Source organism: Phascolarctos cinereus, unplaced genomic scaffold (genome assembly GCF_003287225.1).
Source record: "Phascolarctos cinereus isolate Bilbo 61053 unplaced genomic scaffold, phaCin_HiC Scaffold_9;HRSCAF=440, whole genome shotgun sequence".
Lineage (NCBI taxonomy): Eukaryota > Metazoa > Chordata > Mammalia > Diprotodontia > Phascolarctidae > Phascolarctos > Phascolarctos cinereus.
This window is the reverse complement of record NW_027556402.1, coordinates 42787788-42931966: the sequence shown is the minus strand read 5'-3', so window position 1 is coordinate 42931966 and position 144179 is coordinate 42787788. Positions and strand designations below refer to the sequence as shown.

General features: G+C 36.8%; 1 protein-coding gene across 1 annotated transcript; it reads left to right on the top strand.

Annotated features, from left to right (window-relative positions):
• The first annotated feature begins 38237 nt into the window (after positions 1 to 38237).
• TACR3 (tachykinin receptor 3) lies at positions 38238 to 142930 on the top strand. The gene is made up of 5 exons (XM_021008386.2): positions 38238 to 39173; positions 87493 to 87681; positions 90199 to 90349; positions 132514 to 132710; positions 141719 to 142930. The coding sequence occupies exons 1-5, from the start codon at positions 38605 to 38607 to the stop codon at positions 142029 to 142031; spliced, it is 1419 nt and encodes a 472-aa protein (XP_020864045.1). The 5' UTR covers positions 38238 to 38604; the 3' UTR covers positions 142032 to 142930.
• The last annotated feature ends 1249 nt before the right edge of the window (positions 142931 to 144179 follow it).

Sequence of the window (144179 nt, the reverse complement as noted above, 5' to 3'; positions counted from 1 at the left end):
AGAAATCTACAACAAAATTAACAGAAAGTTCATTCTTCTATTTTAAGTATTGCTTGGTTGTTGTCTTTTGCCCTTCCAATTTCTGCCCTAGTAGGAGTGACAGTAAATACTAATGACACGCAATGCCTGACTCTAACTACTTACATTTGGATGGTCTAGTATTAAATATGAAAAGAACAAGTATACAAAAATGTCAAAGAAAATGATTCAAAAGGGAAAAATTAATTTGGTCCTGTAAATAATGCCAGGATAATATCCACACTGAGATCATTGAATTGGAGTATGAGAACATTTATTAGAATCTTACTTTACAAGCCAACATATGACTCCCTTCAGTAAACTTCCCTTAATAAGTTTCAGAGAGAATAATTTTGTTCAGTTTCATTTTGACCTTGTGTCACAATGATGAAAGAAAAATCCTCAAAGAAAAAATGTAGGATTTGATGACAAAGACAAAATCAATTTACTGAAATTAATGGAAGAGTACAGACATTCAGGTCAGCATCCCTCTATAGCTTTTTTTTCTTTTTTTTTTATTTTGGACAAATACTAAAAGTTAAATACAAAATACGAAAAGGAAAAGAAACATATTATAAACTTAAATATAAAATAAGAAAAGAAAAAAAACATGTCATGTCCACAGGAGAACATAGGAAAGGATTCAGAATATGCAGCAATAAGACTTCATTTCAAGAAAGCCTATAGATCAAATACTGCATGCTATGTTAAAAGCTGTCCATCTTTGCTCCCTTGTAGGTTTTCTTTTGTTCTCTGCTGTAAGCTTTTTACTTTGTGCTTTTTCCCCCCTTATTTTCCCCTACTCTCCACCCTGAGGCTACAATTAAGCATGTATATATGTGTGTGTGTGTATACACATATGTATATGTATATATACATGTATACATATATACACACATACATACATATATAAGCATATACTTTCCCTAAGAGATTCTACTCTTAATCTTTGTTTCTGTATTTGTGCATATCTCTCATTTCCTATTTCTCCTAATTCCTCTATTTCTACCTGCTACCTTGCCCTCTTATTACTTAACCTAATCCTTCGATCTCTCTCTTATCCTCCCATTCTCCTAAATCTAAACACCTTTTTGTACACCCCATTGATCTATTCCCTTACCCTCCCCTCTAAAGATTCCTCCCTTATCCTCCAGCATCCCCCTATAGTTAAAAGAATATGTGTTCATATTCTGCAATGGATCTAACCATTTAAATAAACTTTACAAAGAATAAAGTAAATGGCCAAGATGCAGAAGCAATGAGGCAATAGTGATACAGCATTGAATGAACCTGAGAACATAAAACTACATGGGGAATGATTCCCTATTTAGCAAGAACTACGAGGGGAAAACTGAAAGCAATGTGGAAGAAAATCATTTCAGACCCACCTTTTACATAATAGTTTTTATCATAATAATTGCCAGATTTTTTTTAAAAAAATTTCAAATATGAAAGGCTATCATTTTTCTTAAATGAAAAGAACAGAATATGGTACATTTCAGATACAGGATAACTTACCCAGGGAAAAATGGGATCATAATACATAAAATAAATAAATTTTGATTGTATACAATTTAAATATTTTCATACAAGCATATTTATGTGACTAAAATAAAAACTGAAACTGGCAACTGAGGAAAAATATTTTCATCTATTTCTGATTAAAATCTGATAATAAAGATATATAGAGAATTGAACCAAATATGTGAGACCAAGAGCTGCAAATAGATAGGCCTTAGCACAAAGGGCAAGGGCAACACCTAGAGAAGCATTCAGACTCTAGCACAGAGGGCCAGCATTCACACTGGCAAAATATATATATATATATATATATATATATATATATGGGCCCTGCCAGCAATACAGTGGGAAATGACCCAGGGGGACAAGCCTCTTTGCTTACTGTAACTTTTAACCAGTAAAGCCCCTTGATGTTATTCCAAGCCCAATATCCAGTTTGTAAATGGGTAATTGATATGTGTGGAAATCTTTTCATAAGGATCAAAGGAAATTGGAATTGTTAGGAGCTGCCTTGCTTTATAACTACATGAAGAAGTGAAACTATTTCTATACTGACCCAGGCTCTCCAGAAGAAGGGAGTGCCTAGGATAGGGGAATGGATGTTCCTGGCTGGTGGGCCAGGAAGTCTGAATTCATGGAGACACAGGACAGCTCGGTATAAATTCTGGTACTGGAGCAGGCTACAGAGAAGACTGTAATGGCCTCAGCAACAGTAAAATAAATGACTGTGTTCCATGATGAGGATCAGGGATTGTGCAAAAAGTGATATCATCTGCACTGTGGTCCTGAGGTTCCTGATGCTGCATCCTATTCATCAATTCTACCTTACATTAGGAAACTCATTGTAATCTGCAAAGATTTGTCATCACCCATGACATGGCCCTTACTATTAATATCTAGGATCCTGCATTTGTGAAAAAGTGAGGCAAAGCTTGGGGTTTCTGGTCCTTACTCTCTTCCATATTGGGTCACTTCCTCAGTGGGTCATTATGTTGATTGGTTCTAATTGGGCATAAATGTAAGATAAATTCAAGTTTATAAAACTTTGGGGAAATTAAAATAAAAATTTTAGAAAAGTTATATAGTGAAAAATATTTCTCTGTATAAAACTTGAAAGATATACTATAATAAATTATATTTAGATTAATTTTCTATTTTTAAGAGTAACATTGAAAATGGGAGAAAATGAATATGTTCATTTCAATTGTGGAGACAGGGAAAATGTTTACCTATTTTTGTTGTTGTTGTTCAGTCATTTCAGTCATGCTAGATTCTCTGTGACCCCATTAGGAGTTTTCTTGACAAAGATACCGGAGTGTTTTGTCATTTCCTTCTCCAACTCATTTTGCAGGTGAGGAACAATAGAGTTAAGTGACTTGCTCAGGATCACACAGCTGGTAAGTATCTGAGGACAGATTTAAACTCAGGAAGAATGTTTGAAGACCAGGGCTCTCTGCACTGAGCCACCTAGTTGCCCCATTTATCTATTAAAAGCTGAATAAATTATTTTACAAAAACACAGGAATTTAATCACAGATAATACAATTTACATAATAAAGAGGTAGATATGTAAATGTATGAAAATGTGATTTATCATGTTTAGGTCATTAATATCATAGATTTTTATAGAATGTGGCATAAGATATAGATTTAAAACTATCATTTTCACCATCAAGTCATCCATCTTTTTGAATAACATTTGTATTAAGTGATGAGCCCACTTCCCAATATTATAATCAAAAAATATGAATGCCATTTTTTTAATCTCTAAGACTCTACTTCTGTATTCTTATTCTGTTCTATTGATCTGCTTCTCTATTTTCTTCCCAATGCACAAAAATTTTTTAAAAAATAATTATTTTGTATTACATTTGGAGATTGTTGGAGCTTTGGGGCTGTTTAAAAAAATGTAACTTCTTTCTCTCATTCATTCATTTGCTTACATTTTGTTTTGATACAATATGCATTTCATAATTAATAGCCAGATAAATTCTCACGGTCCTCAAAAACAGTTAAACAAAACCATCTAATGTTTGGATTGTAGCTAATAATACACCCCATTTTCCATCCTATTAGTTTGATGACTTTTACTGCTTTCATTTTGAATGTATGGTGACAATGTTATATCTTGTATTTGACCTCATTTCATTGCCTTTTGATGTCATTTATATTTACATGTTACAGCCATTTTCCACATTGCTCTTTGGACTTTTCTTTCTTTGTCTCACTTCACAGATGTCTTCCCAAGTTCTAAATGTTTATTTAGTTTTTTTTAATTAATACTTTATTTCATTCAAATCCCATGTTTTGTTCCGCCATTTCCAAATCATTGGGAATACATATTTTTCCATTCCTTTGTTATCACAAATTACACATTTTTGAACACATTACTCTCTTCTTTCTTTCCATAATATTCTCTTTGGGGTGTATCGAGTAGTAGGGTTTCTAGGTCAAAGGGTATGAATAATTTATGAATTTTTCTTGCATAATCACAATTGTTTTTCAGAACAGCTGAACTAAGTGTCAGCTCCATCAGCAGTAAATTAACGTGATTGTCTTCTCACAACACCTCCAATACCACTTTCATCCTTTATCTGGTTTTCCAATTTGATTGCCTTGAGGTGAAATCTCATCTTCTTCATGCTGTAAGTGACTTTACTAGATCATTTTAAAATAAATTATGTGATAGTATAGTTGCTAATCTCGTAAGCTATAACTCATGGACTCTTCAAAAATCAATGAATTTCTTGTGTGAAGACAATATACCATCAGGCAAGGCTGATTTTTCCTTTGGACGAGGTAAGCAGTAGTGATTACATGGGTCTAGCCATTGCAGAGAGTTGCGATACAGCAAAATGCGGAAGTCTCATAAATCCCACACAAAATTAATAGGAGTCTTCTTATTAACCTTTCAATGTACTGACAGGAACTAAAGTCAGAAAAGAGTCTGAAGAAAGGCTTCTCATTTCTAAAGCCCATGTCTCGATTCTGCTATTAGTCTGTAGTGATTTTTCTAGAGACTGTAATATATCTGTTTTATAATTTAACCCTATATTCTGTTATGAAAGTTCTTGATCTATTTGCATATATTTTAAGTATAGAATTTTTGTTTGTTCCATAATCATCATTATATTCTCATTGAGTACTGAGTTTTAATTGTGTAGTTATTGAAAGTCTTTTCACATAGTTTTTCAGATTATGTGTCATTCTTCAGTGGAATTATGTCTTTTTCATTGTTGGATCTTTATTTTTTATTTTGGCGAGGCAGATGGGGTTAAGTGACTTACCCAGGGTCACACAGCTAGTAAATGTCAAGTGTTTGGTCTGAAGCCAGATTTGAACTCAGGTCCTCCTGACTTCAGGGCCCATACTCTATCCACTGCACCACCTAGCTGCCCCTAGGATCTTCATTTTTAAAGTAAGTTGACAGTTTGATTCATAAAAGTGATTTATTTCTTGTGTCATTAATATTTATTCCTACACCTTTCTTGAAACCTAATTTCCCTATCTCAACCAGGCTGGAAGTACAACGAGCTCTCATGAGTCTTAAACCACTACTGATCAGAATAGGAATTTTTTCCTGTTCCATTTTGAAATTAATGGGGTTCACTCCTTTTTACCTAGTCTGCTCTGTTCCCTACCACCACCCACCCTGGGGGCTTACCGTGGAAATTATTTATCAATGTCCCCAGTGAACATCAATGCCAAAAAAGTTTTTTTTTTTAAATAATTAGCAAATATGCTCCAGTAATATACCACAAAGATATGTTAACTATGTCCGGGTTGGATTTATACCAGGAATACAGATTGGGTTTAATATTAGGAAAACTATCGACATAATAGGTCATGTTAACTACAAGAACATCAAAAATCAGATGATTATATCAATAGACATAGAAAAAACTTGTAACAAGGTACAATACTCTATTCCTGTTTAAAAAAAACTGCTAGAAAACATAGCAATAAATGATTTTTCCTCAACACGACAAGCATTATCTATAATGAAGATTAACTAGAGGCCTTTCCAATAAAATCAGAGATAAAGCAATAAAATCACCATTACTATTTGAAATAGTACTTGATATGTTTGCCTTATCAATAAGACAAGAAAAAATGAGGAAATAAGACTAGACAAAGAACAAACAAAAGTATTATCACTTTTTGCCAATGATGTAATGGCTTACTTAGAGCAGCAGTGTCAAACTCCAATAGAAATTAGAGTAACTAAACTGTACATAAGGATCCTTAGCACCACAATTCACTTAGAGAAACATATTATTATCTGTGCTCCATGGTATTTTATTTATTTTGTTAAATATTTCCCAATTACATTTTAATCTAGCTCAGTTACATTCAGTAATATTACAGGCCACTTGCTTGTTTAACACCTCAGACTTACAGAAAGAACCCTAGTAAAATAAAATTTTAAAAATGATTGAAATTTTTAATAACTAGAGTTGCAGAATGTAAAATAAAGTCAGAAAATAATTAGCATTTCAATACATTACCAAGGAAACATAGCAAGAAGGGCTAGAAAGAGAAATTTAATTTAAAAAACCATAAGGTATTTCAGAATCTACCTCTGAGCATACGCAGGAATTATATGACTACAACTACAAAACACTCTTGAAAGAAATAATTAGATAAATTATATATAGACATAAATAATTAGAGAAACATTAATTGCTCATGATTAGGTTGAGACAACATAACAAAAACAGACAATACCTAAATTAATATACTCAATGCTTGCTTAAACTATAAGAGATTATTTTATGAAACTAGAAAAAATAATGAAATTCATCTGGAGGAACAAAAGATCAAGAATCTCAGGGGAAATAATGAAAATACATGGGAAGGAAGGGGGCTTGGCAGCACCAAGCCTCAAACTATGTTACAAAACAGTAATCGTGCCCCAAAAATGGCACCGTGTAAGAAACGGAAAGAATCAGTGAAACTCATTAGATGCATAGTAAACAGAATCAAGTGAGCACAGAAGCCTAGGGCTTGTTAAACCCAAAACACCAGATGCTGAGATAAGAATTCAGTAATTGACCAAACCTGCTGTGAAAATTAGAAGGTGCATCTGATGGGAACTCTGTCTAGGCCAATACCACACATTAAGATATATTCAAAATGGGTACATCACCTAGATGTAAAATGCAAGATCATAAAATATGTAGAAAATCAAAGAAGAAATTATCTTTCAGATTTATAGATAGAAGAATTCATAATCAAAGAAAAAGAAATTCATATGCAAGAAAGATGATTTTATCTTTAAAAAATATATTTTATATATACAATTTTGATATAAAATTAAATATTTTTACACAAACAAAACCAATGCAGTTAAAATTAGAAGAGACACTGTAAAACAATCTTTGCAGGAATTTTCTCTGATAAAAGTCTCATTTCTAGGATATATATAGAACTGAATCAAATTTGTAAGAATAACAAGCAGTTTCCAGTTGACTAATGGTTAAAACATAAGAACACATAGTTTTTCAGAGGAAGAAATCCAAGCTATTAATAACTGTATGAAGAATGTTCCAAATCACTAATAATTAAATAAATGCAACTTAAAGTAATTTTGAGGTTTCACTTCACACCCATCAGATCGGAAAGGTGACAAAATAAAAATGAAAAATACTAGAGGGACTGTGGGAAAACAGTGCGTAAATGTATTGATGATGAAACTACGAACTGATTTGGCCATTCTGAAAAGTAATTCGGAACTATGCCCCCAAAACTATTCAATTGTGGATACCCTTTGATCTAGCAATACTGGGTCTGTAGTCCAAAAAGGAAAAGTATATATAAACCCACGTATACAAAAACATTTATAGGAACTCTTTTGTGGTGACAAAGAACAGGAGATTAAGGGAGTGTCCATCAATTGGGGAATAGCTAAACAAATTGCATGAATGTAATGGAATAGTACTATGTGGGAAATGATTAAAGGGATGCTTTCAGAGAAACCTGGGAAGATTTGTATGAACTGATATAGATTGAAGTAAGACAAACCAGGAAGACAATTTATACAATAACATCATTATAAAGTTAAACAACCTGAAAAGCCTTAAGAACTCTTATTCATGCAATGACCAATCATGATTTCAGAAAACTCATGATGAAACATTCTACTCATCTCCTAACAGAAGATTTTGGATTCAAGGTATAGATTTTGACTTTTTTTTTTGATGTAACCAATGAGTAAACTTCTTTTTTTTGACCGTGTGTATTTGCTTAAAGAGTTTTGCTTTTCTTCCTTTTTCAGTGGGGAAGAGGAGGAAGAGAATTTTTGCTAATCGAAAAATTAAAATTATTTCTATAAAAAGGAAGAAAAGGGGACATAAAAATCAGTACAAATTAAAAATACATAAAGAATTATGTTCTTTGTTTTCATTTTTTTTAATTCTTAAATTCTTGTATATATTTGTACAGTACCTTTTTCTTTGCAATAATACATCCTCTGGTCAATCTAGGAAAAGAAAACCATTGGTGAGGACTTGTAAGCAATGGTTCTGAATATATGCTGACCTATAAAATACCTCAAACCTGGGTATTTATATGGGAGACAGAGTATGTATTTGTGTGTCTGTTTGTATATGATGGGGCGAGTATGAGGAATGTTACAGATGCCAAACAAAGAACAAGAAAACATAATTCTATGATTAAATCAAGATTACAATGATCAGAGTTTAAAATCAAGAGTTAACCCTTTCCATGCTTAGTCTTATAGTTTCCACTAGGGTCTTGGCAAGATGAAAATACTGGATAAGGAAGGAACAATGGAAAGGTAAAGCAAATCATTAGTAGCCCATGACAATTGAATACAATGAAAAGGGAAGATAAAGCATATTTGAAATCATAATTTCAGTATATTTTCCTATATATTTTGATTAACAAAAATCCAATTTGCACACAAGTCAGGGACACATCTAAAATAAAGTGTAAAGTGAGGCAAGCCCATTCTAAAAATAGCACTCTGTTTTCTTTGGTTCCATTTCAGCGACTAGACTACCAAAGAAAAAATGTTAAAATATTGCTAAAGAATGTTCATTGCTCATTCCAGATGGGAGTCTAATTGCTACTGAAAGTTCCAAGGTAGTTTTTCTTTTCCACATAATCAGTCATTCCAATCCTGGTAAGCAGTCAAATGGTAATGTGCCCTCAGGAGAGTGACCGGATTTACAATAGAGAAAAAAGAAATGTTAACCATGCAGAAAAGGACCTCACAGAGCAAAGGAAAAAAACAACAAAAAGAATATTTCCAAAACACAAGCTATATGTCAGTCCTAGAGTTAGCTAGGTGGGTAGGGTGCTAGGCCTGAAGTCAGGAAGACCTGAGTTTAAATCTGGCCTCATATACTTACTAGCTCTTGACCCTGGATAAGTCATTTAATCTCTGTCTGACTCAGTTTCCTCATCAATAAAATTATACTAATACCTACTTCTCAGAATTGTTGTGAGGATCAAATGAGATAATATTTGTAAAGTGCTTAGCACAGTGTCTGACACATAGTAGGTGCTTTATAAATGCTGTTTCCTTTATTTTCTCTTGGATAACGTTCACAAATTGTATTGGTGGCAGTTGTCATTGTTAACAGAATAGCTTTGTGTATAACACCAGGGAAAAGTGAAGGGGAATTTCTGTTCCTCATTTTATTACTACTGAGGAGGGAGAAGGAAAACAGATGCTGATAAAGAACTGCCTCAGGATGTGCCCTCTATTGCCCTTGACTGACAAAACACATAGTGGGGTAGTTTCCAGACTGGTACAAAGATTTTTCCCCTCCAGTCAAAGGCTCAGAGCCCTTTAAGGATCACACCTCTAGAGAGTTTCAAAGACCTCATTATCACCAATAGGAGACTGCCCCATGATCCAAAGTAGAAGATAGTAGGATCCAGGGAAATCATAATACTTTCTAAATTGCCTAATGAAGAGTAAGGAGAGGCAAGGATGTAGGGCATCTAATTCTAAGTATGTCATCCTGCAAGAGGCTGGGGGGGGAGGGGGGATTATGCCCAATCTTTGGGTTTAGTGGTCTTAGTGTACCTGCCTCCTGTAAGGGCTGGAGCTGCAGCAAACTGGTTTTTACCAATGAACAGACTATATAGATGTAGACATACATATATACATGTACATACACATACAGAGTTATACATGTTATATATACATGTGTATTTACATGTACATTTACAACAGAGCAAACTTCTTTTTTTGACTATACGTATTTGTTTAAAGGGTTTTGCTTTTCTTGTAGCCCAGAATCAAAGCTCTGGTTTACCAAGAACAGGATTAATCTTAAGAGAATCTCTCATAAATTTCTAATTTGGCTCATACCACCCCCAAGCAGAATTTGCCCTAGGAATATCAGAATTTTACTCTTTCTAGGTCTCTAAAACAAAAGGAAAAAGAGTTTTCTGTTTCTGTACAAGCACTAGGACTAACAAAGCATTGTATTTAGGAGGAAAGACTCATACCCAATTCGATCAAAAGTCGCTCTATGCCTTTCTCATTCAGGGAACTTTATTTCTGCTGGAGTGTGTGCAGTTCTGGAGACTTATAGTAATAATCTAGCTGTCACCTGCTCAAGAGCAGAAAGCACTAGGAGTTGCTATTCAGTAAACCTTCCCATCTGGTAAACTTTCTGTTTCCCAAGGACCTATATACTTCTCTATACTTACAGTAGTACCAAACAACTAATGGGCCCCATCTCCCTAGAGACTTTTGCAGTCCTTCAAATATACGGAACTACCCTAGACCTCCAAGTGGGGAGAACACCTGGGATCCCTAGAAAGTAACTCACCTTCCCTGGACCTAGACAGTTCAGATAATGCTGAGTACTAGGGTCTGGATTTCTTTCTGTTTGGTGTGGTTCTATTCCTTGTTGTCCTTCAGTTCTAGTTTCTACCAGATGCAGGAATTCCTCCACTTGGTCCAGGAGCTTGCTGTCACACTGAAGCTGCCACTTCATTGCTGCCAGCTAAAGTTCTTGTAGCTCCTGGAATGACCTGGGGTCTCCTCACCATTTGCGTCCATCCACTGCCACCTCTGGCATCATATGAATTCACAGTCTCTCCTCCAGGGAATTGAAACTAAGTACATGTGTAGCTCATCTTTTCTCTGTACCTTTGCCCATCTCTTAAGTCCCTAAAGATCCAAATAAGAAGATTTTAAACTGAAGACAACAAGAAATGGAGAATACTGCCTACAAATACCTGATATGCACGACCCCACAACATATGGGAAAAAATATATCAATAGAAAAGCCTAGTAATTTACAGGATCCAGAAAAAGTGCTAAAGATAATAACTATAGCCTCATAAAAAATGAATAATAAAGCAAAGTAGAAATCTTAATGAGGTGAAATGTGGTATCATGAATAGAACCTTGAATGTAGAGTCGGGAAGACCTGAGTTCAAATTCCACTTTGATGCTTACCGGCTATAGAGCCTTGGGGAAGTCTTTCGGGCTTTCAGTTTCCTCATATGTAAAATAAGTAGTCTCTAAGACCACTCTCAGCTGTAACCCTATGATCCTAAGTTTTTAATGTAATTAAGCAAATTTGACCTCACAGGAAAGAGTGTTGGGAAGGATCTTAAAAGTTATTTAATAAAACACTGCATCTAGTGCAGGAAGTCCTTTTACAGTTGCCCTGATAAATAACATAGAACCTCAATTTGAACACTATTGACACTTCTTCAAATTCATAATTCAAATCTAATAATTATTATTAAAATGTCTACCTTTTTTTCCCTTTATCATTATCAATTCTGTTCGTTCTCTTTAGGGGTGTTCATATAAAAGACATTAGGAGACCAATATGTATGATTCTTAAGTTCTTTAACTTGGCCTGTTAATTGGCAACCTACTAACTCTTGATTGTCAGCCCAAGAGACAGCCTGAAACTGGATAGGGCGTTGGAATTGGAGTCAAGAAGACTTGGGTTGAGATAATGTCTCAGACACTTAACTAGCCAAGTGACACTGGGTAAATCACTTTAATTCTTTCTGGGTCTCAGTTTCCTCATACGTAAAATGGAGAGGTTGGACTCAGAGGCCTCAGACTTTCAGCTCTTAATCTATTATCCTATCCTTAAGGACAGTAAACTTGACCTGGTAGGTATCACTGAGAATGTAGAATGTGTAAATCATTCAACAGATTCAATTCAAAAGACAATTACTATATACCATGCACAAGGCACTCTGGTAGTTGTTGAGGATACAGAAGTAGACATGAAAAATGGTTCCAGTGTTAAGGAAATTGTGCTCTATTCATGGATGGAACATGGCAATGAGTAATTATATTCTTAATCAAAAAGATGATAGGACTATAATGCAGTAGAATTGCATATAAACATATATTCTGAGGAAGTATGAACCAGCAGGGAGAAAAATGGTTTAAAAAAAACCTTTGAGTTAATATTAATGAAGGGAAAAAGAAAACTGGGTCAGACAATAGACAGCCTATCCAGAAGGAGAAATGTATGATAACTTCTAGAAGCAGATCACAGAGCTATCACAAGGGTATGGCAAAGTGATAATATTGGTCTTTGATTATATAGATATCTGTTGGAGTTGTTTCTAGGTGATTAAAAAAAATATCCATTTGTATACTATTTATTGCCTAGTCTTTTTTTTCAAATCTCCCATAATACCCTTCCCCTACCATCTCAGGTGAGGACCCTCGACTCAATAATTTGCCAATGAAATCCAAGCTGTGAGCTCCTTCTCTCCCTTTCCCTTCATTTCACAACCCTTTGATCTCATTACCCATTATTTTCTTCTTTACATTCATTTCTGAAGAACACCTGACCTCAGTAAAGTTAAACCCCTCACAAGTACTCTTGAGCCTATCTTCTCTAGTTATCTTCATCAGTTGTTCCCACTAACATCCTTATCTCTAATTGTCTCTCCCTCAATTATTTCCATCCTTAGATCCTACCATTCTCATTGACTATTATATCTATCCTCCCTTTCTCAGACAAACTCTTGAAAAAGCTGTCCACACTTATGGCCTCCACTTGCTTTCATCTCACATTCTTTTTAAACCTTGGTGATCTGACTCCCAACCTTATCATTCAACTCAAACTGTCCTATCCACAGTTACCAATGATCATTTAATTATGAATCATAATGACTATTCTTAATTCTCCTTCTTTACCTCTCTGTAGTATATGACACTGATAAACACCCTCTCCTCCTGAATACTCTCTTCTCCCTGAGTTTTCATATGATTCTGTCTTGGCTCTCTTACCTATGTGACCATTTCTGCTCTGTCTCCTTTTCTGGATAATCACTCACATCTAGTCCCTTAAGTGCAGATATATCCCAACGTTCCTTCCTGGGCCCCCTTCACTTTTCTCTCTACATTCATTTGGTAACCTCATTGATTCCCAAGGGTTGGATTATTATTTCTATGAAGATAACTCCTGGTCCAGCACTGGTTAATCTCCTAGTTCTGGTCTCATATCAGTAACTGCCTACTGGACATTTCAAATGAAATCTTTGTAGACATCTTAAACTTAACATGTACAAACCCTTTTTTGCTGTCTTGGAGTTTATCACATGCCTCAGCTCATTCTAGACTTTGATAACTTTCTGACAATTTTCTTTCAGAGTTGTGACCTTTAGTATTTCTTCTCAAAACCTGTGTTTACTGCCGTCTTCCATAACTGTGATTTTTTTAAACTAAGCTGTACATCTATATTAATCTCTTTAAGATAGCTTCCCTTTTCCTTCTTCATCACAATCATTTGTAATTGTGTTGTCAGAATATTTTTTTTTCCTTAAAAGGATTCCATCTCTCCTGCTTTTCCCTATAAAGTCTTAGGCTACAGGATGCTATTTATTCTACTGGGGAAATCAACCTGTACATAAAAAGATATATGATACACACATTTACACACACACACACAAAGGCAGCTAGGTGGCTCAATGAATAGTGGGTAAGGCTTGGAGTCAAGAAGACTCATCTCCTTGAGATTAAATCTGACCTCAAACATTTGCTAACTGTGTGACCTGGGCAAGTCACTTAACTCTGTTTGCCTCAATTCCTCATCTGTAAATTGAGCCAGAGAAGAAATGGTAAAACACTCCAGTATCTTTGCCAAGAAAACCCTAAATGATTTCATGAAGAGTCAGATATGACTGAAAAATGACTTAACAACAACAAACACACACATATATATCTGTATATATATATATATATACACATATATATCTGTATGTACATATATATGTGTGTGTGTGTGTGTGTGTGTGTATATATATATATATGTATATATATATATATATATATATACATATGTATATATATATATATATATATATCAGTAATTATAAAGATGTCATGTAAAAGATGCCATGAGCTAAATCTTGAAGGAAACTATATTCTTAGCAGCAGAGGTGAAGATGGAATATAATTTAGATACTGAGAACAAGTAAAGGGCATGGAGAAAGGAAATGGGATGTTCTATACGTATTAGATAGCTGGTTTGATTAGAACCTAGAATGAATAAAGAGGAGTTGTTGATTGTAAAAATTTTGTGGAGAATGGAAGAGAGGCCTGCAGGACTAGAGATGAGAAATTTTGTACTGATTCTCAGGGAAGTTAAGGAGGTAGAAATTTCTGCCTTTCTAAACTGCAAAACCAATGGGCTTAAAATCTGTTCCTGTAAAGATAATAAAAATTATTAATTGGATGGCTTGCCAGCACTTGGGAAGGTGAATGGCAATCATTAGAACCCAGCATGGTTTCATCAAAAAAACACAGAATTTAGAGTTAGAAGGGATCTCAAGTCAGGCTAGATTACCAGACTGATATCACTTCCTTTTTCAAAGGTCTCCCAGACTGGTAGATTAGGGAAATGGCAAATCAGACACACACACAACACACACACACACACACACACACCCCTGGGTATCTATGCACATATTATGTATACATACATATGTATACAGAAATATAGATATATAAGCACATCTATATATCTATACATATGCATACATTTATATATGTGTGTGTGTGTGGGCATTTAATCTCTCTATCTCTATATACATCTACGTCAGGTGTTCCAAAATCTTAGTACTTAGAGCTTAAAACTTCACTAAGACTTTTGGGACATCCTATATACATAGTAAAATGAGATTTCAACAAGTCCTGTGATACCTCTGTAAATAAAGTGGAAGGATATGAACTGGAACTAATACTGAGATGCATTCATAATGAGCTGAATGACTAGACCTAAAATCCAGATGGTTAATGAATCAACTACAAATATCAGCTTATCATGCACTTCAATTTTCCAGGCATTGTTCTTAGAGGACCATACCCTGTTTGCTATTCATCCTCAGCTATCCATCCCTGCCTTCATCTTCTCAATGTAATGGATGAATCTGAAGTAGATTTTTCTGGTGGAGTTCCCAAGGTTCATTCTTTGGTTCAACAGTTTTTGGTTTTTGTTTTTTGCTTTGTTTGTTTGTTTGGTTTTAGGCAATTGGGGTTAAGTGACTTGCCCAGTATCACATAGCTAGTAAGTGTTAAGTGTTTGGTCTGAAGCCAGATTTGAACTCAGGTCCTCCTGACTTCAGGGCGGGTACTCTATCCACTGTGCCACCTAGCTGCCCCTATTCGACAGTTTACCAACAACTTCATCCAATGCACAGATGATATGCTTACAGATGACACAAAGTTGAAGACAGTTAACATTACACTTGGAACACAGTAGGGTATATAGGCTCATAAATGCAGAACTAGAAGGAGCCTTACAGGCCATGCAGTCCATTTGACAAGTGTGAGAACAGAGGCAGTGAGATCAAGTTTTTTGCCCAGGGTCACACAGTTAATAAGTGTTGGAGGTGGGATTTGAACTCACATCCTTCTGAATGCAATGCCAACTCTCTACCCACTACACCATGCTGCCCTTCAATTCAGAGGTGGAGCTGGCATCAAAAGAGACAACTAAAAGAGCGGGAAGGCAAGAAACCATCCCATATGAAGACTGACTGGAAGAAATAATGACATTTATCCAAGAGAAAAGAAGGCTTGGATTTATACCAACACGTATCTTTAAATACTTTAAACACATGACAGTTAAATGTGTCTGCTTCACTGCAGAAGGAAAAATAGGAGCAATCTGGTGGGAGATCAAGAGGGGCAGATTGGTTCAATATAAGAAAGAAATTTCTAACTATGTGAGCTCTTCAAAAGTGGAGCAAAACGTTTTGTGAGACAGGGGACTCTATGGAGTCTTTGAGTAGAAGCTGCATGATTATTTGTCAAAGACGTTGCTGGAGTAGGAGGCCACAGCTCTTTCAACATTGAGATTCTATGATCTCAAAGTACTTTATACTCCTCGTATGAAGTCATTATATTCTATTTGTCTGTACAAATTTCTTCCCTTCCTAATAGTTTGTAACCTCTATGAGGTCAAGGATCATATCCTTTTTTTTTATGTTCTCCTCCAGTGTCTGTCAACGTATTGCACATAGTAGGAATGTGGCAAATATTTGCTCAATAAATTAAAAGGAACAGTGCCACATGTTTGAAATCATGTTAAAGTTGACAATAACTGATAACTTCCATTAAAAAACATTTCCATTTTTTGGGGCAGACATTCCAAAAAGAAATGCCTCCTCCAAATTCCTGCTAGCTTTGGCAAAAGTTCAGAATGATTTTCACTGACATTAGCAATACTTCATTCTGCCACTCCAAAAGATACCCTACTGCAAACATCATTTCCCTGCATGTTATGTACAGAGTCCTGGAGCCACTAAAGAAATGAAGAGACTCTTGTAATTAGTAATTATATCACCCCCTTGAGAGAACAAAGCAATTAAAAGAGCATTTGGGATTAAATGTGTTTTGATTTTTTCCCCCTAGTAATTGAAATGAATGACCAACAAGCTTAATCATACTACCAATGAACATCTTGTGCAGGTTTGGGGAGAAACATTAAATATTTTTCAAATATCTTAGGATATATTATAAAGCAAAGTCCATTTTTTTGTTGTTGCTTTTGGTAAAGAAGCAAATCACTCAGAGCTGTGATGAGGGTGGAGAAATCAGCCTTTGCCCCAGGGTGCTGACATCTGAGAGAGGAAATATGCTTCCTCTTTAATAGTCCTCCAACTCACTATCCCAACATCTCTTTATCCTCCCTTCCCACATTATTAAACATTCCCTCTCTGCCCCCCTACACCTGCAGCTGGACTTTCAACATGACTATATTAAATTGAGTGCAAGTATCCTTTGCCATTCCCCTTCCCTCCACCACCACTTCCCTCTATCTCCATGCTTAACTTAATTTTCCAGAATTCCCTTCCAAGTCCCTGTTCAACTATCGTGACTCTATTTATTAAACTTTTAGAATTGTGGATACCTATTCTGCTAAAAATGGTTCCTCTATTCTTTTTTGTACAGTGCAAATGGGTATTCTGATGTGTCTGAAATGTATACAGTATACAAGCAATCATTTATAATGTAAGTTCTGAATTAGGCTTTTAAAAAACTATCAGAGGGGCAGCTAGATGGTGCAGTGGATAAAGCTCTGGCCTTGGAATCAGGAGGACCAGAGTTAAAATCCGGCCTCAGACACTTAACACTTACTAGCTGTGTGACCCTGGGCAAGTCACTTAACCTTGATTGCCTCACTAAAAAGCAACAACAACAACAAAAACTGTCAGGTACCTTGAAAAACTCAAGTAAGGCTTAATATAGTCACTGAAGTCAGAAATAAGCAATGAGTTATTGGTGATAATGTAAGCATACCTTGGAGGATCTACCATATATGACTCTTAAAAATAATAGGATTATAACATGAAGAGCTAGAAGGATCCACATGGATCATCTACTCCACTTCCCTCCCTTATGGATGAAAAATAAAAGAGATCCATTGAGGTTAAGCAGTGTGCCCAAAGTTTGAACCCAGGTCTCCTCACTCCAAAGCTAGTATTCTCTCCACTGTGTCAAGCTGCTATATCCTATTCTCTGGTCTGGATACAATTTTCTGCTGTATTATAAACAACTTCAACTAAGATGATAATATACTTAATAAACACTAACTGAACAAAACTAAAGACATCTGCAATACAAGCAAATAAGGAGAAAAGTACAGACCTTTTCAAAGCTGCTCATTAACCACTATGGGTCTTATCAAGGTGCTAATGATTGGGGTTTTTTTTAATTATTTTATGAGGGTTTTTTCCCCCTGTCAAGAGGAACACCTATCAGTTGCTCTCTTACTTCCATGCACATATACATGGGGAAAGCAAGGGGCAATGAAACATGGTCAAGAATTCTTTTCAAAAAGCAACTGTAACTATAATATTTATTTTAAAAAATCAATCCATTCCCTTATCCCACAGCTCTACTGCCAAAAAACTATTGATTTTTTTCAGTCTTACTATAATTCTTTATATGGTGCTTTCATTTCATTTCTCCTCTCCCAATTCACCTCAATATCTCTACTTTGCCCCAGAAGCCTCTCCACTCCAGCTCTATACTTCCCATATTGGTAGTACCTTCCACCCCCATTAGAATGTAAGTTCCTTGAGGGCAGAAACTATCTTTCTGCTTGTATTTGTACTCCTGTTTTTTAGTACAGACCTATCATACAACAGGCTTGACAAATGCTTGTTAACTTGACTATATATATATATATATATATATATATATATATATATATATATATACTGTCTCGTCTTTGGTTTTTTGTCAGGATTTGTTCTATCTACCTTAATTAAAAGAAAGCACCAGTGGACTTTGGAAACAGCTACAAATATTCTATATTACCAGAGTAATGAGGGTCTGGTGTGCAATTAGGGCTTGGTTTTGGGAGAATGATGAAAATGTTTTTAAAAATTGGGTCAGAGAGATTATGGAGCACACCACCAGTGTGGACAACTGGTTTATGTTGGCTAACCACATGGTTGAGAGAAACCTTTTTTGATTGGCTGTATAGCTAGAAGGTTGGTGATTCTTTTGTTCACACACCAGGCTCTAATGACTTCTCCTCTAAGATCATATGGCCCCAGAAATGAGCCTCAGTCCTTGGCCTCTGGGTTTGTTCTTTGCCCTTTTAGCTAAAAAAGATTGGAGGCTATGACCTTGGCAGTTTCATAAAGTGAGGAGAGCAAGCTACAAGAATCCAGAAGTCTAAATCCAGGCCTGGTTTTGCAGACAGCCCAGAATCAATGCCAGGAGGAACACGAAGTGACATCCAGCAGTGATCTCTAGAATCCCAGCCCTGTGGAAGCATCCATCAAAGATGCTGGGTGAGTCAATGTCCAAGGAGACACGAGTATGATGGAACCAATGCTATGAAGGAGCTGAGCAAAGTTTTGAACCTACTCCACCAGAGACCAAGGTGGTAGAGGGGAGAGTTGGCTCTGAGATATTAGAAAGGGCTGGTCCCTCCCAGCTTGTGGGACCTTGAGCCTATGGCCATAAAGATGCTTTGAACTGAAGCTCCACTAGCACTGGCCTTGAGAACCTCAGGTCACACCTCCATGAAGACAAAACATTGACAAGACTTTAGTTGAAGACAAAAAAGATATCATATCGGCAAATGCATTTAATTAACATAAAGCCATGAAAGGCTGAATGAACTGTTGTTTAATATTTGCTTATTTTTATACATAAAGCATTTTATATGCAAGTTCTTGAATTCAAAGCTCCTATATCACATATTTGGGTTAGGTTTTCCAACTTTTTATAATTTTTGAAATTATGCATGATTGCAGCAGATAGCAGGCTTGGCTCTGGGAGAGGGCAGAACAAACCATATCACACTAATACTTTGGAACATACGTTCTTATATTTGTGCTCATAAAAATCCATGGGGACCCCTCCCTCCCAAAAGTCTCTACCCCACCTAGGTTTACTAAAGCCTAGGCTTAGGAATGTTGCCCGCAACCAGATAGTACACCAAACGGAAAGGCAAGAAATAAATGTGAGACGTGGGCCAGGCAGAGCAGTAAGCACTGACTCAGTTTATTCATCTGAGGGTACAGGATATATAGAGAAAATCCATCCTAACTTCAAAGAGTCCTCCTGTGAGACACTCCCTGAAATGTCTGCTAAGGATGTGATAACATACATTTCCTCCTTGTCAGAGTTCCTAGATAGGGTTGTAAATTCCAAGGCTCCAAGAGAAGTGAATATGTAAATCTAAGGTTCAAAGAGTGAGAAGGAATGTCTCAGGAGTCTCCTAGCAGGGAGAGATTTGGAGAGCCCTGCTTCTTAATTATTGAGCCCTTTGGGTTAAAGCCTGGGAAAAGGTCAAACTCTGTCCTGGATCTTAAACCCATATTGGACTCTTAAGAGTGGCCCTCAACATAGGAAACTTAGACCTGTATCTCTACTGAGAAATCAGCCCAGTCCCTTTCCTGCAGTGGCATGATCACAGGGAATATGTATGTGCAGAGGCAGTGTTGAAGATGGAATAATTACCCTGCTCAAAAACCTTCAAAAGCTCCCTGTTGCCTAAAGTAAAAACTCCTTAGCACAACATTTAGAAACTCCAAAATTCACTCATTCATACATTCCATTCTCTTTCCCCTGGAATATTCTGTGTTCCAGCCAAACTGGATTCTTAGCTGTTTCTGATGTTCTGTGGTGCCTCCTTCATTAGGAAAATTGTTTTGGCACCTGTATGAAGAATATGTGGCTTGTGTATATGGAGGGTGGATTGTAGCAGGGAGAAACTGGAGGTATAATCTGTTAAAAGGCTATTAAAATAATCCAAGCAACAAGTACATATGTGTGTGCATGCATTCATATACATATAAATGTACATATACATATGTGTACACATACATGAAATATATGCACACATGTGTAGTACACATGTGTGTATCAAACAGTAAGAAAAAAATTTTCATTTATAGGTTAGTCACTCCTCGTATGAGTCTCCTAATTGATGTCATTATCTAGTCTCCCCTTCTCTGATCCATTCTCCATATAGTAGATAAACTGAAATACCTAAACTTTAGGCATAAACTTCCTCTTAATAAAACAGTTTGTTCTGTGAAGTTTGGATTCAGTCAAAAGGCTGAACTTGAGGACCTAGAGGGTCCCTACCCCTGACCTAAAGCATAAGTCTGACAATTCTGCTCAAAAACAGCTCCAGTGATTCTCTACTGCCTCTAAGAAAAATACAGTTTACTCTGTGTAGCATTCACAATTCTTCACAATTCAATTCTAGCCTATCCTTTCCCAGACTTACTATTCACTACTCCCTTTTACACATTCTACAGGTTTGGCCAAACTGGCATATTTGCTATTCTTTGAAAGAATTGTGGGAATTGTGTGAATCAAACTGACTCCACCTTATAAAACTGACTCCATTTTGAGACTTAAATTTCATTTTCCAGTAAATTCCATCTCCTTGCTAATCATGGGAATTGAGTGGCATCCTGTTTCCCATCTGGGAAAGTCCACCTGCTCCCTCTCCATTCTCCCCACTCTCAACTCCTGAAAATTCATTCATCCTCTTCCTACCTTGGAAAGTCTCTAATTTTTCCTCCAGTTAGAAATCTGATTACCTAACCTTGTATCCTAGTTTATATCCTCTTGCTTTCTCTAATGCACAAAAGTCTGTCTTCCCTGTATTTGGGTTCAGTACCTTTCTGAAGGGGCCTAGCCCCAATTTGTTATGCAATTGGCATGCCTTGCTTAATAAATCAATGTTCTTCGAAGTTCAAACTTTTGTTTCCTCAGTTATTTCAGATTTCACCCTTCAACATTTTTATTCTTAGCCCTACATTTCTCATGCCTGTGCCTTTGCGTGGGTTGTTGACCATTCCTGGAATGCCCTCCTTCTTAACCTCCACCCCCCTCTTAGAATCTCTAGCTTCCTTCAAAGCCCAGTGAAACTTCATATATGAAAATTTTACTATTTCCCCAATCCTAATACCCCCATCCCCCAAATTCTGTATTTCTTTTGTACATATTTTGTATTTACATATTTTCTCTGTTAGGATATAGAGTAGGGATTATTTCATTTTCGTTAGTTCATCTAGTGCATGGTGCTTGGTAAACAATAAATGTTTGTTGATTCCAATAAAATCCAATAATTAGTTATTAAGCACCTAATGTGCTGAACACTGTGCCAAGTACTATGGATACAAATAAGAACAAGAAAGACAGTTCCTGCCTTCAATAAGCTTACAATCTGTTGAGGGGAGACAACACATAAAAGGAGTCAGGAAAGAGGTGGGGAGACACCAGGATGGAGCAAGCACAAGGGCACCTTGCTCCATGGAGTGAAACAAGGTAGAGCAACAGATGGAAAGGGTGGTGATTGATCCCAAGTCTCTCAGACTCCTCCCCTCTAATTGGAGGGCTGCAGAGAGGAGCACTAAACTCTTCCCAAAGCTTTCTTTGCTAAAGGGCTGGAATCTGGACTTTCCAACTAACTCTGCACTTTCCATCTGCAGTTCTGCTTGGCTTGAATACCAAGGAGGAACATGATTTCCCTGATGGCCCTGCACTGGATTCCTCTTGGTGCCTACCACCACCACTTTCCAACTTCCTTTTGTGCCTTGTCTTTCCTTAATAGATTGTAAACTCCTTGAGGGCAAGGACTCTTTGGATGGATCCCCAGTTCTTAGGAAAATGCCTAGTGCATAACTTAATTGAATGTTAATTGCATTGTTCATAGTTTAGTACTGAAAGGGACCTTAGATGTCAGTTGGCATGTCCCCCTTAGATGTCCTCTCTCATTTCACAGATGAAGAAACTGAGACCTGGAGAGTTTAAGTGATTTGCCTAAGGTCCTACATGTGTTAAGTGCTATAAATGGAATTTCAATCCATTTCCTCTGGCTGCAAAGTCAGTACTCTTTCCACTATGGCAAAGAGTCCCTAAGCTCTGTTTGTAATGCATTTTTAACATTAGGACAAGTATCTAGTGTGTACAGCATCGGCTGGGAGAACCATCTGTACAGTCCAGCCTGGTTTCTAGAAGGGGATCCGGGAAGGGGATGGGGCCTCATGTCTAATGAAAGAGGCAACCACAGGTCAATCAAAATAAAGCCAGAAAGAGCCAGAGGCAAAGAGCCTGTCTATGTAATAGATAGCCAAAACAGTCCAAAAAAGGGGTCACACACAAAGGATTCATCAATAAGAAAAGAAATGGGAGGGCAGAGAAGCAACCAGAATCAGGGGCCAAAGAAAGAAATCAATTAAAATGAGAACTCAGCAAGTCAAGGGAAGGTTCCAAGCAATGCACTATAATTTGTCCAGCTTAGCCAGAGCATCCTGGAGGCTTTTGGGCTGGGGAGTGTCTGGTTAGCTCCACCCACCTGGTTTTCTTGCTATATATCATTGCAGGAAGTGCTCATTTTATTTTCTCATTCTCCTTGATGGGAATTTTTTACAAGTTCTTGAGTGAGAAGGTATCTCAGAGATAATCTTGTCCAAATCTCATTATTTACAGTTGAAGAAACTTGGGCCCTGAGAAGTTATGTGACTTACTAAAAGTCACGCAGAACCTCTTGCTGCTTTTCCTGACTCCAAATGCTACCATACTGCTTAAAGGAAGACCCCTGTGTGCAGAACAGTAGCAGAAACAATCTCTCAAGAAATGTGTGGTTTCACCATGGACAGATGTTTCCTTTGCTACCATTTAGTTTGATGGGAAGAAAAGGCCACTAGAGAGTGGAAAGCATGTGGTTTGCCATGACCACTTCAGTCATTTTTCAGTCATGTCCAACTCTTCATGACCTGATGTGGGGTTTTCTTGGGAAAGATACTGGAGTAGTTTACCATTTCCTTCTCCAGCTCATTTTACAGATGAAGAAGCTGAGGTAAACTGGGTAAAGTGACTTGCCCAAGTTCATACAGCTAATGAGTATCTGAGGCCAGATTTGAACTCAGAAACATGAGTCTTCCTGACTTCAGACTCGACACTGTATCCACTGTGGCAACTTAGCTGCCCTCTATGAACGCTAGCCAACCAAAATTCCTGAGCCCCTGCTCCTCTGCTGGGATTTGAAAACTTATGGCAGCAGTGGGAGAGGGAGCAAGAGAGAAGATTATGATAAGATGTAAGATTCCTTCTGCCATTATTCTCTGAAACAAAATAGTATCCACTTCCATTTAACTTTGAAAACATAAGGCTATTTTTCTCAAACTTTTATTTATTTATTTATTTTGTTGAGCTCTTCCATATTCTCTTAGTTTTCCATGCAGGAGAACTGGAGTTTAGAGCTCCAGAACACAGGAAACTCTTACAAAATCCTCATTGTGGTATTCCTAATTTGCCAGACTAAGAATCAAGCTCTGAGTCCTGAACCAAAAAGAATGTAAGTTCCATAAACTCTAAGTCAGCTTCTTTCCATAGTGGAGAAAATTTAGTTCCCCAAAACCAGAGTTATAGAATTAATGTCAGTGTTCATGCTCACAGGAGGAAGAAGAGACTTCCTTAAACATACCAGAATCATAGGAGCATAAATTCAGAGCTGGAAGAGACCTCAGAGGCTGTCTAGTATAACCCACTATCATTTTACAAATGAGTAATCTGAGGCACAAGAAAGTGAAATGACTTGCCCAAGGTCAAATTGAAGTAACAATTATAAAGGGTGAAGTATCAGAGGTAAAAATTTAACACAGATCTTGTGAGTGTAGGGGCAATGTTCTTTCTACTGTATCATGCTGCTTCTTGAAATTGATTTTTGATGGGGTTTTTTTTCCTTTTTTGTTTACTTCCCAGAAGTCACTTACTTCTATTTTTCTCTTTTGTTATTTTTTAAAAATTTATTGTATTTTCAACTCACAAAACAAAACAAGCATTTCCATAAAACAATAAAATTAAAAAGATGGTTGCACATGAAACTGCAAATCTACCATGTACAACTTCTATTCCCTTCAAATATACAACAAAACTATCATGTAAATTTCTTTTTTTCCTTTTTTCTTCCCTATGACCCCCTCTAGAGATGGCTACTATTAGATAAAGTTCTATATACGTTTCTATTTATCATTTCTTTCTCTGGATACAGATAGCATCTTTCTTCATATGTCCTTTATTTTTAATTTGTGTGTTTATAATGGTCAAAATTACTTAGTCACTCAAAGCCTTTCTTACAACAATATTGCTTTTACTGTATACAATGTTCTGCTCAATTCATTCTCCATCGCATCATATAAATCTTTCCATGCCTTTCTAAGATCACCAAGCTAATCATTTCCTACAGCAAAGTTATATTCCATCACAACCATACACCACAACTTGTTCAGCCATTCCCCAGTTGATGGGGATCCCTGCATTCGCCAGTTCTTTGCCACCAGAAAGAGAGCTGTTATAAACATCCCATTTTCATTCAAAGTTATAATTATTATTTGTGAATTTCCCTCCATCTTATTTTAATTCATTATTTTCTTTCTCAGTCTCTCTTTTTACTATGTTATCTTATCTTCTCCTCCATCTTCCCATTCCATCACTTCATCCACCCCCTTCAAGAGTCACCCCATCTCCAATCTCAAGCACATACCTCTCCAAAACTCCACTCATTATCTTCCCCCACCCTCCCAAATCGCAATCCATACAAACTTCTAAAATTCTCTCCCAGTTTTCTTACCTTTGCGTGTTCAGGGGACTTCTACACAGTTCCAGATATATGCATTGTTTCCTCTTCAACCCAGATGAGAGTAAAATTTCAATATTACCAGCCCTCAACCCCACCTTCTTCTTCTGTATTAGTTCTTCCTTTCATGCCCCATTTTTATAATATAAATGCTTCCTTTTACCTTTTCCTACCCAATTTTGTTTGTAGAATCACTCCATCATACATAACTCAGCCCCAACCTCTCTTTCAAACTCCCTTAGTAATGACAGAATATTGATAACATTTTCAAATATGTAATAAGTGAATAGTTGAACCTTAATCATGCCTTATAATTAGTCTTTCATGTTTTTTTCTTATATTTCTTCTGGATCTTTTATATCGAATTTTCCATTAAGTTCTGGTCTTTTTGTTACAAATACCCGAAAGTCTGGTCAAATGTTCATTTTTTTTTCATTCTGTCAAATGTTCATTTTTTTTTTTCATTCAGGATTATACTCAGCTTTGCTGGGTAAGTTATTCTTGGAAGCAACCTCAGCTCTTTTGCTTTTTGAAATATAATGTTCCAAAACCTATGGTCTTTTATCCTGACTGTCCTTCCACAGTACTTAAATTGTTTTTTTTCTTGTTGATGTAATATTTTCTCCTTAACCGGGGAGTTTTGGAACTTGGCTATGATATTCCTATAAGTTTTCCTCCTGGGATCTCTTTCAGGTGATGAACAGTAGATTTTTTTCTATTTCTACTTTACCCTCTTGTCCTAGAACTTCAGGACAATTTTCCTCAATAATTTTTGTAATATTGTGTCCAGACTCTTTTTTTTAATCATAACTTTCAGGTGGTCCAACAAGTTTTACATTGTCTCTCCTCAATCTGTTCTCCAAATCAGTTATTTTTCTAATGAGATGTTTCAGATTCTCCTCTAGTTTTTTCTAGTTTTATTATTTCTTGGTGTCTTATAATGTCATTCAATTCCTCTTACCCAATTCTAGATTACAAGGAGTTATTTTCTTCCTTAAGATTTTGGACCTCTTTTTCTAATTGGCTAACTTTCCTTTCATAATTTTCTTGGACTACTATTAATTTTTTGTCCTAATTTTTCCTCAGTTTCTCTTATTTGATTGTTTTAATTCCCTTTTTAAGTTCTTCTAAGAACTCTTTTAGGCTTGTGACTATTTGATGCTACTCTTTGGGGTAGGTATGGCTTTTTTTTTTAACTTGACTCTCTTCATTTGAATATGAACCCAGATCTTCTTTTACACCAAAGTAGCTATTTGTGGTCAGGTTCTTTTTTCCCTTTGCTTATTCATTTTTATTTTTATTTTATTTTTAGCAACTTATTATTATAATCAGGCTTTAATCCTGAATTGTGGGTAATGTTGCCCTAGACCTCAGGTCCTCTTTACTGTTTTTTTTCTTTAAATTCTGTCCAGAGGCTCTTCTCCTCCTTCCCTGTCACATTTAGGGTCCCTGCCAAGCTTTCCCAAAAATGTTCTTTTTCCCTGTGGTACTAGCACTGCCCTCATTGAGCATATGCTCACTCCTCCTTGCCCATGGCAGCAGTCTAAGATCATGTCTGGTCAGCACCTCTAGGCCTGGCTTCCAGAAACTATAGGGGTCCTTCAATCTTCCCCCACTCAAGGTCTGGTCTATATGAAGGTCTATATGAAAGTTTGTGAGATGAAAGTTTGTGAGGTAAAAGTTCATGAGGTGAAAATTCCTAAGGCTATGAGGTAAAAGTTTGTGAGGTGAAATTTCTTGAGGTCTAGCCTGCTTTTTAACAGTCATCCCTGGGCCTGCTGTTTGTTGATTCAGTGGAGTTGGCCTGGGGTTTCTACGCCACTCAGGCTAGACCTTAGCCCCTGGAGTCTTTCCTGAGGTCCTCTCACATTGTCTTAGGAGAACAGCTGCTTTACTCTTTTATTTTTCCTTTTTTAAAAAAATCTTGGTTTCAAATCTTCCAGGAACTCTAATTGCATTTGAGCCAAGCTGTGTTTTTCTTTGAATCATTACTTGCAATTTTTTTTACTTTCTTTTTTTTAAGTAGCTCATTAGTACTCTGTGATCTTTTCATGCCACATCTTGTCATCACCATAAATTTCTACTCTTTGAATAGTAAAGATAAAGGAGGGAAAATATTTTGTGACATATTTTTGTTCTAAACTAAAAATATATCTGAAGCTCATAGTCTCAGTTAAAGACTATTAAAAAGAAATGTGCACTCATAATTTTATGTACATAAGGAAAGTTCATTAAATTATTAATGATGTTAATAATTAATGTTGTTAATAATGGAAAGAATAAATGAGGGGAGAGCATAGCATCCGTTTGTTCTCAAAAATCCATCTTTAGTATGGTTTCCTCTTCAACGAGACTAGAGCAGTCACTTTATTGATCTCATTTGGGGAAGGCTAAGTTTAACTGCCTTAAAATATTAAGGTACAGAAGAACTATGGGTCTGCCTTAGTATGCAGGGATAGCCCTCTCTTAGTTGTTAAGACCTTGTGTGATTCTTTCTCTAGGACTTAGCTTCCTCAACTATAAAGTGCATAGGTGGGCCAGATGGGGGGCTGATTATAGTAAATGAGGCAGAAGACAGAGACAAAACATTTATTAAGTGTAAAAGGTGTGGTATGTGCTGTCTAAGTGGGCTATGTGTGTCCACATGGGTCTATCTAGATGTGGCTCAGAGAAAGAAAAAAAAAATAGATATCTCTAGAGTATCTTTCACGTACCTTTCTCCAAGGGAGACTGATTCCTACCAGGAAGAGAAGCAGGAAGTTGGCTCCAGAGACTGGGCATTCGATTTGCCTCAGGAAAAAAGTGCCGGACTAGAATTATATTCATCTGCTCCCTTAAATATTGGTAGGCTTGCGGAGATAACTTCTTTTCAGGCTGAGCTTTTGATGGCTATCCCTTTAATGTGGAAGGAGTGACCCAAGCTATATATTCCCTTCCCACCAAATGCCCATTCCACAATGAAAAGACATAGTAAATAACAAATAAACCCCTTTATCCAAGCAGATAGCAAACCATAATCAGTGGTGTTATACAGATGAGAAAATATACCAGACAATATACAGAGTGAATAAGTGATATCATAAGGAGTGGGTTAATAACTCAACCAATAGAGTCTCATATTTTACCCAAAGAGAAATTCCCAATGTCTGTACTATAGCAAACTGGAGATAGGGACATAATTGAGATGCCAGTTTTCCTGCACATTGGCTTCTTTCCAATCTTTCTTTCCTTTTAAGAAAAGAAAGAAAGTCTGTTGTTTCTCTTGAAGCTAGAAGTCAGAAGACTAGGATCTCTCTCCTATCAATCTCTCACCAATTCTGCCCCTTAGCCATGGAGCATTGAGTAATCAATCTCTACCAATGAGGAGACTTCTGAACAAATGGGCTTGGAGTGCAGATTACATAAATATTTAGTCTAGTCCTTTCCTACCTTTCCAGTCTTCTTGCATCTTACTCCCCTCCGCTATATTCTATGATCTAGTGACACTAGTGTCCTTGCTGTGCCTTACACTAGTCACACATCTTGCAACGTCTTTCAACACAATAGTTTTCAGACTGTCCCCTGTACCCAGAATTCTCTCCTTCCTTACCTCCACCTCCTAGTTTCCCTGGCTTCCTTCAAGTCTCAGCTTAGAATTTACCTTCTGCAATAAACCTTTCCCCATCCTCGTTGGCCTTAGTGTCTTCCCTTTGAGGCTACCCCCCCCCAATTTATCCTGCCTATATCCTCTTTGTAGATAGCTGTTTGTATATTGCCTCCACCATTAGACTATGAATCCCTTGAAAGGAGGGACTACCTTTTGCCTTTCATTGTAACCCTAGTACTTACTCTAATGCCTGTCATATACTAGTAGGTAAATGCTAGTTGACTCTGTGCAAAGTATCGAGGATGCACGTACAAGTAAGCAAGACTTTGGTAGTTCTTTGGCAACAAGAAATATCTTTTGTATTCCAAGAGACTAGTATAGAGCATGGTGGTGGAGGTAAACTAGGCCATCTTTTGCCTCAATTCTTACCTAGTCTATAACTACCAAAAGGGCATTGCCTCAGACAAACTGAGACCTTAGCTTAAAAAGTCAAGGTCTCCCACTACATCTGGGACCATCACCAGTTGTCTTGACCTTATGTCTTGCCACTGGACTCCAATGACTCTGGAGGAGAGGGTGAGGCTGGTGGTTTTGCAAAGCTCTGCCTCACTTAAATCCAGTTCTTCTGCAAGTCAAGACATCACCTTGCTGATGTCAATGGTCCTTTTTGAGAAAAAAGGACAAACAACAACAAATAGAGCTTGGCATACTACACTATGGTAGCTGGTTAATAAACGTTTATTGATTTATAGAAAGCATTTCCTCTTCCAGGACACTTCAAAACTATGCCCCTAGCATTCCAGCCTTCCTCCTCATTTCCCTCCCACTCAAACCTGAACTCTTGCTCGTGAGATCCAGGGCTTGACTTTTCTCTTCATCTTGACCAGAACCAGGTTTCTACCTCACATCCCAGATATCTTCCCACCATACCACCATGCAAATACATCTGCTTTTCTGGCTTCTCTTTACATATTATCTTCTCCTTTTGTAATGAAAGCTCCTTGAGGGCACGGTTTGCTTGCTAGCATTCACATCTCTGGTGTTTAGCACAGTGCATGACTCATAGTAAGCACTTAATAAATGCTTAATTTTTTTTTATTCATTCACTTACTGGAAGCTCCCGATGAAATTGCAAGTCTGAATATAGGGAAAAAAACATTCAACCAACATTACTAAATTACTCAAGTGCCTTTCTACCTCACAGACAAATAGTTAGAAGGCAGGATATCTTATATACCTTGATACTTTAGGGAATCAATGATTGCATGATCTATATTCATTTTTGTCCAGAAATTCTTGATAGTGCATCTATGATCCATGCTAAAGACCTTCTCTCTGATTTTTAATAGCTTGGGAATAGTAATGAAGTTGTCAAGATATCAGTATCTTGAATCCTGACTACACCAGCCACTGGATGGTGGCTTCCTGGAGACCAGTCCCAAACTATGCTGCCTCCATTCCAATCATCATCCCTACCTCTTCTCAACAGAAACCTTGGAACTCCAACCCTGGAACTACCCTAGGCTCTTACAGATAACTTTTGCCTTCTATTGCCCAGAACCCATGCCTCTACCTCACCTCCCAACCCCAACCCCAAATCATCTTTTAAGCAGTATCCTTTCTTCCCCTTTTAGAATGTTCATTGAGATCAGATATTATCTTGGTTGTATTCATATCTCCAGTATTTAACATAATGCTTGGAATATGGTAATGATTCAATAAATGTTCTATCTATAGTTATATCTATCCATCCATAATCAGCCCCATTTAGCCTACCTGTTTACCTTGTGTATGAGGAAGCTGAGATCCATAGAATGTACAAGAGTGTACTTGTACAAGGTCCTACAGGTAAAAGTAGATGGCAGACTCATATTTCAGTTTCCTTTCCAGCAAGAAGGAACCAGCTCAGTCACCAATGTCAAGATACATGACTCTACAACAAATGTGTGAGGCACAGAGTGATGGCTCAGTTCTCTTTGATATCGTCATCCAAGAGTATCAGCCCAGGCCCTGGGCATGGGCCCTGAACCAGACACCTCTCTTCTCTGTTCCAGGCACAGATGAACTGCCCAAAATTCATCTTCCCTGGGTGTTTCTCTACCTCCATACCCATTGTCCCTGAAGGGTAGAAACAAGTCTATAACTCAGGTTTCTTCAGACTCGATTAAGTTCACTGCCTTACTGAACACTTCGTAAATGGACTTAAACTTTCTACTGTATTGTTCAAAGTCCTTTCTTGGCTTCCCAGAGCGTTTTTTTATGAGATTCAAATTTCTGGCACCTAGGTGACATGGTGGATAGAGTTCTGGGCATGGAGTTGGGAACCTCTGCTGCATGACCTTGGGTCACACACCCTCTCTGTGCTTTAGTTTCTATATCTGCAAAATGAGGGGGTTAAACTGGATGGCCCTTAAAGTCCTTTCTAGTGCTAAATCTATGATCCTAAGATTCTATACAGAGCCACCCTTATCACGTACTCTTTTATTCTCTTCATTTTTCCTTAACCTCCCTACCTTTCTCTTTACTCTATCTTCTCTGTTCTTTTGCTCTAGTAAAGCAAATCTGTTCGCACAAATGAAAGGTCAATACCACAAGCATAAATCATCTCAATGAAGGAGAAAGTGGAGAGACATTCAAATAAATTGATATGACTTGACAGAGATACCTCTGAAACAGCATGATGAAATGGGAGAAGAGTACCTCAGAGGACATGGGTTCAACTCTTGATTTTGCCACAAATACATACGTGATTTAGGTCAACTTAGTATCTCTGAGCTTCTTCCTCTGTAAAATGAAGGGCTTGGACTAGATATTCTCTAAGGTTCTTTCCAATTCTACATCAATGATCCTATGATTTCAATTTTTTTAACACCATGGGCATAGATGGAAGAAAAGATACATGCTAAGGACAAATGGAAAAAGAATAAACCTGAATTATATTAAGAAAACTACATCCCACAATAAACTAAAGTTTTCATAAATCTTCTAATAAGAATAGAAATAAATTTCTAAGGTATATTAAAAAGAAGGGGAAATTACTCTGTTTGGGACGGATAGGATAATATTAACAGATGACTGAGGAAAAGAACTAATGAATCTACTTCAAATTTGTGTCTATCATCTTATCAAAGAGTGATAGGGGATAAATATGAGCCTATGACTTCATTCATATTATGAATTCCCAAGTGAGAAATCTACTACCAATGATGGTGAGCACCTTCTATGCAGCTTACAGTGTCAGAGAGCTGCCTAGAGCAGTGAGAGGTTATGACTTGTCAGGGTCATACAGAGAGTATGTGGCCAAAGCAAAACTTGAACGCACACTCTCCACACTACCAGATCAACTCTCTATCTACTGTGCCATACTGTCTCTCTCCTCAAGAAGAATACTTTTAAAACTTGAAAGGGAAGAATAGATATGTTTAAAAGGGAATTGAAACCCAAGATAGGTGAGGAAATGCTAAGAGAGAAGAGAGTTTTAAATAATAGCTTGTGTTCAAATTTTATAAGTACTTTTCTCACAACTCTGTGAGCTAGGTAGTTCAGGTGTTACCACAATTTTCTGGATGAGGAAACTAAGTCTCAGGTCATTTGTAATTTATCCATGGTCATACTGATAGTATTGTAGGAGCTTCTTTTCAAAACTTTTCAAAACACAGTTCTTTCCTCTATATCATACTATCTCCTTGGTAGATCAAATCACCAAATCCAGATAAATTATGTAAGGGGAACTTACAAAATGTCATTAAGTAATGGTTGAGGAATCATTGAGAACAGAGAATGGAAGAGACACCAAAAGAAAGGTTAAAATCTCAGCATTTAAGAATGGAATTAAAAAAGCCAGATTCTGAAAATGATAGATCGGTGAACTTGACATATACCCCATTTAAAATTCTAAAATATCATTAAACATACGATTTAAAGGTATGAGATCTGGCACATAAGTCTCCAAGATATTGTCCCCACAGCAGGACATGCTTCAGGAACCAGGAAATCATTGCTGGGGAGAACAGCACTGGCAAGTTATAGATAGAGAAGGGCAGGATTGGTCAAGAGACCTTGTCATCTAGGGTCCAATCACAGGAGGAAAAGGAAGCCCCTCCATCTGGTAAGTCATTATTTTAACTAATTATTCTTGTTAACCAGGTGCTAAGGTCAATTGTGTCCACTAAATTTCAGCAATGCAGCAAAGGTCCACTCAGACCAACTCATACAGAATTAACCACACTTTCTTTTTTGATACATGTGTTAGAGTGGCCTATAAAAGGTAGTTATGGATAGCGTATATAGACTTCAGCAAAGCATGTAACAATGTATTCCAGGAAAACCAGAGAAATATGGTCTGGTTGATAACAGAGTTAAATATATTCATGGCTGAAGAGCCGTAGACAAAAGTTGTTTATTGTATAATTATTATACATATCAACCTGGAGAGAAAGAACTAGTACCTAGCAAATGTGATCTCTCCTTATTTAATGTTTTGCTTTTTTTTTAATAATTACCTTAAATGATGCCATAGAGGCCATGCTAAACAAATGTGTAGAGGACACAGTGCCTGTAGGGATGGCTAATATGTTGGATACCAGACACAGATTTTAAAAAAGAAAAATCTCAATAATGAGCCAAAACTGCTAAGATGAAATTTAATTAGGGTGTATATAAAGATAGCTTATACATTTATATTAATATGTTTTGTATATGTAATTCAATTAGTATACAAAAGAACCTGCACTTAGGCTTAAGAAGTTAACTACATAGTTCAAGATAGATTTAGGTATTTTAGTTGACTACAGATTCAATAAGAGTAAAGAGTGTAATATGGTAGCCAAAAAAAAAAAAGCAGGCTTCCTTAAGAGGTTTAGTGCTTAGAACATGGAGGTAAGGAATATTCCCTACCCTGGTCAGTACACATCTGGAAAATTGTATTGAGGTCTAGCCATCACATCTTAAAAAGCAACAATTATAAACTGGCATATGTGTGTGTGTATCTATCTATCTATCTATCTATCTATCTATCTATCTACCTATATATATATATATGTATATAGATATATGTAGATATAGATATATATAGATATAGATAAAGTTATATATCTATGAAGAGAATGCCCAGTCATGATGGGGAGGGGACGTGATCATTCTATCTTAGTTTTTGAATAGGGTGCCATGTGTAAAGAGATTAGATTTCATCTGTGTCACTCCACTGAGCAGAATTATGACCAAAGAGAGGTAGACAGAGTCAGATTCAACATAAAGAAGGCCTAAAAAAAATTAGAGCTGATTAGAAATGGAAATACTAAGTTCTCTGGTATTGAAGTGTTCAAGCATCGTTTATGGCTGTCATTTGTCAGATATGTTAAAGAAGAAAGTCATAGAAAGTCAAACCAGATGATTTCTAATGCCCCTTCCAATTTCAACATTCTATGATTTTACTATATTTTCAATAACATCTATTGACATAAAGTACCCATCTCTGCAAGTGATTCATGTCTGAAAGTTTGGGAAACATTATTTCTCTGTGTCTTCGTTTCTTAAGTCCTTTATCAATAAACCAGTGATATTTTTTCTTCCCACTGATACTTTTTTTTTAACTGCTGAGGTAACTGACTGGCACAGACTTTGAGAAAACACTGTTTGAAAGAACTATACAAATATTATTATAATTTGCATTTCTTCTCTTAATATTTTTAGAAATAACAAATATGTACAACTCAGCAACTTGTCAGTAGAGAGGAAAAACAGGGGAAATTAAATCCAAATGTGATAAAAATTCTTGTAGTTTCTCCTAGTCAGCCAGAGAAGAAAAAGAAAATTCCAGTTCAACATGTATATTTTATGTTCCAGAGGAACACAGGGTGAAATGGTGGGGCAACAAAGCCACTGGGAGGATTAAGTATAATGGTAAAATGGCGTAACTATCTAATTAGCTAATTAAGAAGTTGCTCTTCTAGCATATCAAAAATATGCATTGTACCATGAAATAAGTGACGTTCGCTATAACATATCTGCATATTCCCTGTGGTTTCTTAAAGCAATACATGGATATTATTGACTGCAGCCAGATGCCAGGAAAATCAACATTCGCTTGGTGAGAAAAAAATAATTGATAAACACAAATCTAATGGAGAATTTTAGTTTATTTAGCAAGTTGCAAGATCATTGTCAGATATATTTTCTTTCCAACATAGACTTGAAATAGAAGGTGAAATCATATTTACAACACACAATTTGCCCCCCACAAATGTCCCACTTAAAAACCAAAATTTCAGTCCTTCTGTCACTTATACGTGTTTTAAAAGTATGTATCAAGTTTAAATAAAGGACTGGAGCAGGACAATGTCAACTTCATTCTATTCTCAAGATAAGCAGCTAGGTAGACAGAGTGCTGGGCCTGCAGTTGGGAAGACCTCAGTTCAAAAGGAATAAACATAGTCTGGGCTTAGGTGTCACTTTCAAGAGGGGGCACTATGCCAGGATGCCAGGAGCCATTCAGGAGAAGTGTTGGATCTCCAGAGTTAGGAGGTGGAATAGAAGATCCTCTCCGGGCCAGAGAGATAATCAGGAGACAAGCATGCACTCATGCCTAGGCTTAGGTATCATTTGATAAGACCCTGCATGGTTCAAAGAGTTGTTTAGTTTTTGGTTTTGTTTTTTTAATTTGTAATGCATTCAGGGTTAATTGACTTGCCCAGCGTCATGCAGCTGGTAAGTGTCAAGTGTCTGAGGCTGGTTTTTTTTTTTTTTGTGAGTGGTTCAAAGAGTTATTGATCTAGTTGTCCACACTTGATATGTAGAAAGGTTTTATGTATATAGGGGATGATCAAAAGAGTTCCTTGATCAATATGATGACTTTATTTGGGGTACTGAGTGAAGTTAAGACTCAGATTGTATCTTCTGCATATAGACATCACCTTGGCATCACCTCTAGGATAGATTTTACTGGTGAGGTTGTCCTGTAGAAGTATGATCCTGGGATCTAGCACTCAAGCAAGAGCAGAGGAGAAGAGGATCATCCACATGGTTCTCATAACTGAAGGATCAGCAAGGGTCTACAGCCTTCACGTGTAGGATCAAGGGAACAGAACCTGTTCCTCTACTATCAACATGAGTTATTCAAACTGCACAAATCTTCTGGAAACAGAGATTGCCTGCCTAGCAACCTCAAGTTCATTTACCTTAAAAGAGAGGTTCAGACTACAAGACAATGCTGTACACCTTCAGGATATTAGGACCTTGGGGAAAACTGAAGTCCTCCAGAGAAGAAGGAGAGCTATATTGTTTATGAATGACTGAGTCCATTTTGTTATTTTGCGTTCTCTCTGAGAGGGAGTAAATGCTGTCCTGAATTGCATATGTTTTAACTGAGGTTGCTTATATGAGGAAGAGGAGCCTTTTACTGTGTGAGGAACGTGAGCTATAACTGAGCTAAAATATATTCTGACATTTCCCAGAGGCAACTCTGGGGGCTGCCACAAGCCAAAGGGAGAATAAAGAGGAAGAGGAGAAAGAAGAAGGAAAAGGAGAAGGAGAATTTAAGAAAAAGTAAGGATAACATAAGATGATTTGCAGAATAAATGCATGGAGATAAAATTTCACATACATGGAAAGAATATAAAATTAAAATTATAACCAGTAATTACTTATATACACTGGCTGCTGTCAAACAAAAACTATAGGAAAAAGTAGGAAACCTTTAACCTTGTCATATCACTAGGGGGGTGATCAATCAGTAGTTAAGGTAAGTAGTTTCTACTAAGAAAATGAAAAATCCTGTCTTCATAATAGTAGTCAACAATCGGTGGCCTGGAAAGAGCAGTAATCAATTGTGCCAGTATATTTTAATAAGAGTCCTGCTAACTCGGGTTGCTGGCAAGATTTGTGAGGCCATGAGAGGTGCAGAGGGGAGGACCAAAAGAGTAATTGGGGCATTCTCAGGAATGTATTGTTTGTTTTCATTCCTCTCTACTTTGCATTCTTGACTCTCCATATGATTTACTCCATCAGGTCAGAAATCTGGAAGCTCACTCTACTTCTGAACGACTTCCAAGTACCTTCTGTCACTGTGGCTTCTCCCTCTCATTGTCTGGTTCCTCCTAGAATTTCCACTTTAGAGAGGATATCCAGGCCAACCATGTTTTGGTTCCTCTCTGACCTGCCTTCCTCCTTCTCTGGATTTGCTCTACCTTCATTTCTACTTCTCTGACCTTTTCAGCTTCCTTTAATGTGTTCTCTTCCCCCACTAGACTGTAAGCTCCTTGAAGGCAGAGACTGTATTGGTATTCCCTGAGTTTAGCAAAGTGACTGGCACATAGGAAGAGTTTAATAAATGTTTGTTGATTTGCTTTTTCTTCACCTGTTGGTGTCTCCAACCTGTTGTCTAAGACTATAAATTGTAGAGCATAAATTTCTGATTAGGCTTGAGAGACAATGCTCCGAGATAGATTCCCCAAACAAAAGCAATCACAGGTCCCATTCAAAACAAACAAAAATAATAAACAACCATCACCAAAAGCTGCTGTGTCATAGAAGAAAGCCAAAAGTTGTTAGTTTGCTCGAGTAGCCCAAACTCTAACTATGGGTAAAAAGCATGCGTGTGTAACCCCATGTATTTCTTGGGTCCTGAGAGCATCTCATATGCCGCCTCCCAGCACCTTAGCTCTGGTATTTGGCCAGCCAGCTGGAGATCCTACACCTGTCCTAGGATGGCTTCTGGCAGAACCCCGGCATGCGTTTAGTGCCCCGCCCTCCTCACGGTGCCCAGCCAATCACAATTGGGCACGCCAAGTCCAAACGCAGCTAACTCCATCAGTCGAATAACCTACGAAAGAAGCCGAGCTTCTGGCTGCACCTGCTCCCTTGCTCTAATGCTGGCTTTACTAGAGAATTCAGAACCTTTTCCTTGCTTTGATCTGAGTGCCTATTTCCACAGAGTTGTTTCTTCCGCCTGACAGTGGAAGAAGTTGGGAGAAAGAAGTGTACAGATCTCGAGGCTGGGAGAGAGTGGGAGGAGAAAATAAAAAAAGGTTTCGACCTGAACCAGAAAGTTTAATGAGCAATAACACAGAAAACCACATAAGCCTGGGGGCTTGGGGAAATGAAGACTTCTCTCCCTATCCCCTGCAACAGCCCCGATGAGATACTTTTAAAAATCACGCAGGCAGGCATCTGGCTAGAGAGAATTTCCCTAGAGCACTGAGCTCTTTGAACGGGTGCCTGCTACAGATAGTGTGAGTATCCACAGAGGATCTAAAGCAGCCTAGAGCTGGAAGTGAATGAGCCTCGCGGCTTCAGGCGGCTTCTAAGTGCCCGCGGACCAAAGCCTCTTCAGCTCGCGCACACATCCCACCCGGCAGCAGGTAATGAATGAAAGGCGGGGACAGGGAGCGTCTGCTTCAGCCTACGGAGCAGCCGGCCTCTCTTCTCTCTGACGTAGCACTCCCTATAAAGGGAATGCAGGCTGCTGCGGCTCGGTTACTTCAACCCCAGGGCGAGAGATGGTTTGAGCTGGACTCACTCCTACCCCAGCCCTGCCAAGAGGACGCTGACAAGTCTCCGTGGCTCTGTTAAATCCCTTAAGAGCAACACCCTCTTCCTCCCTCGGATCTAGTCTTCATCCCTATACTCCTGCTCATGTCCCTCCATCTCCCGGCCCCAAACTCTCCCCAGACTGCAGAAGCGCGTTTTACCACCCACGCAGTTCAACCCTCAAAGCATTGCTTTGCTTTTCAAGGGGTAAAAGACGACGTTTGCATTGTTCCTCTGGAAGGAGGAGAGAGAAGAAGAAAGAAGGAGGGAATCAGGGATCAGGGAAGTCTGAGAGGGTCCGCGGTCTGGGTGGCAGGTGGGTGGAACAGTTGAGAGACTTCAGCAGCAATTGCAAGGATGGCATCTCTCTCTGGATCTACAAACTGGACAGAGCGGGGTGGTGGAGGCAGCACCACAGACTGGGCAAACCTGAGCTCTGCTGTCCCAAGAGCTCTGGAGGGAGCGGGGATCTCAGGAAGCGACTGGATGCAACTGGTGGCTCAGACTGGGAATCTCTCTACTTCCTCGCCCTCCCTAGACTTATTCGGGGGTGCCTTGGCCACTACCTCCCCAGAGCCTTTGCAACCAACTGCAAACCTCACCAACCAGTTTGTGCAGCCGTCCTGGCGCATTGCGCTCTGGTCCCTTGCCTATAGCATGGTGGTGGCGGTGGCTGTCTTTGGAAACCTGATCGTAATCTGGATCATCCTGGCCCACAAGCGCATGAGAACGGTGACCAACTACTTTCTGGTAAACCTGGCTTTCTCAGACGCCTCCATGGCCGCCTTCAATACCTTGGTCAACTTCATCTACGCTCTGCACAACGAATGGTACTTCGGAGCCAACTACTGTCGTTTCCACAACTTTTTCCCTATCACCGCCGTTTTCGCCAGCATCTACTCCATGACTGCCATTGCGGTGGACAGGTAAAAACGAATGAGGGAAAGGAGACGGGTGAGATGGGGAGGCCGTGACTGGGAGTTCAAAAGAGAATAGGAAACATCCAGGGAAGAAGCCCCGAGCTTGCGGCAAAGGACAGTTATTGGGGAGCACTGAGGGAAAATCAAAGAAGAGGGGAAATAAGGGTTTTGAAAGGAAAAATACAAGCAGGTTGCAGACCTCTGGAAAGATTTCCTTCTTTTGCTCCTTCTTTGCCAAAGATGAGGGTACTGAATCGTAGCCCTCTTTCTTCTTCTCATAGTTGTAGCTCTTAGGACTTCAGATCTCAAGCTAGAAGGGACTTCGAAGAATATACAGTCCAATCGCCTTATTTTACAGAGGAGGACACTGAGCCCCGCGAAGTAAGATCACGGGTAGCGTCAGGCAATTTTTGAACCAAGGTCCTTGGACCTGTTTCTGGCTTAAACTTTATTTACTCTAGTCCCAAGACTCTGCTGGAACCTCTCCATCCTTCCACACCCCATTCTGTGCCTGGAATAGCTATAGCTTGAGCATTTAAAGCCCCGCTCCCTCCCCTTTGCATGGCCCTCAGCCCAACCCTAGCTTGGAACTGGTGACTGTCGCTCAGCTTCAGCAGTCTTCCCTGCGTTTGGTGCAGGACCCACAGCAGAGCTCCAGACAGAAAGAAAAGGCATCTGAAGGGCTCAACACCTCCCTGTCCCCCCTCCTCCTCTCTGGCTACTAGGCAGGGAAGCAAGCCGATAGACTTGTCCTGCAGTTCCCCAAAGCATTATCCTGCCCAGGGGTTAGGACTATCATCTATCTTCTCTCTCTATCATATATCTTCTCTTTCTTTCTACCTATTTATCATTTACCTTCTCTTTCTATTATCTATCTTCTCTCTATCATCTGTCTTATGCCTATCTCCTTTTCTTTCTATCTTTCTATCTTGCAGTGATATAGTGGATAAAGAGCTGGTCTAAGTCAGGAAGAACTGGCTTCAATCCTCCTTCTGACATATTAGTGTGCAATACTAGGCACATCACTTACCTTCTAGGTCACAGGAGTGAGGACCCTGAGACCTCGAGGCCACATGTGACCCTTTAGGTCCTCAAGTTCTACCCTTTGACTGAATCCCAACTTCAAAATAATTTGTTCTGTAAAACTTGGAGTCAGTCAAAAGGCTGCCCCCAATGACGTAGAAAGCCACATGCGGCCTCCAATCAGAAGGTTCCCCACCTCTGTCTAGGAGATAGGCAGCAAAAGTCTGCCTTTAGATAGGACCAAAGGAATTGGATCATATGCTTGCCTGTCATAAAGTCTGCACTGCTTCCTTATAAATTACAATACTTATATTCATAGAGCACCTCTAACTTTTCAAAGTCCCTTCACAGCATTTGTTCATTTTAGGGGAGGTAATGTCCTCTCCCAAGATGTTCAAGTTATTAATGTTGCATAGACATTGTCCCCTTTAAAAACAGCCACAATATAAAAAAAAAAAATTTGAATCTCTATTCTCAGTATGAACACGTAGAGACATATCCAAGGGGGGAAAAACTTTGAAATCCATATCTATTAATGAAAGTTGCTTGCACAAAAATTCAGTCCAACCTGTATTAGGCAAATATTGTGGATGTATAAATGTGTGGGCATATAAATGTACAGAGAAAGAGACTGCTGCTGTGATTTCTTTGATCTAGGAGACTCCACTAGGCAGGTTAGCACCTTCTCTGCAATTTACTTACTGTCTTAGCACTGAAAGCAAGAACTTCCCTGGGGTCCCAGAGGTGATACTTGAGCTGAGGTCATCACACTTTGGATCTGATCACCATGGTGGTGCTGTCTCTCAATGTAATATATAAGTATACATAAATATAGAAAAAGATACAGATATATCATTTGAGTTGAAATAACACTAACATCCATCTATCATCTCTCTACCTCTCTATCTTTCCTACTTAAGATGAATGAACCCTAACATTCATCCATGTGTCTACGTATATGTGTGTATCTGTCATATACCTTCTGTTATCTATCTGTTTCTCTTTCTATTATCTATCTTCTCTCTATCATTTATCTTCTCCCAGTCTAGGCAGCTCTCTAAGATTCTAAGTTGCAGAGATCTGGAAAGATAGAGGGATTTTCCTCAAAGAGGCCCACATACCAGTGAAGGCATAGGTCTAGTGTAGCTCCTAACACCCCCCAAACACACACACACACACACACACACACACACACACACACATCTAGGTTGTGTTTTCCAGTTCGGTCTGTGACATGCAGGATAACATTGGCTAAATCACTTAGAAACTTAGGCCTGAGATGTTTCACTTTCTTCCTATGAAAGAGGATGAAAGAATTATTGTCTCTAATTCACAGGATTATTTTGAGATTAAAAGGAAATCTTGTGCTTAATTTATCCCATTCTTTCCATCACTTTCCCTTCCCTATTTGAGAAGAAAATAAAGAAGTATGATTTTCCTGCCTAATAGCTCTTTTCCTGGGGTGCATCCCCTCCCCCTGTGCTGAAACAAAAACCACCTTGGCTCTTGGGGCGTTTTAAAGCACATCAATCAACATAAACAGCAAAGGATTAACCAGAGGAACAGGGACTGCTTGCCACAGGCTGGGATGAGGAGAATGAATCAGTGTTTACTGCTGTAATCCTACAGTTTCCTCTTCCTCCGCCCCTTCTCTTTATCTTTGCTTCCTTCCCACCCACCCCCCTCCCTTGAGCTAGGCACTAGTGAACTGAGTTTGGTCAGTAGAGAACTATTAATTGCCAGTAAACAGATTCTGCCTTGGTACAAGGTAAATATTGGCTCCTTTGGGAATGTGTTGTTCATTCCAAAGCATTTCCAACTTAACAAAGTAGTGAGTTGTTATTATAATTGCTTGTTATTCTTTATAGCACTGGAAAAACGTTTCATTCCTTTAGACAGTTTTCCTAAGAGTCTCTCTCTCTCTCTCTCTCTCTCTCTCTCTCTCTCTCTCTCTCTCTCTCTCTCTCTCTCCCTCCCTCTCGCTCTCTCTCATTCACTCCCTCACTTCCCTTTACCCATCTTCCTCCTCCTCTCTGCCCCTTTAATACCATCTCTTATCACTTTCCTCTCCATTCCTCCCTCCTTCCCTTAGCTCTCCCCTCAACCCTCTCCTCCATTCCTTTTCTCTACCTTTCTTCCTTCCCCTCCTTCTCTATTTCTTCTTTCCCTCCATTTCCCTCTCTGTTCTCAAAGTACACTCTAGCATGCACACATCTCATCTTCCTAACCAACCCTTCTACTATTGTGTTTCCTGACTCCTTTGCAACAAAATTCAATATCGGTGCTTAAAGTTTCTGTCAGAGCAATTTAGAAGGCTAGGAATAAAGAGGGTTGTTGGTTATTCTAGAGATCAAGATTAGATGGTTATTGATAACAGATCTTTTGCTTTTGACAGCCTGCCCCACAATAGAAATAGGTTGTACATCTTTGTGAATGACTTGTGTTTTCTACAATTAGAAATTAAACCAAAGGTTTACTATGTCTATGATCTTGTGGATTGAACTATGATTAATAAAGTCAAATGATTATCTTAGCAAGTTATTTCACAGAAACATTTTCTTTGCTAGTACAGCTTTGATCATTCTCAGAATCCCCTACTCAAAAAAACATGCAGAAGCTCCACGTTGCCTCCTAATGAAGACTACATCCTAGCATTCATGATCTTCCAAAATTTATACCCATACTCCCTTTTTTGTCTTCTCTCTTACTATTCTTCTAAATGTTCCAGCTTCTCTGATCTAGCCAAGTTTTTTAGCTTGACATTATCCAAACATGCCAAGCATATTCCTATCTCACTAGTCCTACTCTTCCTTCAGCCTGAGATGTTTCTTCTAGCCATCTTAAACAATCAAAATCCCAGCCATCCTTCAAGTTCTGGCTTCATTGCCCATTCCTCCATATTGCCTTCTCCAATTGTCCTAAAAAGAAATATTCCTTCCTTCCCCTAAAATTCTATGATACCTGACATTTCTAGAGAACTTAATGCATTCTGCTCCATACTGTTATTATATGTGTAGCAGGTTGTTAGACTGAAGAATTTGTTATGAAGGTGGACGTACACTCTGTCTCTTTGCTAAGGTCATGTCTCATTGGAAGGGGCCTCAATGCCTGCCCAGCTCCTTGGGGAATGGTCCATCATATATATCTACACACACACACACACACACACACACACACACACACACACACGTAAATATGTATGTGTGTAGGTATGTATATATGTGTACATATACACATATATACCTACATATATACAGATACGTATATATGTGTGTGTCTTGATCTGCCTCAGATAAGAATCTATGAGTCAAGAATTATGAGACAATATGCTACCAGAGACCTTGACAACACAAGCATGCCCCCACTTCCTTGATGACTACCTGCTGCTTTTGTCATGAGCCTCATCCCACAACAGAATCTTCTCCAAGGAGCACAAACAAACCTGGTCCTATTCGTTGACCAAATGATTTTGACCCTGGACTCAGTACATAAAAGTTATATATCAAGGAGAAGAAGATAGTACCAACCAAGGTTTTAGGAGCTGTGTTTTTTGGGTTTCTACTCTCTCTAAACAACTCAAGCTCTTTCTAAACAAGCTCAAATCAGTCACTTTGACAATACTGTCAAAGTATTATCAAAGCTGGGGCAGCTGGATTTTTTGTTCTTCTGGACCTGTGAGCTCATTGGTAAAGGTATATATGAGTGATTAAATTCTCTCTACTAATGCATCTACAACTGTTTTACAACTGACTTTTGTTTAGTCCTGGGACAATGTCCAGGGACATTGAGAGATTAAGTGATTTCCCAGGTTCACAAAGCCAGTATGTGTTGATTCTGGGAAAACAGCTCAACTGCTGCCTTCTGTAAGAGACCTCTCTCATTTCCCTCAGCTACTAGTGCCTTCCCCTTTAAAGACACCTTCCAACTACTTTGTATGTTTGTACCTACTTATACACATGTTGTTCTCTCCCCTTCCCCCCAATCAGAATATAAGCTCTCTGATGGCAAGATCTGTCTTTGCTTTCTCTTTGTATCTCCAGAGCTTAGCACAGTGCTTTTCACATAGGCAGTACTTAATAAATTCTTATTAAATGAATGGTTGATGGATTGAACTGGGTTTTCCTGACTTTTCATCCCTCATAACATTCCCAGGTGGCTAGATATGTGAAAAAAAAATAACAATGAATGATATTCATATGCTGCTTCTGACACCACTCATTGAATTGGCAGATACTTGCTCTACCAATTGGAGGAGTAATTATGACAATTAGCCTCTACAGCATTAGCAATGGAGGCATCACAGACTCCTCTCCTATACATTCTTTGTTTCAAATCTAGCGTTTGTGCCAAAAGTTCTATTGTATAAAATTACTTAAGATGCTATTTTAACCACCCTAGCAGATTTCCAACAATTAAAAAGCCCTGAGACTTTTTAAGAGGACCAAAGCTTCCTAACCCCAACCCCTCCTGAAGAGATAAATCTTTTAACAGGGATGTTACATATTCAGTCATAACAGAATAAAATGAAACACAAAAGTTATATCAATGTATTTACCTACATACAATTAATTTGATTTTTCAATTAATCCATTCAAAATAGAGGATTTCTACATGAGGTAGATAAAAGAATATGAGGATTCTTACATGGGGCAAAATTTAAATGACATGAGTTTTTAGGATCCTTTTAACTTTAAGATTATATTATTCCATGACTGGAAAGTACATGTGACAAAGACAAAGATAACATCCTAAAGTAAATGTTGATATGTTTGGACTGTTCCAAGTGCGAAGTAGATAGTGGAAATGATTTATAAAGCACAGGAAGAAAGGTTCATGGTTATGTAATGCAGGTCATAGCAGAAGAATACAGTTGTGACTTTGTAGGCTGTTTTTGGACTATGAGAGTTTTTAGGAGCCATTTATTCATTCAACTTATGACAATTGAGTGCTTAATATATGTTAGACATTGCTTTAAAGAATATCATGATGAATTACACACGGTCCCTGGCTTCAGGATATTTGTAGTCATTACTCTCTATATGTTTATGGGAAAAGGAAGGACTGTAGGTTATTATTTCATGCCTTAAATACTAGCATGATATTTAGACAGAGTTGATGTAGCCCAATTGAACATGCCCAATTGGATTGTTAAAATAATGAAAAGACCATGTACCCCAAAAGCTCTTTACAAAATGATAACCTACATACTTATATTGTCCTTCCTATGCAATAGGAATACTGTATTATGTTATGCTATTTTATGTTATTTCATGTCATGCCAATTTGTGTTGTTATAATTAATTGGTTAAGATAGTAATGGTTACATAACTTGGTCAGTTTCACCAGAATACCTTAATATCTATTTATGTGAGGCGCATACCACTTGATGAATAAATAGTTCAGTCTTTTTTGAAATAGGAAATTTTGGAAACTGAAATCCCATTTTCAAGTCCCTAGGCTATCATTTTATAAATGGCTTTCAGGGAACATGGTCCCTACATTATTTTAACAATTAAATTGGGAATGTTTGGAAGCCACATTAACTCTTTCTAAGTAGCATGCTAGTATTTAGGGCATTGGAATGATAATTTATTGTATGCTACTTAGTAGGCAAAGTATTAATACAGTTTCCAAAAATAAATTTAGTTACCACATATGCTAGGAGAATCTAGCCCTTTAACACAATTTATTTAACCTAAGAGACCTGAGTAATCATTCTTTTTAGTCAAAAGTATAAAACAATTATTCAACATTTGGTGCTTTGTGGAGAAAGTATTTTCTTTTTTTGGCTAGGCAATGGAGTTAAGTGACTTTCCCAGGGTCACACAGCTAGTAAGTATTATGTGTCTGAGGTCAAATTTGAACTCAGGTCCTCCTGACTCCAAGGCCAGTGCCCTATCCACTGCACCACCTAGCTGCCCCAAGAAAGTATTTTCTTTCCATGATTTTTAGTACATAAACAGTATTCAAAGCAGTACTGCAGCTGTCTTTCTAAGAATTTATTATTCAGACATAAAATTATGTTCTCAGATTATAAAACAAAGAAGGCCTTAACCTTGGAATAAATCACCCAAAAATATTTTGATACAAATATTTTAAGCACAAAAATTTTTCCCAACCACACACAAAAAAATTAGCACCCTTTTTTCCCCTAAAATACAGCTACTTTTCCATTCATTATCACTTCCATTGTGGGAAGCATTATTAGCAATAAAATACATTCTAGGTACATTCTTTGTTTTTGTACCATATAGCCTAAATCATTATTTGGTTCAGGTAAAGGAATAGACTAACTTAAATGACAGTATTATTTTCCTGAAGACAATTAGGAAACACCAAAGCTGCTTGAGAAGGGAAGTGACATGGTAAGATACATGGTTTAGGAATGACATTTTAGCCACTGTGTGAGATTGGATTTAAGTAAGGACTTGAATCAGGGAGACCAATTAGGAGCCTATTGTGATAGTCTAGGTGAAAGATGATAAGAACTTGAAATGTGTGGTGGAAATGTGTGGTGGAGGGAAGGGTTTAGATGGAATAAATATAGTGGAAACAGAATTGACAAGACTTGACAGTAACAAATATGGTGGAGGTATAATTGATGAGACTTGTCAACTGATTAGATATGGGTGTGGGGGGTTGGAGCAGATGGAAAAGTCCATAGTAACTCCTGAAGTTTTGAACCTGAGTGTTAGAAAAAGAACGTGTTCAACATCAGCACAAACAAGGGAGTTAAGAAGAGGAGAGGGCTTAGGAGGAAGATGATGAGATCTCTCTTGGATATGTCAAATTTAATATGCTTATAGGATACCTAGTTGGAACAGTTCAAAGGGCAGTTGGTGATTCTGGACTGGAGTCCAGTGGAGAAACTACGTTTCGATATTTGGATGTTGAAGTCATCTGCTTAGAGAGAAAATTGAATTAATGGGAGCTGATGAGATCACAAAGAGAACTGAGAGAGAAAAGAAAGGGTTCAGGATAGGACTTTGGAATATACCCACAGTTAGGGGCCAGGATCCAGTAACAGAGGTGGAGGCAGGGGGTGTTTCATGAAAACTCAGGGAAGATAGAGTCCATAGGATAAAAGGGCGTTCAATCCTGTCAAATGCAACAGAGAGATTAAAAAATGGGGGTGGTGGGGATGAAGACTAAGAAAAGGCCATTAACAATTAGGAAATCAGTTGAAAAAATGGGGGGTGGATAATGAAGACTATGAAAAGACCATCAATATTTGATTAAGAAATCAGTGCTAGCCAAGGTGACAGTAATTTCAGTTGAATCATGAGGTCAGATGTCATATTGAAAGGAAGAAAAATAAGCATTGAGAACCTACTTATATACCTGACACTGTGCTAAGAACATTACAAATATCTTATTTTGTCCTCACAACCCTAAAGAGGTGGATACTATTATCACAATAACTCTGGGAGATAGGTGCTATTGTTATGCCCATTTTATATTTGTGGAAACTGAGGCTGAGAGAGGTTAAATGGCTTACCCAGAGTCACACAGCTATTAAATTTCTGAGACTGGATCAAACTCAGTAATCTTGGTTCCAGGTCCAGAGCTATTCGCTGTACCACTCAGCTGCCCCTAGGGGTTGAGAAGTAAGAGGAGTAAGGTTAAAGAGAGTCAACAGGTTGGTGTTGGTGTTGGTGTTGTTTTTCTGGAGCCAGGCTGTGAAAGCCTAGAATGAGATGAAACAATAGCTTGAGATAAGGTCAAGGGAGGTTTTTATTTTTTATTTTTTCAAAGATGCAGAGGATTTGAGCAACCTTATTGGCATCAGAATAAAACAAATACATAAGGGTGAGATTAGAGATTAGTGAGAGGAGAGAGAGAGAGAGAGAGAGAGAGAGAGAGAGAGAGAGAGAGAGAGAGATTTATCAGCCCTTACCATTTTTACACTTTTGTAGTTCATTTATTTATGGATTAGAAGACCCTTAGGCTTTCCTTCTATTTAGATTCACACTGGAAAAGAATTCAGGGATCTGTGCTTTTTTTGATGTTGGAACTCTCCCCCGGAGCCTGCGTCAGCAGTCTACAATCTAGAGGTTAATACACTTGCCAAAGACTTGCCCAGGGGCCCAAAATTACTTAGAGTCATTCCAAAATTCAAATCAGAAGCACATCTATCCCCCACACCAAATTGCCTCTCTCAAAAAGAAGAGAATTTGGAGAACTTCACCATCAGTTAGGAAACCTTTTGTTTAAGTTTATAGGCAAAGACACTAGCAAATGCTTTAAGCCACATATGCTGTTGTTCAATATTGTCTGTGACTTCTTGACTCCATGACTTTATATTCTCCATGATTTTTGTTTTGTGTGTGTGTGTTGTTTTGGGGGTTTTTTGGCAAAGATACTGGAGCGGTTTGCCATTTGCAAAGCATTAAGAAAAACAAAGGCTAAGTGATTTGCCCAAGGTCACACAGCTAGTAAGTGTCTGAGGTCACATTTGAACTCCGGTCTTCCTGATTCCATCCTCTATCCACTGAGTGGAGTACACATATATTACCCTCTTTTGATCCTTTTCTTCGTGTAAATACTCAACCAATCACTGAACAGTTATCTTCAGAGGCTCATCTCTCATGAAGTCATTTAACTTTACCCTCTGTCTGGAAGAAAACCCTTTTTAGGGAGAAGTCTTCAAGATTTTATTGTTTTACTAAGCAAAATGATTTTAAAAATCAATGAATAGATATAAAGGAATCTTATATTCTCTACACCTCTCCATCATTTCCATAACTATAAATATGTGGTCTGTCCTAGAAAATCATCTGAAAAAGCCTGCCTATTCCCATCATATGGTTTCATTAAGGATACCCTTGATCATGAAAAAAAAGATCATTCTTATAAGAATTCATAGAATTCTAGTTGCTAACCTTTTAGTTAATTTTTTGGAGGGAGTGGAGTAGCAGTACCATCTGTGATCTTTTTAAAAAGTTTTTGAAGTTGATTTTAAATCTTTGTTGATGTCTTTTGTTATATCAATTCATCTCTGAATATATTTCCCCCCCATCCTACCCAATAGTCAGACTACAGGTTTTAAAAGAAGAGTCGGGCCATTATGCAAAAACAAACATACCACATAATAAATGTGACATACTCACTGTCCCCACCTCTGTAATGAAGGGAGAAAGGTGTGATTTCTCAACTCTTCTCCAGCCCCAAGTTTAGATAGTATAATTACACAGTGTTGAGTTTTGTTTTATTTCTCTTTTCACTTATATTGTTATGCTTACTACGTATATTATTTTCCTGGATCTACTTACTTTTACCGTGCATCAGTTTATATGTCTTCCCAGACTTCTCTAAATTCTGCATAGTGATTGTTTCTAACAGCACAATAACATGTCATTGCATTCATGTACCACAATTTGTTTAGCCATTCCCCAACTGACTGATCCTATTTCCTTTCCATTGCTGTGCTACTAAAAAACAAAAGGCTGCTATGAATATTTTGGCATATATAGGACTTTCTTCAAGTCATTGACTTTTTTGTCTAATCATTAGATCTCTGGATCAAAGGGTATGGACATTTGAGTCAGTTTAAAACATGATGCCAAATTACTTTCCAGAATTGTTGAACCAATCAATAGATTGCCTGTCTTTCCACAGTCCCTCAGACATTGAATGTTTCTATCATTTATCATCATGTTTTTGTCATGAAATCTCCAGGTTCATTCTGTGTTCATTTTTTCTATTTCAGTGACTTAGAGCAATTTTTTCACATAGCAATAATAATAGCATTTATATGCTTTAGTGTTTAAAAGTGCTTTACAAACATTGTCCCATTTTATTCTTATAACATCCCAAGAAAGTAGGAGCTATTATTAACTTCATTTTATAGTTGAGGAAACTGAGGCACATAGTGGTTAAGTGGCTTGCCCAGAGTCATATAAATAGTAAGTATGGGGCCAGATTTTAACTTGGGTTCAAAAAAAGTAAGGTGATTCACTGGCTCTGAATCTAAGATATTGTGTATCTAAGATCTGTGCTTCTGTGGCTTTAACTGGAAATAAAGGATTTCTTGAAATAAATGCCTTAAGTTCTATGACTTCTCTTATTAATACAACTAAAGGCTAAAACTAAAGGTAATTGTATGGGAAATATTGGCTCTGTGTTTGAAACCTTGAGTATCATTGCAAATTTAGAAATTTGCAAATGGGCTTCAGAATGTAAAAGGTTAAGAGTGCCAACCTTTGAGACCATGGATTTTTTGGGAATTTTGGAATTCTAGACCTCATTTGGGACTTCCCTAGAACCTCTTAAAAAGTTTCCAGAACCCTCATTTTAGAATTTCCTCGGACAAAGGGTAAGCCAACCTATATCCAGAGGACACCTGACCATTGTTGCAGATTTCATAATTTGATGTTAAAGTCAAATAGAAAACCCTGTGTGAATCCAGGGGGCCAAGAGACTCCAAGTAAACCTCATAGTTTGTGATTTGTCTCAGAGACTTCCTTCCATCCAGAAAATCCAGGCAATAGACTTTGGAGGTGATAAATCTCTCTACAACACAGGGGATAATAATTCAATGATAGTTCAATGAAACTTTTATGGTAGTTTTAATTATACTAGCAGATACAAGCAATCAGAATAAAATTATTGATACCAATGGGTCTAAGTATAAATTTTGCATATACAGTCAATTTTCAATTATCTATACTGGTAGACTAGAAATAAGAATTAAATAATAATTGTGAGATATAAGTGTTCATATATGTGTGTATGTGGTGGAAGTATAGTTGTTCAGTAGTTTAAGTCATGTCCAATTCTTTGTGACCCCATCTATTTTGTTTTTGCTTTTTGGTGAGGCAATCAGGGTTAAGTGACTTGCCTAGGGTCATACAGCTAGTAAGCATCAAGTGTCTGAGGTCGGATTTGAACTCAGGTTCTCCTGACTCCAAGGCTGGAGCTTTATCCACTGTACCACCTGGTGGTCCCAGTGGTGTTTTCTTTACAATGGTACTGGAGAGGTTTGCCATTTTCTTTTTCAGTGGCAAGCAGACATGAAGTGATTTGCCCAAGGTCACACAGCTAGGAAATTTCTGAAGCTGGATTTGGACTCGGGTCTTCCTGACACCTGCTACACACACACACACACACACACACACACACACATATATTTAAGGTCAGCTTTCTTACCACTGTGTCACACTGTCTCTTAATAATACATACATACATACATTATAAAAATGTATGTATGTATGTGTGAATATATGTATGTGCGTACTATTAAGAGGGCTGGCCTTGAAGTTAGTAAAACCTTACTTAAGCATTTGATACCCTAGGGAGCTAGTAATTCAATCATTCATTAAATATTTATTAAGCACCTAATATTTGCCAGGTACTCTGCTAAGCACTGGGGATACGAAAAAGAGGCAAAAGATAGTCCATAGCTTCAAGGAGCTTATAATTTAACCAGGGAAGAGACTACAATTCCAGTTTAATTCCCTATATGTACCAGTAGAGGGAGTTTCCTTACTGGTCATTCTTACAACACCAGAATTGGGAATATGAACAACCACTCCAAATAACTATATTAAATAAAATTTAAATAAAATTAAATCATAATAAATTAAATTGAATAAAAATTAAAAGTTTCCAAAAGTGGAGAGATTTAAGGGCCTTGAAGTCAGAATAGCCTGGTTGAAATCCTGCCTCTAAAAAGAGGGAGTTCTTAACCTTTTTGTTATTTTTGTTGTTATTTTATTATCTACCTTTTCAGAAATCTAGGGAAGCCTAAGGATTCCTTAGAATAATTTTTTTAGATGCAGAAAATAAAATAGATTGGATTACAAGGGAAACCAATTATATTAAAATATAGTTACCTATCTATGTGTGTGTACACATACACACACATAGATGTATATACACACATATTTCAAGACCCCAGGTTAAGAACTTCTGTTAACACATATTGTCTATGTGACTGCAGGCAAGTCACTTGACCTCTGAGTTCTCCCAACAATTCTCTAAGACTTTCATTTATAGGAGCTCAGAATGATTAAAGGCTTCCCCATGAACACACAATTGAGGCAGGATTTGAATCCAAGTCATTGAATTAGAAGGTCAGCATTCTATCCATAGTCAGCCTAGTGGCCCCTCCATAAATAATCCCTATACCTGTTTACCACTTTTGTTCAGTACCTATTTAACACATTGCTCCATAATCTAACACAAACTATGGGAACAATGACTAGAAGAACATTTCCATTCTCCAACCTGGCTTCTAGAAGGGTTTTAATGAAGAGTGAAATGGTTCAAATACAAGCATCCAAAAGAAAGCAATGAAGAAGCCAAAGGCATAAAAAATTCAACTTTGATAATAAGATTGTAACTAGAATTGGCTTAAACAATTAACTTGTACTTGTTTTAATATTTCAAGTATCTGTTATATCATTGGTATGGGCAATTCCTATCATAATCCCATAACAAAGTTTTTAACCTGTCTACAATTGCTTAGATAGCCTCTGGGAGTTGTTTGTGAACCACCCCCCTCCAAAAAAAAGTGTCATCTGCCTAGTGATGCTTTTCCTAATTTAATTAGGCTATTATTGAGAAAACAGACCTAAATTCAGTCGTTCAAAAGACCTGTAATCAAAGCCACTCTAGCCTCCTAGCACCGGCCAAAATTTATATACCACTGGCAAGGACTTGAAGAATACAGCCTTTCCTCAGTGCCATGATGGGGAAGCATTACTTTGTAATGAAACTTTAATGACTCAAAAGTAAAAATAAATTTAGAGATCAAAGCAGATTCATAATGAATTCAATCATTTGATTTTTGTCAGATTCCTAAATGTAGGACAAATTTTGAAGTTCGAAGTGAAGGAATGCGTTTCTGATGATTTATTTATTTAATTCAACTTGATATCAACAAACATTCATGAAGTGCTCCCTATATAGAATGTTGTGGAGGTGCAAAGATAAAGATTGCAGATGCTACCCTTAAGGAGCATACAGTTTATTCAAATGTTCCATTAATAATTATTAAGCCATTGTATGTCACTCAGCATTTCAGTTTACAGTAAAAGATAGGGCAAACATGACCTCAGAGACTATAATTGAGCAAAGTGATATCTATTTTAAATTGATTAGTTTTGTTTTATTATTTTATGGATATTGTTATGTCTGTCCTTTGAAGGAGTTGACTGATCTTGACGGACTCTGGTTAAGTTTGTAAAGTTATCCTTTTCATCTTTTTTTTTGTTCCATCAGTATTTTTAACAAACAGTGGTCAACAAACATTTTAAATGTCAATCAGTCAACCAGCATCTATTAAGCACCTACTATATGCCATGTAGTATACTGTGCACTTAATAAAAAGAAGGGCAAAAAACCATCCTTGCTTTCAGGAAATACACAGCCTGATGGCAAAGAAAATGTGCAATAACTATGTACAAATAAGATAAAGAGAGGACAAATTGAAGATAGTCAGCAGAGGAAAGGTACAAGAATTAAGAGAGTCTAGGAAAGGCTTCTTACAGAAGGTAGGATTTTCACTAGAAACTGAAGGAGCCAGAGAATCCAGGACATGGAGATAAGGAGGAAAAGAGTGCTAGTTATGGGGGAGAGCTAATAAAAATGGCCAGAATTGAAAGATGGAGTGTCTCATCCAAAGAAATACAAGGAAGTCAGTGTCACTGGATCAAAGAATACATTGGGTTGAGTGAAGGGAGGGGAGGGAAGAGTTTCTTACTGAATTATGCCAAGCAGATGTCATAGAGATAAAATCTAGTAGAAGAATAACAAAATAAATGGCATCATCATCCACCAAGTTAACTGAGGAGGAGAAAAAGCCAGTATCTCTATTATATAGTTTGGGTTGACTTCTTGAAAAGATAAATCATCCTTATGTATTACTTTAAGGTTTGTACATTACTTTCCACACATCACTCTTTTTCCCCCCACACATCACTCCTTTGATAAAGAGAGTAAATGTATTATTATCGACATTTTAAAAAGGAGAAAACTGAGGTTCCAAGTGGTCAATATATATGTCATAAACAATTCACAGATTTTCAGGAAATGTGTCAAAGTCAGCATATGAACCCAGGTTATCCATAAACTCATAGATTTAGCCCTGAAGGAGATCCTAGAGATGGCTGAGTCCAATGGATTGAGAAAACTGAGGCCCAGAGAGGATGAATGACTTGTTCAAAAGTCATACAGAAAGCAAAGCGTAGAACTAAGATCGAAATCCAAGTCCTTTGACTTCAAATCCTGTACGCTTTCCATGATGCTATATTATCTTTTTAATGGTGCTGGGGCTAAAAGTTCATTTAGAGAAGAGATGAGATGGCATTTTGGAAGACAGGGTGAAGCAGGAGAGAATGAGAAAAAATAATTTTGAGACATATTGGAAATTAATAGATTATAGAATAAATCAGAAAATTAAGGTTCCACGTTGGATTTACTTTTTTGTTCCCTTGTGTAAAGCAGTCATACACTTTTCATTCATACGTCCTTTCATTTGGCAAATGCTTATTCATTACCTACTGTGTGCGGTATGTGGTTAGGCTCTGGTGCTCTCTTTCTCTCTGCATATGTTTGTGTGTATGTATATATATATATATATATATGTATATATATATATATACAAATATATACACACACATATGTGTATATATATATTATATATGTATATATACATATGTATGTATATGTATACACATATATGTATGTATGTGTATATATACATATATAGATATAGATATGTGTATGTATGTGTATATATGTGTGTGTGTATATATATATACACATAGATATAGATATATGTATGCTTTTGCATACATATATATTCATTCATCCATCCATTTATATTTCTTTGTTTATAGAAAGACAAAAAAAAAAGTCCCTCTCCCAAAAGAACCTAAAGGAAGTAAGCCTAGCCCACAAATAATTACAATACAATTTTTATCAGATAAGTATATAAGAAAAGTGAAAAGCACAACAATTCTTCCTGAACATTCCTCAAGCCTAAAATCCTCAACTGAGCCAGTCCAAAAGACTGATTTGATTATCAAAAACTGTGAGGGAGAAGAAAATGTGCTTATTTGACTGCTACTAAAGTCAGATACAAATTTAATGAATGAGTTTCTTGAATGATATTTAATGGGCAAATTACTTAATAAATTATTTTATTTAGACCCTGGAAAGGTCTGCTTTAACAACTTCAGATCATATGAGAGATAAATTAGCTGCTTTATTTATTATATAAATATAAACTTATTATATTTAATGGAAAAATTACATATGTATTTAAGAACTTAAGATATCTCTCAATACTTAAATTATCTAAATGAAATGTCTATCAGTACTTTTACATTCTGTGTTTAAGCTATTTCCCTTCAAGCATTCTCCTTGCCTCTCAGAAGTTATAGCAACAAGAAAAAGGTTTCAACAATAAGAATCTCTCCAATAATAAGAAATCTCCCCATTCAGGAAATCAGAAATTCAGGGCACTATCTGAAAATTTAAATAGAAATACAGTGGTGTACAATACACAATCTCATAACTTACTTGCAATCTAACGTTCCATTATAGAAAATTCGGTCCTTCATCAAATAGCCATTAAATGACTGTTAGGTGCAAGGCTGTGGGCAAGATCTCATATAGAATACAAAATTGTGAAAAACATGGTCCCAGCATGCAAGGACACGTTCAGCTAAGCTCAAATTGGAATGGAGGTAGTGAAGGGATGTGGGAAAGGAATGATGGTTTATCTCTGCATGCACAGGAAACATCCTTTAAGTCAGCAATAAAGATGCGATAACTTCCCATGTAGGAGAAAAAAAGCAAAACTATATTGAAACAGGGTAACAATGATGCTCTAGCCTAAATCCTAACTACTCAGTTGAGTCATTCTTTTATAGGCTGTCCACCCTTTGATGGGCTAGTTTACCTACCTATAAAATTATGACAAAAAATGTCACTGTAACTTAAGTCTATAAAGTTCCATATTCTGTGAATCCATTATAAACACACATACAAAATGTAACTACAAAATAATGAAACTAAAAATTGCTTCCTAGGAAGGATATTAGCTTATATCAAACAAATTTTCTGTGAGGAAAAACACCGTTTAACTTTTCCATTGAACTGTCTCTGAAGCTGTTGCTTGGCCACTAAAGAAAATGAGTTTTTGACAAAGCATGGTATTATCTCTAGCTTCATAAAGCATAATCATCACAAGCTGGCTTGGAAAGACTTTTGATTCTTTCAAAAAAAAATCCAATCCACTCTCAAAGAATGTGATATAGCCTAAAGAGGATGACACAAGAGGAGTGCCTAGAAAGTCATGTGTGATGGCAGTAAGAATTATCATAAGAATATAGCCTACCATAGGAAGTGCTTTATAGGAGTAGCACTGATTGAGATGTCTTAATTTAGCTATGTTTCAGTAAAAAGTCTCTTTATCTTATGATCATTTCTATAGTAGATGGGGATCAGGATTGGACCTATGATTTCACAGAAGAAAGATGGAAGGGTATAAGTATTTATAAGCAACTACTATGTTTCAGGAGGGCAGCTATATGGCATGGCAGATAGAGCATCAGACTTGGAGTCAGAAAGATCTGAATTCAAATCTGGCCTCAATCACTTATTAGCTGTGTTGCCCTGGGCAAGCCACTTAACCTCTATTTGCCTCAGTTTCTCATCTATAAAATGGGGACACATTGGAGAAGGAAATGGCAAACCACTCCAGTATCTTTGCCAAGAAAACCCCATGGGGAGAAAAAAAAAAGAAAACCCCATGGACAAAAGTCCACGAGGTCATGAACAGTTGCATATGACTTTCTGTTCTTATTGTTGTTGCTATTTGAGCTTCGTTCTTGAAGAGGACCATAACATCAGAAAGACAACGCCATGACTTGCAAGTGAATTAGATTTAAGTGAGGGAGGGCTATGCAAAGTCACCAGCCTCACTTTCTCCTCTGCAGCCATCTGGGTCTGGTAGCCAGATATAGATCAGGGGGACTGGAGATGGCCCTGGTCACAGTGAGAGACCTTGGCCTTTTTAAGCTCAGGTCTTTAACAGGTCTCAGTTTGACTGAGGCAATGCCTAATCAGTGATTAAGGTTAGGTAAAAAATGAGGCAGAGCACCAGGGCTTCACAATACAATGTCAAACATGAAACTGTCCCTGCCTTCAAGAAGTTAACATTCTCTTCAGGGAGAACAGCATATACAGACAAAATTAATACACGATAATTTCTAGGAAGATGGCCTGAGTCAAATACGAAAGGAAGAGTATAAATAATGAAATGGAAATTCCACAGGACACAATGAAAGGATGAAGCACGATGGGGTAGGGACACAAAGAGATCAATGGATAAGAAGGAGTAGCAAGTGGTATTAGGGAAAGGAACTTCTTCCTAGGAAAACTATAACTCAGAGATCTCAGTCTCTGGGATGCTGAGGATTCTGAATAGAAGCACAGGTTGGCAGTCGGGGTAGTGTGAATTTCATAATTAATCCTTGAGTAGTAGTTGGTGGAATATGCACAATAGGGTAAATGTCAAGTACCTGGTTCTTCTTGATGGCCAGAGAAGGGGTCAGTGGATTCCTAGAGCTTGATTAGTTACAAGGGAGTGAGGTAACATTCATCCTCCCAATTCTCAATCAGTTCAACTCTACTTACAAGCTCTCCAATATTAAGTAGATTATCTCTCCAAGGGTGTGCTCACTCAAAGAGTGTCTTTATTCCTGGACAAGTGGCTAGTGTCTAGGGAAGGGGTGGCACCATTACAAATTCTATAGGCCTTTTGAGGTAGAACTTAGAAATCAACATACCTGGCCTTATCCTTCAATATATTTTTCCTTCTGCACAGTGTTCCCATGTTCATGTAAAAATGTACTTTTAGTGTAATTCAAGGTTAATATGAACCAAAAAATATGTCACAGGAGTATGAAAAGCTAGGCTGTTTTATTAAAATGTGAAGCCTAGAATAAGGGAGGTAATGGTTGCAATACCCAGCTATAATCAGATCATCTATAATAATACTCTGACTTTAAAGTGGCTTGTTGGAGTAAAAAGCTCCAGTCAGACTTTATTGTCTACTTTCCCTTCTATTTAGCAACAAAAGCTTTCTAAATGAGTGACTTTGCATTAAGCCAGTGAATGCACCAGAGAAATGCCATCCCGTGTGCAAAATTTACATATTTGTATCCAAGTTTATTAAGATGAAAGTTGAGGATGCAGTGGGCTGGTTCTTGGTTTTATCCAAAATTGCTGGAATGTGAATATTGATTTGGGGCAGTGGGCACTTTGAAACAAAGACATGATTTGCAAGTCCATGGTTTATGCCATTGATAGAAGTACCAATATCTGGGAATCACATCCGAGAAAAAAAGCAGCAGCCAATAGGTGGCGATGTTGGCTCTTCCTTATATGCTGGAGAAACCTTACCTTCATGTGGGTTATGACATTTCTAATAGTTTTCTTCACTTCTCAATCTAGGCTTGGTCTTTGCAATATTTTAACCAGTGGGAAGGTAATTTGTTATATATTACCTCCAATCTTCATCTATATTTTGGGATCTTTTGAGCATTAGATTTGTTGAGGGAGTACAAAAGGCAGAAAAAGGAGCTAAAGAGAGATGAGGAGAAGTCTGGTTCACCTCATGGCTGACCCTGTAAATGTATTCACTGAACAGAGATGAGGACCTGTGACACATTTGATCTGTGCATTCTTAGAGCCAAGGGTAGCAAAGATTAATGAATAAAAGAACAAAGAAATATGCCATCAAGTTTTCCAAGGCCTGAATTACTTAAATCTCTTAAACATTTACCCCACTTGGCCTCTGGATTTTAAATCACACTATATAAGTGTGGTGATAGGTGGGGAGAAAACAGACATTGACTTAGGTATTTTATTCAGCACTTTTTCTTTGGGGTACTTTGCTATTAGATGGATCAGCAGGCAAAGATAGAAGACTAAAAATTATCAAATTAACTGAAAATCAGGCTAAAATGGGCACAAGTAATAACCAGTACAGGAGGCAATGTAGTATAATGGAAAGATTACTGGAGTAGATTCCCCTCTTTGAAAGGGGAAGTTGTTTTGTTTGGTTTTGTTGTTGTTTTGCTTTTTATCTTTTATCCCCAGTACCTATGGTAGAATATTGACATAGAAGGTTGTTCATAGGAGGTTGTTGCCTCTTAAATTGAATTTAGGTCAAAGGACTTGGGTTCAAATTCTAGCTATGGCCTTTATACCCTGGACTAGATGGCTCCTAAGTGCTTTCTTAGCACTTCCGGCTCTCAACCCATGGTGAAGAGGAGAGGAATTCAAAATGCCATACAGGGATCCTTACAGGAATTGAAGATGTTTACTTTGGAGTAGAAAGAAATGACTAGGTCACCTGTTTTCTGTCTTCAAATATTTCAATTTGGAATTTTTGTGTAATTGAGTTTCCTGTCCTTGGAGGTGTTCTACTAGATGAAGAAACTGGGTACCTACCTTTTAGGGATGTTTCAGAGAGGAGTCATGATTCAGGTGGGTATTTTATTACATCTCTGAGGTCTCTTCCAACTTCAAAATTCTATGAGCTTATGATTTCTTATTTACAATCTATATGGATAATAGTCTTCTTAATAGACAGAACCATACCATTGCAGGTACTTTGTTTCAAACACAGATTTATGACTAATCTCTCCAAAACTAGGTTACAAGTTCCTTAAATGTAGGAACCATGTCTTTCTCTTCTAGTATGTTTCTATGACATGAAAATTTTTAAAAATGGAGCCAACCTGGAAAAATTCCCCATTGATTCCTATTCATTTTACAATACCCTATGCTAACCTGACTTCTCTCAGGGCTGGCCTGCTCACACATATTTTGGTGTCAAAGATCATTTTTGTCGATATTTATAAGGGTGGGTTACTTGTAAGCAAGAACTTCTTGATAGCAAAACTATTGCCAACGTGACAGATTATAATGGAAGGTTGTTGAATCTCCTCTAGGGAAGCTTTAGAATTCTTCCATCTGTCTAAAGTGGTTTCAGTGATGGGCCAGATCAATATTTCTACCATTCGATTATTGTAGGCAGGTGGTACAGGTTTTAATAGATTGTATTTTCATTATCATTTGAGTCCTACTAGCAGTTCTCAAAATGAACATTATTTTCTCACTAACATTTCAGTAACAAGTTCAGTTTTTATTTTCTTATACACACTTCTGTAAGCAGATTACAAAGTGTATAGGGTGATTCTGCTTCAGTTAATATGGGTCAATATTTTTCTTCTGAATAACTTTGAGAATTTGTTCAGGCCTACAATTTTAGAGCAGGAATGGTTCCACTGAAGGTACTGACTGGGTGGAGAATCTATTATTTCTCCATTTCACAAGAAAATAGAAAGAAAAGAATTCCCCACAGATTTTAGATACTACCCGCTCATTTCAGTGAGGGGGAAAGGGCTTTGAAAAATCCTTTCAAAAACAAACTCAAGTACATCACATTTATATTAAGCTGAATACTACTATCTTTTCAGTAGATAGGCTCTATGAATAAGAAAGTCATTTTCTTTCAACAGAACTAGAGTCTCCAAATAAAGGAAGACTTGCAGTTCTGGTTATAATACACACACACACACACACACACACACACACACACACACACACACACACACACACGCACACGTTAAAAAAAAAGTTATCTATTCAAAGAATTAAGCTTCTGTGCTGAATAGACCTTCTTAATTTCAATCAAAATACTCTTCTGAAATTCTAAAATACAAGACTAAAAAATAATACTATTTTAAAATTTGCATACATACAAGAGGGCCACAACACGATGGTACTAGCTTAAAGATGTTCAATGAATTATAAACTCTTAAACCAGGAACCTTAAACCCTCATTATATTTAGCTTTTATCCTTAACTGTGTTAAATACAGATATTTTAAAGGTTTCATCAAAAAAGATTTAGATTATCTAACATTAAGAGTGAGGACTACAGAATTTTTTATCCAGGGGGATTAAAGTAATCCAATTTCAACCACAAAAGAAAGGATTAAAATGAATAGCTTTCCTTTGTAAACTACTAGTGACAGCCAGCATTCCACAGCCTTAGGAGCCCAGTAGATAATGATCAGCAGTGAACAAAGAGTTAGAGAATACTCCTCGGACACAAATCAAAGAAAACTACCATATTAAGCTGCAGCAACTCATAAGTGGAGCATAAATCTCAAAGATGAAAAGGGCTTTCAATTTCCAGACACAGATAAATAATCATATTCCAAATATCACGGAAATAAGTACTCTTGGTTTTGTCAGGTTTTTTTTTCAGAGCAACCTACACAATTCTAACTGGTTGATTAGTTTTAATCATACAATTGAAGCAGGTACAAACATTCTTGTTACAAAAAATTATTAGAGGCGTGAATTGCATAATGGTGTAATGGATGGAAAATGTGAAACGAAGCTAAATGACCCCCCATGGTACAGGCCCACACAACCAGGTTCAAAATTGTTTTGTTTGTTTTTCCCAACATCTGAGTTTTTCTCTAGGACCTGCAAACTTTGTTTTTTGAATATTTTGATTAATATATTTCAATATATATGACTTCTATTGTAATCCTTTGTATTTTGTTGTACATATTTAAAAACATTCTAAGAAAGGGTCCATCGAAGAAGTCCATCACACACACACACACACACACACACACACCCGAGGTTAAGAATCCTTGGTCTAAGGCAAGGGTGGGGAACCTGCAGCCTCCAGGCCACATGTGGCCTTCTAGGTCCTAGGGTACAGCCTTTTGACTGTGTCCAAGTTTTACAAAGGGCCACACTTGAGGACCTAGAGGGCCATATGTGGTCTCAAGACCACAGGTTCCCCACCTCTGATCTAAGACAAATATCAATAAAGCTTATGTTTAATCTAGGTTTCCCCAGATGTGGGTAACAGGCTTCCCAACTACTTCAAGGCATTGCATTAAGGTTATTGTTAAAGAACAAAGTCCTGTGAACTGTTAAACAGAAGAAACTCCAGGCCCAAAACAGGGAATCTGGAATGAACCAGAATCTGAATACAGTTTACACAGATTGTAAATGCTTTTTATTGCCTGAGAAGGAAAAGCTTGCAAGCTGGAACAATGTCTGTTCTGACATGTTCAAATACCAGTTGGAAAGAGTGAGATGTTTATACAATTTTTGAACAAAAAAAAAAGGAAAAAAGGAGGGAATTTGGGCAGATGATAGGATGAAAGTCCCAGGAAACAAGGGAAATGAGAAATTCCAGGTGTCAGAGTTGAGGCTCTTTGATACACAAATCAGAAGGCATTCTTGGTGACAAACAGTCCATAGTTCAAGGTTTGATAAGGATATGTCTCCAAAAACAGGATATTCCAACAGCTCCATAACCAGATAGGGGAATCTCTGGAGATGTTTGTTTCATATATATATATATATATATATATATATATATATATATATATATATATATATATATATAAAGGACTTGAGGGAGCCTATCTGCAGAAGCACTCAAATAGTCCATTAGTCAGTCAGTGAACATTTATTGAGCTCCCACTGTGTACTGGCACTGTACTTAGCTCTAGAGAAACAAAAACGTAAAAGACAGTCCCTTCCCTGGAGGAGTTTACAACCTGATGGAGGAGACAAAATGCAGGCAAGCCATATACAGGATAAACTGGAAATATTCAATGAAGGGAAGGTATTAGGATTAAGAGGTATTATGCTGTCTGGGTTGTTCAGTGTACCTTCCTGCAGATGTGATTTTATCTGGAACTTAAAAGAATCCAGGGAAGCCAGGGGGCAGAAATGACGAGGGAGAGTCCAGGCATGAGGAACAGTCAGTGAAAATGCCTAGAGAGTCTTGTTTGAGGAACAACAGCAAAGAGGCCTGTGTTGCTGGATCAGAGGGAGAGGTTGGAATGTTAGGTATAAGAAGACTGGAAAGGTGAAGGCAGGTAGGTAATGAAGGGCTTTGAACACTGAACAGAGGATTATTAGTCTCCTGAAAAATAAATCCATTCACCCTGGACATAGTCTGTCAGCAACTCACCCTGAGAACAGTGAGGTAAGGTCCATATCTCTAGACTCCCTACAGTATGGCTTTAATCCTTTAACTATAGGATAATTCTCTTTCTTCTCCAGGGGACACATTGTTGAGGAATTCTCCCACACTGACCCATGAGAGCTTGAACTAAGGAACTTTGGAATTCAGGGTATGCTGTCTTAGTACAGACTTAGGAAGTGTAGAATACTAAAAGCCAAGTATCAGGAAACATGGAGCTCACCACAAGACAGCTAAACAAACCATGTTTATTGAGGGGAGATTCTCACAATATGAAGGAAAGTCAGGAAGATGGAAATGACATTCTACTGGGTCTCAGAGGGAAGAAGACACGTTCCCCAAATGAATAAAGTCTGATGGGATTTTTTCAGGGTTCTTACTTGAGTCTAGCAGCCCCAGGCACTGGGCGAAGGGTGTAAGGAGCCCAGACCCAGGGACAGATGATTTGTGCTAATGGGAGAAGAAAGATACCCGAAGAATTGGAGGCTAGTTGATTTTTCAAACACGACTCCCTGAGAAAGGGGCTTCGGCCTTAAGGCTGGTCTCACTCTGGCAGGGTAACTCAGAGAATTTGAGCTTCCTTGCTTGGCAAGGTATAGAGGCTATTCCCATGTTTCCCAAGAGGTAATCTCCAAAGCTGGAAGTGTCCATTTTCAGGAACTCCAGTGTTTGACTGTGCTCAGAAAAGGAAACAGAAAGATAGAATAAGGCCTGGTTGCCCATCTAAGGATGACCCCAGCCCAAGGCCAGATCACTGTTGGGGGAGTCCCTGCCCTGACTTCTGTATCTTGAAGTGCCCCAGTGATTTTATTTGTTTCAGTTCCAACTCACTCTCTGGTTTGCTCCACCTCCTTACCAGCAAACTTGCTTCTGTGTGGGTATCTTCTTTCTTTTCTACCTTCCCCTCCCCTATGATTTCTACTTCTTTTTTGCATTTCGTCTTCCTCTATCAGAATGTAGGGCAGCTAGGTGGCACAGTGGATAGAGTACCTGATCTGGAGTCGGGAAGACCTGAGTTCAAATCCAGCCTCAAACACTTAATGTGTGACCCTGGACAAGTCACTCAACCTTGTTTGCCTCAGTTTCCTCATCTGTAAAATAAGCCAGAGAAGGAAATGGCAAACCATACCAGTATCTTTGCCAAGAAAATGCCAAAAGGGGTCATGAAGAATGAGACACAACTGACAACAACAAAATCAGAATGTAAGCTAGGGGCAGCTAGGTGGTGCAGTGAGTGGAGCACTAGCCTTGGAGTCAGGAGGACCTGAGTTCAAATCTGGTCTCAGACCAGACACTTGACATAGACACTTACTAGCTGTGTGACCCTGGGCAAGTCACTTAACCCCAATTGCCTTGCCAAAAAAAAAAAAAAGCCCAGAATGTAAGCTCCTTCATAGGAGAAACCATCTTGTCTTTTTATATCTCCAGTGCTTAAAACAGTGCCTGACACACAGTTAGCACTAAGTGCTTTGCCTTTCTTTCTAGATGTCCTTAAAGGCTCTCCTCAGGCTATCAGGAGAAGCCAAGGTTACTACTGACCATATACTCCTCTTGCAAGTCACCGTTTTTTCTGCTTCTAAGTAGAGGGGCAGGGTAAGATCTCCTTTGCTGTAATTTGGTTTGAAAATCCAAAGAAAAGAAGATTGATTAACCCTGAGGGCCTCAGTTTCTGTGTTCAATTCAGAATAAGTCACTCTTTCAGACTACAATAAAGCTAATTTTACATTTACTGAGAATCGTCAAAAGGATAAAGAAATCAAGGACACATGGCGCAAAATTAAACACAATAGCAGTTGTCTGTATTTCCCTCCTTCTGTCCCCTAAAGTGAGGTTTGTTCCAGGGTCCCAAATGGCAGCTGGGATGAGGATGTTACTAGGTCAGAGGAGCTAGGTCATGCCTCCCTGAAATTGCTTCTGTCACCAAAAGCTGGATGCTGCAGTAGCCCTAGTATCCATTGGATGAAACTGGGTCTGCATAACTTAGAATTAGTCTCTGAGCTGTCTTCTATTTTTTATCTTCTTTTTTGTCAACTCTTCTCTCCCTCCAGTTAAATTCCTGCTATATCCACTAGCTTTGTGGAACTTCCTCACAGCAGAGATTATTAATCCAGGGTCCATGAACTTTAAAAAATATGTTTTATAACTATTTCAAAATAATTGTCTTCTATTACAGTCCTATGTCTTTTATTTTATTCATTTAAAGACATAATTTTGAGAATGAGCCCATGAATGTCACCATATTGCCAAAAGAGGTACGGGACAAAAAAACAAGGTTAGGAACTACTGACAGATGTATACGTACTGCTATCAGGACATAGCCAGGTTGAGCAAAGCCCACTAAATCATAACTGTAGAAGGCTGAACTGGCATCTTAGCCCATCTTAATAAAGCAGGTGGGAAGAAGTGGCCCTTCCAAACAATAGTCAGGATTGCTTGACTCTTCAGTCACCAATCATCTTGCCTCAATCAGTGGGGGGCATGCTTGAGCAAACTCTACCACCACCAGCATCACTACCCTCTTATAAAGGAAACAATGAAAAGAAAAAATACAAAGACATTTAAGTAAATGCATGAAATTAAAAGACGCATTGCTCCTTGAAAGGAAAGGTATGGCAAATCTAGACAGCATACTTGAAAGGACAGCACCTTATTGACAAAGGTCTGTATAGTCAAGGCTATGGTTTTTCCGGTAGCAATGTATGACTCTGAGAGTTGGACCTTAAGCAGAAATAATGCTTTTGAACTGTGGTTCTGGAGAAGACTTTTGAGAGTCCCTCGGAGAGCAAGGAGATCAAATTAGTCAATACTTAAAGAAATTAATTCAGACTATTTACTGGAAAGTCAAATATTGAAGTTGAAGCTTAAATAATTTGGCCACATAATGAGAAGATAGAACTCATTGGAAAAAAAAACTTTGATGTTGGGAAACATTGAAGGCAAAAGGAAAAGAGGATGGCAGGGGATGAGATGGGCAGATAGTGTCATGGAAATGACAAACGTGAATTTGGACAGACTTTGAGAAATAGTAGAGGATAGAAGGGTCTGGCATGCTATGATCCATGGGTCACAAAGAGTCAGACAAGAGTGAATGACTGAATGACAACAAATGTGTTTAGAATAATAAATCTAGAGCTGAAAGTGACATCAGAAGTCATCTAGTCTAAAACCTCCTCCCCCATCATTAGAAAGACTAAGCTCATTAATTGCATCAACTGACGCAAGAAATTATTATAAAAAAATTATAATTTTGCCATAATTTCTATTTGTGCAAATGTACTTTAAATACAAACTATTACAAGTTATGATTTTACTTTTAAATAAAAATAGTATTCCTAGTATCTTTGGGGTGTACAAATGCACTGTGTCAATTGACATAGCTTGGTCTTTTGAAGTATTCTTTGATTCTGGTCCTTCTTAACACTTGAGGAAACTAAGGCTAGGGATATTAAATGATTCATCCAAGGTCACACATAGAGTAGTAAGCATCAGAAAGGGGACTTAAACCCACATCCTGTTTTTTTGACTGTGTCACACTCCTTCCCATATGTAGACCTTGATTTCCCTTATGTCTTTTCCTATTATTATATTATTCGGTTACTTACTATCTAGAATTCAGGCTGAGCATTTCTATACCTCATGTATAATTTTACATTTAAGTAATTGTATATGCAAGTCTTTGTAGTAATTCATGTATGTCACTTGCTAATTGCTAAAATCATCAGTTTAACACAAGAACCATTGATTAAGTACTATTGGAGACAGAGCATTGGGAAAGATGCAGCTTCAGGGACTGAGTGTGTGTGTGTGTATGTGTTCATGTGTGTGTGTGTGTGTGCATGTGTGTGTGCGCGTGTGTGTGTATGCATCTTCCTCCCTTCTTTGAAGAAGAGAGAGACTATGGGGGAGGCACACTGCATAGACCATCAGTTAGGTTAATCTGGTTGGTTTTGGTGAAATGCATTTTTTTCCTCTCACTTATTTGTTCTTTGTTGTATAAAATGACCAAAGAGGGCAGAATGGCGATAGATCTATTTGGAAATGAAGATGATGTAAAAATGAAAGCCATCAATAAAATTTTTAAAAATAAAATTCATAAGAGTTGGACATTACAACATTTTGACTGCTGTTCTACTAGGGTTTTTTTTTTAATACATCAGTAATATACACTGTATGCACAAAAGATTTCAAGATAAAAGGAACAGATGAGGAGCACGATAGCTCAAAACTGATGTGTTTTCACATACTCTTTGTTCTGTTTCCCATTTAAAATCTTGATGCTGTTAAATATGATAATGCATATAATACAGTCCATTATTGCAATTCTACTGTCAGATATTTATACATTCCTTAAACTTCTGAGGTCATCAGTTGATTTTTAAGTATATTCCCTTCACATGAGTCCATTTTCTAATGAAAGATTAATGTTTTCTTCAGCACAGGGCATCATTTCTGGGAAAAGTATAAATTTAACAAATTTAACCATCTTCATTTGAGTGCTTCTTATACACTCATTCATCTTAAAAATGGTGAAAAATGTTTTATATTTATCTAATTTCTATTTGTGCCCTATAATGATTTAATATTGTTTAGCTTATGTTTAATTGTCTTGCAAAATAATTTGGTTTAAAGGTAGGCTTTCAAAAACTCCATCGGGATTTGTCATTCATCTGGACAGATTGACCTTGAGAGAATTAGGAATAACTGAGGGGGAGTTGTGGAGATATCATGTTCCTTCAAAATAAAAAGTAGGAAAAGAAGAGAAGAACATGAGATAGGAGAATGAAAGAGAGCAAGAACTAAAGTTATTCAGAAAGCTAAAGGCAGCATTAATATGGTAATTCAATTATCACACACTTGGATTTATATATATATATATATATATATATATATATATATATATATATATATATACACACACACACACACACATATATACATATATATATAATAATTTAACTTTGTTATGCTATGTGTATTATATATATATATATATATACATATATATATATATATATATATATATATATATTTGTGTGTGTGTGTATGTGGGTGTGTATTTCAAACTTACTTGTTGTCTCCCCTGTTAGAATGTAAGCTTATTATGAGTAAGGATTGTTTCACTCTTTGGCCTTATAGCTGTGTTATCTAACACAGGACCTGACATATGGTAAACATTTAATAAATATTTGATTGATTAAACAAGTAAGACTATATTGAGATAAACATCCCAAAACTATAACAATCATGGTTAGCTTTTAGGTAATGTAGCATGGTTAGCTTTTAGGTAAATATAGAACAAAGCAAGTGGTTACTAGATAATCTTTGTGCTTCATCACACTTGGTTGATGAAGTTTATCATGCAAATTTAGGAAAGAGTTCAGGTGAATGACATGCAGCCACAGTAGGATGTGTGCCAATCCCGGGACAGAAGGGTATAGACAAATGAACAGTGATTGTGTCAGGGGTAGAGTCATATGCATCCTCTCTGACCCCTGGGTAGCATAAAGGTTGGTAGTCCTGAGGAGCAGCTGAAGCTCAGAAAAATGTTGGGGACCTTAGTTTATAAGGCGTTTTCAGACAAATGTCCAGCTGTGGTAGCTATCATGTTGCAAGTGTGGTGGTGGGGTCAAGGAATATGGATCAGTAACAAAAGAGGATCTTTAAAAATCTATCAGGAAGACCTATTCAGGGTGTGGACAGTGGAATTATTACTGTGCCCCATCAGCAGACTTGCAGGAGAGTTTCAGTACATCATTCTGTCTAGAACTTAGTGGACTTTAATTTAATTATGCTAGAATTGTTTGGCTGGGAGAATAGAACCATAGACTCCTTTGCCTATTCAATATAAAATCAAGTTTTCCCTACTTCCTTTATATGGTTCCATATGGATTGTATACAGAATTGACTTTAGCTATATTTGTAGTTTTTCCATATTAGAAACAAATCTGGTCAAAAGTTTTTGTTGACCACGTGTTCTATATAAAACAACAATGGAGTGAAATTGCTAAAACCCCAAAAGCGACCTTTGGCTTAAGAAGCTTCATGTCCACTGTACTCTGTGTTAGTCGGATCATATTTAGGATCTTGTGGCCTCCATTTCTTCTCTAATTCACTTCTAAACACTCTGTGATCTGGTTTCAGACTCCCTCACTCAACTGAAACTAGTCTTTCCAGAGTTACCATTGATCTCTTTCAAAAAAATGTGTTAATATCTTTTGTTTTTATATTGACTAAATTTTCCTGGGTTCCTCTCACTCCCAAAGAGCCTTCATATATATCAAAGAAATTTTTTTGAAGAAAAGAAAGGGGAAAAAAATTAACAAAACCAACCAGTACATTGAAAAAAAAAATCTAACAGCATATACCATGCTGCACTCCATGGACCCCACAGCTCTGCAAAGGAGTGAGGAAAGGTTATTTTCTCATATCTCTTCTTTGGGACCATGCTTGCTAATTTTTTTAATTTTGCAACATTAATTTTTAATAGTTTTGGGGTAGTTAGTTTTTTTTTTATTTATATTGTTGTAGTCATTATGTATATTGTTTTCCTGGCTCTTCCTATTTCACTTTACATCAGTTCATGCAAGTTTTCCCATGCTTCAATGTATTTATCATATTCATCATTTCTTACAGAACAGTCATATTCCAACTAATGAGCTGTTCATTTGCAAATCCAATGTGATTTTCTCAATCCTCTCTGAACGTTTGATACTGTTGGTTACCTTCCCCTCCTGAATCCTCTCTATTCTCTGTATTTTCCTTACACTACTTTCTCTTGATTTTCCTCCTGCTTGTCTGACTACTCTTTTGTTGGGTCTTCATCCATGATGTGCCTACTAACTAGGTATCCCCCAAAGTCTATGTTCTTTGTCATATATTCTCTCTGTACTCACTCTCTTGATGATTTCATCAATTCTTATGGATTGAGTCTCTCCCTTGTACTCCAGTCCTGCATCACAAACTCTAGTTTATATTTCGAACTGAATGTCCCATCTCCAACTCAACATGTCCAAAACAGAATTCATCATCTTCCCTCCCCCAACCCTGCCCAAACCCAGATCTCTTTTTAACTTCCCTATTACAATAGAACAGGGGTTCTTCATGTAGGATTCATAGACACCATCCCTCCAAGGGGTCCATATTTCAGGGAGTCAAAGAACTTGCCAATTATGTCTTTATTTTCATGGTCTAAATGACATGGGGAGTTAAATTTAGCATTTCCTTCAATTTAAAAACATTGTTCCACAAAGGTGTCCAGGTAGTCAATTAACATTTATTAATCATCTACTATATTCCAGGTATTGTGCTAAGGGGTCAGGATGTTGAGAAATGCAACAATTACAGAAACCTGCCTAAGGGGTTCCTGACACACCAAAATAGGCTAAGAACCCTTGCTGCAAAGGATACCATCATCCTCCCAGTCAAGCAGATTAGCAAGCTCAGATCCAAGCAGCTGGATCATTTATTCAGTCAGTTCATCAGCCCACTTTTTTTGCTTATTGTGCAGGAGCTCTCAGACGATCAGATTCAGGTCCTTATATACTCAGAAATTTCAGAGCACTTGATGGACATGGCCCAGTGAGAGTAGATGCCCTTATCACTCCACTGATCACTAGCTATAGTAGAAATAATGATAAATGTCCCTGCAGCCTGGATTAGTAATCCTGATTTAAGACCAGACTTCTGCACACTTGGGTGGCAAAGGACTGTGAATTCCTGACCCTGGAATTCACCTTGCCCTCATAATTACCTGTCACCCAGAGGGTGACTTTTCATAACCTGAACATGATCAGGGACTGAGCAATAGTAATGTCACATTTTGTTATCAGCATAGCCAGTCCTTCTAATGGTATCATAGATTCATCAACTTTAAATTTGCAAGGGACCTTAAAGATACATCCTTTTCATTTACTGGATAATGTAAATCAAACCCAAGTGATTTGCCAAAATTTTATAGTAAGAGCCATGATACAATTAAATGTAGGTCCTCTGACTCAAAATCAAGTGTGTTCTCCATGCCAATCTTCTGTATCAGCCACCTTGAAGCCTGAGATGTTAGTACCCTCCACCACCAACACTTCCAGTATGGATCATCATAATGGAAGTAGATGTGCTGCCTTCTATTGTCTCCTTGACACCATGCCTAAACCTAACCAACAGGGCAGCTAGGTGATAGATAGAGTACAGGGCCTGGACTCAGGAAGATTCATTTTTCTGAGTTCAAATCTGACCTCAGACACTTACTAGCTATGTGACCCTGGGCAAGTCACTTAACCTAGTTTACCTCAGTTTCCTCATCTATAAAATGATCTGGAGAAGAAGATAGCAAACCACTTTAGTGTCTTTGCCAAGAAAACCCCACAAGGGGTCATGAAGAGTCAGACATGACTGAAACAACTGAACAACATCAAACCTGGCCAAAGGGACTTGGCACATTGACTAACAGGAGTTCTCCAAAACATCTGGAAAAGAACCTCTATAAGAGTTTTGTCTGGTTTTCTATTATACCTCCAAGAGTAACAGGTATATTTGTCTAAAAGAATGGGTTATTTAAGTTCCATCATGGCCAGATAGTGAGAAATATGGTATGGCATGGAATGGAATAAGCATTTATTAAGCATCTGTTGTGTGCTAGGCACTATTCTAAGCACTTTACAAATGTGAAATTTAATCAGGGAATAGGTACTATTATTATCCCCACTTTGCATTTGAGAAAACTGAGGCAGACAGAGGTAAAGAGACTTTCCCAGGATCATACAGTTAGCAAGTGCAGAAACTGTATTTGAACACAGGTCTTCCTGACTCCAGGTTCGATGTTCTATCCAATGCATCACTTAGCTGTCTCAATATATGTAAACTGCTTTGTAAAATTAAAGATCTACATAAATACTTATTATTATTGTCATTATCATTATTAGAAGGTTACTAACACTGTCAATGTTCAACTTCTCTACCTCATGATCCTAACACCCAACCTGCTGGACCAGGTGGACTAAGTGCTGATTTTTAACAAGTTGTTTTTAACAGTGTCATACAACCTCCTCTGTGTACACTACAAATACCAGGTTATGTTGTCTGGATTGTTCAATGCCCATTCAGTGTTATGACAATTTACGAACACACACCATTTCTCAAGACCTGATATTCTATGGAAATGACATGTGAATTTATTCCCAAGAATTTGACTAGCACGTTTGACTTTGTGCTCCAGTTCATTGCACAAGTACAAGTTATGAAAATATAGCAAAAAAACCTGATTTATTAAAAATAAAAATAGACACTGGGCCACAATCTGAGATAGCAACAGGATATAGTAGCAAAAAGATACTCAATTGCACTAAGAGAATCAGTGTGTAGAGCAATGAAGGTGATACTTCCTCCATATTCTGACTTAGTCAGATGATGTATTGAATGGTTCTCTTCAATTCCAGGTGCTACATTTTAGCTAGGATGTAGCTAAAGCTTGAAGGGACTGGGAATCCTGTTATGAGTGGAGCAAATGAAGAAACTACCAATATTTATCATCTAGAAGAAATGACTTAGTAAAGACATGATAGCCACCTTGAAATATTTGAAAGGTTTTCATGGGGAAAAGTCATTATTGTTTTCCAATCAACATGAAAGAACAAAACTAGGACCAATGGCTAGAAGTTGTAAGGAAACAGATTTTGGCTCGACAAAGGGTAAAAAAAAAACTGCTAAAAATTAGAGCTGTTTAAAATGGAATGAGTAAATTTTGCAGGTAGTGAGTTCTTTATAACATGAAGTGTCCAAATGAAGAGATGAGTAACTTATCCATCCATCCTCCATTGGAGACTTCCTTAATTGTAGATGCCAATTAGAATCTGCTTATGGGTTGGTCTAGATCAGGGCTTCTTAACCTGGTATCCAAGGACTCTTGAGTATCTGTGGATAGATTGGATGAGAAAAAAATACATTCTTATTTTCATTAACCTCTAAATAAAATTTATCATTTCTTTTGATTATTAATGTAGCAACAAACATTATTCTGAGAAGGGGTTCATAGGTTTCATTGGACCGGCAAAAGGTAATACAAAAGGGTCACAGGAAAAAAATATCTACTGTGGACGATGTCTGATGTTCTTTCAAACTATTAAAATTCTGTTATTTTAAGGCAACATTTGAAGCTTAAAGACATTGGAAGGAGCCCATTATCCTATATTACCTCCAGACAGTATAATCAATATAAAAAAATCAATATATCTAGATTCTGACTCATCTGCAAATGGATTTCCTATAACTGAAAGTCTCCAAATGTAAAATAGCTGGGTCATCAATCCATCTATCCATCTGAAGACTTTCAATTACAGGAAACACTACCTGCAAGGATTGCTCTTTAAATGTTTAGACTCTAAATGTTTAAATGTTTAGCTCTAATTTTTAGCAGTTTTTTTCCCCTTATGTTGAGTCTAAATCTACTTCCTTATCAACAGCTGATTTTTCTGGACACTCTCAGCAGATTAGACTTGTGTCATCTACTTTCTAAGGAGCAGCAATGAGACAGCTAATCCATTATTGTGACATCCAGAAGATGAACACTTTATGGGAAATTTATTTTGTCATGTTCTCCTGTAGCTTAATTACTGTGTTGCTACACAGACTCAACCAGACTTCCCAAACTCATCAACCAATAACCTCTCTAGCAGTTGTAACCTCTGCAATAAAGCAAGGCTTCTTTTTATTGTGGTAGCAAAAAATAGTAATATATTGAGGGGGGAAGTGGTTGTCTATTAGTTAGGAATTATTAAAAAAAACTGTAGTGTATAAATATCATGAATGTTATTGAGCTATAAGAAGTAACAATGAATAAATGAAAAAAATATTTATTAAGTGAATACAATACAATGGACAAATACAATGTTAATCATTAGAGCTACAAATGCAAAAGTAAGACAGTATTTGCCCTATGAGAGATTACATTATAAAGGTGGAGATAAGATAGATAGTTTGATAGATAGATAGACAGACAGGCGGACAGACAGATAGATAGATAGATAGATAGATAGATAGATAGATAGATAGATAGATAGATAGATAGATCATAGATAGACAGACAGACAGAACAGATATAGATAGATAGATAGATAGATAGATAGATAGATAGATAGATAGATAGATAGATATGTAGGTAGGTAGTGAGCCATAGGGATTAATGAGTTGGATCCACAGATCAGTTAACTAAGTTTTCTACGTCCATTCTAGATGCAATGATAATGCTGATTTTATATATACATGTATGTATATATATATATATATATACACACCCATATATCACACGTATACCTATATATGTGTGTATATATGTGTATGTATGTATACGTGTATATATATATATATATATATATATATATATATGTGTGTGTGTGTGTGTGTGTGTGTGTGTGTGTGTGTGTGTGTGGTAGCAGAGCAAAGATACTAGCAAGAAACCATAGGTGAATGACTAGATGGGATGAGGATGTGAAACATGGTTTGGTTTGGGACTAGATTTGGTAAGATTATCCAGCTATATCAAACTCAAGTCAGTTGCAAAACTGGGTGGATTAATTCCCACAGGGATTGATGGCATGGTTTCTAACCAAAGAGTACTATTTTAGTGGACCAATAACAAGGCGGATGGCAAGATAGTCCACATAAACAGCTAGATGGGATGAGCAATTTAAGAAATATGAGGAGACTTATGAGTTGATGTAGGGTAAAGTAAGCAGGACTTAGAGATCCAAATATACAATGACTGTAGTGATGTAAATTAAAATATCATGAAAAGGCAGCCAATGACAGATTAATCCCCAGTGACCAATCATTGTCCTAAAGAGGAAAAGGTGAAATACACTTTGCTCCGTTTGGTAGAGAGATAAGGTACAACAAGTGTGAAATGATGCCTATCCTGTCAGGCATATGTGTGTTCCTTTTGTTGGTTGCTTTTGCTAGTGTTTTTGTTGTTACAAAGAAGGATTAGTACTCGGAGTGGGGGTGTATCAGAAAAAGGCTGTGACACAGAAGACAAAAAGGCATCAGTGGTATTTTTTAAAGTGGCACGGCCTTCAAGACTGAAGGCTTGACAGTAATCTAATTGGAGGTTTTGATGTCACTTTAGGAAACCCATGATGGACTCGACTAGTCTTTCCATGACTTACTCACCTGTCATGCCAGCTTATGGACACCTTTGAACATGTCTATTGGCCTATCATCCAGAGCACTTGGTTTTTTCTTTCCTGAAGCTGGGTTTTATACAACATTTACGCCAAACCCCTTCCAAGTGTAACTTTTTTTCTAACAAAGATTTTAAAAGAAAAAGATTTTTTTAAACTGTTCAACAAAGCCAACTAACAAAGAAAACAAATGACCATAGGCAAATATCAGAACATTCAGGCTGGCAAAGTACAATTGAAAAGGCACCATGCCCATAGTCACTCCTTTCAGCATGTACCTCTGAGGAACTGTGATATGGGTCTTATCGCGAGTCTGCCTTTTCCCAGGAATATGATTCCACCTCCTCAAAGTGATTAGATTAGGTATAATCATAGCTGATTACATCTAAAGTGGCAAAGATAACTACATTCTTTTCTTGAAAGACATTACATGCATGCTCAGGTTGCAATGTGTAAAGAAAAATCTCCCTCCTAGTACGAATGAGCATGAGGCCCATATTATCTTATCAGTTTTGAATTACTTTAAGTATTGGTGAGCAAAGTCTAAAAAACTCTGTATTAATTAAAACTCAGATGTCTTTTATAAGGAGTGACATTCAAATTACTTCTAGGATCATCAAGGTTGCAGAAAGCTAATTATAAAAGTATTTCTTGTCTCTGGCATAGTCCTGCTACTAACAAGCCAAGTCCCTAGTTAGGAAGATAAACAAACAAACAAAAACATCCTTGCAACCATTAATTTGGAGGTACCTTGGCCATACAGTGGAAAAGCATGGCCTTTGAAACTAGATGTTATCCCGAATACACAGAGAAAAGATTAAATAGAGGCACCTATCTTGCCTTTTCATCTTGGTCCTAGACTGAGAGCAGTTCGGAGTTATAGAAACATCAATTTCAAATGTAATGGCCCTTTGATGGGCACTAGGTGGAGCCATAGTGCATAGAGTGCTGGGCCTGGAGTCAGAGACTCCCTGAGTTCAAATCTGGCCTCAGACACTTACTAGCTATATGACTCTGGACAAGTCACTTAAACCCATTTGCCTCAGTTTTCTCATCTGTAAAAATGAGTGGGAAAAGAAAATGGCAAGCCACTTTAGTATCTTTGACAAGAAAACCCCAAATGGGGTCATGCAGAGTCAGATACAACTGAAAAATAATTGAACAATTGTATAGCAGATGGAGATGTGGCCTCAAAGTCAGAAAGATCTGGGTTCCAATCCTTCCTCTGAGAATCAATCAGTAGTCGAAAAGCATTTATTAGGCATTTAATATATTTGTGTTAAGGACTAAGGACACACATACACAAACAAAAAGATGAAATTAGCCTCTAGCCCCAAGGGGTTTACATTCAATTATACCTATATAAGATAAATACTGTGTACATGGAAGGTAATCTCAGAGAGAGAAGGCACTATGGTGGAGATGACCATAAAAAGCCTCCTACAGGAGGTAGGGTTTTAGCTGAGGCTTGAAGGAAATGGTGAGGGCAGAGGTGAGTCAGGCGAGCACTCCAGGTGTGGGGGACAGTGAAAAGCCATGGAGTGGGAAATGGAGTGTGCAAGGAATGGCTAGAAGGCCAGTGTTGCTGTGATGCATACTGGCAATGTGACCTCCAGCAAGGCTTTCAATCTTCCTGAGTACCAGGTGACTCTCTAAGCTTGCACAATGGATATTGATCTGCATGGGTAAAGGGAGTCCATCACTTGGAGCTGCTCATACCAATAAAATCACAGGCCCAGTGAAAACAAGAAAATAGAGACAAAACATCTTATACCACCTCCCGCTCAATGTGCATCCTGATGTCCTCAGGTTTCATGTACATACTATTGCCCTTACTTGCCAAGTTTTGGTCTTAAATGGTCCTACTGTGGTGCCCACTCCCCTACCCCACCAAGGCCTGCACAAGGTTATCTATGCCAAGACTCTTGAGCTCTTAGCCTCCAGGAGACCATTCTCTTACTGGACAACCCCTCCACATACACATATTATAGCAGAGTTTTTGAGGGGAAAATCAGATTTGACTTAACATCTATTCAACCCAGAGTACTTTTTATCAAAATTTAAAGTGCCGTGAACTCAGACTGTCCATATTCTCATAGGAAAGCCAGCTTTCAAGTCAATTTTAGCACGTCATCAAAATATGAAGGGTGGATGGGGATGGGGGGCAGTGAAAATGAGGGGAAAGGAGGTTGGGATTATAGGATCTTTTTCTCCAGATATGCTAGAAATCAAATTCTGATAAATTGTAGCTAGAACAAGATTATTCACTGTCTGCAACAATGTCAGTATGGCTGCAGAAAAGTCACTTATTGTTTCATAAAGCCTCATCAGTATTAAGCCAGCTAGCTTCTGATTTCACTTTTTTTAAATTGCTGAAATGCTAAAAGCAGTAGGCAGGCTGCTTATGAATATTTTTTAATCACTTCTACCTCCAAGCCTAAAATTTGGAAGGAGAAATTATTTAAATCAGAAGATGATGAGTTCCCGGCATTTTAACAAAGTTACTCGTGATTACTATTGTTAATTACAATTTAAAGAAGGATTTAAATTTTCTCTTTGAGGTTGCTATTGCTCTCAGCTTCATGGCTTAATTTAAAGTTCTTGTGCAAATTAATTTCATTATAGTAAACTGCAAGGGCATATGCAAGTTTTGCTGTAATTTTACTAGAATTTGATGTCATCTCTTTCAAATAGGATTACTATTTTTACACTTCTAAAAAAAGAGATTTGATTAAAATTGATAAAGAGTGATCAGTTTTATTTCATTTCTATTTGAAGGTTATTTGATGTCCCTTCTTTGCTTAGATTCAGTAATTTCAGAAAATATTTAAATCTGGTTTGAATTTGAACCATTTCATAAAGTTTGGTTTCATTTTTTTTTCAAATGAGAAAAAGTTTGGTTTTGATTGAAGGTCAAAAACGATATTTGGGTTCAATTCATGGTTTAAAAAGTTAATTGATTTATCATAGTTTGTAGATCATGAGGTCTGGAAAACACAGACAACTTTTTTGTCCTAGGGGATAGAAAAAGGCAGTTTATTCTTTTCAGTTGTTAAATGAAGGCCAAAAAAATTTCTTCACGTCACATCTGACAAATTCAAATTACATGGGCTGTGGGCAGCAATAGTAGCAACCACTAATCTTTATGATGAGAAGGGAAATCACCAGGCTTCATTCTACATTGAGCTGCAGAGATTAAAGCATTTTGTACAGGAGCCAGAAGTAAATGGGAAAACAGACAGGTCCATATAATACAAACAAATGTGTTCTGCCTAGTTAGCCCTACCAAGCACGAGTCTGAAAATGCATCATGACTTCAGAGAAGAAATGACAAGCAGCCAAAGAAAAGCATATGACAGTAATCTCACCTACAGGGTGCCCAGAGATACAAAAAGCAAATGCATCGAGTAGGCTGAAGTCGACTTAATAATGGTAGCAAGAGAGGAAGACGGCAAAAATTACCAAGTACAATGACCCAGAAAAGCAAAGAAGTTCAGAGAGATAGGAGATAATAGTTAATAATAATAATAATTAAGATTTATGCAGTACTTAATATGCACCAGGCACTGTGCTAAGTGCTTTGCAATTATTTTCTAATTTGATCTTCACAGCCTGTGAGGTAGATGCTGTTATCATCCTCATTTTTACAGATGAGGAAACTGAGGGAGACAGGGTTTAAAGTGACTTGCCCAAGGTTATACAGCAAATACTCATCTGAAGCTGGATTTGAACTGAGCTCCAGTGTACGGTACAGGGCTCTATCCACTACAAAACCTAGCTGCCCCTCAAAAAGACATTTTTAAAAAGACATTATAATGTCTTATAGGGAAACTACAAGTAACTTTCAAGGAGGTCAAGGATGAGAACAAGTTAAAAGAAAATTAAGCTTCTGTATGGATACCGCAAAGATGAGTTTTAACTTTATAATCGATCTCTATGAAAGAAAATGACCAATGACTTTGAAATACTTTGGTCAGCATTTGTTTGGAGTGAGGAACTCAGTTTGAGTTGGGAATGATCTAATTAAAGATTGTTTAAGCCCACTGTATTGGTTCAAGGCCTATAATCCCCATGGAGGCTGAGGCTGGCAGATTGCTTGAGCTCTGGAGTCTGAGTTGGACTGATAGGGTCTCCACACTAAGTCTAGTGCCAACATGAGAAGGGAATAAAAATAAGCATTTATTAAACACCTACTATAAAACAAGCTCTGTGCTAAGGACTTTACAAATATTATCTCATTGCATCCACACAATAACCCTGGGAGGTTAGTGCTATCATTATCCCCACTTTATAACTGAGGAAACTGAAGCAGACAGATGTCGAGGGACTTGCCCAGAATCACATCGCTAGTAAGTATCTCAGGCCAGATATAAATTCAAGTCTTCTTGCCTCCAGCCCAGCGCTCCATCCCCTACTCAACCTGGCTGCTTATAGTGAATCTATAGGGAGCAGAGGACCACTAGACTTCCTAAAGAGAGATGAAAAAATGCCAGGAAAAAAATGGAACAAGTTACAGCTGCTGTGCTCAGCAGCAGATCAGGGCTGATCACAGGGCCTTGTGAGTAGTCTTTGCACTTTCATCCTGGGAGAGAGAGGGGGGACCCAGTCTCAAAAAAAAATACATAAATAAACAGCATAAACATGTAGATTACATGTATATAATATATTAAAATTAACATATATTGCGTGTTACACATATGTTTATATATGTGTTACATATAATATATAAAGTTATACATAAAGAGAGAGATCAACTTCAGAAAATTAAAAATAATTATAAGAGATAAACCTATCTGGTCCAGGGAGATTTACAAGTGAATTTTATTTAAATATTTAAAAAACAAGTAAAATCTATGCTACTCTAAGCCCTAGTTAGGGAAAAAAGAGAGGTTGCCTTGAATGAGATGTTCCCATGTCGATTTTCACTTTTCCACACTCATGGCCTCCAGAAGAACAACGTTTGCCAGTCATTATGAACTGCCCATGCTCAGACAATACAGAATGGAATCCCAGAAGATCCTCCATTTTGATCAGCAGTCCAGTCACTGTTCTAAGGCACCTGCGTTTAAGTGTATTGTTTCTCCATACGACTACCACTTCTCTGCCAAAGTCCCTTTGAGTAATGCCTGCCCATCTATAGGCAGACATTCTAGTTCCAACAAGTCAACATAGTAATGTGTCTAGGGTAGGGAGGAGATCTGAACTAAGTGAGGTAAAGATTACATTACAATAATTATTTATAATAATTGAGAAGGAAGATAATATACTACCTTCCTTTTATGATTAAAATATGGTCCAGATAACCCAACAAGAGAGGGATAAAGCAGAGAAAAAAGAATTATGGGACATTCTTTTTAATTATTACTGATGAAAATCTAAAATAAAGTTGTAAAAAAGAGATTATACCAATACACATCAGATACTATGGATGATGACCATGTTGGCTTTCTACCATTGATTCATTAGAATAGAAACAAGCAGAATAATTCATCACATAAACTATAAAAACACTTATATAATTATGTCAGTAAGTGCCAAAAAAGCCTTTGACAAAATTGTAAAAAAAAAACCTCATTTATATTTAAAACCATAAAAAGCATAGAAGCTGATTTTAATATGAAAAAAATGCACCAAAAACCACAAGATCGTATTCTTTGCAATGAATAAATACTTTTCTTTCCTATTATATATATGGTTAAAGCAAGGATGCAAAAATTTTGCAACATTATTTGATATAGCTCTGAAAATGCTTGCCATAACAATTTGAGAGAAAAATTAAAGAAAAGGTAGAAATACAAAGAGGAGGCCAAAATTATAACTCTTTATAGGTGACATAATGAATACTTAGAAGACCACAAAGAATCAGCATAGAAACTAATAAAGATAATTAATAATATCAATGAAGTAGAAAGACACAAGATAAATCCACAAAATCTTTTTTAAAAAAAGAAATGACAGGAGAGAAATCCATTCAAAATGACCATAAAATGCAGAAATATCTAGGAATAAAGTTTCTAATGCACACAAAACCTGAATTCATACAATATAACAACAAAATATTCCTTTTAGAAATAAAGTAGGACAGACAATTCAAAAGATTCATAGATGTATGGGGGTTATACCAACATAATAAATGATGTTAGTGGTCATTAATTTATAAATGTTATATGATGCTATGTAGTATATAGATTGACAACCCCATGTTATTATCAACTCCAGAATATTTCCGAATTTATTACTCCAAAAAAGACCATAAAAACATAGCCCTAGCATTTGCTATGACAACCGTAGGAACTTTTTTTCTGAAATTGTCTCATGGTGTTTTGCTTTTGAAACAATAATTCGGTAATCTACTGTAGATGACATTCTTCAAAACCAGAAAGAGAAAACAGTTCATACACACACACACACACACACACACACACACACACACACACACACACACACACACACTTTCTCTCTCTCTCTCTCTCTCTCTCTATATATATATATATATAGATATAGATATATAGATATATAGATATAGATATAGATATAGATATAGATATAGATATAGATATAGATATAGATATAGATATAGATATAGATATAGATATAGATATAGATATAGATATAGATATAGATATAGATATAGATATAGATATAGATACATATATATGTATATATATGTTATATGTTCTTAAATTTTCATTTTTCCTATTTTGAACTTAAGCAAGACCAAATGAATATCTCCATGTACAATGTAAAGGATTGAACATGAAACCATTAATATCTTATGTTTTTATGTATATAATTGGCTCATTATGTAATTTTAATGCTGTCCTATTTGCATTTCCTTCTGCCTGTTCTTCTGTTTAATTTATTTGCTATACCCCTAGTGAAAAAAGAAAAACAATAACCTTAAAATATATTTGCATGGACAGCAAAACATATTCCCATATTGTGTATAAAAACATACATTTCGTTCAATAATGTGAGTCCATCACTACTCAGTCAGAAGGTAGTTAGCATACTTCATTATTTATTTTAGGGATGATGGTTAGTCATCAGCATTTCTAAGTCTCTCAGAGTTTTTCTTTACAATGTCATTGAAGAAATCGTTCTGAAGGCTCTGCTTAATTCACTCAGCTTTGGTTCATAAATGTCTTCCCAGTTTTCTCTGAAACCAGCTTTTTCATAATTTCTTAATAATAGTCCATTATGTTCATATGCCACAATATCTTCAGCCATTTCACTTTTGATGAATATTCCCTAAGTTTTCAGTTCTTTGCTATTACAGAAAGAGCTATTATCAATATATTATATATTATATAAAATATATATAAATTATATATATATATATACGTATATATTTATATATTAAGTGAATAAGCACTCTCCAATATGTAAAAGGAAAAATGTGAAAAGGGGACTTCTTCAAACTTTTTTTTGTTAGTGAGAAGTTATTGATGGCATAATTGATCCTTTAGCCAACCAATCACTGCGCTCCATCAATTGCCTTTGTCCAATGGCCAATGCCCTCACGTTGACTGAGGAAGTCTTTATTGTATTATCAGACCATCTAGGAAACTTCTTCAGTATGTCGTCAAGTTAAGTAATTACTTTACATTTTCTTATAGTTTGTTTATGAAAACTCCAATAAGAACTTCGTCACTTTGATCATCAGCTAACACCGGGCTGTTTAGAAAGAAATTTTAACACTTCATTTACATTTTTAAAAGTACTGTTCTAATAATCAAGTACAGAGGTGAAGGGAGCCCAAACTAAGATGTTTGCCATGGAGGTGGAAAAGAAGGAACATAGACAGATATATTGTGAAAATAGAAATATAAGACTTGTAAACTGAATGGATATAGGGGATGAAGGAAAGAAGAAAGTCAAAGGAGATTCTGAAGTTTTACACTTGTTTTAAAAAGAATAAAGTAAATGGAAACACTCCTTGATTTAGGTATTGACAGAGACATGACCTAGTAGTGCTGGGTGACTTTCATTATCTAGACATATGCTTGAGCTTTCTCTAGCTTAAATGGAGCTGCTTTAAAAAAAAATCCTGATATGCCTTAATGATAATTTTATTCTTCAAAAAATGAAAGAGTCATGACAGATGTGGTAAAATCATAGAATCATAAATTTAGAGCTAGGAGGGAACTTGAGGCTATGAAGTACAACTCCCTCATTCTACAGATGAGGCAATCAAGAGTCATAGAAATTAAATGACTTGTCTAGGGTCACACAGCTGCTAAGTGTGTGAGGCAGGAATTGGACTCTGGTTCTTCTGACTCAAAGTCCAGCACTCTGTTAAGTCTAGCCGCCCAAAAGGGGAAATTATGCACAGGATCAGATTGTTACCAATGCCATGAACTGGTTGCTGGGATAGAAATTACAGGGAACTGTGATGGGAAATTACCAGTACATCTTAAAATTTATGATGGAAAAGGAGAGGAAAGATAAACATAATGTCTAAAATATACACTCTGGAGTTTGGGAGAGTAGATTAAAAGGATTCAAGGAAGGATAGGTAAAATCTTTTGGGCCAAAATTCTAAAGGAGAAGTCTGTCTGGGGAACTCACAAGGATGAAATTGTGAAGATGCATGGGCAGATAGGTGGTGCAGTTGATAGAGCTCCAGCCTTGGAGTTAGGAGGACTGAGTTCAAATCCAGACTCAGACACTTGATACTTACTATCTGTGTGACCCTGGGCAAGTCACTTAACTTCGATTACCTCACCCCCCCACAAAAAAACCTGTGAAAATACAATAGCAAATATTTCTTATGGGGGGGAGAAGCTATCTTGAAGAGACCAATGTGTATGCACAGAAGATTCACCAAATAATTTATATTTTTAAAAGCTATGTATAGAAGTTGAAAGAAAGGATGAGCCCTACATAGTCTTAACCAGTTCAATTATTCATTATCCCCTATACTTGATCCCTCTTTCCTTTCTGTTTTAGTTTTGTTCTTCTTCTTCTAAAAGTATAGCACAATACTGTAAGCATCATGTCAGGGATGTGAAAGTTTAAAATGTATTTGGGCTGTCAAGGAAAACAAAAATATGTTTTTAACTAATTTGGGGAAAAGGAGAATCAGAGAGAGAAGAGGACCATTGCCCAGGGTGTATGGGATGGTGATAACTAACATCTTATAAAGGCAGATCTGTGCAATTGTTAATTTGCTTGTTTCTCAGGCAAAGAAAATTACTTTTGGACTGGAAAGGACAGAGCAAAAATAGCTAATAGAGAATTGATATACAGTATAAATGAGGAAAGAGTAAGAAAGCTCCTAGTTCCATTTGATACTGAAAGACCTATCATTCATGAATTCTGAGCCACTGTCAAGGATATTTGAAAGATCATGGAGGTTGAGAGAAATACCACATGACTGAAGAAGGGCAAATGTCCCAATTTTTTTAAAAAAAGAAAAAGCATAGAGATTTGAAAATTATCAAGCTTAACCGTGATTTGGTGAATGTCTAGAAAAGAAAACAGTGATGACAAAGAGACTTCAATAACAACAGGTCATGCCAAAGTAACCTTAAGTTCTTTTTTGACAGTTTTCTAAATTGGTTGCTCAAAAGAATTGGTAAATATAGTTTGCCTAGACTTAAACAAAGAATTTAATAGATCTCTCATGCTAGCATTGTGGAAAAGGTGGAGTGATGTGGGCTAGACAATACTGTAATTAAATGGATTCAGAGGCAGCTAGGTGACACAATGGATGGAGCCCTGGGTCCAGAGTCAAGAAGACTTGAGTTCAAATCTGACCTGAGACTCGTATTAGCTGAGAGACCCTTGGCAAGTCACAATTTCTGCCTCAGTTTCCTCAGCCTAAAATGGAGATCAAAATAACATCTACCTCCCAGGGTTTCTGTGAGAATCAAATGAAATAATATATGTAAAACACTTAGCACAGTGCCTGGCACATAGTAGGTGTTTAATAAATACTTGTTCCCCTCCTTTTCCCCTTCCTTGGTTGAATGTCCTAACTCAAGGAATAGTCATTGAGGGTTTGATATCAACTTAGAAGGAGCTAAATAGGAAAGAGCCCCCATATATCTGTACTTGGCCTGGAGCTGTTTAATGTTTTTATTGACTTGAATAAAGGTATACTGATGCAAGCTACTCAAATTCTCAAATGACACAAAACTGGGAGGTCTAGCTAACCCACTGAATGGCAGAGTAGAGATGCAAACAGGTTAGAATATTTGACTAAATCAAAAAGATGAAACTGGTAGTAATAAATAAGCATTTTTACACTTAAGATTTAAAATGTTAATTTCCCAAGTACAAAATGGTTAGACACTAGTTTGTCTTTAAAGATATAGGGGTTTTAATGGATTGCAGTTTCAACATGAATCAACAATAGGAGATGTTAGCTAAAAAAAAGTCAATATAATTCCAACTAAACAAAGAACAGTGCAGCTTTTAGAGATGAGGAGATGAGGATACTGCTCTTTCTGCCCTGTTCAGACCATACCTAGAAATTTTTGTTCAGTTTAGAGAATCACATTTTACAAAAACTTTTGGTAAACTAGAGAAAGCCAGAATAATGAAGAGCTTCAAGTTGACACCATATGAAGAAAGAAATGCACATGTTTAGCTTAGAGAAAAGTCTTGGAGGATATGATAACTATCTTCAAGTATTTGAATTTATTCAAATATTTGAATTCAGTCTTGTTCTGTCTGTGCCCAGAGGGCAGAGTAGTTGAGAGATGAAAGAGGCAAACTTGCGCTCGATGGTGGGAAAATTTTAGTAAACTAGACCTATCCAAAAGGAGAATGGGCTAACTTTAGAAGTAATGGGATCTCTTTCATTGAAGCTCTTCAGTCAAAGGTTAGGTTACCATTAGTAAGGTAGGTTGTAGTGGGCTCCTTTTTGGAGTATGCATTGGGCAAGATAACCACTTCAGATCCCTTCCAACCCTAAAATTCTGTGATTCTGTGATGTCCTTACTATTTTGATCAAGTATCTAAAGAGTGGGTTCTTATATTCAACCTGATTATACGAGTATCAAGAATATGAGTACATGTCCAGGTTCAAGAAACAATCCGTATTAGAAAGGGAGCAATGTTTTACTCAGGAATATTTTGTATAATTTGTGGTACAAACTTGGATCCTTAGTGTACTCTGTTCTCTCTTAATTCTCTGTTGTCAAAATTGAAGATATCTTTGATTTATAAAGTGAATAGATACCATCCACATTGTTTCAGCAGTATATGCTATATGGAATTGCTCTTGGAATGTAACATTTAAAAGAAAAAAGAAAAAGAACCTATATGTCCTAACACATTGATAGCAGCTCTCTTTGTGGTGGCAAAGAACCCCAGTCAGTTGGGGAATGGCTGAACAAGTTGTGGTATGTGATTGTGATGCAATATTACTGTGCTATCAGCTAACATATTGATAGCAGCTCTCTTTGTGGTGGCAAAGAACCCCAGTCAGTTGGGGAATGGCTGAACAAGTTGTGGTATGTGATTGTGATGCAATATTACTATGCTATCAGAAATGATGAGCTCAATGATCTTAGAAAAACATGGATCCACTTGCATGAAATAATGAAGAGCAGGATGAGCAGAACCAAGAGAACACTGTGTGCAGTAATAGCAATATTTTTTTAAGAACAACTTTGAGTGACTAAGTCATTTTTACTATCATAAATCCCCAAATTAACTACAAAGGACATATGAAGGAAGATGCTACCTGCATCCAGAGAAAGAACTGATAAATAGAAGACTGTATAGAATGGTTTTACATATATATAATATATGTATATGTACACACACACACACACATATATAATATATATATATATATATATATATATATATATATATATATATATATATATATATATATATTTGTGTCTAATAGTAGCCATCTGAGGAGAGGGGAGAAAAAAAGGTGCTACTATGTTATGGAAATGCTTGTATTATTTCTCAAGTTCAGAATAAAATAAATATTTAAAAAATATGTTTACCCATCTTCATTTTGCTCTTCAACACAGAAAGAAACTTAGTCACTGAACTTTGAACTTTTCCTATATGAAACACATTCTCCTAACAAGAATTTGGTTTGTTCAAAACAGGTACATGGCCATTATACATCCTCTGAAACCCAGACTATCTGCAACTGCTACAAAAGTCGTCATTGGAAGCATTTGGATTCTGGCTTTCCTTCTTGCCTTTCCCCAGTGTCTTTACTCCAAAACAAAAGTGATGCCTGGTCGAACACTTTGCTATGTACAATGGCCAAAAGGTCCCAAACAGAATTTTACGTGAGTTAATTTCATCTTTTATGTTTCTTATAAATAAGATCAGGCTAGGAAAGAATCATGAAAGGCATGGAACAGTAGGATAGGCTTTGTGTTTCTCTACATATGTTGTGTCATATTTTGGATTTGCATTTAAGAAAATCAAAAAGGAAAAACATTCTTTTTTTGAGGACTTGAATTTTAGACAACATATCCCATTGAATGATGAAGGGAATGAAAACATTCAATTATACAATTCTTGGAAGTCTCAGATTTGGATTAATCCTATGTTTGGACATATAAGGAGATCTGGGGAAAGTTGTAGGAATATTACCAATTGGTAGATGTTTTATTTTGCATTGCCATTTGCCTTTACTATTCTTATGGTAAGATTAAACATGTGAGTGTGTATAATACACATTTATATATCATTTAATTTCAACTGGAATTTCAGTATTTTCTCTGCTAGAGTGAGTTTTCTCTTTAGAAACAACAAATTATTCAGCTATGATTGCCTTCTAGTTACAATAATCCAGTCAACTGAATGCAGATAGAGGTATACTTTTTATTTTATTTTTCTTGCCTTTTTTGAGGGGAGGGGTCTAAGTTTTCTTTCACCACATGACTAATATGGAAATAAGTTTTGCATGACTGCATACGTATAACCCATGCCAAATTGCTTGCCTTCTCAACAAGGGGGGAGAAGAGGGACGGAGAGAGAGAATTTGGAACTCAAACAATTTTAACATAAATGTTAAAAATGGTTCTTATGTGTAATTAGAAAAAAATAAAATATTTTTAAAAGGAAAAATAAGTTGGTATTTAAAAAATAATAATCCTCTCAATTAGCCTAGGCCACCAAAAGATGAAATTATGCAGAAAAAAATGCCAGGAAGATCTTATGAAAAAATAGGTGACCATAATTCATATTCAATACATAAAACTTCTGAACCATTGCTTGAATGATGTTAGCCCTTCATTTTCTAAATGTCAGTCACATGTCAACAGGATTATCAGGTAACCCTCAATCCACATATGTATAGCCTTGTAAGAAAATAGAAGCTAATAGATTAAATTTTCTTCTGCCATACTCATCCTATCTATTTATGAGGACTTTTAAAACAAAAGGTCCCAGGACAATTAAGGATGCTTCTTTCTATCTCTATGATCTAGAAATAGTTTGAGAAGCAAACAAATTAAAAAGATGGCAGCTCAGGCTGGTAGACAGTGGGACTTTCTCTTGAATTAGGAATTATCCATGGAGCTTCATCATTTTGTTTATAATTGCTGTGAATTTTTCTCTCTATATTTTTAAAAGTAATTCATGCTGCCCCATTCCCTTCATGAGAGTAACAGGTGTATATGCCTCAACAACTTAAGAATATAGTTCTGCTGGCTTGCTAAAAGACAAGTCAGTTATACTCTGACCTTAACAAAGGGCATAAACAATTGGTTCAAAATTGTTTCTGCAGATAGAAAATGAAGAATAATGGATCTATTCATAATATTTGAACCTATTTATAAATATACATATTTATATAATATATTTATATATTTTATTACATCGGATAACCTATTTATAATATCTACTTTGACATATCTGGCAGAAAGAGCAAAGACCCAACCCATTTCAAAAAGGAAATGTGACAGCTAGTTAGTTCCTTTTGTGTTGCATGGGCCTGGTAAAAATGAATTGTATTAGTCTGTTCATCTAGCTCTGGAGGACTAATTTTGCCATTCATTCAAGAAGCATTTATTATGTGCCAGGCACTGTTTTAGTCACTGGAAATACAAAGACAAAAATGAAACAAGCTTTGCCCTCAAGAAGCTTACATTCTGTTGAGGTGGGGGGAGGCACCACATGCATGGAAAGGTAAAGACAAAATAGAAAGTTTCTTCTAGTGAGAGGGCAGTAGCAACTAGGGGATCATTGTGTATAAGATGACACCAGCTGAGCTTTACAAGAATCTAGGACATACAGAAAGGAGCAAGTGAATTCCAGGCATGGCCTGTAGAAGGCATGCAGGTAAGAGAGGGAATTCCACATACAGGGAACAGCAAACAGGGAAGTTTGGAACCTTCCAGTTTTCATTATTCCACACTGTTCAGTGGCACAGTGGATAGAGCACTGGGGCTAGAATCAAGAAGCCTCCTCTTCATTAATTCAAGTCTGGTCTCAGAGACTGATTAGCTGTGTGACCCTGGGCAAGTCACTTAACCCTCTTTGTCTCAGTTCCTCATCTGTAAAATGACCTAAAGAAGGAAATGGCAAACCATTCCAGTATCCTTGCCAAGAAAACTCCAAATGAGGTCACAAAGAGTCAGACACAACTGAAAAATGACTCAACAACAATAAAAACATTGTTTAGACTACTTAGTGTGCATATGTGTTTTGTTTTGTTTTGTTTTTAAATGTGAGAAGAACATTCAGATGATGAGGGCATTTTTTTTGAAGTTTTTCTGTTTGATTCATAACCAGAGCCAATTCCACCTATCTCTTTTCCTAGGATACTCTTATAACCTTTGTCTTTTCCATTGCAGGTACCATATTATTGTGACTGTCCTGGTGTACTGCTTCCCATTGCTTGTCATGGGCATCACCTACACCATTGTGGGAATTACCCTCTGGGGAGGAGAGATCCCAGGTGACACATCAGACAGGTACCACGAGCAGCTCAAAGCCAAAAGAAAGGTACTACGGTTCCCTTTAACCCCTCAGCTAACTGCATGTTAATTCCTTCTTCCCCATCTCCCTTCTGTTATGGTGAATTAGTCAACATGCTTCATGTCAAATGGGTTGACATTCATAATGGTAGCTAAATTGAGGGGGAAAATACCTTGATTAAAATATCTCCTTCCAAGAATGCCTTCAAATAGATTCATTTCTAGTCAGTAGGCTTTACTTAGTTAAAAGTACATCAAGAAGAAATAAACCTGGTTCAGGTTCTTAAATGACTGAAGACTTTCTTGGGCTCTTAGGGTAGGAAGAGATCTCCAAAAGTTATCAGTCCTTTTCTTACCTCAAGTTTGGTTCTCTCCACTCCTCACCCCCAAGGCATCTTAGAGAAGGCTGTCCAAAGTTCATGTGCTTCATGCTAATTGTGTGATTTATTACCCCGTTCCACACCCCCACCCCCAAATTTTGTTGTTGTTGTTATTATTGTTAAGTTGTTTCAGTCATGTCTGACTCTTTGTGACCTCACTTGAGGTCCTCTTGGCAAACATATTGAAGTGATTTTCTGTCTCCTTCTCCAGCTCATTTTACAGATGAGGAACTAAGACAAACAGGGCTAAGTGACTTGCCCAGGGTCACACAGCTAATAAGTGTCTGAGGTCAGATTTGAACTCAGGAAGATGAGTGTTTCTGACTCCAAGCCCATTGTCCTATCCACTGCACCACCTAGCTACCTATGCCTCTAAAACCAGGAGAATCTAAATGGACATTTCACTTTTTTTTGTAATGCAAAACTCAGCAATCTTAACAACACAACATTATTATTATTATTATTATTTTACCATACATGGAAACCATTCAATAAGATCTAAGGGCCACATTCTCATTGTGCTTTTTCACAAATTATATGCAAACAATGCCCATGCACTTTGGGAACCCAATGCCATCTTCAATACTTTTGTGTTTAAGTGTCGTTTGGTCCACAGAGATTCTTCTACCAGTGCATATAATGTTATTTTAAATATTTTACTTTTTTTACTATCAGATGTATGATTCCATTGGTGTATGGAAATCCCTGTGAGAAAATTCCCTCTATTAATGAAAATCACTACGTGCTCTGCACTTTACTGCACTAGAGATTTGCCTAGAGAACTGACTGTATCAGTCCCATAGCCAATAAATGTCAGAGGCAGAAGTTGAGCCCAGATCTTCCTGTCGTTTAGTCCAGCTCTCTGTTCACTATGCTCATCACAACCCTTTCTCTTTCTCTTTTTTTTTCTACTTACAGAGCACATAATGGTTCACCTACCTACTCCATGAGGTTGCTATGAAAAAAAAGTGCTTTGCAAACTTGGTCCTATACAAATGGGTTATTATTATTATCTCATTCTCATCTTTTTACATTTCTTCATTATTATTTATTGTTATATTTAACATATAACTCCTTAAGCCTCCCAAACTGTTTTCTCCACAAGAACTCCATATAGTGGAAGTGCAAGTGACTCTGGGCAAGTCATTTGAACTGTCTGCTTCAATTTCCTCATCAGTAAAATAGGGATTAGTAAATAATAGCACCTCACTCTCAGCATTGTTGTGAGGATACAATAAGATGATGTTTATAAAGCACTTTACAAATCTTAAAGTTCTATATAAATACTAGCTATTATGGTTCCTGTCCTTCCTCCACTTCTGCTTACTTCCTTTTATATTAGTTCATATAAGGCTTCTCATGATTCTCTGAATTTTCATAGACATTTTTCTTACAAAACAGGGAGGGAAGGAGAAAAATTTGGAACTCAAAATCTTATAAAAGTGAATGTTGTAATTGGAAAAAACACTATTTTTTTTTAAAAAAAAAAGATAGTTTTCTGCCTACAACTAGCAATTAAAAAATACTTGTTAATCAAGCATCTTTGCATTACCAGGGCCAGCACAGTCTCTTGCATGCAGTAGTTACTTAAAAAGTGTTTATTAAATCAAATTATGCCAGTAAACTTACCCCCTGTGTGGTATAGAGGAAAGAATGCTGGAGATGGGGTCAAGAAGACTCTACTTACTGGCTGTGTGACCCTAGGCAAGTCATTTAACTTCTTTGTAAAATGAAAGGGTTGGTCTTCATAGCATGCAATGTCCTGCAGCTCTAATCTGTGATCCCATCAGCTGTGTACTAAATAAAAGTGATTGCTTAAGAATAATTTTAAAACTGTGGTTGCTATTTCCAGAACCTATGGGTGTTAAGGTCAGCTCCATTTTAAGGAGCTGGAGATGGTTCAAATATCCATCAAACCTCCATTTAGGAAATGCTGAATATTTAACAATTGGACATAAAGTGCAACTTGGAAATTATAGCACTATTATGCTTTAAGGAAGGTGCTGGGTATGACCTCATTTGTCCAGCGAGTTTATCTGTCAACACTCAGACACTAATGTAAAAGGCACTAAGGAGTCTAGACAAGGAAACTGCATGAATACAAAACTATAACTGTAGTTACCAAAAGCTTATTTCACAGTGTTCAATCTGCCTACTTAACTTAATAAATAAGATGTCACAAAGTTTTCCAAATGTACGTGGTCACCAGTGAGAATGGCTAAAAAGAAAGATTTAGTGGCAAGGTCACTTATTAAAATGTTTAAAATTAAGTGTAACAATTTAGAGCATATATTTACAGAAACACCCTTTAAAAAGTGTTACCTCACATACCCCATGGATGCAAATACGGGTAGGATTTTAAAAGAAAGGATTTATTTGCAATTTTATAGAAAAATATTATGGTAATAATAAGCTTTAATGATAGCTCATTTATATAACACTTTGCAGTATAAAACATTTTCCTTACAACAATCCTATAAGATAGAAGGTACAAGTATTGTTTTCTTCATTTTTCTTAGAATTCATGCATTCTGATTCTAAGTCAAAAACATGTCTGCTTTCTATCATAACACACTGCTAACCTAGAGGTGGATGTCATGATTTTTTTTTCTGTGAATACACTTTTAAGTATAACATTTATAAAGGGTGTAACATCAACCCCTGACTCTATTTAGGCTCTGTCTCTTCCTGGGTTGTCTTGACTCACTTACCTTTCCTACAGCCAAGATGAAAGTTTGGAGTATTACACTGGAAAAGGGTTACACTGCTACAACTCACCTTCAGGGTCCTGGTGGTAGCTTCAATGTGAAAGAAATACGCATTTACATTCATTACTATAGCTCATGAGCCCCCACCAGTGAGTTTCCCATTTTTACAAATTAGTAACAATAACACCATTACATTAATGGTGTTATTAATCTTGAAATATTTACTAAGCAAAAAGGCTAAAGCAAAAATAATCATAAAATGAGATTTACTCAATAAAAGAAAAAACAATATCAATTAAAACAATCATTTATTCATAAATCTGGGTCCCACTCTCTTACTTATGCAAATAACATCTGTGGGAGCAAGGAAACATGAACTTTTATAAACTCAGCAATGAGATTTTTGAGAAGGAAAACCCATGTGCTGAAGCAAATCATTAATCTGACTGTGGCAGAGATATCGGTTGTCTTTTTAGGGAAAAGCCTCTATCATACATTCCCTACTCCTCTTCTGAAGCTTTCCGATAGGGCAGCTAGGTGGCATAGTGGATAGAGCACTGTCCCTGAAGTCAGGAGGACCGGAGTTCAAATCTGGCCTCAGACCAAATACTTCACATATACTAGCTGTGTGACCCTGGGCAAGTCACTTAACCCCAATTGCCTAAGAAAAGAAAAGAAATGAAGCTTTCCAATATCCTGTAGGACAAATGTGCTTCTCTGCTGCTCTTAGGCCACCGAAGCAGTGTTGAATATTTTTAGCTAATATCTGCACTAACTCTGGGGTCCATAGAGTTTCTGAAACCTACTCCCTTAGTCTTATGCTGAGGCAGCAGGACACTCTTTCAGTGAAAATCAGTTCCTTTTAATCCTCAGATTTGAAAAGCTATGCAGACTTTATTCTCTCTCTCTCTCTCTCTCTCTCTCTCTCTCTCTCTCTCTCTCTCCCTCTATACACACACACACACACACACACACACACACACACACACACACACACATATATATAGGCTTTGAAAGGGGTTTCCCTTCTTGATCCACTGAGGAAAGTAAAGGGCAACATAGACAAGTCTTTGAGTGCTTTCCCTTCTCTTAGACTTTAGATGGCATGAGATAGGAAAGCAGATTTCCCCCAGCTACTCATTAGAACATGGCAGAAGATTATCCTCTTACAATCAGCTCTTTTAAATAGCAGAACTTTCCTCCAGTCAAATCAGTTCCCTTCATCAATAGCAGAGTATGTAGTCAACTGTTCATAGCTTCTGTCAGCTCTCAGCACCAGTGGCTTTTCAACTCAATATATTTCGATGTTCTTTTTCCTCGTGTCTCATTCTCTGTGTGCATATTCTCCTGTCAGCTTCAGCAATCTTTTACCCTCACTTGGTTCTTCTGTTTCTAACTCCTGATCTTCTTATCTAGCTTTTTATTTACTTTCTTTACTAAAATCAGCCTTTTTCTGTATACTGTTTTATCTGTAGCTTAGGTCAAGAAACCCCAAATTCCATACTTCTGTCAGATATAGTAGATGTAGTCCATATACCAAAGCTTTACAAACAGTTTTGATTCAAAGTTTCCCAGCAGTAACCTTCAAAGTACCAATCAGATGAGCTGCTGGAAAATAATGCATGGCAGTCATCACTACCATCAGTCAGAATCTGTCCCTCTGAAGTGCTATTCTGTCTCAGGTATTCTCATAACTTTTATCTGAGGAACTGCTTTACTCTGTTTCTCTCAGCACTGTTTATGTTCCTTCAAATTGCTTTTCTTGATCTTCCACACAGAATGTCCCTTTTCTGCCTCATTCAACAAGTAAGAATGTCCACATAAGAAAAGGGACAGCATCTTACATTTCCCTACTAGCAAATATTTTTATTCCTTGTAAATCAGAAATCTGAATAACAAATCACAATTTTATAAACAGTTAAAAACACACCTTTCAATAACTACATGGAATACTGTAAAACAGAGCAAAATGTAGTTGCATGTATTGTATATATTCAATTAAAGAATTGTTTGGCTCTATGAGTAATTGCTGTCCTGTTTTGCTTGGTATATTGTATATAAGTCTAATCATTGGTTTAATAGTTTTGACATTCTTACCCTGAGTTCTTAAATTTCTAGATGATTTATTATTAGTATCATGCAAGGTAACTCTGAATTTCTAAGTGACCTAAGCTGGTTATCACCATCCCCTATTGGTATTCTCTGGTCATAGGGTTGCTTTGAGATTTAATACTCCCCCATCACCTGAGCTAGTATTCTGCTGTGACTAAGATATAACTGGTGAAACTATTTGAATGTTTATCAACACACAACCACACGTTTGTCTGAGCTGGAGACTTCCTCAGTTCTAGGCATAGGGTTTGGGGGTTTTGGTGAGGAGCAACATGTTTTTGTTTGTTTTGTGTGATGGAATTCTCTTGGGCCCTTTCCTACCTTTATTATCTTATGTACTTTGCAATCCCATGACACTGGCCTCTTTACTGTTTCTCACATTAGATGCTGCATCTCCCAATTATGAGTTTTCATTGATTATCCTCCATGCCTGGACTTCTCTCCTTCCTCATCACCACCTTCTAGCTTCCCTGGCTTTCTTAAGTCTCATCTAAAATCCCACCTATTATAAGAAACCTTTCTGAATCCTCTTTAATCTTAGTGTCTTCCCTCTCAGACTATCCTCAATTTATCCTGTAAAAACAGTTGTTCATGCATAGTTATTTGTATATTGTCTCTCATTGAGACATGTGAGCTACTTGAGAGCAAGTATTGTTTTTGTCTGTTTGTTTTTTGCCTTTCTTTGTACCCCCAAGGATTAGCACACTGCCTGGCACATAGTAGGCATCTAATAAATGTGAGTCAACTAACTGGCTGCTTTCTTGGAAACAAACTTATTTACCCAACCTTGGGTTGGTTCTTTAAAGCAGTAATTTTTTTGACCAATTGGATTATTGGTCACATTCAACTTTTTGTTCATATCACTTTGTAATTTTCTCTTCGATTGACACAACTAAGTCTTAAACATGGACATATGTGTATCCTACTCTGATTCCTAATCGTAGCATGGAAATTACCTGGGTCCTTAAAGACTGCTTTTGGAGAACTAGCTATGGTTCTTGGGGGCTATGAATTTGTATAGATGCATGTGTGTGTGTGTGTGTGTGTGTGTGTGTGTATGTACGTGTGTGTGTGTGTGTGTGTGTGTGTGTGTGTGTGTGTATGGCAGAGAGAGAGAGAGAGAGAGAGAGAGAGAGAGAGAACGAGAACCAAGGCAAAATTTTGCCACATCACTATAGGACAAATTTCTATCTTAAGTAAGTGAAAAGTAGAAAACCTCAGAATTCTTTAACTTCATGTCTTCTTCAAGTAAAGTGTGATAAATATGTTCTTTGCACCATCAGTTCTATAAGGTGGAATTCTGTTTTTCAGGGCACCAAATATCAGAATATTAAAATGTATAACATTTTCTAAATCATATTTAGCATTTTTCATTAGCTATTTTTCATTACTGTACTGGCTGATATGAAAAAAGAATTTTGAAAAACCTTGTGAAAAACGCTTTAGATTAGGTAAGTAAAAAACGAAGTCTATTTCCAAACTAAAAATATCTGATATAATTTATTTCCAGATATTACAATGAAGAAATTGGAATGTGTTACAATAATTAGTTGTTTTTCCTCATTCCTTAAAAATGGGGGTGGGGCAGCTAGGTGGTGCAATGGATAGAGCACCAGCCCTGAAGTCAGGAAGACCTGAGTTCAAATCCAACCTCAGACCAAATACTTGACATTTATTAGTTGTGTGACCATGTGCAAGTCACTTAACCCCGACTGCCTAAAAAAAATGGGGGGAAGATTCTGTACCTTATATAATACATTTGTGCCCCCTTCCCCCCAAATCCCCTTCATAACATTCACAAACATCTCTAACTATCTCTTCTTATTTTAATTTAACGTGCTTTTCCTTATGAATTATAAGCCACTGGTTATTCAATGTCATTCTCCTTCTGTTTTGTTTATCACTACTGTAATTAGTCGGTAAAGTGTTGAACATGTAGTCCTAGGATCTAGAGCTGAAAGAGGCATTAGAGGACATCTAGTCCCTAGGTGTCCCCTCATTTTACAGGTAGGGAAACTGAGGACAAAGGCAGGTCCATGATATGCTTATGGTCCCATAAGTGGTAAGGAGCAGAACCAAGATTCAAACTCAGGTCCTGGAACTCTAAAGTCAGCACTCTTTCCATTGTACAATTCTGGATCACTCTGATTGTATAAATAACTTTGACACTTACTAGCTGTGTGATGCTGAGCAGGTCATGTGGCCCCACTGAGCCTCAGTTTTTTCACCAATAAAAGGAAAAGGGTGGGCTAGATGGTCCCTTCAAATCTTCAATCAACGATCTTTCCTTTGACATTTACTAGCTGTGAAACAATGTGCGAGTAACTTAACTTCCATGTGACTCAAACTACCTAAGACTACAAATAATAAACAAGCAGTTTGTGATTTGTTCTCATGGAAGGACTCCTCCACCCACCCACCCCACCATGTACACATGACACTCTTTTAAGTTTTATCTGTGTGGTGTGTTCACATTCTCTCCATCACTTTCTGAAGTCTAGATCCTTGACAAAATAATAAATCAAGCCTTGATTATAGCATTCTCCCATTTCCAAGGCATAGATGCTCATTCTGAAGGTTTAGCAATCAGCTCAGGAGCCTTCAAGCTGGCTTTAGCAAGCTACTGTCTTACACTGGCAAAACCAGAAGTACTTGACTTTTGATGTATTGTAATTATATTGTTTCCTACAAATGTGTTATTTCAGTGAAGTTGCGATTAAATAGATTTTGTGGGCTTACCCAGTAATGTAACCAGCACTTATAATATAATTTCTGTAGGAAAATGTATCAACACTTCTAAGTTGTCAACCTAACATGAGAGCTTTTGGAACACAATTGATTTCTAAGTTGAAGATGGCATGTACTTAAAAACCCAGAGAAATGAAGGGATGGAGAAAGGAAAGAAAGGAAGGAAGGAAGGAAGGAAGGGAAGGAGGGAGAGAGGGAGGAAGAAAGGATGGAAGGAAAGAAGGAATGGAAGGGAAGGGAAGGGAAGGGAAGGGAAGGGAAGGGAAGGGAAGGGAAGGGAAGGGAAGGGGGGAAGGGAAGGGAAGGGAAGGGAAGGGAAGGGAAGGGAAGGGAAGGGAAGGGAAGGGAAGGGAAGATGAATCAAAAGAAAAATATGAATGTTGGTGTCAGAATACTGGCCATGTGATCCTGGGCAGGTGACTTAACCACTCAGTGCCCCAAGAAACTAATATCATAAATCGTGGAGCTGGTGCCAATTTGCATTGGCGGAGTAAGTTTCCTCATAGAGAGCTCCCTAAAGTGATGAGACTGCAGGAAAGGCAGCATAGCCTAATAATATAATGGCTCAAGAGCCAAAAAGACCTGGGTTAAAATCTTACTTCTTATGCTTACTACCTATGTAACCTTAAGTAAGTCATGGAACCTCTCTACACCTCAGTTTCTTTTTTCTGTAAAATTAGAGTTAGACTAGATGTCTGAAGCCCCCTCCAGTTCTAGAACAATGACCTTATAGTTCAAAAAAATGCACTTTCAATAAGCTGAGTATTTTAGCAGTTCGAGGCTTCTTTTGACAGTATAAACAAAATGCACAATGAGAATTATTCCTAAATTTCCCTTTAAACAGACACATCACTAACAACAAAACATATATGTGTGATTAGATTTACTTCACTTAAAACAATTACATTCATATAATTCCTCACATAATAAAACCTAAAAGCTGGAAATGACCTTAGAGATCATGTAGTCTAACCCCTCATTTTACAGATGAGAAAACTGAGCACCAAACTGAGGTCAATATTGCACATGACTTAGTGGCAGAGTCAAGGGTAGGATCTATGTCTTTTGATTCTCATTTTATTGCTCTGACCATTGAACCACACTACCTCTTAAATGACTGGGCAGGTTTAAATATGGAGGAAGGGAAGGGAAAGGAATAGCATTTTTATAGTATCTACTATGGGTCGAGCACTGTGCTAACCACTTTACAACTATTCTTTCATTTTATCCTCATAACAACCCTGGGAGGTAGGTGTTATTATTATTATCTCCATTTTATAGTTAAGGAAACAGGTAAATGGAAGGTAAGCAATTTGTCCAAGGCCACACATCTAGTAAGTGTCTGAAGCTGGATTTGAACTCAGATTTTCCTGATTCCGGGTATATCACTGTAGCCTCTGCTCTACCTGGCTCCCTAGATATGCCTGATTTGGCACCTAATATAAATATTTTGCCCATGCAGAGAAAATCCATTTTTTTTTACATTTGGTAGCATATTACAAATAATCACTCGTTTATGTGTATTGAACTGGTCCACGCTCTGCAGTCACAAATGCCACAGGTACTCAATAAAAGCAAGCTACAGATCAATCCATGCTGAGTACCCAGCCTGCATGCCAGTGGAGCTGGGCATCTTAGAGAAGAGAAACAAGGTCATGATTTCAATTTTACTTTCAAAGATCTTGCCATCTCTCTTGTGGATGTAAAACACATAAGTGGGAAAAAATTAAATGATGCTGTAAGGCAGAATGATGAAATGTCAAATGAATGATAGAAGCATCACAAAACACAGGAATTCAAAGAAGTTGGGGGCATTTTCATGAAAGAGACAAAATTTGAATATACATATTAAAAATATTTAAACAGATGGAAAGCAGAGGAGTGAGCCAATAAAGCAATATTTACAATCTGATGGCTATGTGCAGGTTGCCACAGCCAAAAAATTCATCACCCAGTGGTCAGGCAGGTTATGCGTCTATGCATGCATTGCTAGGATGGTCCTCAGATGGCAGGCTTAGTTCATCAGCAGCGTCAGTCGAACCTAAAACAGCTGGCATTTCACTGCCAAGGCTTTTGATGACCCAGAGTCCCATTTAAACCCACAATATAACTTTTGAAATAGGAAAAATAGTCAAGGCAGAAAGACCTGAACTTGAATCTCACCTCAAAAACTTGGGGAGCTGTGTGATACTATGAGCAAGTCACTTAGCCATTCTGAGTCTTACCACCCTCATCTGTAAAATGGGGATAGGAATAGCAACTGGCTTCTGCTAATAATCAAAATCAGATAAGATAATTATAGAAAATGTTTTGCAAGGTTAAAGTGGTATGTGAATGTAACATGTGGGATGATGATGATGACAATGGTCAAGATAATAAAGATATGTCAAAAACAGGGGATAACAGAGGGACATCCATTATGCCGTACCCATTCCCATAGAATTTTCAATATTTAATTTAATTTGCATTATGAACTTAGCCCAAACACATACTTGTATTATACAGGGAAAAACAAAAAATTATATTGCGTGTGAAACTGAGGTTCCATTATGTACATTTTGTTTTCTTAAGTGTATATTAAATATGGAAGTATCAAGATTGACTTGTTTATGTTCCCTTCTGAACTTTTCACTTTCCTCTGTGCACTTTTAAAATTGTATTGTTCTTTTTTATCCTTATCACTGCTCATGACCTTGCCCAACCAAATAAATGAAAAAAATTTAAAACATTTATTAAATGCTTGTTATATAAGCATTGTGCTAAACTTTGGGAACAAAATAGAAAAGTGAGAGTCCCTGCTGTCAAGGAGCTCATATTCTCATTGAGGAAGACAGCACTTAAGAGACAGTTTAGCTTCAGTTATGTACAGAGAGACACAGAACCCTGAATGGTGCATCAACAGACAGATGGCAAGGCCCAAAGTACATTGCAACGACAGATGGCTGGGCTTAGGCAGCAACGTGTAAGTAGAGTGATGAAAAATGATTCAATGCATCAGGATGTCTCAAAATGCACAAGCCATTCTATACCCCTAGTCAATCACGTCTCTGCCAAAAGGCAGAAGGCATACTTCATTGTCAGTCTTTTGAAATTATAATTATTCAATACATTAATCAAAGTCCTTCTTCAAAGGTGTTTTCCTTTAAATTATTATGGCTAATGTGTTCATTATTTCCCTAGTTCTATTCACTTCACTCTGCACCAGATTATATAAGTTCGTTTTCTTTAGTATATATTAAATTTAACACTGGGTATCCCAAAAATCTTGGTGATGTTTTAAACATTAACAAGCTTAAAACTTCAGTTAAGACTTTTGATACCAACATGATGGCTCTAAGTCTCTCTAAATTCATCACATTTGTCATTTCCTTTAGAACAAAGATATTCCATTATATTCACATACAACTTTTACCAGTTGTTGGATATTCTGGATACTCTTTGTTTCCAAATCTTTAATACAACAAAAAAGTACTGTAATAAATATTTTTACATATAGGTTCTGCCTTTGACATCTTTGAATTATGTGCCTAATAGTTGGTGTTGACAGAATGTTAAAAGAAAACAGGGCTTTTTAACCTTTTTTTTGGGGGGGGGCGTTATGGATTCCTTTTGCAGTCTAGGGAAGCCTATGTATTACTTCTCAGAATAATAGTTTTAAACGCATAAAATAAAATTCGTAAAATGACAAAGGAAACCAAAGGTTAGTGAAAATATAGATGTTAGCTTTTCCCATCTAAATTCATGAACCCCTGGAAATCTATCCATAGATCTCTTAAGAGGTCAAGAATTTGTGCTTTAGAGGAAGTTCTCTGGTGCAATTGCAAAGAAACTCAAAATGAAGATTTATGGAGGGATCTAGAAATGGATCTCACAAAATTAGGAGACATAAGTGGGTTGTGATATATACCATCCCAATTACTAAAGCCCAGGAGTGCATAGTTTACAGTGCAGAGGGAAAGAAAGCAGACAAACAATTAGAACTCTATTGTCATCATTCAGTTGTGAAGTTGTAAATTCTTAGGCCGGAATGCTGATACAGGGAAAGAGTGGAAGTGGCAAGTGTGAATAAAAATACTTAACAGTATTTGACTGATTGAATATGGGGTGAGGAAAGGGATTAGAGAAAAGGCAAAGCCAAAGGGAACCAGAGATTTCTAACCTGGATGACTGGGAAAAATAGTTCTCTGTCTGACAGAAAAAGAGAAGTCATTGAGATAAGCTGTTGGGGAGAAAAAGAGAATGAGTTCAGTTTTTCACACCTATAAAAAAAATCTGAGGGGAGATTTTTTTTCTGATCCAATATATTTTTTCAAATTTTTCTTAATTTATTTTTACAAGTATTCATGCTATCTCCTTTCAACTTCCTCTTCCCCAAATAAAACATTGAAAATAAAAAATTAAGAGATTTCTAATTAAGCAGTTGAAGATATGAGACTAGAGTGAATATTTACTTATACTGATAGATACCAGAGAGGAAATGTACCCCTTAGCTATTATTGGACAGATAATCAGTCAATATACATTTATGAAGCACCTACTACATTCCAAAAACTGTCCTAAGCACTGGGGATACTAAAAAAGCAAGACAGTCCCTGCTCTCAAGCAGCTCATAGTCTAATGGGGAAGACATTGGAAAACAACTACTTACAAAAAAAAATACATACAGGATAAACTGAAGATAATAAAGTGAAGGTCCTAGCATTAAAAACCATTTCTGGCTATTATTTTCTCTAGCTCAAGCAGAAAAGGCCAAAATAACACAGTTTATTATCTTGACTAGCATGAACACCTAATACCAGATAAGATGGCTTTACAAATAACTAACAGCTCATGACACTATTCTTATAGTTTTAAAACTATAATTGGGTGGCCTGTTTCTCAGTTCTGAACCCCATTTGGCTTACCTATTATGGTTTAATTTTATCTGCTGGTAATAACACTGGTAATAATGACATTGCAGGGCAGCAAGGTGGCACAGTGGATAGAGTAGTGGGCCTGGAATCAGGAAAATTCATCCTCCTGAGTTCAAATCTGGCTTCTGACACTTACTAGCTATATGACGGGCAAATCACTTAACCCTCTTTGCTTCAGTTTCCTCATGTGTAAAATGAGTTGGAGAAGGAAATTGCAAATTATCCAGTATCTTTGCCAAAAAGAAAAAAAACCTAAATGGGGCCATGAAGAGTCACACACAACTGAAATGACTGAACAACAACAAAAAACAATGTTTGCTATTTTTTTCTCCACTAAAGCCCTGCCCTAATGTCTCATCATAGACTAGAGGAGATCATTGGTTATCAAAAGCCTACCAGTGCAATGCAAGTTCTGGAATGCCCTAACATGATATATGTCCCCATTAACAATCTGTCAACTAACAAGCATTAATAAGTAAACAAGCATTAATAAAAGCATCCAGAAGGTGCTTATGGATACAAATACAAAAAGGGAGACAGGCTCTGCCCTCATAGACCTTACATTCTACATTTTTTCCTGATTTAATATATTTTTTCAAATTTCATTTAATTTATTTTTACAAGTATTCATGCTATCTCCTTTCAACTTCCTCTTCCCCAAATAAAACATTGAAAATAAAAAAAAATTGAGAGATTTCTAATTAAGCAGTTGAAGATATGAGACTAGAGTGAATATCAAATTGTTAGTACCAGATGGTGAACTGTTTAAGAGTAGCAAGTGGTGAAACTGCCTACTAAAGAAGGGAAAGATTGCAGATCCGTGATGGTAGAGCAATCACCCAAACTGATGAAATCATTGTTGCATTTCATTTCAAGTGAAAACCTTGAAGTATTGAAGAAAGGAGGATTATAGTGCCACTGCTAACTCTTAGCAACATTGTATGTTCCCTTTGAATTATTTTTCCATTTCTGGTAATGGATTAGTGCCAACCCGTCCACAACCTCTTGCAGTTTCCCTTTGACTCAAAGCATACATTTATTTACAAGATAACTGGCTAAAGCCAATGGAGAATTCCATAAGGAAGGAACAGAACAAGAATGATTAACATTAGTTATTTTCTAGAATTGAACCCTTGACTCTTCAAAAGTAACTTGTTCTTACTCAGTGGTTAGTATCTTTGTTGTTGTTGTCTGAGCCTAATTTTTTCTCTATGCCATTCCAACGTTATGAGAGACAGTGTGATATAATGGCTAGAGCTGGCTTCAAAGCCAATATTCAGGTTTTACATCTGCCACATACTGTCTGTGTGACCCTGGCTGTGTGTGGGTCTTAACCTCCCAGTGCTTTAAATAACTTTCTAAGCCTGCATAGAAGGTACCAATCTACAGTTATAGAGGGAGATTCCTCATCCAGGAACGTCCAGTACTGATGAAATCGCAAGTCCAGTCCCTAATCCTATTCAAATGAGTAATAACATGCTATATACTCTACCTTTTATATCTCTCTCTGCAGAGATTTGCAGAATGATGCAGGTTATAACAGGATTCTTCATCATTTCCTCATTGGTGTATAATAAGATCTTCAAAGAATAGAAGCCATTATCTTCTTTTATCAAAAAAGTCTCTAACTCAATTGTCCACAGTGAAAGCAATGACACATCCCAATTGGTTTAATCATTGTGGGCTTCACTGGTCCTTTCATCGCTCCTTCTCATTAAACATCTTGAGATATCCCATTCTTCTAAAATTATTTTCATAGCCCTCTGCTGATAAGTTCTCTGACCTAGAATGATTGTTCTTTGCTGTTCTCTTTGTGCATAGAATTCTTATTCTTCATTGTTCCTAGATTTGAAGCAAGCTTCAATACTATTATTAGTCTGATGTAATGACTATCAGACTTGGTTTAATATATTTTAGCATTTTATCAGATAGAAATTTCCATGAGCACTCTTTTTCCCCTTTCAAAGGATTACCATCCATTTACCTTGTGCTGCCCCCAACCACCACCTAACTTCCACAATGACTTCTTATTTTTTAACTATGAGTTTAAATCATTTCAGCTCTCTGATTTGTAGATTGTAATATGTGAGTGATTATTTCAATCAATCTTCTTCATTTTCTATGTAAGGACATATTAAAAATAAGCTTGACATTATGAGCAGGGATCAAATTAAAGAGAATGACATAAGAAATGAGGAAGGGAAGTGGAAAGATGAATTAAAATGAGGCCAAATTATAATTGTGCCAGGCAGCAGAGTCCCCAGTGAAGAATTTGAAGTTTAAGCAATCACCATAGCTAAATAAACATTCATTATCTTAACCAAGGTCATTCAAATCTGTAGTGTTTTGATGCTGATCCTTCTCTCTCTTCTGGAAAGAGAAATGTCAAGTTATGAATTATAGCCCATGCAGTAATGATCTATTCATAAACAATATTTTATTCCTGCTTGCCATGAAACTATAGAAATAATGTGTATTTTCTCCTCTATCTAAATGAAAACTTCAAAATTTCTTTGATAAAGGAAAAAGCCAGTCTGTTAACTGGTTTTTGCCTTCACACTTGTGAGAGGCCTCAAAAGGGCAGGTGTTAAGTTTCTCGCCCTTGGATAAGGCATAGGAATGAATCCCACTGTTAAATGCAGGGCATGTATTTTGTGTCATGTCATACAGGTTAGTTTTGCTGGACCTTTTTCCTCCTCTTTTTTGCTCCTTGTTATTAGGGATGGCTCTCTGGGAAGAAAGAAAAGGGAAAGTAGTAAGTTGGGAAACAGAAGCAGTGCAAAAACAAAAGGCCATCAGAATTTTAAAAATAATAACAATAATAATAATAGCTAAAATTTACATGATGCTGACTATGTGGCACTTTACAATTATCATCTAGTTTGATCCTCACAAGAACCTAGGGGGTAGGTGCTATGATTTTCCTCGTTTTACAGATGAAGAAACTGAGGCAAATAGAAGTTAATTGACTTGTTCAGAGTCAAACAAATGTCTAACACCTGATGTGGACTCAGGTCTTCCTGACTCTGGGCCTTAAGCTCTATCTCCTATACCAACTGAGGAGGTAAAGATTACAATAAAATCAGCAACAGAATTATAATTTTCTTTTTTCATATAATTATCATTTTATCATTTTTACTTGTCATATTTGCCACTTTATAATCATAGATAATCACCATCTCTCTGACACTTAGGTTCTTCATCTATAAAATGAGGGAGTTAGACTGTCTGACCTTCAGTTTTTAAGTGAGTAGAACCTAACTTTTAAGAAAAGGAAAGGAAGGGAAGCGAATATGAATATATGAAGTACCTATATGTGCCAGGCACTGTGCTAGGCACATTACAAATATTATCTCCTTTAATCTTCACAACAGATAGGTATTATTATGATCTTCATCTTATACTTGAGGAAATTGAGGCAAACAGAGGTTAAATGACCTGCCCAGGGACACAGCTAGTAAGTGTTTGACTCTAAGTCCAGTGCTCTGTTCACTGTGTCAGCTAGTTGCCTCTAATTATAAAAAAAAAAAAAACTGTAATATAAAATATCAAACTTAAAAGAGAAATATATTCAGGATTTTAATTTACATTGCCAAAAGAATGACAATAGAGTTCTTATTAGCTGAACTAATATTTTTTTTATTCTGAAATTACACAACCCTCCTTCCTCCCCCCCCAAAAAAAGGCATTCTTATGCATATGGTAGAATACAAAAAGAGTATTCCTACCATCAATCTCCATTTCATACCACTTGATTTTTCTTTGCATCCATTCATATAAGTCTTTTCATGTTTGTGTTTTTTAACTAGATAGTCTTCATCATTACCACTTTGCAATATAATTTGAGATCTGGCACTTCCTAAACCACCTTCTTTCACATTTTTTTTCATTGATTTCCTTGATATTCTTGACCTTTTGTTCTTCTAGATGAACTTTGTTATCATTTTTTCTAACTCTATAAAATAATTTTTGGTAGTTTGACTGGCATGACACTAATTAAGCCAATTAATATAGGTAGAATTGTCATTTTTATTATGTTGGTTCAACCTATCTATGAACAATTAATATTTCTCCAATTATTTAGATATGTATTTGTGTGAAGCATTTTGTAACTGTGTTCATGTAATTCCTGATTTTGTCTTAGCAGGTAGACTCCCAAGTATCTCATATTATCTGCAGTTATTTTAAAATGGAATTTCTCATTGTATTTCTTCCTACCAAATTTTGTCATTAATACACAGAAATGCTGGTGACTGATGTGGGTTTATTTTATATTCTGCAACTTTTCTAAAGCTGTTCATTGTTTCAATTATTTTTTTTAGTTGATTCTTTAGAATTCTCTGTCATCTGCAAAACTGATGATTTTGTTTCCTCATTGCCTATTCTAATTCCTTCTATTTTTTCTTGCCTTATTGCTATAACTAGCATTTGTAGTACAATATTGAATAATAACAGTGATAATGGACATCCCTGATCTTATTGAAAAGGCTTCAAACTTATCCCTGTTACTGATAATGTTTGCGGATGGTTTTAGATACCCATTATTTATCATTTTAAGGAAAATTCAATTTATTCTTATGCTGTCTAATGTTTTTAGTAGAAATGAGTCTTGCATTTTGTCAAAAGTTTTTTTCTGAATTTATTGAGATAATCATGCTTTTTGTTGGTTTTGTTATTGATATGGTCATTTATGCTAATAGTTTTCCTAATATTGAACCAGCACCACATTCCTGGTATAAATCCCACCTGGTCACAGTATATAATCTTTGTGATATGTTGCTGCCATCTCCTTGCTAGCATTTTATTTAAAATTTTTGCATCAGTATTCATTAGGAAAATTAGTCTAAAGTTTTCTTTCTCTGTTTTTGCTCTATCTGGTTTAGGTATCAACACCAAATTTGTGTCATAAAAGGAATTTGGTAGGATTCCTTCTTTCCTATTTTTCCAAATAGTTTTGGAATAGTATTAGAAATTGCTGTTCATTCAATGTTTGGTAGAACTCACTTGTGACTCTATCTGGTCCTGGGGATTTTTTCTTAAGGAGCCCATTTATGGCTTGTTCAACTTCTTTTTCTAAGATAGAATTATGTAAGTGTCCTACTTCCTCTTCTGTTAGTCTGGAAATTTATATCTTTGTAAATATTCATCCATTTCTCTTAGATTGTCAGATTTATTGGCATACAACTGGACAGTATAGATCCTAATAATTGCTTTAATTTCCTCTTCACTGGTGGTGCATTAAGCCTTTTCATTTTTGATACTAGTAATTTGTTTTTCTTCTTTATTTTTTAAATCAAACTTACCATATGTCTATTTTTTTTTCATAACCAGCTCCCAGTTTTATTTATTAGTCCAATGTTTGGGGTGTTTTTCCTTTTTTTTAATTTTCCATTTTAGAAAATTCTCCTTTGATTTTCAGGATTTCCAAGTTGGTGCTTAATTGGAGATTTTTAATTTGTTCTTCTACTTTTTTTTTTAGTTTCATGTCCCATTGATCTGTTCTTTCTCTATTTTATTGATATAAACATTTAGAGATACAAATTTCCCCCTATGTGCTGCTTGGCTGCATCCCACAAATTTTGATATGTTGTCTCATCGTCATTCTCTTTAATGAAATTACTGTTTTTCTGTACGTGTGAGGTTTTTAATGCCCTAATAAGCAGTCAGTTTTTGTGAAGGTGCCATGTGTAGATGAGTGAAAGGCATATTTCTTTCTATTTCTATTCAGTTTCCTCCAGAGATCTATCATAGATATGATAGATAACTCTTCTAAAGTTCTATTCATCTCTTTAACTTCTTTCTTATTTATTTATTGATACATTTACCTAGCTCTGAGATGGGAAAGTTGAGGTCCCCCACTAGTATAGTTTTACTTTCTATTTTCTCTTGTAACTCACTTAACTTTTCCTTTAAGAATTGGGGTGCTATGTGATTTGGTGCATATATGTTTAGTATTGATATTACTTCATTGTCTATGGTACATTTTAGCAAAATGTAGTTCCCCTACTTATCCCTTTTAATTAGATCCATTTTTGCTTTTGCGTTGTCTGAGATCATGATTGCTGCCCCTGATATTTCTACCTCAGCTAAGGCATAATAGATTCTACTCTAGCCTCTGCATATCTCTCTTTCAAGTGTGCTTCTCATAAACAGCACATTGTTGAATTTTGGCTAATCCATTCTCTTATCTGCTTACATTTTATGCATGAGTTCATCCCATTCACATTCACAATTATGATTACTAACTCTGTGTTTACCTCCATGCTATTTCACCTATTTCTCTCTCTGGCTCTGTGGCTCTGTCTTTGTTTCTCTCTCTCTTTCTCTCTGTCTCTGTCTCTCTCTCTCTGTCTCTCTCTCTCTGTCTCTCTCTCTCTCTTTTTTCCCTTATCCCTCCTCAAAAATCTGTTTTACTTCTGACCACTGCCTCCCTTAATTTGCCCTCCCTTCTCTTATCTGCTTCCCTTCCTTCTTCCCTATGGCTAATATAGAGTTATATACCCAACTGAGTGTGTATGTTATTCCCTCTTTGAACCAAATATGATAAAGTAAGGTTAAAATATTTCCTGCCATCACCATTCCATTTTCCCCTACACTGTAAAACTCTTCCTTGTACATCTCTTTTATGAGAGATAACTTTCTCATTCTTCCTCTTCTTTTCCCCTTCCCCAAGTTAGAGCAGTTAGAAGGAGTATACAGAGGACACAGGTTGACCATGATGGATGATCTAAAAACAATTAAGGAGTGAGAAAGAGGAATGTGCTGGGAGAAGGTGTCAGATAGGCCTGTGCTCAGAACAGTGGCTATTGAATATGAACCCTGCTCCTTAATTTATCTTTGGGAAAGAGTGAGTAACAGCATGAGTGGGCATGAATTGGTTGTGATATGTATCAAAAATCTTACTACATTATTTCCACCACCCTCCAATCCACCCATTTTTCAAACTTCCATGTTTTCATCAAAGGCAACACTGTCCTTTCCAGTCTTCCAAGTTTTTAACTTTCTGTTATCCATGACTTCTCATATAAAAGTATTCTTAGTCTTCATCTTTCTTGACATCTTTCTGTAGACCAACTTCTTTTCTGTATACTTACTCTCTCTCCTTTGTCGAAAATGATGTCCATACATCTTTCCAAATATCATCTATAAAAACTCTTATATCTACACACTTGAAAACAATCTGTAACCTGTTTAAAAAGTTCTGAAGAAGATTTTCAGAGGGTTTTGAACCACCTTGTTAAAAACATAAAAATGCAACATATGCTGATTAGTTTGTGAAGACAATTGATTGATATCAGGTAAGATGGAAATGTAACAGCCAAATTTCAATGAAAGTAGGCGAATGGGATTTAAAAATATAATGATTGGTGACAGCTAGGTGGCAACTTCAAATCTGGCCTCAGACACATAACACTCACTAGCTGTGTGACTCTGGGAAAGTCACTTAACCCCAACTGCCTCACCAAAAAAATAAAAGTATTATGATTTGTAAAGTACAACTAAGGATGAACTTTTTCCATTTGGATATATATCTCTGTGAAGTATTTTTTCCATTATGATAACCATTACATCCAAATATGAAAATAAATTGAACTTAGAATTGGACCTCCAAATTGCTATATTACAAAGTGTGAAACCAAGATTTTCAAGAATAATAGAGTATATTTAATTCCATTACTCTCACTAAACATGACATTATTAACAATATTTAAGAAAGAATAAGGTTTTGTATACCATTAATTAATTAAAATATTTCATTATTATCCTATCTGTCCATGGGGTCACAAAAAGTCAGACACAACTGAACAATAGAACAACAATAGCAAAGCTTCTTGGTATAATCTCTCTCTAGCCTCTGTTCCAATAAGAAAACATATTTTGAGTGAAAACCTAACATATGTGTGCATGTCTTCATGCCCTACATGTCCTCGGAAAGAGAAGAAGCTTCTTAGCAGAATAAAGGCAACTAGCACCACTGATTAATAGAAATGAACATAAAACCCAACCTTCATCAGAGCAAACACCAGGCCCTTCTAAAGTCAGTGTTCTTAACTTGCTGTCTGAATTTTTAAAAAATAATTTGATAACTGTATTTCTATATAACTGGTTTTCTTTTCCTATGTGATCCTATGTATTTTTATTTTTTGTATTTATAAACATCATTCTGATAATGGGTCCACAGTCTTCTCCTGACTGTCAAAGGGGTCCATGATGCAAAAAAAAAAGATTAAAAGCCCCTGTTCCACAACTATCTATGATGATTGGAAAGTAATAGGCTCTTTATAAGGAGAGTTATCCAAAGGAAAGTAAAAACTAAAGGCTGATCCTAATCCTATATAAGGGCTGGTAATCTAAATAAAAATGGATTTTGTATCTTATTTTTAAGAGGAGGTTTCGTGGGCAAGTGGAAAGTTTCCATGACTAAGTAAACATTAATGTTTTCTTCATTAGAATTCCATGTGCACTCGAGGATGAGCGACACATTCTTTATCTCCCAATTCTTGTCTACTTTTTCTGTATTTTGGGGTTTCAGGCTTCCCTGATCATCAGTTGAAAGCACCAGAATTCTATCTATGTTCCATTATCCAATCAAGATGCTACAATACCAGGAAGGAGACTGTATAGTGTGTTCCAAAACAAGGGCAGTAATTTTTGACTTTGAAAATAAATCCATTTACATTGATTTGGGGATCCCATGTTCTGCTATAGAAAAGGAGAGGCTGTCACCCATGACACCAGTGTTTTATGTTATTTTTCTATTGCTTTACCAGCCTTCAGCAATGCTTGCAGTAGCTTCCATTACTTCCTGCTCAGGATTTATCTGAACCAGTTTGTGTCCTGGGAGAGTCTAACTTCAAAGAGAGAAGATCAAGCTTTTCTTGAATTCTCTGGCTTGTTATACTCTCACCCAAGAATAGAAATCTAGAGAACATCTCCAATGATGTGCTGGTAAATATTTAATAACCAGCTCTCCAAAAATCATGACATACCTTTAAGTTTAATCTACATTATTGACATTTCCTCCATCACTTTTGTAAGTATGAATAATCAACAAAACAAATCAAGCCCTAGTTTGCAGCATTTGCCAATTTCTAAGCTAAAAACACTCACACTGAAAATGTGCAGCCGCAGAAGCCATAAAGAACTGGTTCTAGCATTTCCCCTAAAACTCTCTAAAACAAAACTCAGGCATTGCTCATGTCTAAGGTCTTCCTTGGAAAGAATTATTAACAGAGTTCCTTCCAGAGAAATGTACTCTGTTTTATTATGTTTTTATATAACTCAAGGTACAAATTAGGTATGAGGTATAGGGCTGAATACACAAAAGACTCATAAATGCTCACAAATACTTCAAGCAAAATGATAATCTATCACCACTATTATAGTTTCCCATGAGATAATGCATTGTGAGTGCCAAACTGGTATTTTGTATATAATTCAGTTGTGTATTTGAGAAATTCACAGATATGGCTCTTCAGTCCTTATAGGTACAGCATGAATCTGCTCAAGGTCATGTTTCCCTCTGAAAAGCAGTGTCACTACAGGAAGCACCTTCTGCCAAGAAGCCAACATTGCCTCAGAAACCCCTGACCTCTCAAACTCATATAATTACCTCCAGCAGTGGAAACTTCCATTTCTCAGAATTGCTACTCAGGGGGGGAAAAAAAACACAAAAGAGAGGAGGCAGGGGCAGACAGTTTCAGGGTCACCCAAGTCAAACAAATGTTCTCATTGCCATTTGCTAATTTTGTAGCTGCCATTGCTCCTGGGTGGAAGGAGAAAGGAATTCCCCCCCCCCAACCCCTTCCCTTGGAAATTGAATGGAAAGCTAATACTGAACCTGTCCCAAGAGAGGGCAGTACAAAGAAAGAGAGGTGGAGCCTTTCCACAGTGAGGAGGTTCCTTCAAAAGAGTGAATGTCTTATGATGGTTGATGGTCATCCCTCTTTGACACAACTTCTAATGATGGGAACACCCAAAGGACCAGTTAGAAATTGCCACATCATCTCAGGAGAGTAAAGTGCCTGTCCCTCAGTGACTGACCAATGCCCATGTGCAACCCCTATTGACTTCTATTGTTTATGATGGAGGGCCCACACTAGTTGCCTCTTTAGATACTATACTATAAACACAAAAGAAAAAAATTCCTTACTAATGTGCATAGATAGGGTAATGTATATGGTGGAACATGGACAGTAGGACAGGCAAAAGGAGGAATTTTCTATCAAATGGAGTTTTTGCACATTAAAATTAGTTTCTGGGGAAGTTTATAGCATCTTCCTCTAGGAGAGTTTAAACAATAAAATAAATTCTTATATTATTATCTATCTGGGACAAATTTTAGTTTTGCAAGTAGCCACTTGGACCATATACTTGGGATTATAGGATAAAAGAGGAGCAATGTTTTAGAATTGTAAAGCCTTAAAATGCTAATTCAACTCCATTTAACATATGAAAAAACTGAGTCTTTGATAACTAACTTGTCCAAGGCCACATGGTCAATTGTTCCACCCAACATATCCAAGAGTCAATAAACATCTTTTGAGTCCCTACTCTGAGTTCTGTGCTGTCAACAATTCAAAAAGCATTTATTAAATGACAATTATATGGCAGGCATTGTGCCAAGCACTTGACTGTGTTAAGTGTTACAGGAAATATAAATAAGACATAGTTTCATATGTTCATAGTTTCAGAGCTAGAAGGAACCTCAGGGGTCTGGTTTAACTCTTATTTTGTTGTTGGAGAAACTGATCAGGAGGTGAATGAAAGGACTTGACCAAGATCACACAGGTAGTAAGGGACAGAGTGAAGACTTAAACCCAGGTCCTTTTAATACAAATACAAGGTTCTCTTTCCTCAATATCATGCTGTTTGTGTCAGCCAGATAGAAAAGGTTTCTGTTTTCATTTTTTTCATGTCCTAGGCATCCCTGAGAGGAGGGGAGAGGGCACAAATAATTTATTTTGGTGCATCATCATCATCATCATCATCATCATCATCCTCATCATAGGGAGGATTTATATGGTGCCTACTATGTTCCAGACACTGTGCTAAGTGCTTTACAAATATTATCTCATTTGATCCTCCCAACAACCCTGGGAGGGGGTGTTATTATTCTAAGGTACTTTTGGTAGAGCCCTTCTTGGAGGCAGGTGGAAAACTTGTGACATCTTTGAAGATGAGTTTGTCTTCGTGATATAATTGGTTGGGACTTTTGCTTTTGGTTTCATTTCTAAAGTGCATTCACTCTCAGTTTCTTATAGGACTGCTCCTAGGTGCTAGGTGAAATATATCCAGAGGAAGACCTGGCATCAAACTAAATGTTATTTCTCAAAGTTCATGGAAATTTACTTCTCAAGAAACTGTGTTATTCATCTTCCCCTGATGCCCCTTTTCCTACAGCTCACAGTTTTAAAAACAATTGAAGACTTTTGCTTCTTTCCTAAAGATCATGATTTGAGTACTCCTTCCTTCTATTTTAGAGCCTTTCAAGGAGGCTAAGAATCCCTCTGGCATGTCTCATTCTTTTCTTTCACATTCTGCATAGGACATTTCTTCTTAGTTTTAACCTAGTTCATTGCTTCAAGGACTTCCAGTTTCACCAGTGTGGGAGCCTCTTCCATTGACAGATAGGCAGCACTCTGGACAGCACCTAATTCTTGAGGCAGTGTTCTTGCCACCATATTATGCTGCCGCGAAAAGTTTATACTAAAAACAGTTCATTGTTTAGGTGAGTAACTGATTGAGCCTCTTGCTTTGTCTGTCACACCTTGATATCCATGTTGCTTTTATAAGCATCATATTTGTACAAATATATACCATATTTATACATTCTTCTGTACATTCTGCACAATTTAAAGTCAACATGTATCATATTTGTACAAACATAAGCGTGATCATTCTCTAATATGACGGCAAAGAGTTGCATCAGGAGTATAGACTATAGCAAAACTACCTCCAACTTACACTGCAGCTTTGTGTGGATTCATAAAGCTTAGTCTGCAGGAGTCTCCTCAATCTTTTGCCAAATAGCTGAGATATTACAGAAAGTGGCAGAGCAGAGCACATTATTCAGTCCCAAGTAGTAGTCATACTCTCTGAAGTATGTGAAAGAGGCTATTTTTTTCATCTTTTCCCAAAGGAGATCCATAGACTCAATCCAAACTGAGAATTTTATCTGTAAATGTGGAGAAGTGGGAGTTTCTGTGATTTCATGTCTTAGACTATTGTAATGATTTATACGCCTCAGCTAACAAAAGATAATGTTTTTACAATGCATATATTTCCTGATATTCCATCATATTCTGTGGTAAAGGTCCAATTAACATTTTACCATGCCAATAAGATTAATGTGTTTTTTGTTCCCCTATACTTCAGCAAAGATCTATATGAAAAACTACAGAAAATGTTCACCCTCTCTACCTGAATCCTTTTCCCTCTTAGTGTATAGAACTTTCTAAAGCTACAAAAGTGGCAAGAAATGTGCATGTATATATGAGAAGTCATAAATAAAGCAAAGAACATGATTTCAGGTCTGCTTATGGGATTTGTCTACTTACTTTACAGTCAAATCCCATGAAAATGGCAATAAGTAAGACTGTGCTTACACAGAGTAGGTGCAACTATGTACTTTGGAGGTGAAAATTTACCTAAAGAAACCTGTGACCATAAGAACTCTAGAACAGAGGTGTCAAATACATGATCTACAGGCTACTTGCAGCACAACTCTTGAGTGTGGCCCAAGCCATACTAAAATATAGTTGGGAAGTATTTAACAAAATAAATAAAAACACAATAAAACATAAAAAAAAAATAATACACAGTTTTAAGTCAATATGCAGACTGCAGGGATCCTTAATTATAATTTAGTGAACCCAATTTCTATTTGAGCTTGACACCACTGCTCTAGAAAAATGGCAGATCTGGAATTTTTTACAATTGGCAAGACCATGGTCAGGAGGCAATAAGACCCTCTCCAATTGTGTATTTGCTACACATACATCCCTCTGCTTTATGAACATATGGTGCCAAGTCATTCTATTTCCCTTAACTTATGCCTTAAATTTCCAAAGGTAGACATAATTAATGAAAGACCTGATGCTAACCACCTTAAACCTCTTTGACTATTTCTTTTGTACAAGTTAACTTAAGTAGCTTAAAACTGCATTAAGACTTTTGGGATATCATATATAATTATATATGTGTGTATATATGTGTATGTATATGTATATGTGAATAATACATACACACACATCCACAAATATACATATATACATATGTATCTATGTGGGTATGTATGTGCATATATACACATATATGTATATGTGCATGCACATATATACACACCACACACACACATATAACGTAGTCATGGCCAAACTTTTCTGTGCTTCCATAAATAGGAAACTTCAAATGAATTCCAAAAAGACTATGGTTTTAAACACAAAAACTTAGTAAACTTGAACCTTTTCTAATAGGTTATTAAGTCTATTAAAATTAAATATATAATCCTTGTTTTGGTGCTACTTATTACAATGGTGAGAGGGCAATGTGTTGTTGAGTTAATTAGGTGAAAAGCCTCAGGTTAGATTTTGAAATGGAGCTTAATAAGAAAATAAAAGGCAGGATTTATGTATTCAATAACTTGTCTCTTGGAATTTTAGGGCCTTAGAAGTGCTCTTAAGGTCATGGCTAAATAATAGCCAAAGAACTAATCCCTTTTGGTAGATGAAATGTGGAAAGTAATCTATCCCCCTTATGAAGTAAGGTGGCTTCTTGTTTGTCAATAAATAGAAAAAACACCACTTGATGAATTACGTTTTCACTTTTGCACTATTTGTTCAAACAATTTCTATTCCTTCTGGAGTCAACAGAAAACTTACGGACATGTTTCCTTCAGATATCTTAACAGCAAACTGAAATTAATAGCCTTTTTATACCAAATACATTATAGCCAAAGAGTTTTTTAAAAAGAGTCAAGGAAAGGACTTAAAGAAAAGATTCTCATTAGTAAGAATTATTAAAAACAACTGATTGCTCTTCAATTCTAAACCTTTCACAAGCACCCAAAATTCCCTGGCTTACAAGGCTGACCACATATTGCAAATAGATGATAAAGGCATTTGACATGTTTTAATTTCAGGAGTACAAGGAAGGACCTCCAGCTCTCAAAATACTCTCCTTGTCTACACTGTGATATTTAAACTTCCTTTAATGGGATAAAGCAGTCTTCTTCAGTCATAATTAGAGCTAAAGTTTAACATACAAGTACCCCTGAGGGAAGAAATCCATTGACTTACATCCATGTTATAGCATACATTGGATAGGGTATATATGTTTTCCTAACTAGAGAGTAAATTTAAATGGGGGAAATGCTTGCTGGCAGGACAGTCCACTAATTAAATGATAGAAAGCAAGGCTAAAGACACTAGGGGAATTTTATCTACTTTATAATTCTTCCTTGGGGTGACTCTGTTGCCACTTACCGGGCAAATTACAAGCAATTAATTGTTTACTGTGGGCCAGACATTGCAGCAATGTCAGTTTAGCAGGTAAATCTTGGGGATACAAAGAAAGACAAATATGTGGCCCCTATGCTCAAAGAGATCATATTTTAATGACAGAGATACCATGTAAACAACTATGCACATATAAAATATATACAGAATAAATTGAAGGTAACCTTAAAGGAAAGCAACAAGTAGTCAAATTATCTCTAAAGATTAAGGCACCATTAGGTATTTTTGAACCTTGGATGAGGCACGAAAGACATTCACAAATGGAGACAAAGAGCCAGAGATCTTAGGAGACATGCATGAGCGGTAGGAGAAAGAGCTCACTCCTGCAAGCCATCGGGCACCTTTTAATCCAGCAAGCATTTACCAAATGCTTTTTATGTGCTAGGTACTGGGAATACAATGAAAACAAAACAGTTCCTGCCTCTAAGGAGTTTGCATTCTACTGTGAAGGGAGAGGAATAGAACACACAAAGAGCCAAGTATATACAGCATAATATGAGGAAGGAAGGAGCATCAATGACTAGGAGGGTCAGAAAGTTCCTTATAAACTTGCCAGGTAGAGATGAGAGCTTCCCAGGCCTGAGGACAGCCTTTTCAAAAGCAAGAAAATAGGAGATGGAAGGCTGAGTTCTAATAATAGCAAGCAGAACAGTTTTTTGAAATGCAATATATAGAAGGGGAGAATAGAGTAAAATAAGCCTTAAAAAAAAAAAGCCATTTTGTAGTGGCTAAGTAGTTCAAGTAGATGGAAAAATTAAAAACAGTTCTCAAGAGAACTATAAAACATAGTTACAGCCTCAATTATTATGCTAATTATAATACAGTGCTATTTTTAAATGTTGTTGAAAGGCATTGGCCATAAGTATTTTTAATCCAGAGAAGTATGGGAAATTTCTCACTAGGCAATACTATTATTCGTTTTTCCCCATGTTGTGGAAATGCATACTGTTTTTCTTGGCGTTCTCATGTAATAAAATATAACGTATGACTAAAGTGGTTTAAATGAAAGGGTTTTGACAAGTATTTTGACCTTTTACCCATTGTTAGCATGCTTGACAATTGCATTTTAGTTATACTTTTGCTCATAATCCTTTTTTTATCTTGAGATTAAATTGTCTGATGGAAAGGGGGAATGCCCTTAACTTTATTCTTTGAATGATCACAAGCCTGAGCAAAATCCCAAAAGGTCCCCTTATGTGGGTCTTTTTTTTTTAAAGAATTCTATACACTCAAAAGACCAATTTGTCAGGTTGGAACATATAAACAACAAAGATAGATAAGCAAACATCATATCAATTCATAGTGCATTTATACCCAGATGCAAATGGGTAGCCATTGTAATAAACAAAACTTGAATTTGTTTATTAACTCTCAGTAAACTAACAGTCCTACTCCAATAGGAATCATGTAACTGGACTTGTCTCTGAGCTTTCCAAGCTTATGCCAATTTAACTCAAGCTATCATAGGAGCTGCCAAGATGTAAAAATTTTTGAGTTCAGTCATGGTCACCAGCTTCATACTGAAAGGTTAGTTACTAGTTTAAAAAAATTGGGGGGGAGGGAGCAGCAATAGACACTCATGCATGTACTAGTAAATAATTACAACCAGCTCTCCAGGGCAGGAAATGTATGTGTGATACACTTTAAAATTTAAACTATTTTATTAACATTTTCTCCATCACTTTCTCTGTCACAAAACAATAAATTAACCCTAATTAGTAGTATTTGACAATTTCAAGGTATATATGTTCACACTTGAAAATTTAACAACTTTGTGAGACAGTATAAGCCAACTTCAGGATACCCTTGGACTCATAGAAAATCATAAGGGATAAGTATTGGACTTGAGACTAACTCTCTGATTTCATTTGATATAAGAAACCCTCAAGTGAAGAAACATCCACCACCAATGCAGATCCACACCTTCTCTACAAGTCATCATCTTCAAGAGTTGTCTAGAGCTATTCAGTGCCATGCCCAAGGTCACAAAGCCAGCCTGTGTCAGAGACAGGACTTGAATCCAGATCTCTCTTCATAAACCATGGAACAGAAAAAAGCACAAGATAAATATCTATGACCCTATTACCTCTTAGCTCTATGTGTCTCCTTTCTAGCTGGTAGCACAGAGCAAAGCAAAGCACAGGGAGCTAAGAATCACAATTGTTGCAAACTCCAATTTTCATATAGAGTGTTTATGAACATTCATATAACACTATCCTTGTCCACTAGCTGATGAGCTAAGGCACTAGTGGAAGAACTAAATCTCATCCACATTAAAAGTTATGTTATCAATCAAACTAGAAAACAAAAAGTGAAATTCAATAGAAGCCCTTTTATAGAAAAATAAGAAAACAATGTGGTTTCATTGTGCCTCCAAAGGCAGTAAGAACCATCATTTCATGGAGCAGGTGTTTACCGCACCTTGCAGTGCTCACAATGAGCATAGACAGACTTAACACAGTGAAAGTCACTGTAGCTGATGCTTTAAGATCTATGTAGAGGACAAAGATGTCATCCTTCAAATTGCATCAAAGTTTTCTTTAGTGAATAGAAGGCACTACAAAACCTGCATTGGAATATATTTTTCAGGATCGAGAAATGAAAGAAGGCCAATGGCATTTAAGCAATTCCCACCTCAAGCAATGAAGATGGGGTTCCACCACCACAAAGACACAAAGCCACAAACACAACCACAAAGAAAAACCATCCAGTAATGGTCATAGGAAAAAGACTTGAAGTGATGATTGGCTATTCCATGCTAAGGTATCCACTTGTTGACCCGACAGAAACAACTGAGAAACCTAATGAATTCCCAGGATATGTGTATGTGTGTGTGTACACATACAGAGAGTTTTTTCATATTTGTATCTCCAGTGCTTAGCACTGTGCCTGGCAGATAGGAGATGCTAAATAAACATTTAATGTTTTAGATTATTGGAGACACAGAGACGGGAGAGATCCCTTGAGTCTCACAAATTTTATCAAAAAATAGAGGATAGGACTGGAAAACTACCCTCAAAAACTGCAAATATTAGATACTATCAGTAGAAGTAAATAATAATTCACAAGACACAGGCTAGACAGACAGACAGGATAGACAGAATACCCACGAAGAAAGAGAACAATAAAATCCATGGCCTTATAAAATACTTACAAATAAACAAAATTTGAGCATGAAAGTAAACTAGAAACTCTACTACAGGGAACCAAAATGAACCTTAGATCTTTCTGAACTTCATACAAAGAACTCATGACTAGAATATGGCTAAGGAAATGCACGCATTATTAACAAAGGGTAGGATAGATAAAAGGGACGGTGGAAGAGTATTTATTTTGAGAAGATGCAATCATGTCAGGAAATAGCGTAGAACATTTAATAGAGATTCAGTGGAGAAAGAAACAAAAGTCATATTATTCTGAGAGCATATATACTATAGGCCCTCTCTGCATCAGGATGAAATTGGTGAAGAATTTGGACTTGGAATTGAGGCATGATATAGCAGTGATACAGAATTTCAGTTCTTCCAAAAGAAGAAAAGCTAACTCAATTTTTAGTGTGTATTAACAATAATTTTATTCTTTAAGAGGTGAAGAAAGTAGCAAGAGGAACTGCTGGTCTCAATTAGATTCTGATCAGGAACAAGCAATTAGTTGTTGAAGTAAAACTAATGAGACCCGTGGGAGATGTGATAAATAGAATTTGTGACAGAGGGCAAAGAAACAAAGGAAGCTGGGCCTATTCCAAAAATCACACTGAATTTGAGAAGAGTGGTTTCAGAGTTTAGGAAAGATTGGGAATGATCCCAAGGCCCATGATCTCCATAGGACATCTACCCGAGAAGGATGCGAAGATTAGAAGAAAAGATTTTGATGCCACAAAATAATTATGATGATAAAGAAAAGGTAAAACATTCTAAAGAGATTCGTATGGATGCACGGGGAACTCATTAATCAACTCACATTTAAAAAAAAACACATATAGAAAATGGAAGAAAGGAGATGCTACTGAATCCAAAAGGATAACAGAATTCTGTGGCAACAAAATCAACAGAAGCATTAGAACTAGCTGGCAGGAAGACATAATGATGACAAGAAGGATTTTTAGTGAGAAAAGAGAAGGAACAAATAAAGGGTAAGACTACTGCTAAGGAAGGCAGAGCAGTCCCTTCACGTGGAGCAATTTTGTGATGAAAGGGCGGAAAAATGTGTTTTTAATTAAGACGTTTTATCAACTGGAAAAGGATGCTTTAATATATGGACCTTTTCACAGGTGAACAATTGCATCCCTGAAAAAAGTTTGAAAAGTTTGGTTTAATAGTTTTCAGGCAGGATTTGAAGAGTTTGGGACAGAAAAGAAACTGTGGCTCAAATCCCTGTGTAATGAATACAAGATGATACCTCATTTGTATTTGAAAAATTTAATGGTTTAAAGGGAAAGGAAATAATTTTTATTAATTATAAATATTTTATTATTTTATGTCGATATTTTAATTAATGTTTATTATTTTATTGATTATTTTATTATTTTACTCATTTGTTTTTATTTTGATGTCTTTATTTTATTAATATTGTCGATATTATTTTATTATCAATAATTTATTATTGAAAGTTGATAAATACTGATTATAAAGAAACAGTTTTGAGGGCACAAAATGTGATGGAGGATAATGGTCCCTCAGCTCATTTACATAGAACTGTTGTAACACAATAGGATAAAACCAACAAAATGAAAAATCATATAACTATTTAGTGAGTATGGGGTAATTAGGTAAGGACTGTTAATTTCACATGAGGAGATGTGATGAGTTTGTACCTCATAAGTTAAACCTGAGTCCCTGAGCAGTAGGAGGGTCTGAATCAAGCCATTTAAAAATATGAGCAGGAGTCTAAGAAGTTATTGTCGTGAAAAGACTGAAGAACTGGCAAGAGAGGACAATTTCACGGGGGTTGAAAAGTAGTTTTGAGTTTCTTAAGAACTCTTTAGAGAACCCAGAAGCTGTAGAGAAGATGTTAGCTGTTAGTTCCTGGTTGGCGGAATGAAACTTGGAGTTCCAGTCATTATCTTTTGATGTAACCTAATAATTAAAAGAGGTGAAGTCTTGGGTGATGGACTAATTGTGCACCACAATATTCTGCTCAACTTCTGAAACAAAGGCACTAATCCACAGACAGCACAAGGCATTAAGTGACTTAGAAATGTTTGAATATTGCACCTTTTAAGTGCTACTGTTCACCAGAGTCTTCCGATATATAGTCTTCTTTGTAACATATACAGATTGACTTAATAACAAAATAGATAACTATGTATGATAGAGAGTAGAGTTCCCAAGCATTAAAATTTGTGCATTCATAAAAAGAAATATTAAAGCATATCCTTGTCATGCCTCATTGCGATTTATGCCGTAGGCAGATAGCTACCTTGCCTACTCCTAGGCTTGGCTCGACACTAATGAAATCATATCAACTGATGGCCTCCGATTCCTCCAAGGTACATTTTATTCATATGGTGTTTTTTATAACCTTTCAGCATTTCAGGCTTATCAAAATGGAGTCATGACCATTATTATGCAAATAGTCCAACCAAAAGGAAGAGAAAGAAAAACAAAATAAAGTAGAAGAAAAAATAATAAGGAAATAAAGGAGTCAGCAATATAAAAGGCACCAAGAATGATTAAAAAAAATAAACATCAAGATAATGTTCAATCCCCAAGTTCTCAGACTCTGAGAATTAATATCAATTAATCTAAATTTGATCCTTTACTTTGTCAGATAATCTTATAAAACACTAGATCCTCAAATTAGATTGTTTTATAGGAAGTGATTTTTTAAAAATTTATTTATTTATTTTTAGTTTTCAACATTCACTTCCACAAGATTTTTAGTTCCAAAATTTCTCCCCATCTCATCTCCCCCCCCACCCCAAGATGGCATGCAGTTAGGAAGTGATTTTTGAACAAGGAAGAGTAGCCACTCAGAAAGGGCCTTAGTGTTGGAACAAACGCCATCTTTCTCTTCATCTAATGTCAAACGCTCATTCCTATTACACATTTATCATAGTGTAATTTCTGTTATGTTGTTCTCTGTACTATCCTATCTTCCTTACTAAACTGTAAGCTTCTTGAGGGCAGGAACCACGTACTGGTTTTTTACATCATTAACCATTAGCACAAGCAGCAGCTAGTAAATGTGTATTGTGTAAATGAATGAACAAATGAGTATCTTGAAGATCTCTGGATAAAAACAAATAGTACTTGAGGACTTAGAACAGTGACTTGAAGTGTACTGATTCCAGTAAGGTGTCCCATTTTCAAAGAATAAAAAAAAATGGCCTTCTACTTTTGAACTACAGTAATATTGAAATTAGACTAATAATTAAAATGTTTCCTATACATAACAAGATAATAAGTGTTGTGGTAATCCAATACAACCTCAGATTTCAAAAAATATATAAATTAAATATAACATTTTCAAATAGATATAGATGTTTCACAATTTACATTCTGAGTTTTAGTTAAGGTTTAAAATAATTTATAACTTTTCCTTTCTTTACCACAGAATATATTTCTATTTCAAGTTTTATAATATATACATTGTGCTTTTTTAAAAAGTTTTGGACATTTGCAAGCTATAATTATTTTCATTTTCAGGAACTATTTTTATTTCCTTCTGCCCTATTTTATAGTAAAAAAAAACCTCTTATAATACAGGTTTATACTACTTCAGGGAGCAGATCATGCAGGTGTGCCTCCAAGATTAAAAGCCAGTGGGGGAGGGGGAAGGACGCTGCACTACTGGGTGAATATTTCAGTTCATCTCATATGAATCAGCGTGTAATGTAAGAAAATTACACTTCTGTGCTGCATTGCAGCAAAACATATAATCTTATAGTATAGCATCATGGGTGTGGACTATTTCTAAGAAGTTGCACAGACTCTCATGATGCCAGAGAATGAAGAAGGCCTTCTGGGGGAAGAGGTATAAGAAACATCCTGTCAGATCACTAGGGACCAAGCGGATCTTGTCAGCTGATAGCAACTTTCTCATCTTCCTTTCTCCCTGCATCCAGTCACCTTCCCCCTACCTTCCAGGGCAGCGAGTAAATCATTAAGTATGGGCTGAACTAGAGGGCTATATCAACATTTCTCAAAACATCTGAATTCCTAAATTTGGTGAATAAAAGCAAGTAATTCTAATGGTACTCCCCCCATATTGTTCTTTTTTTAAATTAGAACAAGAGCCCCTTGAGATCAGGACCATTTGGTCGCCTTTCTTTGACTACCCAGTGCTCAGCACAGTGCCTGGTACATAATAAGGATTTATTAAATGTCTCTTGATTGGCTGTCTAGTAATTCTGCTACTCTCAGCTGTCCTCCTCCTTGTGGAGGCCAAAAGGCTCCAGGACACACCAGACACAATTTCGTTTGGAATCAAAAATATTCCTTTTGAAAAACCCTAGATTATGGTTGCCAGATAGATAAAGAGCTTGTCAGCCTCAAGTCCTGAAAAGCTTTGGAGTTAAATGAAGAACAAGTGGGCTGGGGAAAATGACAAATATGAGGAATTCAGAGAAACATGAGGAAAGCTGTATGAATTGTTGAGAAGCAAAGAAAGCAGAACCCCCCAAAATATATTAGCAATGACTACAACAATAAAAATGAAAACAACACAATAAGGCAACAGAATTCAGCTTAAATGCAATGACCAATACTGTCCATGTTATGCACCCCATTCTCTCCTTGGAATGCAACCTCCTTGAAGGCAAGGACTATTTCTGAACCTCTGCTTCCTCATCTATAAAATGGGAATGACAATATTTGTGTTTCTTACCTCACAGGGTTGTTATAAAGATCATATAAGATAATATAGGCCAAGTGTTGGGTAGATTGTAAAGTATAACAAATGGGCATTTTTGTTATGATATTAGCATGTACATGAAGTTCCTGAAGCCCTAATACTTTAGCATTTTCTAGGCAAGTAACTGACAAAACTTGAGTCGACACTGCATGAAGCTAACTCCAATTTGTGTATCTTCAACTCAATTTCGTTCCAATATCCCCATTTCTACACTACCTCCTATTACAACTGAGCTTTCAAACAATACCCTTGCAGTGATGGAGCAGTCTCCAAACCAGTTCTGTATCCATTGCAGCTATAGCTGTCTCTGGAAGATCTTCTCCTCCCACATTCCATTTTTACCAAAACACTGATCCTTTGTCCTACTGGATGGAACTCAGCACTGTCACAACACTCCAGATACCTAGGATGCACTTGGAGATACACCCTGTGCCCTAGCTGATCCCCTGCTGGTCATTGCCCAAGGAAAGAAACATGACGACTGAACACATTAGGGAAACAGGAGTGCCCTGGCCATGTTCCTAAGGCTCTCTTGAGTCTCATTTGCATTCTGCAAATGTTCCAGACTGCCCAAAAGTCACCAAAGTATGTCAATGAAATAAAATCTACTGGCCTAGAAATTATCTCTCTTCTGTAAATATCAAGGTAACAACATAGTATAGTGGAAAAAACACCAAATACAGAGCCAGATTAACGCTGATCACAATAGTGCTAACAATTTCTCCCCTTTAAGATTCTTTTTTTCTGTGTTTTTCATTGCTAGGAAGGAGTCATAACTTCACCTTCCTGCATGGACCTAGGGGACAATGGTTTACATCAATAAGGGTGTGAACATACTTCCTCCCTTTGCTCTCATGAAATAGTTGTTGCCAATGTCCCTACAAGCTCCTGTCTTTGCTATGCTGTCTTTCCTAGTGCCACTCCTTCCACATAGCTCTAGGCCTGCATTTCACATGTCATTGTTCCATGCCTATCATTCTCTGCCCAGGGCTCTTCCTTTTGCTCTTTTCTCAAAGGGCTGGTTGGTGCCAATAGCCATTCTAGTTATACCCTACACCACAATGACCTAAGCTGTACTTTGGAAATCCTACCAGGAGAATCTGCTGGCTCTTCCATTTTACTTTTGCTGCGTCCCCACTTAAAGACTTGAATTTAAAAGTTTAATCTGCCCAGAGATTCTCTTCCCTCTATTAAACAAGGTCTTCTTGATCATATCATGAACATTAGTGGTCAGCTCCTCTTCCTAGGTCAGCTCATCTGCCAGACCTTCTAAGAGTTTTCTGCCTTCTTATTTATCTACTCTCTTGGAAAGTTATTTTTTTTCTCTAGATCAGGGATTCTTAACCTGGGATCCCATTGAGGGTCTGCTGATAGATTTCAGAAGCTCTGTGAAGATGAAAAAAAATGTCTATTTCCACTAACCAACTAACTAAAATTACAATTTCCTTCAATTAAGAATTTTAAAAAAATTCTTAGAAAGGATCCATAGGCTTCACTAGACTGCCAAAAGGGCCCATGGCACAAAAAAGGTTAAGAACACCTGATCTAGAAAGGCACACACTAATTCACTGCTAAGCTGCACATTTTATAATTTCTGAGGGCCGAGAATTAGTCAGGGCTCGTGCCTAACAGAATTCCCCATTCTTCATTGGAAACTACAAGATATCAGCATACCTTGGGACACTGCTTAGAGTGCAGAGTTCAAATAGAAATCTGGCAATCAACCCTCATTTAAGTGAAATTCTGTGATTTTCCATATCAGAGGAGTCCTGATGAAAAGAAGAAATAGACATGTGTTTGTATTAAGAATCATTTCCGTAGAGGATATTGCAGACCTTTCTCAGTCTCTTCTACCCTGGAGAGATATTGCTCTTTGAAGATAACTCACTTACTTGCTTTTCATGGAAAGGTATAAGCCACCATCAGACATGACCTCCCTCAACTTCCTTCCTTCCCCCTTCAAATTTTCTCTGTATCTTAATGTATTTTTCTTTCTTCTTTCTGGAAGAGTTGTCTTTCATTTTTAACTAAGCTAATCCCCTGTCACTGTGCCTTTTATTCCATTCCCTGGAACTTTGTTCCTTCAATTGCACCCTTTCTCTTTCTATCTCTCTGTCTCTTGATCTCTCTGTCAGTCTGTCTCTTTCTTACTCCATTTCTCCTACCTCTCTACCTCCATCTGTCTCTCTCAGTCTCTCCATCTCTCTCTCTGTGTCTGTCTGTGTGTTTCTCTCTTTGTCTCTGGCTCTCTCTCTCTCTCTCTCTCTCTCTCTCTCTCTCTCTCTGTCTGTCTTTCTGCCTCTCTCTGTGTGTCACTCTGTCTCTCTGTCTCTGTCTCTTTCTGTTTCTGTCTCTTTCTGTGTCTCCTCTCTGTCTCTGTGTGTCTCTGTCTGTCTTTGGTTCTGTTTCTGTGTCTGTGTGTGTGTCTCTGTCTCTCTCTTTGTGTATCACTCTGTCTCTCTGTCTCTGTCTGTCTCTCTATCTCTTTATGTCTCTCTCTGTCTCTCTCTGTCTCTGTCTCTGTCTCTCTCTCTCTCTCTCTTTCTCTCTCTCTTTTAAGTCACCAGTTAATATTCACTCTTCATTTCCTTAAAATGTATCCTTTAATGTATCCTTAAAATGTATCACCACTCTGCAGGGTCAGCTTCCTGATTTCAGAATGTCTCTTCTTCAGTTCCATCCTCCCTGACTCGCCTGCATTAGAAGCTGCTGGCCAGCATCTTCTTTTTGAAACTCTCCTGGGCTTCTGTAATAGCATCCTTTTCTTGTTGCCCTCCAACATATTTGGCCATTCCTTCTCTGTGCAAAGCCTCTCTGGTCAAAGACATTATATACCATGAATGAATGATGAGTGAATGAACAATAGAGCAAATATTAACTAGTTAGCATGTACCACGCACTTTACTAAGAGCTGGGGGCACAAATAAAAGCAAGCAAAGTCTCTGCCCTCCAAGAGCTTATGTTCTAACAGGGGAAGATAACATAAAAAGTGGAGAGGGAAAGGGGTGTGGTACATATGTGGCAACATGATATGGAAGCTGCAGGATGCATGTGGAGGCATGGTTCTTGGCCAAAGGAAGAAAAAAAGGCAAAGTTCACCCAAGTGCCCAAGTTCTTGAGGAAAGAGGATGAGGGGGATGGCCCGAATAAAGGTTTGTTATAGTACTATTTAGGCATGAAATAAGCCTCAGATACTTTATACACCCAGATATCTGATGGGTCCTTGAGGTCACAGGATCATAGAGCTAGAGAACCTCAGAGACCCATAATGCAGATGAGGCATCTGAGGCCCTGGGAGACTAACGTGCCAGGAAGTAAGCAGCAGAGCTAGGATTTCAACCCTGGCTCCAATGTCTGTGCTGTGTTTTGCAGTACCATACTGTTGCCGGAAGTGCTATCTCTTGGAAGATGCCCAGTTTTCCTAGTCTCATATTATTTATGATTATCAGGCTCCAAGGAGGTCATATTGGTCTAAGCACTAGGTTCTTTGCTGTTTAGGGGGAGAAGGAGCCAACCAGGACTCAATGCCACCTGCCATTATGCCCATATTGAAACTGATAACTGTCCCCACCCCAGTGATCAGAAAACTGAAACTGAAAATAATTCCCAAGAGCCCCCTCATGCAGGTCTAGGATCTCTAAAGGAAGAATGCACCCCTTGTCTTCTCTGATTTAGCTATCGCATTTTACTTAATCTCTCTGGCCTATTTTATTTGACCCAAACTTGGAGCAATCACCCACATTAATTCAAAGTGATAGATAGGAACCACTGCAAGCATTGTAGCCTGACCTGTCTAGGAGTCAGAGTCAAAGGTTTTTCCTGCTTCTCCAGCAAAAGGTGCCTCCAGCTTATTCTAGCCAGGATATGACCTGTAAATTATTCCTGCTTGTGTGTGTGTCGGAGTGTGTTACAAAGCTCTGAAATAGGTCCATCCCTTTTATAGACCTGGCATTTCTTCTGACACTTCCCCTCTACAGCTGCCCCCACTTTACTGCCAAAGCAATAGATAAGCTCTGTGCCCAGGACTGGAAGAACAAAATGAGAGACTATTACCATACAACATGATAGCAGTTGTATCCCTGAGTGTTCACCTAGGTGTCTGGAGTGTTGTGACTTGGTTCCTGGAGCTCAGTTCCACTTCCCTGTATGACAAAGAATAAGTGTTTGGGTGAAGGTAGAATGTGGGATGAGACCTTCCAGAGACAGCTATGGCTGCAACGGATGTGGGATTGGTTTGAGACTCTGCTCCATTACTACAAAGGTGTTGTCTGAAAGCCAATCTGTTAATGGGAGGGAAGGGAGAAATGGGGATATTGGGATGGCATTGGGTTGAAGACTCCTGGGGAATAATTGGCCTCCCTTACTTGATGCTAACTTCAGTTTTGTCAGTAACTTGCCTAGAAATGCTAAAGTATTAGGGCTGTAGACACATTGCAACCATGCTGAATATCAAATGATTGTGTCCATTTGTTAGTACTTTATGACCTACTTAGCACGTGATCTTTTTTGCTGTTATTGTTGTTGTTTTGGTTTTGGGGTTTTTTTGGTTGGGCAATGGGGGTTAATTGACTTGCTCAAGGTCACACAGCTTGTAAGTGTTATGTATCTGAGGCCATATTTGAACTCAGGTTCGTCTGAATCCAGGGCTGGTGCTCTATCTACTGCACCACCTAGCTGCCCCTATATGTGATCTTTATAACAACACTGTGAGGTAAGGTGCACTACTATTCTCATTCCCATTTTACAGATAAAGAAATTGAGGTGCAGGAATGGTCACCATCCTCAAGGAGGATGCATTCCATTAGGAAAGTGGGGTATAAATAACATGGATGAGACTGGGCATTACATTTAGTCTGAGTTCAATAGCCTTCTAGTATAATTTTTGTTTCTATCCCCCTCACCCCAATTCTGTTTTTTCAATGATTTTGACATGTGCCTACATTTTCTTATGTATAAACAAAATTCCTTCAGCATTAAACAAGTATTTATTAATGGGCACTTACTAAGTACTTTGTGCTAAGGATATAGATATAAAAATGAAACCTTCCCTGTCCTTTGTTGGGGGAGAGACAGTGGAAGGGGACATGATTTAAAATAAGCAAATAAATATATAAATATAAATAGTTGTAAAATATATGTAAACAAATATAGGTAAATAAAATATAAATATAATTAAAAATATGAATATATTTTATATATATTTATATAATCTGTATTTATATATAAATATTAAAAAATTAATTAAAAAATAAATAAGTAAGTAAATAGAAAGTTATTTGGGGCACTAGTAACTAGGATCATCAGGGTCTACCTCACATTAAAAGTAACATTTGAATTGAACCTTCAAAGAAGCTGGAAAGAATGGTGAGGAAGGAATGTATTTTAGGCACTATAATCTATACAAAGACATGGAGAGGAGAAATGGAGTGTTCATAGGCAAGTTTTAATAAAAATATCTATTGTAAGTAGGAGCGTAGCATGTAGTAAGCCTGGAAGATTGTGAAAGGATTTAAATGACAAACAGAAGCATTTGTGTTTCATTGGACATCCTAGGGCCTCTCCTGCCTCCTCCTTCTTATAGAATAAACAAGATAGATCCTTGGCTGGGAGATGCTCAGAGTGCACAACATTTAAATGATTAATTGACTCAAAAGATCAGCCAGAGCAGTTATAAATATGAAATATAGCATTCATGGAAACCATAAGGGAATGTGAGCCATTAATATGATAACAAAGACAGGCACAAACATTTGAGAGCATGAACTAGAAAGGTTTAATATGTACAGAAAACTTAGGTGAAACCTCCCCACCTCTAAAACAGGTCTACAGTGAAACACAAAATCCTTCCTTGTGGCTGCTGTTAACATTCCATACGCTGTTGACCTGAATTTTCAACTCCAATGGTCAAATCTCCATCAGTTCAATGTGAGTCACCTGCTTAGTGGAGAGATCAAACCCTTAGGGATGCCCTGCCTTCAACTTGATTTTCTTTTGTGCTCTAGTTGTCTGTCTCTAGAATCATGCCTCCTATGACTCTAACCTCTATCAGCATCATCTGAATCTCCACCTTAAAATCAAGGGACAAGTTCACTAAGTGAATAATTTATTTGTGGACTTCCAAGTCCCACCACGAATCCTTCCCATCTTCAAACCGTTTCTAAGTCAAGACCTCTATTGACTTGGATTGTAGACTAATTTCAAGTAATTTTCAAATTCATTTGACTCTACACATAATAAATACTCAGATATTCTAGTATTTTCAGATTTTCAAAGAAAAAATAAATTAACCTTGTTCCTCTTATTTAATAAACAAGAGGTATGTTAATTGATATTAAGGGGATGCAGTGGAAAGAGCACTAGCTCTAGAGTCACATGACCTTGAGTCCAAATCCTGCCTATGTGACCATGAGCAATCACCACACACAAAGTCGCTTACTACCTGTGTGACCTTGTGTAAATTGCTTAATTTCCCTGGGCCTCAGTTTCCCCAACTCTACAATAAGAGACAGTTCAGAAAATCAGAAGTACAGCTGAGAGAGGAATGAAGGTTGGCCAGCCTGGGACCCTCCTCCAATATGGAGGCCCCTGGGTGGAACTCATCAATGGGGGAAGGAAGCCAGCATGGTAGAGGGATCTTCTAGGGTAAGACTGCAGCTGAGGTGTGGTATTGAAGTCGGGAGAAGCTTCAATTTGCTTTTAGGAAAAAATATTCTGTATGTCATTGATGTGCATGATATCAGTTATTAAAATTTGATATTCATTTAAATTCTTCAACTATTTACTGAATGTATATTATGTATAAAAGTGACAACTTAAAAGGAGTAAGTCTGTGAAAATGTTATGTACCTGTCTGATGACTTGGATGAAAATTCCTTAGAAATTTCCTGATGGAGAGTTGTGGATTTAAGTAAGATTTATACATGCTTATATATATATATAAAATCTCTCTCTTTTGTAGGTGGTAAAAATGATGATTATTGTTGTAGTGACATTTGCCATCTGTTGGCTTCCCTATCACATATACTTCATCATTACTGGAATATACCAGCACTTGAATCGATGGAAATACATCCAGCAAATCTACCTGGCCATTTTTTGGCTGGCCATGAGTTCCACCATGTACAATCCAATTATCTACTGCTGTCTCAATAAAAGGTAAGGGTGACATGAACAAATGTATGACTATAACTTCATTATAAATTTTATGTGCAAATACATTGAGGTCTTCAATCATGATGTAAATTTACAATAGGAGGGAAAAGAGGAGTAAAGGGCTACTTGCAGATGCTTGTAAAACTTCTTACCATTTTGGCAATAGAAGGAAATACGTTGTTTTAAGAATCCCATTGTAATCAGTCCAACAAGCATTTATTAAGCACGTACTTATCTTGTGCTAGTCATTGGGAATACAAAGATGAAAATGAAAATAGTCCCTGCTCTCATGGTGTTTATAGTCAAGGAGGAGAGACAGCACATACACACAGGTATACATAAAATAGATACGAAGTGACTGACTGTCTTTAGTTTCTGCTTCACCTGGTCTTCATAATTTGGTCCATAATTTGGTCTTCAGTAGAAATTTTGTCAGCCAAAGGACTATGTGTATAATTTTTTAGGAGCTGAATTAATACTTTTATACACAAAATGACATTCATTACCAATTAGAGGAGTAATAGTGAATTCTCTTTCTTCTTTAGCTTTGCTCACTCATTCCCCACCCCACCCTCCAGGAGTCCTCCTAACTCCAGTTATGATTTGGGAAATATTTTTTTGTTTAAATTAAGAGTGTTATAGTGAAATCACAGTCAAATTTGGAATACATCTCAAAATAAATTAGAAAGTTGTTTCTGTTGGCACCATTACCTACAATTTTTTCTTCTTTGGCAGGCCTGACTTACTGAATGGCCCCTATTATATATACTTCTGCCAAGTTGTTCATTTTGAATCTCACTTCTAGCATCTCTTCTTTTCTTCTATTCAAATAAACCATGTTGTTTATGATAAGCTGTTTGCATATTTTAAAATAAGCTGAGAAGAAAATGTTAAATGAATTTTTAAAAGATTTTTCCTTACAGAAACTAAAGCCTGTTGGATAACTTTATATGAAATTCTAGTTCCTTCTCAGAAACTAACCAACATTAATTCAAAGGTAGTAAAGCTTTCACAGAAGAAAAAAAATAAAGTATTTTTTTTATTTTTTGAAATAACCACAAAGAAGCATGCTTTGAATGGAACCTGCCTATTGAATCTTGGAACCTGAGCCTTTGAAGGAAGAGGTCACTAAAGACATGCCTCTTTGTCTGAGCCATTGCAGACAAATCTCTAGACTAGCAGTCTGCAAACTTTTTTGATCATACCCTTTGGGGAAAAAAATTAAGTATGTGTCTCTAACATATTTGTATTTACTTATAAATTTTATGCATATACTACTGTGCTAATAATTATGCACTTTATAAAACTTACACAAAATAGAGATTTTAAAGGGATAGGATAAAGAAATCCTATTATATCCAAAGGGGGGCTATTTGGAGTTTGCTGAGTAAGGGATGGACACAGACATCCCTGTGCTTTGAGAAAATCTCTTTGGTGTTGTGTGAAGGATGGATTGTATTGGAGAAAGACCGGCGAAAAAGGGAGATCATTTTGGAAGCTACTGTAATAGTCATCCATGCTTGTTCATTCTGTGAAACTATGTCTCACTCAGAAGGAAAATGTGAGAGGCAGAATTCTTAATCATCAGCTCCTGCCAAAGTTTAGAAATTGCCCTCAGAAGGACCCCTACTTCAGCCATGAGGTGATCCATGATGCTGGAATGGGTTAGGGTGCTGGGATGGGGTGATTTTCCTAGTGGCACCTACCCATCTGTTGTTGTGGTTGCCCAATTCAGAGTTACAATCTCCCTAAGATGCCAACAAATGGTGCAGAAGAGGGAAAGCTAGGAGTGGGCTCATTGGAAGGAGGTCAAAATGTACCAGATCTTGAATTGCATTGTAAAGCAGCAATCATCAAAATTACTTGGGACTGGCTAAGAAATAGAGTGTGGTAGATCAGTGGAATAGGTTAGGTATGCAAGACACAATAGTCAATGACTATACTAATCTACTATTTGATAAATCCAAAGACTCCAGCTTCTGGAAAAAGAAATCACTATTTAACAAAAACTGCTGGGAAAACTTGAAATAATGTATGGCAGAAACTGGGCATAGACCAACATCTTACCTCCTATGCCAAGATAAAGTCAAAATGGGTACAGGATTTAGATATAAAGGCTGAAACTATAAGCAAACTAGAAGAGCAAGGAATAGTTAACCTTTCAGATCTATGGAGCAGGAAAGAATTTATGACCAAACAAAAAATAGAGAACATTATGAAATGCAAAATGGATAATTTTGCTTATATTAAATTGAAAATTTTTTGCACAAACAAAGTCAATGCATCCATTAGGAGGGAAGCAGAAAGCTGGGAAAGAAGTTTTACAATCAGTGTCTCTGATAAAGGCTTCATTTCTAAAATATATAGAGAACTGAGTCAAATTCATAAGAATACAAGTCATTCCCCAACTGGTAAAGGGTCAAAGGATATGAATAGGCAGTTTTCAGAGGAAGAAACTAAAGCTATCTATAGTCAAATGGAAAAAATGCTTTAAATCACTGTTGGTTAGAGAAATGCAAATCAAAACAACCCTGAAGTACACATCACACCAATCAGATTGGCTAATGTGACAAAATAAGTCAATGATAAATGTTGGAAAAGATGTGGGAAAATTGGAACACTAATGCATTGTTGGTGGAGTTGTGAAATGATCCAAACATTTTGGAGAGAATTTGGAGCTATGCCCAAAGGGCTATAAAATCATGCATACCTTTTGACCCAGTAATATCACTTCTAGGTTTGTATCCCAAAAAGATGGTAAAAATGAGAAAAGGACCCACGTGTACAAAAATATTTATAGCAGCTCTTTTTGTGGTGGCAAAGAATTGGAAATTGAGGGCATGCCCATCTATTGGGGAATGGCTGAACAAGTTGTGGTATATGAATGTAACGGAATACTATTGCGCTATAAGAAATGATGAGCAGACAGACTTCAAAAAAAAAAACCTGGACTTACACGAACTGATGCTGAGTGAAATGAGCAGAACCAGGAGAACATTGTATACAGTAACAGCCACATTGTGTAATGACTGACTTTGATAGACTTGGCTCTTCACAGCAATGCAAGAATCTGAGACAACTCCAAAAGACTCATGACGGAAACTGCTATCCGCATACAGAGAAAGAACTATAGAATCTGAATGCAAATTGAATCATCCTCTTTGCTCTCTCTTTTCCTTTTTTGTTTTGTTTTATTGCTTCATTCTCATGGTTCCTCCCATTATTTCTAATTGTTCTTTACTTCATGACTAATGGGAAACTATGCTTAATATGAATGTATGAGTAGAACCTGTATCAGATTGCACACTGTCTTTGGTAAGAAAGCATTATATGTAATGGGGATAAGCTAGGAGTATTTCCAATAAAACTGGGGTTGAAACAAGGATATTCATTATTACCACTGTTATTCAATATTGTTCTAGAAATGTTAGCTGTAGCAATTAGAGAAGAAAAGAAATTGAAGGCATTAGAATAGGCAAAGAAGAAACAAAGCTATCACTCTTTGCAGATGCTATGATGGTACATTTAGAGAATCCTAGAGAATCAAGTAAAAAATTACTTGAAATAATAAACAACTTTAGCAAAGTTACAGGATATAAAATAAACCCACACAAATCATTGGCACATCTATATATTACTAACAAAGCCCAGCAGCAAGAGATAGAGAAATTCCATTTAAAATTACTATAGATATTATAAAATATTTGGGAGTCCACCTGCCAAAACAAAACCAGGAACTATACAAACACCATTACAAATTACTTTTCACACAAATAAAGTCAGATCTAAATAACTGGAAAAACATCAGTTGCTCATGGGTAAGCCAAGATAATATACTAAAAATGACAATTCTACCTACATTAATTTACTTATTCAGCGTCATACCAAACTACCAAAAATTATTTTATAGAGCTGAAAAAAAATAACAAAATTTATCTAGAAGAACAAATAGTCCAGAATATCAAGGGAACTAATGAAAAGAAATGCATGGGAAGGTGGCCTAGTTGTTATTTTCAGCCTACCATCCACTATGACCCTTAAATATGTTAACCTCTATTTGAAATATTCATTGATTCCCTATATCCTGTGTTCTCACTTGAGTAGCCAATAGATAATACATCTTGAATTTCCTATTTAATATGTGTCTGTTACTTGAAAGAAAGAGTACTAAGCACTAGGAACTCAAAGACAAAAAACAACACAGTGGTTTTTCTTAAGGAGTTTATAATCTAATTGGGGGTAAGTTAGGTGGTACAGTAGATAGAGCACCAGGCCTAGAGTCAAAAAGACCTGAGTTCAAATCCAGTCTCAGACACTTACTAGCTGTGTGACCCTGGGCAAGTCACTTAAGTCTATTTGCCTCAGTTTCATCATTTATAAAATGAGCTGAAGGAAATGGCAAACCACTCCAGTATCTTTGCCAAGAAAACCCCAAATGGGGACATGAAACAACTGAACAACAAAAATCTAATTGGATGGGTTTCCAAAGGCCATGAAAATAATCACGCATTAGCTTTTATATTAGGACCTACCTCATAGAGTAGTTGAGAGAATCAAATGAGATAATGAATGCAAAGCACTTTGTAATTTTAAAGCACTATAGAAATGTTAATTGTTATTATATCCTTTTATATATTCCATCTTTATTGTTTCTATAAGGTGATGAAATCGAATCAAATCTAGACTTTGAAATTTATTTTTTAATCAAAAAAATTTAAAGAAATTAAATTTATTGCACTGCCCTTTTCTATCATAAGCTTTTTCAGAGGAAAGAACTGCATTTGTACCTTTCTAAGGTATAGATTAAAACCTAGCTACTCAGAAATAGCTTTTCTTAGGAATAGTTTTCTTAGGAATCTGTGATTGTGAGAAAAATATAAATGTGTTTACAGCCGGTAGCTATTTACCTTCCATGATCCAGTAAAATAGAAAGAGTTAGAAGTACTCATCACAGATGAGTAGATAGGAGGAAACAGCACAGGTCGGATCTAATCATTTTGCAAAATTAATCTCAAAAACTGAATGGCTTTTTGTCACTCAATTTGCATTTGGAATTTATTCCTTCAACAAATATTGATTGAGTGTGCACCATGTGCCACGATCGGGAAGACAAAAAGTGCAGACATATTCCCTACCTTCAGATAAGTAGGAAATGTTCATAGGATCATAGGACCCTTGCCTTGGAACCAGAAGGGAGCTCAGAAATCATCTACTTCCGCCCTCTTATTTTAAAGGTAAGGAAACTGAGGCATAGAGAGGGTAAGTGACTTGGCCAAAGTCACACAGGGAGTAAGTAGCAGAAGTAGGATTCAAACCCATTTCTTCTGAATCTTGATCCAGAACTCTTTCCACTATACTCCGTTGACTTACAGGTACATTGGCAGAAGTAGCACCCTCATTAGAGACACATTATACACCAAGAAAGCCCCCTCTCACCTAAGTACCTAGATGGTACAGTGAATAGAATGTTGGGCCTGGAGTCAGGAAAACCCTGGTCAAGTCACTGAGTTTGCCTCAGTTTCCTCAAACTATAAAATGAAGACAATAAGAGCACCTATACCCAATAGATTCATAAGGATCGAATGAGATACTGTTTGTAAAACACATAGCCCAATGCCTGGCACATAGTAAGTGCTTATTTTCTTTCTTCTCTAACCCAACTAACTGGTCATCCTGGGCTGGTGAATAAAATGCAAAGAAGTTTACAATAAAATGGTAATGGTGACTTCAGCAAAAGCAGTAAACATTTATCCCAATACTGATTTATTCTATCCAACTTCTACACTTACCGACAGTATTCTAGGACTGGTTGATTACCTTAGTAGAATTATAGCCTTATACACTCTAGAATATAGAGGTTATGGGATTTTAAGTATGTAATTCTATAAGCCACTCTTGTTATACTTGCCTGGAGTTTATATTTGCCTGGAGTCTTGCAAATCTAATCAAAAGGGCTATAACCTGGAAAAGAGTTGAGGACAGAAAATTGCCTACCTATATCCACCCAGCTAGACATGATTGAGAGCAGCTATGATGTAGGGATTAAAATTAACAGCCAAATGTTACAACATTGAAGAAAGGAGTCAGTAATAAAATCCACAGCCTTAGGTGACTGCACATTTGGCCAAAGTATGGTTTAAAAAACAAAACAAAGCAAAACAAAAAAGCTGAAGTAATGATCCTTATGCAACTCTTCAAATTTGGCCTCATTAGTATTACTGAAATATAGTTATTTGAGGTCTGTACCTAGAACACATATCTAGCGTCCTATTCAAAAGACACAGGATAGATAACAAGGAAGGCAAAGTAATTTCATATTAAGAAAACATACTCATGTGATGAAATCCAGGAACCAAAACTAAGTGAAATCCAGTGAAAGGACTGATTTTCTTTGTTGACAATTTACAGTTAGAATTTATTCTTTCAACAAATATTTATTGAGTACAGAGAGCATTCAGAGGGGAGATCAACAGAGTTAAAACAAGATGGAAATTATTATTGGAGTATATTACTGACTATAAGAACAACAAAAAAGGGGAGATTAGAAGAGGGCCTCAGAAAAGAGATCACAAGCCTGATGTGAAGACCAGGGAATAATGATAGGAGACTTCAATTATCCATACATCTGCTGGACCTCACTGACTGCCAAAAGCAGAGTTGCTAATAATTTCTTGTCTTAATGATGGTTCCTTTCTTCAAAAGGTGGAGGAATCAATAAAGGGAAGTCTTTTTCAAGATCTAATTCCCACTGAAGAAGAGGAAATTGTTTCTAGGGTAGAACAGGATCCTTGGGTAAAATCAACCATTCCATTTTGAAATGTCACAGAGAAGAAGAAAATTTAAAATAGATGTACAGAACTAGATTTTTGGAAAGCAAATTTCAAAGACTGTTGGGGAAAAAATAGGTAAGATCCCATGGACTAAAATTCTATAGGCACATTCAGCCAAGGAAAATCTCAAGAATGAAATTCTGAATCAATCAATGAACATTTAAATGCCTACTATGCCAGTCACTGTGCTATGGGCTGGAGAAAAAAAAAAAGGAAAATGCTCCTGTCTTCAATGAGTATATACCTATTCTAAAGATCCAGTGAATGCACACGGAAATCGCCAACTAAATTAGGAAATTTTTTTGAGCCATATGGGAGATGAAAGCAGGAAAGGGTAAAAGAAGATGAGTACAAAAACTTGACATGACCCTTGTAAGAATAGTGTCAAGAGTGCTAAAGTTCAAAATGAACTGAGACTGGCAAGGACATTGAAAAGATAACAAGAGGAGGAGGGGAAGGGTTGGAGGAAAGAGGAAAGGGCTACAGCTCAGGTGGGTACAGTGATGATCACTCATGACAGAAGGCAGGCAGAGCTGTTCAGTTGTTATTGGACATGCTTCCTCTGCCATGGAGAATAGTTGGACTGGAAAGGACACAACAAAAACAGCTTAATAGGAAGCTCAGCGGCCAATTCAAAGAAGAGGAAAGCTAGATAAATCCGAGTCACCAAGACCAGATACATTATATCCAAGGGCACAGCAGAAATTAGTAGATGCAATTGCTAAGCCAATGATCCAGTCCCAGTGATTATTAGAAAGTAATGGTGAACAAGAAATGTACCTCAAGATTGGAGAAAGGAAAATGTCATGATTTTTTTAAATGGGGAAAAGAACAGATTCTGCAAAATTATAGGCCAATGAGCTTGATGTCTATTCTAGAATTTGTTATTTAAGGAATGGTTACAGAACATATACAAAAGGAATAATAATAAAAATGATACCGGTATTAGTAGCTAGAATTTACATAGTTTTAAAGTTTTCCAAGCATTTTACCTTTGTTGTCTAATCTGATCCTCATAACAACCTTAGGAGATAGGTGCTATTATTATCCCCATTATAGAGTTGAGGAAATTGAGGTAAACAGAAGTTAAGTGATATGCCCAAGGTCACAGAGCAATTAAGTGTAGAAGGCTTGAATAACTCAGATCTTCCTGATTTCAGGCCCAGTGCTCTATTCACTGTGCCACAAGCTGCCTTGAACTATATATGGCTTGGAGTAAGGAAGACATGAGCTCAAATCCAGTCTAAAACACTTACTAGGTATGTTACCTAGACAAACCATTTAACCTCTTTCAGCCTCAGTTTCCTCATTTGCAAAATGAGGATAATAATGGCACCTAACTCTGAGGGCTGTTGTAAAGATCAGATGAGTTAATATTTCTAAAGCACTTTGCAAACCTGAAAATGATATATAAATGCTAGTAATTATTACTTTATCCTTAAGTCTAAGGGTTGATCATTTTTTTTAATGTCATGTTATATCATGGACCCCTTTGGCAAGTTGGTGAAGGCTTATATCCCTTCTCAGAATACTGTTTTTAATTGCATAAAATAAAATACATAAAGATTATGATTATACAAAGCAAACCAATTGTATTAAAAACCATTATGAAAATATTTTCAAAAACAAGTTCATGGACCCCAGATTAAGAATCCCTTAGGTAAGGGGGAATCATTGAAGGGTTTTGAGAAAGAATTGTATCTTATTAATTTTTTGTTGTGCACTTATTTCAGTCATATCTGACTCTTTGTGATCCTATTTGGAGTCTTCTTGGCAAAGATACTGGATACTACAAAGATACTGTCTTGTCATTTTCTTCTTGAGCTCATTTTATTCATATATAAATTCAACAGGGACTCACTAAAACTTAGATTTTTAATAACACTAAAAATGTATAAATCATCGTTAGAATTCTTTTAAAATATCTACTTCTTTCTTAAATGAATCGGTATGTATTTGTTTCTGGTGCTTTAAAAAAGTAAATTAAAAATAAGAAAGGAACTTCAAACCATGGCTTTGTCATAAATTCCCAGAATGTCATTGGCTGATACCAGCATAGGCCTCGACAGACTTCCTAAAAGGTTGGAATGTCATAAGCAGGAATTTTTTTAAAATCAGAGTTTTATGAAATTACTGGGTTATTATAAGTCTCTCTCACCCTCTTTGTTTTCTTCTTTGCAGATTCCGAGCTGGTTTCAAGAGGGCCTTCCGTTGGTGTCCTTTCATTGAAGTGTCCACTTATGATGAGCTAGAGCTCAAGGTCACCAGGTTTCACCCCACCCAACAAAGCAGCTTGTACACCGTGTCCAGGATGGAATCCATGACCGTGGTGTTTGACCCCAGTGATGACCCCAACTCTAAATCCACACGAAAGAAGAAGGCAGCTTCAAGAGACACCAGCTTCAATGGGTGTTCCAGCAGGAATTCCAAATCAGCTTCTACCACCTCTAGCTTCATCACCTCCCCTTATGTGTCTGCAGATGAATATTCCTAAAACCCTTAGCTGTTAGCAAAGGTTCCACGAAAGGCAGAATTATGGTTTAAAAAAAGGACGTGTGTGCCTATCTTAGACCCATGTATTTCTTGAGTCCCAACAACAAAAAAAATGTCTGTAAGCAATCATGCTTCATTGTATGTGTTAGCCCTAAAGGCTACAACGGTTCCATAACAGTATTTGCTGTAAGGAAAAGGCTGAGGCTTTTTTTGTGCACGTAACATGTTCCAATATGGTGATCTGCATCTCACATGCAGGAATATCACTTAATCTGTTTAAAACACCCTGTGGCTTTTTTTTTTAACAAAGTTCAAATGTCGCTACATGCCACTAACTTAACATGATTCTGTTGGTTATTTGGCTCTTCTGAAGTTTCAAGTAAATAGATTTTAAAATTATCATAACAGAATGGGAATAAAGTTTGTTCAAATTCAGCTTGGAAGTAGAGAAGTTAAATGCATGATACGGATCAGAGCTAGAAGGCCTTTAGAAGCCATCTAGTGATTTCACAGAGGAGGAATCAGAAGCCCAAGGGGATGAAATGATTTGCCAAGTTCACATAGATAACAATCACCGGGAGGCAGAATTCAAATCCAGGCCTTCCTACTCCAGAGTGCCCTTTTTGGTGTACTACATGACTCCCCTGTGAACTGGCTGCTTTTACAACTCATTTTTAAAATTTCCAATGTACTTTGCCTCTACAACAGTTCTCTGAAGTGGACAGCACAAAAATGAGTAACCCTTTTTTTCAAAATGAGGAAGCTGGGGCTCACAGTGGTTAAATAATTCCCACTGGTCACATAGCTACTAAGTGCCAGAACTATGACCCAAATCCAGTCTCCATTATCTTAGACTAGAGATATCAAGCTCAAATAAGAAAAGGAGGCCACTAAACCATACATAAGGATCCCTTTTGGTTCATATTGGCTTAGAAAATGACATATCAGTGTTATCTATGTTTTTTGTATTTATATATATATATATATATACACACACACACATACATATATATATACATATATATATATATGAATATCTCAATTACATTTGTCAATCATTTCTTAATTACATTTAAATCTGATTTGGGTGGGCCACATGTTTGACACCTCTGTCCTAGATTAATATTTTTTCTACTCTACCACAGATTATCCACATACTACACAAGTATAATAGTAACTAGATAACATAATTGCAAATAGTTCTTTAAGAAAATTTAAAGCTACCTTTTAATTGAAAGGAAAATATGGTCCCATTATTTTGTTACATAGTCTAATTTACTTATCCTTGTTTCTTATTTTCTCTAAGAAAATGAATATCAGAAGAAAAAATGCATTCTCTCATTCATTCTTTATCTTAAAATGAAAAATTGGGAAGTCAAAATATAAGATAACAATTGAAAAAAGTAGATCAGAATGGATTATAAAACACAAAATGTGTCTCAGACTAGATCATGGCTTCTAATGAAACAATATGGTATCTCCAATCACTCAGAACAAGTAGTGGTTGAACAGGCAAGGACACAGAACCACAGAGAGCTCTTTCACAATCTGTAGGCATGAAAGCGCCATATCATCATTAAATGTAGACTTTTTTTGGCCCTCAAAATACGGAGAAAATTTTATGGGAGAAATTATGGCTCTACTATCATAAGGGCTTAAAAACACATTCTGTTCACAAACTGAGAACCAAGGAAGGAATAATACACATATGAAAAGTACACACGTATGCAACTCCTTGGCAGAAACAAATGCTATTTGAGCTCAAAGGAAGAATGATTATAAAGTCAGGCTGAAAAATATTAGAATTGATATTAACACAGAAGCGGGGAACTCAGCCAAGTGAAAATGAGTGTAATTTCCACATTTGTTAACCATTCAAATGCATGCAAATGAGGACTGAGAAAAGGAAACAAAACAACCTGTCTCCCATACAGAGTTTTCCTCTGCTACGTGGCTGAATTGGTGCACAATCTAATTCCCACAGACAAAGATGAGAACTCTTCTTTAAGAAGCATTTATTTTCCTAGCTAAGACATTATTTACAGACTTTTTTTCCTGAAAACCATCACAGAACAGTGACAAATTTTCAATATAATTCTTCAAGAGCACAATTTATCCATGGGATCCACTCTTCTACTTAAATAAAGGA

Bases quoted from the DNA above. Each gene is read 5' to 3' on its own strand.
- TACR3 (XM_021008386.2), top strand. From the start codon at position 38,605: ATGGCATCTCTCTCTGGATCTACAAACTGGACAGAGCGGGGTGGTGGA. The intron at 90,350-132,513 runs GTACTACGGTTC...TCTCTTTTGTAG, and splicing joins AGCTCAAAGCCAAAAGAAAG to GTGGTAAAAATGATGATTAT. The intron at 132,711-141,718 runs GTAAGGGTGACA...TCTTCTTTGCAG, and splicing joins TACTGCTGTCTCAATAAAAG to ATTCCGAGCTGGTTTCAAGA.